This window comes from Heteronotia binoei, chromosome 2 (assembly GCF_032191835.1).
Source record: "Heteronotia binoei isolate CCM8104 ecotype False Entrance Well chromosome 2, APGP_CSIRO_Hbin_v1, whole genome shotgun sequence".
NCBI lineage: Eukaryota > Metazoa > Chordata > Lepidosauria > Squamata > Gekkonidae > Heteronotia > Heteronotia binoei.
The window spans coordinates 80,221,143-80,365,321 of record NC_083224.1 but is presented as its reverse complement, the minus strand read 5'-3'; the positions used below and the strand labels follow the sequence as shown (position 1 = coordinate 80,365,321).

The window sequence follows — 144,179 nt, the reverse complement described above, 5'->3', positions numbered from 1 at the left end:
TGGCTTATAGCCACTGATGGACCTCTGCTCCATATGTTTATCCAATCCCCTCTTGAAGCTGGCTATGCTTATAGCTGCCACCACCTCCTGTGGCAGTGAATTCCAGTGAATTTATTTATTTATTTATTTCATTAAATTTGAATCTCGTCCTCCCCTTACGGGCTCAGGGTGGCTAACAACGTTTTAAAATCAACAATTTAATATAAAAACAATATAATAAAACAACAATATACCAGTTTACAGAACTATAAGCTAGTCATCCAAGATTTGTTTACCATCGGTACTATTGTTGCATTGGCACTCACATGTTGCTGACATCATTACTGCTATTATGTTGGCACTCAGATGTTATCATAGTGTTGGTTGGGCTCTCAGATCTATGGTGTGGATATATATTTGGGGAGGGACAGTGGCTCAGTGGTAGAGCATCTGCTTGGGAAGCAGAAGGTCCCAGGTTCAATCCCTGGCATCTCCAAAAAAGGGTCCAGGCAAATAGGTGTGAAAAACCTCAGCTTGAGACCCTGGAGAGCTGCTGCCAGTCTGAGAAGACAATACTGACTTTGATGGACCAAGGGTCTGATTCAGTATAAGGCAGCTTCATATGTTCATATAATGTAGCGGTTGCCTTCCTCAGATGTTAAATGCAAGTCGAAAGAGTTCGGTCTTGCAGGCCCTGCGAAGCCATACAAGGTCCTGCAGGAGAGCCAGTTTGGTGTAGTGGTTAAGTGTGCGAACTCTTACCTGGGAGAACCAGGTTTGATTCCCCACTCCTCCACTTGCACCTGCTAGCATGGCCTTGGGTAAACCATAGCTCTGGCAGAGGTCATCCTTGAAAGGGCAGCTGCTGTGAGAGCCCTTTCAAGCCCCACCCACCTCACAGGGGGTCTGTTGTGGGGAAGGAAGGTAAAGAAGATTGTGAGCTGCTATGAGATTCTTCGGAGTGGAGGGCGGGATATAAATCCAATATCTTCTTCTTCTTCTAATTTCTTCTGGAAGGGCATTCCACCATGTGGGGGCCACCACAGAAAAAGCCCTAGCCCTGATGGTGACCAACTTTGTTTCTTTTGGCCCAAGGATTGTTAAAAGATTTTGAGAGCCTTAACGTAGTGCCTGCTGGGGAAAGGCAGTCTTGAAGGTAAGCAAGCCCCAGGCCTTATAGGGCTTTAAAGGTTAGAACCAGCACCTTGAAGCGAATCTGGAACACCACAGGCAACCAGTGCAGTATTTGCAGCACAGGTTGAATGTGCACCTGTAGAGGCAGCTCCAATAACAACCTGGCCGCTACATTCTGCACTAGTTGCAGCTTCTGGATTGGAGTCAAGGGCAGCCCCATGTAGAGGGTGTTACAGTAATCTATTCTCAAGGTGGCTGTCGCGTGGATCACTGTTGCCAATTTGCTGTGCTCCAGGAATGGAACCAACTGCCTTATCCACTGAAGATGGTAAAATGCCGATTTGGCAGTGGTTGTTACCTGGGCCTCCATTATCAATGAAGTCTCCAGGAGCACCCCCAGGCTCTTTACTTGGGCACTGGCACCAGAAGTGCCCCATCAAAGGCCAACAGGGAGATGTCTCTTCCTAGGCTGCCACGACTTACGTGCAGGACCTCCCTCTTCATAGGGTTCAATTTCAATTGACTCTGTCTGAGTCAATTGAGTCATCACAGCCTGCAGCACTAAGTCTAGATTTTCCAGGGTGCAGACAAAGTGGCCACCCAACATTAGATAGAGCTGGGTGTCATCTGCATATTGATGGCATCCCAGTCTGTATTTCCAGACGACCTAGGCAAGGTTGCACATATAGATGCTGAAGAGCATTGGGGAGAGAACCGCCCCATGGGGCTCACCACATATTAGAGGGTGCCTTTGAGATGATTGCCCCCCTACTGCCGCCCTTTGTCCCCGTCCTTGGAGAAAAGAAGTAAGCTATTGAAGGACAGACCTCTGAATCCCTGCATCGGCAATTTAAAAGGTGTGCAGTCCCTTTAAATGTGGTGGCCAGAACTCCCTTTGGAGTTCAATTATGCTCGTCACAACCTTGCTCCTGGCTCCACCCCAAAGTCTCCTGGCTCCACCCCCAAAGTCTCTTCACTGCACCCTCAAAGTCCCCAGATATTTCTTGAACTTGGCTTGACTTCCCTATCACATGATCATGTGAATCAGCATTCAGGATAGAGACTTAGCAGTTGGATAATTGAATTCTACAGGGACATAATATAAATACTGATTGGCAGCCTCAGTTCAGGAAATATTGTATCCATTCTGGATACTTAGGGTTCTCATAGAAATCTTGGCAGGATCAGAGTTGTAAAATGCTGCTATGCAGTAAAGGCAAAAGACTGCAACTGTACATCATCTTAGAAAGGGCAGGGGTTCATGAGGGAACATCCCTAATAATTCTATACAGTACCTCTCCACAGCTGGAGAGGCAAATATTTTACAACCATCAACTTAATTTTTTCTCTTTGAAACAGATATACAATATCATAAGGTTCATTTATTTTTTTCTATCCTCCTGAGATAGCACTATATTGGCACAGAAGATGCCCAAGGTCACCCAGTGAATCCATTGCTTATAACCCCACTCATTACTTACCCAGCTGAGCATTCAGCAAAAGCACCAAACCTTTGAAGAACATGGAAAAAAAGGATTATCCTTTGAAATGTTAAGGAGCACATGTATGAGAGGCAAAAGCATTCAATTCTGAGCCTAATATAACATTTTACACAGGGTGATATTTTATTGAGTTTTCATGCAAGAAAATATCTGCTTGGGGTTACATGACAAAATATTCAGGAATATTTCATTCAACATTTGCTTGACCCAATATAAAGTATTACATGTTTAGTTAGATTAATAAAAGAGAGTCAGGAGAAGGCCCTAAACCTAACCCATCAGAGGTCTAAATTTATGCAAGGCATTTTAAAATAAATTCCTGTCTTCATTTTAAAATAAATTCCTATAATCAAAGGTATAATTGATGACCCTATTCCCACATTTAACCTTCATAACTTGAGCTCTAAGATAACTAATGTCTCTTATTTTAACACCTTGACTGTCACCTGAGATCACAGTCTCAGAAACTGAGTTTAATAGATGTCTCTACATACCATCAAATCAGATATCGCTATCTCTTATTTTAGTTACTGAAATCCCATATTTTTTTATATTTTTGAAATTGGCTTCATGTAGGGTTGCTAATCCCCAGGTAGGGGAAGGGGATCCACTGGTTTGAAAGCCCTCCTCTCGCTTCAGGGTCATCAGAAAGCTGTGGGGGGGGGGGGGGAGGGAAATGCCTGCTGGGCACTCCATTATTCCCTATGGAGACTGATTCCCATAGGGTATCATGGAGAATTGATCTGCCGATATCTGGGGCTCTGGGGGCCCTATTCTTTTGAGGTAGAGGTACCAAATTTGCAGTGTAGCATTTAATGCCTCTCCTCAAAACACTCTCCAAGTTTCAAAAGGATTGGACAGGGGGGACTAGTTTTATGAGCCCCCAAAGAAGGTGCCCCTATCCTTCATTATTTCCAATGGAGGGAAGGCATTTAAAAGTTGTGAAGCCCCTTGAAAAGTGATGGCTAGAACTCCCTTTGCAGTACAATTGTGCTTGTCACAACCTTGCTGCTGGCTCCACCCCCAAAGTCCCCAGATATCTTTTGAATTGGACTTGGCAACCCTAGCTTCATGAAAAGAGAACAAAGCCATTGCTTACCATAGAAACCCAACTAGACATGTCACATGTTCTTTCTATCCAACTGTGCTTCATAAACCCCTTGTGATTCTAGAAGACTTCACTATCCATAATCACATCCCTAATTAGCTCTTCAATGAAATGCTTGAAGTTGCATAGTGCATATCCCAATAATAGTACATACAAATATCAAGCAGTAATTATGGCCTTACCTGTAAGGAAGATCAGCTTGGCCATGGTTAATCTATGTACCACTACTCCTCAGTCTCCCACAGCCTTTTATAGAGTGAACTTTTTTTTCCTTCTTGCCACTTGGTTCCTTATCAGTAAAGATAACCACATAGGTAATTTAAACAAATCTAATTGGTAGGTAATGGATGAATAAATGGATATTTTCATCCCACCTTTGTTAAATGCTATTTTTTCCCATTCAGTGGGTCTAAATAACAGTGCTAAAGTGATATTGTTAAGATAAGGGCCTGTTTGGGAATGTGTGTGTTCTAAAAGGTGTTACTGGCTATTGTGTTCTTAAGCAATTTTAACTTATTTGTGTTGCTATGTAAATGTGGTTTTGACGGTATACCTTTTTCAAATGTTAGTGGAGAGAAAAGCTGTAGATAACTTTATCTGAAAGGGAATTCTGAAGGAGAGGGAACCGAAAGAACATTTATATTTCTCTCATGCTGATGCTGGCATTTATTGTGGCAGTTTCTGATGGGCCAGTTTGAAGTCCTGTGTTTAGCTACAACTCATGCTGAAATTAATTGGCCTTGGTATGTGGAAATACACAGTCTAATTTGTGAGTTTTTAAAGGAAAGGTCTCTGCTATAGATTTTAGTGAAGGCTGATTAAAAACTTGAATGATGAGTCTTTCTGAAGAACTAAAACTAAAAAGCCCTTTATGAGTAAGGGACGAACTTCATGCATTTGTTGCTTTTATAATTCAGATAGTGAACCAGTTAAAGTACCTGAATGCTAAGTTCACTCACAGATCCTAAAAATATTGTGTGAAATAAACATATTATATAAATTTCAGTAAAACTGATAGATGTAAATTACTACAAATATTATTATCTTGAATATAAAGTTCTGTATTTACATATGCTCTGATGCCGGAAAACATCTGCCCACAGACCCTTGCTGGATTGACATAAATATGTTTTCCCTGGCTTTATGTTTTGAAACATCTATGTAAAGCTAGGCTGTTCTAATCAGAGAAGTGATATTCTCTGAACCTTGTAGAAACTTGGTTAGGAAAATTAGAATGGATATGCCAGTAGGTCCATGTTTGAAAATCTTTGATTCTCTTTTTGATTTATTCAAACCAGCCATTTTAAAACAGGCATGTTTAGGTGATTACTATATCCCTATAAATCTTTGGTTTGATAAGGATTTTAGGAAACTAAAACAACTGGTTAGGCAGAAGCAACATGACTTTTGAAATTATAGTTCTAGAATCAATCCAGCCAAACTGCTACAGCTAAAGAAAGATTTTAAAAATTTAATGGCAAGAAGAAGAAGAAGAAGAAAAAAGGGAACATCACTTTTCAACATTATTTTCAGCCTATTCCTTCCTGGAGTCAGATGAAGAAAATGAGATGCCGGAAGTCCCAGAATGGCCACCAATGTTCATTACAGAAATAGCCAAAAGACCGGTTTAATTAAAAGGCTAAAATCAGTGACAGTTCCAGGTCCAGACCTTTGTCCTGAGGAGTTCATTAAAACAAACTCTACTTCGTGGGCCAGAATTTATGCTCCTGTTTTTCACAAATAAATAATATAGGTATAATGCCTAAAATCTGGGGAAAGACTGTAATAGTGCCAATATATAAAAAAGGAAACAGTTTAGACTTGCAAAATTACTGCCTAATCATACAATGGGAGTAGTATGTCCCTTTTTAATATGATAAACTAGTCTTTTGACTCCAATCAACTGAATTTTTTGAACTGGAAGAAGCTGGATTTCGAAAAGATTTCTTGGCCATTGACCACTATTTAACTCTTCACTTTCTTGTTGACAAATATGCCTCAGTAAACAGAGGTGTTCTATATGCAGCTTATCTCAAACAGGCATTTGATTCTATTGCAAGGGAGATATTATGGATCAAGCTAGAAAATTCTTCAATTGATAGATAGTTTTTGTGGCTAATTAAACCTTCCATCTTTCCAAGGTGGTAAAATGTGTACCCAGCTTGCTGGGGGGAAAGTGCAGATGACTGGGGAAGGCAATGGCAAACCACCCTGTAAAAAAGTCTGCCATGAAAATGTCTTGATGCGACATCACCCCAGAGTTGGAAATGACTGGTGCTTGCATGGGGGACTATCTTTACCTGTTTTAAACAACTGTATTCTAAATCTTCTGCCCAGACATCTGTTGGTATTGATGGACAATTAACTGATGGAAGTCCCCTTGCATAAGAGGGTGAGACAGGATTGCTTATTGGCTCCACTCTTAATATTGACCTAAATATTTGGTCCTCACCTGTCCAGTTACATAACCCATACACCAGTACTAGCGGGATAGAAATTGCCACTTTTGCTGTATATGGACTTCACACACTCTGCTTTGTTTACATAAACTATTAAAAGTATTTGTGGAACACTCTGTAAAAAAAGGATTAGTCATAACTTTGCAAAAATAAAAAATTAAGCTGTTTGCTAACTCCTGTACTACTCCAGTATATAAACGGTTCATAAATGGAAACCAATAAAACAGGTAAAGCAATTGATTTATCTGGGGAGCTGGAAGGTCCATCTGACTAAATTGCCAGAAATGCAATTCTTCTTCACCTATGGTGGCACGTTCATACTAGGTGCTATACAGGTATTCAGTTCTGAGATAGTATCCCAATTATTGTATGAAATTGTGGTCTTGATAGAGGCGGTGGATGAATAATTCGATCAGCCTGTGTTACAATTTATCTGCAAGATTTGCTGTGTATCAAGCTGTGTTTCTGATATTGCTCTAAAAGTTGAATTGGCCCAGAATTCATTGGAAGTTCGTGCATGAATCTTGTTATTTAACCTAAAAGCAAAAAAACCTCCAGTGTGTATAAGGAATTTCGCATGTAATTGAGAAAGACCCTTATATGGGGCACAGCCATGGAAGGCTATTATTAAGAATAGACTCCAATGGTTAGGATCCAGTGACAAAAATATGGACATAATAAAACAAATAAAGCCCTCAGTACTGAATTTGGCAAAAGTGCATTATTGTGAGTGTGGCGTGTATGCTCAGCAGTCTTTTGCCATTTTGAGATACTTAAAAGACCTATTGATTTCTCATTTTAGAAGAGCATTTATGCCTTTCCCTTAGCCATACTGGAATGCCAGTTCATAGGCATAATGTATTTGGACAGAGTTTGTAGATGTAGATCTAGTCAACTTGAGTCCTTAGAACATCTTTTATTGCAGCATGAAACTTAGTCTGATTTGAGAGAAAGGTAATTGTCCTTTTTGATAAGTTTTGTGAATTTACCATCTCAAAAAAATTGTCCAGTTTTTTCTTGTAGACATGATTTGGAAGACTGCCTTAGCAGTCTCTAAATATTTAGCTGCAATGATTGCCTGTAAAAAGGTTGGATCTCAATCTGTTCAAAATTTTTGAGTAAAAAAACCAGTAAGGTAACTAATAGCACAATCCGGGGGGAGGGGGAGGCGGGCGGGAAGTCTTTTGGGAGCAGACACGCTGCTACGTGGGAGCAGGAAGGGTTTGTGCAGACGTAGACTGGTGGCGCCACAGTGGAGGGGAGTTATGTGGGCGGGGGGGGGGGGGGCCGCCCGAGCATCTCTCTGCCCAAGGGCAGTGGCACCTGAGGGCTGTGCCCGAGCATGGGCGGAAGTGAGGTGGAACGTGGCATTCAGTCAGAGGAGGGGGTGGAGTTGGGGGTGCGGCCAGGCTTAGGCGGCTTCCTGAGCAGATTGGCCTATGACGTGCCCCCCCGAGAGGTGCAACGTTATGCCTGTATAGCAGCGCCCGCCTCACGGCCTCACTGGACCTCTTGATTTCAGTCTCTTCGGGGTATTTTACTTGTTTATTTGATGGGACCACAGCAGCTTTGTTTGTTCTTTCCACAAAATATAGGCTCTTGAGAACTTTAACTTAAACCACAGATTTATTGTAACACAAAGTTCTTAACTTGGGGATATGGGAGATATTTACACAGGCTAATACGTTGTTCAGTTGCTTCAGGCTTTACATTCACTTTAACTTTCTTTTGAGTTTCTCAGTCACACAGTTCACAGTTTCCCTTTAACTCACTCTCCACCTCTAGCAAAGGTCTGTCCTCTTGGGAATGATGTGCCAAGTCTCACCCCTCGACTGGAGTCTCTCTCTCAGCCCTTCTTGGTGTCTCAGACCCACATCCACTCCCTCAACTGCCTCTCTAGATCTTCAGAGTAGTCTATAGGTGTCTGTGACCGTTCAGGTCTTGACTGACTCACACACACACAGCCCTCTTGGCTGGTTTTGTCGAGCTTGCAGCCTCTGGAAGTCTTTCCCGCCGCTGTCTCAAGCTCCTTCACAGGATCAGCTGTCCTCCCAGCCTCGGTCAGGCACAAACTGACCCTCTCAGTCTCTGTCAGGCCACCACACTGACAGACCCCTCTGACAGGCTACAACTCTGTCAAAGATCGACTGACTGACTCCTGCCTCAGCAGTTTCTCTCAGACTTTTTCCTCCCTGAGAGCTCTGAGCACCAAGCCCCCACCCTCAGGTCACCTGATGCAGCCCAGTGCGTCTTCAGTTTATGGTTAACCCATTGCTTTCCGTCACAGCCTGCAAAAATAGCGGTGTTTCCATAGGCACTCGTTGAAATAAAAAACAAAGGTCGCCTCCGCTGCTGTGGAAGCTCGCAACCCCTTAGGGAGCGGCGTGATTGCCTCACCAAATCACCTCACACCTTGGTCTGGTGAGCCCCTCCCTGGCGCCCCAATTGCGGCCCTCCCCCCTATACCCTTCCGCTTTGCCTTGCATAACTCAGTTGTTAGGGACAGGTTTGTGTGGAGGGAAGTTCTGCCGGCGAGCTCCCTGCCATACAGACTTACAGTGAGGATAGGCAGGCATATTGCTGATGGATTTTGCACCACACGGTGACTTTGACAGTATCTTTGACTTGTGAGGGGAGGTCTCTCCTCTGGGGCTATCTGCCTCTTGTTTCCAGGTCTCCACAGGTTCCGGGCTCCCGGAGGCTCTGCATGTGAGGACTGTTACCCATGGCTGGGTAAGTTCCACTGTCCCCCCCCCCTCATCCACCCCCTCCCCTTGATCTCAATCGCTCGTTGTATGAGTGTCTCTGGCACTTGAACCCGGCAGTGGGCTCCAGCAGGGGGCATTTGGCTGAGCCCATCACACCCTGTGCTGCTGCCTGCCTCCCTTCCCTTGTCTGCCGCATTCCCAACCCCTGGAAGGTCACAGAGGGGGGTGTGTGTGGCAGCTACCCTGATGCAGGAGGTGGGTCAGAGACTGTCCCTTTAAGAGAGCGCCCAGCTGAAATGCAGCCTGCTCTTCCAGCTGCTGCCCCTGCAGGGCTCTTGATCTCTGTCTCCATTTTGCAGGTGGGACTCCAGCACAAGAGGCTTCCATGTGTGTTACTCCACTGCCCCCCCACTCTCCTCAGCTGCTTCTGCCTACCGCTTGGAAATGGAGCCCCGCCCACGGCGAGACCTGCCCAGCAACTCTCCAGGGAGACTGTTGCATTCTGTTCCAGGAAAATAAAGTCTGAGCTTTGCCCTCTGTTGTCTGTCCTGATTGGCATCTGCTGCACATTCCTGAGGCAACCCCCTTCCCATCTGTCAGTGGCCTCTCTGAGGGTATACCAGGGAGGGTGGGCAGACTTGGTTCTTGAGGGAGAATGGGCTATGAGCTGCCACACTGCCCCCCACATGACTGGACAGGGGAGAGGGGGGGTGCCGCCCCTCAGCCTGCCCAGGTTGACGGCCTACCCGACTGCACAGGAATGTTGTGTGCTAGACACTTGGGCAGGGGGGCGGTGAAGTGGATGCATGTTCAGTGGCTCGCACTCTGAGTTTTGCGACCCCCAGGGAGGTGTTCCTTGCACATAGCAGGTGGCGGCATCAGGGCAACACTGGGTGGGGGCTCCAGGGGTGTCTTTCGGACTTGGTCTGGCTACTTCCAGACACAATTCCAGTCACTGTCTAGGACAAGCGAACTCCTGCACTTGGCACTTCCTGCTTGTCTGCGCATGCCTCTGCCTGCCTGCCCACCATTGGCAGAATCTCTGACAGCGGGAGGGAGTGGGGGGATTGATGGCCTCTCAGGCATGGGCTTTCTGCCCCCTCACCCGGTCACATGCAACTAGGGTGGCCAGACCATCCCGGGCGCCCGGGAATGTCCCGGTTCTGGCCCCCTATTCCCGCCTCCCGGGCTGGCTATACCGGGACCATTTAGAGGTCCCGGTTTAGCCAGCCCCGGAGGCGGTGGGCCGCGGGCGCCGGCGGGGAAGGCGGCGAGTGAGGGAGGGAGCGTCCCTGCGCGTGCACAGGGCCCCTGCGCAAGCGCAGGGACGCTCCCTCCCTCACTCGCTGCCTTCCCCGCCCGTGCGCGGGGCCCGGCGGCGGTGGTGGAGGCCTCTCCGTGGCCTCCGCTGGTCGCTGGAAGTCCTCCAGAGACTCTGGAGGGCCTCCAGCGACCAGCGGAGGCCGCGGAGAGGCCGCGGAGCAGCCGGCGCTGGTCCCGGAAGGCCTTCCAGAGACTCTGGAAGGCCTTCCGGGACCAGCGCCGACCCGCTGAAGCAGCCTGTCGGTCACTTCCGGGTTCCTGTCCTGCATCTCGACCTGTGTTATTAGTGACAGGCTGCTTCGGCGGGCCGCTGCACTGGCCCCCTGGGTCCCACAATGATGGGACCAATGCCACAGGGACGGGCTCGAAACACTCTATAACCCCTCAAAAGAACAGCAGTCTAGCTCACTTCCCCCGAGCCCTGCCGCCATAAGCCTCAAGGGGGCTCATTTTGCGGCATCTCCCGGCGGGAGGGTGGCACCCGCACGGGACACATATCAAATGAAAGAGGGGGCGCAGGGCTATCAGAAACAGCCGGCGGAGGGAGTCGGGAGACCACCCCACTGGGGGATCCACACCCCGAAAGTGATGAAGGTGGCGCAGATAGAGCCAACAGAGCAAACAGGACAAAAAAAATAGGCTGCATTATGCAGCACAGTTGAGAAAGTGCCTTATCCCATATACTGATGAAGTATATACAGGATTTGAGAACAAAATTGTTTCCGGCGGTGATATTTGGGGGATTTTTGGGGACGTCACAGGAAGTGCTGTGAAGTCACTTCCTGTTTCCGGCAATGGCATTTGGGGGAAATGATGTCATTTTGGGGGAAGTGATGTCACAGGAAATGATGTCACTTCCCGTTTCCGGCAGGTGACGCGGGGAAATGATGTCACAGGAAGTGGTGTCACTTCCTGTTTCCGGCGGTGGCATGACATCGCCGGAAGTGACGTCACCGGAAGTGACGTCACTTCCTGTTTCCGGTGGCGCGCGCACACCCCTGCCTCCCCCCTTCCCCCCCAAGGTGTCCCTGGCTGGCCTTCAGACATTATGGTCACCCTACATGCAACGGGGTGGCCAATCCCGTGGTCCCGCGTGAGTCTGTGCCTCCCCCACCCTCACCTTGGCAGCAGGCCAATGGCATGCGCCTGGGTGGAATCACCATGGTGATGGGTTCTCTCTTGCTTGTCAGGCCGTTCTTCCCCCTCCAAGCGTGGCATAATGTCTCCCCTTTGGAAGCCAACGAGCAGCACCGTAGATCTGCCCAGCCTGAGCGGCCGGCTGCCACGTATATCTGGATTGGACTGTAAGGTAAGTAAGTAAGCTACTCCATACTTTTTTGAATCCAGTATTATGAAGTCAAGGGGACTAATTAAGAATATTGTTCCCAAAATAGCCAACAGTATTTACCTTCTGCATTTAAACCTGTGGGTTATCCAGTGCTGCCAAGCCACTTCTCAATGTAAGATAATGTCTGAAAGAAAGAACCCTGTGTTCATTGGATGCTATGCCATGGTGTTACTGCACAGAAAGGTCTCCGTGCTTGCTGGTGTCAGGCTTACCATTCTAAATGGAACCACTATCAGAATGTCAATACAATTAAAAGCAAGATAGAATCTTATTACTTTGTTTTCTTTACCAGATAGGCTAATTCACACAAATGATTCTTTATAGTTTTTTCTGACATGGAGATAACCTTTTTGTGCATGAAATTTAGAGTGTGTGTACTCCATGATACATGATGTTTTATACATTCTGTACTGTATTCTTATGAATTCCTTATATATTACTATATAACCCTTCTCTCCTTTTGTATCCCTTATATATCATTATTTTGTTTTTTAATATATATACATGAGGAATGCCCAGGTGCCCAGATGTCGGAATGTGGCTCAATGATAGAGCATCTGCTTTGCCTACAGAAGATCCTATGTTCAGTCCCTGGCATTTCCAGTTAAAAAGATCAGATAGTATGTGTTATGAAAGGCCTCTTTTTGAGACTTTGGAAAACCATTTTCAATCAGAATAGATAATACTGACTTTGATAGTCCAATGAGCTGACTCAATATAAGCCCACTTCATGTGGGAAGGTATTATGTGGATGTGCCATCATACTGATATCTTGGGCTCTGACAGACTTATTGAGAGTTCAGAATACAATGAAGATTTACTTTGTTTAATTGTTCCTCCAAGCAAAAGCCACATGAAAAGTTAGCTCGGTCAGAAATAATGGTTTTATCCTAACCGTTGTGTGCGGGGAATCTTCCACATGAAGGTAGTATTCAGTCATACAATTTCCTTACTGGCAGTCTGAAGAAGTCCAAGAAGGTCTTCTTCAAGAAAAAGTTGTGACAGACTAACCTTTTGAGAGCTGTTACTTTGTTGGATCAGGGGAATGCTGCGGATATAGTTTATCTCGCTATCATTAAAGCTTTTGATAAGGTTCCACATGACATTTTTGTTGATCAGTTGGTAAAATGTGGTTTGGATCCTCCTTCTGTTAGTTGGATTTGTAACTGGTTGACAGATCACACCCATAGAGTGCTTGTTAATGGTTCCTCATCCTCTTGGAGAGGAGTGACAAGTGAGGTGTTTCAGGGATCTGTCCTGGGCCCCACGTGGTTCAACATCATTAAAAATGACTTGGATCAAAGTAATAGAAGGGTTGTTCATTAAATTTATGGACAATACTAAATTGGGAGGGATAGCAATTACAGTAGAAGACAGAATCAAGATGCTGTATGCTTTTGACATGCTAGAAAACTAGACTAAAACTAACAACATGAATTTCAACAGAGGTAAATGTAAACTTCTGCATTTAGGTAAGAATAATCAAATGCATAATTATAGAATGGGGAAGGCTTGTTTTAGTAGTAACATGTGTAAAAAGGATCCAGGGGTCTTTGTTGATCATACATGAACATGAGTCAGCAGTATGAAGCAGTAACTTAAAAGGCAAATGTGATTTTGGGCTGCATGAACTGAAGTATAGTGTCCAGATAATTCAAAGTGATAGTATCACTTTATTCTGCTCTGGTCACTTGGTGTATTGTGTTCAGTTTGGGGCACCATAGTTTAAGAAGGAGGTTGATAAATGGGAATGTGTCCAGAGGAGGGCAACAAAAATTCTGAGAGGTCTGGCGATCAAGTCTTATGAGGAAAAGTTGAAGGAGCTGGGTATGTTTAGCTTGGAGAGGAGACAACTGAAAGGTGATATGATAGCCATCAAGTTTTGAATGGCTATCATATAGAGGATTGAGTTGAATTGTTTTCTGTTCCCCCAGAAGGAACCAATAGGTTGGAATTAAATCTAAAGAGTTTGCAGCTAAACATTAGGAGGAACTTTCTGGTTCCTCAATGGAACAAGCTTCCTTGGAATATAGTGGGATCTCCTTCTTTGGAGGTTTTAAAAGAGTCTAGATGGCCATCTGATAGCAATGCTGATTCTATGTGTCACTATGAATTTAGGAAGATGATGAGAGGGAGTTCAGGAAGGGATGAGCCAGTGCTTGGCTCCTGTGAACTTGTGTACAAGTACAGGTAATGTTCCCATACTTTGAAATATGTGTGTTTAAAGAATTTTATTAATAACATATGGTAACATTATCCATTAATAACTTTTTTTATCTTCCCCATATGCTATTTTCTAAATCCCCCGCCCTCCGTTACTTGACTCCTGCCGATGTTATAAACTTAAAATGTTAACACTTAAAGGTACCCTTAAACCATACGAACCATATAAGCCTAGATCCATGTTTTTCTTTTTTCTAATACTTAATCATTATTTTAAAAATTGTCCAATGTCCTTTTATTTTCCATTGTTTTTAATCCAATCCGATTTTTCTGGTATTTTTTCTTGCTTCCATAACTGCGCATACAATGTCCTAGCCGCTGAAAGAAAGTACCAAATCAAAGTTCTAGCTTCTTTTGGAAATGTTTCCATTTGTAATCCCAACAGAAATGTTTCTGCTACTTTCTTAAATTCATATCCCAAGATCTTAGAAATTTCTTGTTGAATCATCTGCCAATACTTTTTTTGCTCTTTTACAAGTCCACCACATATGGTAGAAAGAACCATGTTTTTTTACATTTCCAACATCTATCTGGCATCTTATTGTTCATCTTTGCCAACTTTTTAGGGGTCATATACCATCTGTACATCATTTTAAAACAGTTCTCTTTAATATTCTGACGTTGAAAGTGTCATAGAGTTCTTCCAAAGATATTCCCATGTATCCATCTGTATTTCTTTATTTCCATTGACTGCCCATTTAATCATTTGAGATTTTTACTACTTCATCTTTTGTAGACCATTTTAAGAGTAACTTATATATTTTTGAAATTAATTTTTCATTATCTCCAAGCAGAACTTTCTCCATTTCTGTTTGCTCTCGTCTTATTCCTTCAGCTTTAATATTTTCCAGCAGGCTCTTTATTTGTTGCATTTGAAACCAATCATATTTGTTATTCAACTCCTTCGTGGATTTCAATTCTATTTTACCACTTTGTATTTTTAATAGTTGATTGTATGACAACCCTCTTTCTTCATCGGTCTTAGCAGTTATTTTTATCACTTCTTCTGGCACTATCCGTAATGGCTTTCTCTCATCACCATACTTCTTATACTTCATCCATGTATTTAACAGATTATTTCTTATATAATGGTGAAAGAAAAAAACATCCATTTTTTTCTTCCCATAGTACATGTAAGCATGCCAGCTGAATTTATTTCCATGACCTTCCAACATTAAAAGTTTTTTATTTGACAGCATCACCCAATCTTTTATCCATATTAAGCAAACTGCATCATAAAATATTTGAAACCATAATATATTTGAAACCAGTCTAGTAGCTGAAATCCTCCTCTCTCTTTAGCATCTGTTAAAATTTTCATTTTAATCCTTGGTTTCTTCCCAGCCCAGACAAATTCTGAAATCTTCCTTTGCAATTTATTGAATTGTTTACTATCTTTCACAATTGGAATAGTTTGAAACAAATACATTATTCTCGGCAAAATGTTCATCTTAATTGCAACTATTCTACCCAACAATGTCAAATTAAATTTATTCCATTTCATCAAGTCTTCATCCATCTTATGCCATAGCTTTTCATAGTTATTTTTAAACAAATCAATATTCTTCATTGTTATCTCCAAGCCCAAATATTTTACTTTGGAAGCAACTTCACATCCCGTCAATCTCTGCAATTCCTTTTGTTTGTTTGCTTGTATATTTTTACATAGACTTTTCTTTAGTAACATAAAATCCCGCCAATTCACCATATTCTTGTATCATAGTTAACAACAAAGGTGTTGCTTGTACAGGATTTTCAGTTATAAACATTATGTCATCAGCAAATGCTCTATAATTGTAAATAGATCCTCTGATTTTTAGCCCTTCTATTTCTTTATCATCTTGTACTTGTATCAGTAAAATTTCAAGAGTCATAATAAACAACAGTAGTGAAAGCGGGTAACCTTGTCTTGTACCTTTACTAATCATCATATTATCTGTAAGGTCTGCATTTATACACAACTTTGCCCTCTGTTCCGTATATATTGCTTTTATCATTCTTATAAAGTGCTCTCCAAGTTCTATCTTTTCCATAACTGCAAACATAAAGTCCCAGTTCAAATTATCAAAAGCTTTCTCAGCATCCACAAAGAATAATGCAACTTCCTTTTCTGGATGTTTTTCATAATATTCTACAATATTAACAACTGTTCTTATATTATCTCTTAGGGAGAAATCCTGCTTGATCTTCCTTTATAAAGTTCATCAAATATGGTTTAAGTCGTTCTGCCAGGATTCTTGTGTATATCTTATAATCAATAATAATGAAATTGGTCTACAGTTCTGTACATTTGTGACATCTCTATCTTCTTTAGGTATCAACGAAATTACAGCTTCTTTCCAGGTATTTGGTATTTTCCCTTTTATTTTTATCATATTCATCAATTTTTGTCATTTTGGTACTAATTCTTCTTTAAATTTTTTTAAAAATTTAGCTGTATATCCATCTGGCCCAGGTGCCTTACCAATTTTCATTGCATTAGTTGCTGCTTCAATTTCAATTTTTTCAATTGGATCATTCAAAATTTTCTTCATATTTTCCATTAAGGATGCTATTTTAACATTTTGCAAGTACTCTTCAATCTTTTCTTTTTTATTTTCACACCCTTAAATAAGTTGGAATAATACTTAAACAATTCTCTTTTTATTCCTTCTTGATCTACTATCTCTCTTCCACCAGTCACAATTTTACTAATAGTTTTACTTTCTCTCTTTTTCTTCAATTGCCAAGCTAAATACTTTCCAGGCTTATTTGCACCATCAAAAGATTTCTGGTGCAATTTTTTCAAATTCCATTCAATTTCTTTGCTCAGCAAATGTCTCATTTGAGTTTGTAATATAGTAATCTCCCTTATAATTTTCCTTTTTCCCTGGCCTTTTTCTCAGTTCCCCTTCTTTTTTCTTTATTTCATTTTGAATGTCCAGCATCTGTTTTTCTTTTGCCCTCTTGTCTTTATTATTCAAAGTAATCAATATTCCTCTCATTACTGCTTTATAAGCATCCCATACCGTCTGAAATATTTTATCTACTTTATCATTTATTTGGAATAAAGCTTTAGTTTCATTTTTTAGAGATGTCACTATTTCTTTAGTCTGTAGTAAATCTTCATTTAATCTCCATCTTCTTGGGGTTTTTTGCATTTTTGTAATCCATAATATTGGGTTATGATCAGCACTTATCTTTGGTAAAATCTTTACTTTTTTAGTTATGAGGCCCAAATCTTTAGTACCCCATAACATGTCAATTCTGGAATAAGTGTTATGTCTCGCTGAAAAAAAAGTATAGTCTCTTACTTCTGGGTTGAATTTTCTCCAGATATCTTCCAAATTTTCTTGTTTAACCAGTTCAAAAAAAGATTTTGGCAGTTTTCCTTTCTTGTTGCTACTTTTTTGTCCAGACCTATCCATTTTGTTCTGTATCATTCCGTTAAAGTCTCCTGTCATCAATATCTGGTCATAAGTCACTTCATCAAGCTGTCGGGTAATGTCTTTGAAAAAAAAACTTTTGCGCCATTTGGTGCATACAGTCCTAATAACAACGTTTTCTTTGCATTTATCATTATCTCTACCGCCACATATCTTCCATCCTTGTCTTTAAATATCAATTTTGGCTCTAATAGTTGATTAATATAAAAAATTACACCCCTTTTCTTTTGTTCCGCCAATGAAAAAAATTCCAATCCTAATTGTTTATTCCATAAATATTTGTAATCCTTTTGTTGTATATGGATTTCTTGTAAACAAATTATATTACAATTTTGCTTTTTAATCCAATGAAATCCTTTTTTGCGGTGAATTTAGTCCATTTACATTCCAAGATAATAATTTGTAATCCATTATGGTGCAAAGTCTTTATTCTGTTCATAGAAACTACACAGCTCATGTGCATTCGTAATTGTAATCCTTCTTCCATGTAGCTCAAAACTCAAACCTTCAGGTATTATTCATTTGTATCTTGTTCCATTAACATGCAGTTTCTCTGTCAGTTTCTTGTAAGATTTCCTGTCATTTATCACTTGTCTTGGCAACTCTTTCATTATTCTAAATCTACTCTCTCCTACTGTTGGAATCTTTTGAAAACTTTGGTTCAAGATTTTCCCTACCATTTCTTTTGTCATAAATCTTATGACTACATCTCTTGGCAGTTTTTTGTTCTTGGCATATGATGAGTTGACTCTATACATAAAGTCATACATATTTCTAGTCCCTTCAGGATCTTCCTCCAAGAAGTCAGCAATTATTTTCACAATATATCCCTTTAAGTCAGTTCCTTCCTCCTCAGGTACTCCTCTCAGACGAATTTGGGTTTCCATCAGTCTGCAGTCATGGATTGTCATCTTCTCTTGCAGCTTTAACAAGGTAGAAGCATGCACTTTAACTTTCTCCTCTACATCCTGGACTTTTTCCTTAACCACCACCACCTCATTTTTAAAGTATTCCATTTCCTTTTTAAGTTCTCCAATGTCTTTTTAAAGTTCTTTTTTACAAGTCTTTAACATCTTCTCAACTCCTTTCATTATCCTAGCTTCCCTTGCTTCTAGTTGGTCTTGCATTTTTTCCAAGGAAAGAGCTCTTGCACGTGTTACTTTTGATTCTGACATTAAAATAACCCACGAAAATTTACGCTTCTTAAAATCCAAATATCAGATTCAATAGCTTAATACTTGCCCTTTTAAATTAGCCCAATTTCGCTGTTCTTTGATCTTCCTAGGCTCAAATATTAATTTTAAAAGTTTTATTTTTTTTTAAAATGGCGAACGCAATTTCTCTATAGTAAAAAATCCTAATGTAGGCCTTTTTCTTCTTTGTCTTTCTTCTCTTATTACTTCCTTCTTTACTAGGAACGAAATCACGTTTTCAATGGTATCCAAATCTCGCAATCTTTGTTAGTCTCTCTTCCCTTATTACTTCCTACTTTGCTAGGCACCAAGTCCCGTTCTCAATGATATCCAAATCTCACAATCTTTGACGTACTCCCTGTTTTGCTTGTAGGGAATGCAAAGCTGTGACGATGATACATTCTTCAGTGACATAAGAACATAAGAGAAGCCATGTTGGATCAGGCCAACGGCCCATCCAGTCCAACACTCTGTGTCACACAGTGGCCAAAATTTTATATACACACATACACTGTGGCTAATAGCCATTGATGGACCTCTGCTCCATATTTTTATCTAAACCCCTCTTGAAGGTGGCTATACTTGTGGCCGCCACCACCTCCTGTGGCAGTGAATTCCACATGTTAATCACCCTTTGGGTGAAGAAGTACTTCCTTTTATCCGTTTTAACCTGTCTGCTCAGCAATTTCAGCAATTACCGCAAGTAATCCAAACAATAACTTCTTTCCCATTTTTTAGCAATATCCTTCTTTTAACAAAGTCCAAAATTCAATCTTTCTTTTCTTCTTCTTCCCCTCTCTCTAAATCACTCCTTCCCACCTTCCAAAATTATTTTATTTGATTTAAAAAAGTTCCGTAGAGAAATATTGTAATCAGTACCTCTCCGCTGATATCCAGCTTAACATTGATCTTTCCAACTATCAGATGTTCACCAGTCCCAAAGAAGATTAGGATCTTGCCAAGCTTATGCCAATTGAATTACTCTGAAAGCCTCTGTAGATGATGAAAATGCCACTCTTCTCCAGGGGCCCCTCAAAGCCTCAAAAGCCAAGGTAAACCCCCTCTGAGTTCTTGTGCGTATCTTGGACAAATCTCTAGCTGCGAGATGTAGGTAGAAGGCCAGAAAGAGCCTTTTCCTACCCCAAACAGAGGCTTCAGTCTGTCCCCGTTAAAGAGACAGGTCAGCTCACTATTTCCCTAATCCCAGAAGCCCCATACTTTGAAATATGTGAAGCTGTATGTCTAAGAAAAGTTGTTAATTGGGATCTCAAGAGGAAATTTATATTATAGCTTATGAATATAAGCATCATATGAGTGTGCTAGAATTGTTACAGAGAATTACCCTTGAGGAGAATAAGACTTACCTGAGGAAGAGCCATGCCCTGAAATGTACTTTGCATCCAGAATTCATGTAGCGATGTCATATTTGGATTGGGAGGCTACTACACAACATACTGTCAGATCCCAGAGTCAAGGAACACGCAGAGGATGACTTCAGACATTTATTCCAAGCATCTTAAGGCAATACAAGAAGTTGCTGAAACAGGGGCTTCAGCCTGAAGGCACCACCTATATACCCTCAGTAGGCCGTTACCAATTCAACAAAGCGTGGCAAATAATAGTGGGTACATTTGGCAAGCTTTCTACCCCCTCTTCTCCCCGCTTCAGTCCAGGTGCTCTATCTATATTGGCCATGGGCTGTTAATAAATCTAATTCAGGTGCTCTATCTACTAGCTTCCCCGTCTCCTCCAGTGCGACCTTGGTTACCATGTTAACGAGCTTCTAAGATAACGATTTGGGGATGCATCTACTCGCCAAAAGCGAAAGCAAAGCGAAGCAGTAATTATATACTTCAGATTGGAATGCAGACAGTTTCACTCATCAGTTACAAAAGTGTTCAGGGTTACTGATATACATTGTCTGGCATACATATACAGTGTATGGCAAGAGGATACAGTGTGGGGGTAGACTCTTGACACATACCTGCTTTATTACCTCATTTGGAAATCATTTGAAAAACAAGACTCCTTTAGCTGGACTGCATTACTAATAGATTGTTCTACTACTATTATATTTTGATATAGAGTCATAGCATTGTTTGTACACAGTTTTTTAACTGTGGCAAATCACATGCAAGAATGTGATCAGGCAGGCAAAAAGGGACTATGAGGAGCATATTGCAAAAAACATAAAGACCAACAATAAAAATTTCTTCAAATATATTAGAAGCAGGAAACCAGCCAGGGAGGCAGTGGGGCCCTTGGATGACCAAGGGGTAAAAGGATTACTGAAGGAGGATAGGGAAATGGCTGATAAGCTGAATGCATTTTTTGCCTCCCTCTTCACTGTGGAAGATGAGAAGTGTTTGCCTGCTCCAGAACCACTAATTTTGGAAGGGGTGTTGAAAGACCTGAGTCAGATTGAGGTGACAAGAGAGGAGGTCCTACAATTGATAAACAAATTAAAAACTAATAAGTCACCAAGTCTGGATGGCATACATCCAAGAGTTCTGAAAGAACTCAAAGTTGAACTTGTGGATCTTCTGACAAAAATATGTAATCTTTCATTGAAATCTGCCTCCATTCCTGAGGACTGGAAGGTAGCAAATGTCATCCCCATCTTTAAAAAGGGTTCCAGAGGTTATCTGGGAAATTACAGGCCAGTCAGTCTGACTTCAATACCGGGAAAGTTGGTAGAAACCATTATCGAGGACAGAATGAGTAGGCACATTGATGAACACGGTTATTGAGGAAGAATCAGCATGGGTTCTGTAAGGGAAGATCTTGCCTCACTAACCTGTTACATTTCTTGAAGGAGTGAACAAACATGTGGACAAAGGAGACCCATTAGATGTTGTTTACCTTGACTTCCAGAAAGCTTTTAATAAAGTTCCTCATCAAAGGCTCCTTAGTAAGCTCGAGAGTCATGGAGTAAAAAGACAGGTCCCCTGGTGGATCAAAAACTGGCTAATTAATAGGAAGCAGAGAGTATAAATGGGCAGTCTTCGCAGTGGAGGATGGTAAGCAGTGGGGTGCCGCAGTACTGGGTCCCATGCTCTTTAACTTGTTCATAAATGATTTGGAGTTGGGAGTAAGCAGTGAAGTGGCCAAGTTTGCAGATGACACTAAATTGTTCAGGATGGTGAGAACCAGAGAGGATTGTGAGGCACTCCAAAGGGATCTGTTGAGGCTGGGTGAGTGGGCGTCAATGTGGCAGATGAGATTCAATGTGGCCAAGTGCAAAGTAATGCACATTGGGGCCAAAAATCCCAGCTACAAATACAAGTTGATGGGGTGTGAACTGGCAGAGACTGACCAAGAGAGAGATCTTGGGATCGTGGTAGATAACTCACTGAAAATGTCAAGACAGTGTGTGTTTGCAATAAAAAAGGCCAACGCCATGCTGGGAATTATTAGGAAGGGAATTGAAAACAAATCAGCCAGTATCATAATGCCCCTGTATAAATCGATGGTGCGGTCTCACTTGGAATACTGTGTGCAATTCTGGTCACCGCACTTCAGAAAGGATATTATAGCATTGGAAAAAGTGCAGAAAAGGGCAACTAGAATGATTAAAGGTTTGGAACACTTTACCTATGAAGAAAGGTTAAAAAGCTTGGGGCTCTTCAGCTTGGAGAAACGTCGACTGCGGGGTGACATGATAGAGGTTTACAAGATTATGCATGGGATGGAGAAAGTAGAGAAAGAAGTACTTTTCTCCCTTTCTCACAATACAAGAACTCACGGGCATTCGATTAAATTGCTGAGTAGTTGGGTTAAAATGGATACAAGGAAGTACTTCTTTACACAAAGGGTGATTAACATGTGGAATTCACTGCCACAGGAGGTGGTGGCAGCTACAAGCATAGCCAGCTTCAAGAGGGGATTGGATAAAAATATGGAGCAGAGGTCCATCAGTGGCTATTAGCCACTGTGTGTGTGTGTGTGTGTGTGTGTATACACTGTGTGACACAGAGTGTTGGACTGGATGGGCCATTGGCCTGATCCAACATGGCTTCTCTTATGTTCTTAATTATTTTTTGATTTGGATTATCCATTACTGTGTTCCCCTTTCTTGTTTTTTTAGTAGTTTCTCTGGGCTTAGAACACAGGTCACTGAGAGGAATGGCGATAGCTGTGAATTTCCTGCATTGTACAGAAAGTTGGACTAGATGACCCTTGGAGTCCCTTCCAGCTCTTATGTTTCTATGTCTGTACCTCATGTTGTTTCTGCATATTTGAATTGGGCTGGCAGTGATAACCTTACAGTACTAATAATTAACAAGTGGTAGAAGATCATATAAATCTGAACATCCCCTTTCCCCCACTCTGTGACTTCTGAAGAGGGGATCAAAAATCCCTCACAGCATCAATCTGCTATTTAGGAGCTGGAGGAGATATAAGCTTTGTGTTCAGGTGTTACTCATCACCCAGTCCTACTTGATAATTTATTTTGACCATAAGAATCATTGACATTTAAACCCCAGCCATTTCTGAGAGCAGACACACAACAAGAGTTTCTTTATACACACATATTAGATATTTCTGTACTAATTATAAACTCCTGGCAAAATGACACATGTTTACATACCACATTTATTCAACCAATTCATGATGTTGTGCCTTTTTCTCCTTGCTTCTAGCCAGAGCTGGAACAAAGACAAGGCAAGTGAGGCACTTGTCCTGGGCACATGACTAAAATAAGCTATGTGTCATTATTACTCTTATTATTTTTGTATCTATCTTTTCACCAAAACAACCACTATAGAAGTATTGGGGGTGCAATTGTATACCCTTGCTTTGATTACAAAATTAGCTAGTTAAGGCTCTGCTTCCAGAAATTAGCTTTTAACCTCTGTGCAGCATCTGTCTGTCTGTCTGTCTGTCTGTCTATCTATCTATCTATCTACCTATCTACCTACCTACCTATCTATCTATCTATCTATCTATCTATCTATCTATCTATCTATCTATCTATCTATCTATCTATCTATCTATCTATCTATCTATCTATCTATCTATCTTGGCCAACGACAGCAAAATGGCTGTGAGTGCAGCCGCCGCAGCCAGGCAAATGAGGAGGGAAGGCGAAGCAGCCCACAGCTGAGCAGGAAAGCCGCCAGGGGCAGCTGGGCTGCCACTGCTGATCTCCTCTTTCACCGCCTGCAGCTGCTGAGAACCAGTCAGCCAACAGCAGCACAGGCACATGGCGCTGTCGAGGTTGCTCTTTTCTCTAGTCTATGTTTTCTGCTGCCGGCCTCCCCGCTGCGGGGGAGGGGAAGTATATCTCTGAGTAGACCCACAGAGGCATGCTTTCCTGCCAGTCAGCTTCCTCCAATCCCATCTGTTGTCCAGGGAAGGGAAACTTGGCACAGCCTCCCAGGGCTGGTCTTTTCCCACCCTACCAGGGTGGGGACCTCTGGAGGCATCCTCCCCAGCACTTTTGGATTTGGAGAGCGGCCCCTAATGAAGCAGATTGCTGTTAGGACTGCGCTGCTAGTCAGAGAGCGGGTCTTGCTGTAAGCAGCGGAGCTTCCTCCTGATTGTGGAAGGTGCCACGTGACTCCCACTTTTGGGTTCTGGTTCTTTATATGGCATTCTGACTATGGGTTCTGTTTCTTTATATGGCATTCTGGCAATGAAGTCCTCGGATCTGGAACCTCTGGAAGATTCCCCCATGCCCCCCCACCCTGTGCCCCCTCATCAAATTTTTAGGCTCCCAGTCCCCTCCACCCAAAATTTTCTGGCTACGGGGCTGTTTGCTAGTCTGATTAATGATTCTAGAGCAGGGGTGTTAAACTCATTTGTTATGAGGGCCAGATCTGACATAAATGAGACCTTGTCGGGCTGGGTCGTATTGGGCTGGGCCATATGTGTACTTATTTAAGATTAATTAGCAGAGATATAAACTTTATTAAGGATACAGACAAATACAATTAAAGATTTTTTAAAACAAAACTTCAAACATGTCTAAAACATTATTTCAGGCACAACACCTCTAAGCACAACATATTGGTATAGTATTTAGCTACAGGGGTGTTGAACTCATTTGTTATGAGGGCCAGATCTGACATAAATGAGACCTTGTTGGGCCAGGCCATGTTGGGCCGAGCCATATGTGAACCTATTTAAGATTAAATAGCAGAGATATAAACTTTATAAAAGACACAAACAAACACAATTAAAGATTTTTTAAAACAAAACTTAAAACATTAGCACCCATTGGTCTTATAGGTGGTTTCTTTGTATTTCTCCCATGGGATCCAGGGAACTGGGCAAAGGAAGCTCTGACTCTTTCCTGCCTTCTCATGGGGACCAGGAGGGGAGGAGCCTCAGCCAATAGAAGTCCTGAAATCCTAAAATCAGACCCGGATTGATGGGCTCCCTTACTTGCTGCACTTTTTACAATGGTCGATAAAACTGGTTTAATGCCCGAGGCCTGGACAAATGCAGTAATAGTGCCAATCTACAAGAAGGGTGACTGTTCATCCCCCTCAAATTTTAGACCTATTAGCCTCCTCTCTATAATTGGCAAGTTGTACTCCAAGCACCTGTTAGCCAAACTTACTGCATGGATGTCACAACAACAAATCCTAGGGCCAGAACAAGCGGGTTTTCGCCATGGGAAATCCACACTGGATCACTGTATTATCTTGTCACATCTAGTAAATAAATATACTAGGAAGGCCAAGCTTAAGTTATATACTGCCTTCCTCGATCTTAAAGGAGCGTTTGACTCCATAGATAGAGACTTACTTTGGGACAAATTGAATAAAATGAATATTGACAAGCGATTACTTTTTCTTATCAGAAAATTGCAGACCTCAACTACTTGCCAGGTTAAATGCTCTCTAGCCGGAAAGTTAACAGCAAAAATTCCATCTAATAAGGGTGTTAAGCAGGGCTGCATTCTAGCCCCCCCCTTATTTAACCTTTTCCTTAATGATCTAGCACTGACATTGTCTGGCACCGACAGTCATAGCCCTAAACTTGGTTCCACTCACGTGCCACTGTTACTGTATGCAGATGACGCTTTACTAATGTCCTGCACGCGAGTGGGTTTGAAGCGTCTTTTTAGCCGCTGTCTTGAGTATTTTGAATCTAATAAGCTCCAACTTAACTTTGAAAAAACCAAAATTCTTGTCTTCTCAAGAACTTGGAAATTATTCAAATGGGACTTTAATGGAAATAGAATAGAGCAGGTTAGACACTTTAAGTATCTAGGTATTCATTTCCAATACAATGCATCTTGGACTGTTCAGCGAAGGTCTGCAACTAATATGGCTAAGGCCAGTGCCCAGGCTCTCTGTCGTTTCTTCTACAATAAGGGAAATCAATTTGTGCCGGCTGCTCTGAAAGTTTTTAAGGCCAAAACATGTGCGCAACTACTATATGGTATGCCATTATGGATTGGTGCGTTTGATTATTCCTTGGAACGCATCCAAGCCAAATTTCTTCGTAAAATTTTGGGAATGCCATGTTGTGTGCCTTATGCAGCCCTATGCCTAGAATCGGGGCAGGTCCCACTTGAAACTAGGGCATGGCTCTTAACTGTTAAATATTGGTTGCGAATACACTATAACTTCGATCCTTCCAGTCTTATCTTTCAAATGCTCTCAGAATCTAGTTACTCTAATTGGCTAGACTCCATCGAGAAAAAGATTAGCACTGTTGGTTTATCTTTAGAGTCATTATCCATGCTCTCACAAACAGAGGCATTTCGTATGATTAAAGTCAGAATTCTGGATATTGAATTACAAAATCTCCACAGCGCCGCTAATAAAACTTGTTCTCCCGTGAGTCTAGGGTTTTCGTTTGATGTTGGCCATATGGCTTCCTATCTCTATTCTTTGCAAAGTCCTCAACAGCGTAGGGCCTTTTCATTGGCAAGATTTGATGTTATGCCATCAGCAGTTTTATATGGTAGATATCACAACATACCCTACCCGGCCAGACTATGTCCATGTAAGTCTGGATCTATTGAAACCATTTCACATATTCTCCTGCATTGTCCCTTTTATCTAAGTATTTGTGGTCGATTTTTGGATCCTATTCTTTTAAATAAGATGGGTCTGGCTGATCAAGATAAGGTCCAGTTTCTTTTGAAGGATGTTACTCCTGACATAACTGTAAACACTGCCTTATTTCTGTACTGGGCCAAAATGATTCGTCAAGACAAGGAACAGTTTTGTTGTCCCATTTAACTGTGATCTTATGTAAATGTACTTTAATCCTGATGTCCAGTATTTTAACCTATTTTCTGTTTTTCAACCCATTGTTCTTTTAACCTGTTTTTACATGCCATTAAAGGTTGATTGATTTCTCCCATGGGATCCAGGGAACTGGGCAAAGGAAGCTCTGACTCTTTCCTGCCTTCTCATGGGGACCAGGAGGGAAGGAGCCTCAGCCAATAGAAGGAAGAGAGGCTTGGCTCCGTAGCTCTGCCATGCGATTGTGATAACTTGGCAAAGCAGGCTATCCTTCCCCCCTCCCTCCCCAAGGGAGGAGCCTCAGCCAATGGAGAAAATAGTTTTGCTCTGTGGCTCCTGTGTGATTGAGCAATCCTTGCAAAGCAAGTTGTTACACAGAAGGAAAAGCAAAATAAAAGAGTGGTTGCACAGTGATAGACCAAAACAAAACAACTGTGCCCAAACAATTACAGTTTCTATTTCATTAGAAAAATATATACACAGATACCCTATGAACAATATATTCAACAAGGGGTAGGTTCTATGACAATATAGTCCATAAATTCATGTGGCAAAAAAATTGCTCCTGAGTAGTTGAAGAACCAGATCCCTTCAAAAGAGGGCTCCAAAGGTTGATATATCCTTAATGTGCCTGTCGACTTCTTGGTACACGTTTCACATCAAGATGCTTTCTCGTAGAGCCAGTCCTGAATGAAATTTTTAACAGAAATATTTCTCCACTGATGTCAAGCTATGTCTTCACACAACTTCTCTCTCGGCTTGACTTCGCGAACAAAGATTTAAGAAAGGTGCAGTAGTCCATGTCTGCTGCAGGCTCGCTGTTGGCTGACAAGACCAATGCGGGACAGGCAGGTCTGGCCACAGTGGCTGCAGGGAAAAGTCTGATTTGGGGTTGGTGCTGTAGCAGTACGATTCTTCCTCAAAATCCTTTTGTCCTCAAGACCAGCTATGCGTGCGTTCTCAAAGGAAGAGACAGCCTGGTGGATGGTGTGCCTCCATGCTTTGCGATCTGAGGCTAGGTCAGACCACTGGAGATGGTTAATGCAACAGGTACCAAGGGATTTCTTCAAGGAGTCCTTGTGCCTCTTCTTTGGTGCCCCTCTATTTCGATGGCCAGTGGAAAGTTCGCCATACAGGGCAATCTTGGGAAGGCGGTGGTTTTCCATCCTGGAGATATGCCTTGCCCAGCGCAGCTGCGTCTTCAACAGCAATACCTCGATGCTTGTAACCTCCACCCGCTTGAGGACTTCAGTGTTGGTCACAAAGTCACTCCAGTGGATGTTGAGGATGGTGCGAAGGCAGAGCTGATGAAAGCGCTCAAGGAGTCGCAGGTGATGACAGTATAAAACCCACGATTCGGAGCCGTAGATGAGGGTTATCATCACAACCGCTTTGTAAACATTGATCTTTGTGCCTTTTTTCAGATGCTTGTTGCTGCACACCCTTTTATGCAGTCGGCCAAATGCACGGTTTGCCTTTGCCAATCTATTGTCAATCTCCTTGTCGATCTTGGCGTCTGAGGAGATGATGCACCCCAGGTAGCTGAACTGCTGGACTGTCTTCAAAACTGATTCACCCACAGTGATGCAATGAGGGTGATAATCTTCCTGGGGTGCAGGCTGGTGGAGAATTTCTGTCTTCTTCAGACTAACTTCTAGGCCAAATAGCGTGGCAGCCACTGCAAAGCAGGACGTCATATGCTGCAGAGCTGATACCGAGTGGGAGACGAGTGCAGCATCATCAGCAAACAGTAGCTCTTGGATAAGCTTTTCCATTGTCTTGGAGTGGGCCTTTAGTCGCCTCAGGTTGAACAGGCTGCCATCGGTGCGATAGCGGATGTAGACACCATCGTCATCATCTAAATCTACTGCGGCTCTCTGAAGCATCATGCAAAAGAAGATCGTAAAGAGAGTTGGCGCGAGAACACAGCCTTGCTTTACACCTGTGCCTATTGGGAAGGGCTCTGAGAGATCGTTGCAGTGTCTAACTTGGCCTCGCTGGTCTTCATGTAGCTGGATGACCATACTGAGGAACCTTGGGGGACATCCTAAACACTCCAAGATTTGCCATAGGCCGTTCCTGCTGACGGTATCAAAAGCTTTGGTAAGGTCGACAAAAGTCACATATAGACCCTTGCTCTGTTCCCTGCATTTCTCTTGGAGCTGCCTGAGAACAAATACCATGTCGGTGGTGCTCCTGTTAGCTCTGAAGCCACACTGGCTCTCTGGGAGGAGTTCTTCTGCAATGGTGGGCACCAGTCTGTTCAGGAGTATTCTAGCAAGGATTTTGCCTGCGATGGAGAGCAGGGTTATCCCCCAGTAGTTGGAGCAATCTGACTTTTCCCCTTTGTTCTTATGTAGAGTAATGATGGTTGCATCGCGAAAGTCCTGTGGTAATTTGCCTTGTTCCCAGCAGGTGACAAGTACTTTGTGAAGTGAGCTATGTAGTACTGTGCCCCCATGCTTCCAGATCTCTGGTGGGATTCCATCAACTCCCGCTGCCTTGCCACTTTTCAGTTGCTTGATGGCTTTAACAGTCTCTTCTAGGGTGGGGATCTCAACCAACTCTGTTTTCACTGGTTGAAGTGGGGTGAAGTGGATTGCTGAATCTTGAACGACGCGATTGGCACTGAAGAGAACCTGAAAATACTCCGACCACCGATTCAATATGGATGCCTTGTCTGTGAGGAGCACTTGGCTGTCTGCACTACGCAAGGGACTCTGAGTCTGATATGATGGACCATATACTGCCTTCAGTGCTTCGTAGAACCCTCTTAAATTACCAGTGTCTGCACACAGCTGGGGTTCTCTCTGCAAGCTTGGTCCACCACTCGTTCTGAATGTCTCGAAGCTTGCGCTGGAGGTTGCTACATACACCGTGAAAGGTTGCTTTTTTCCCGGGACAGGAGGGCTGATTAAGATGTGCTTGGTAGGCAGACCTCTTTTTCGCCAGTAATTCTTGGATCTTTTGATTGTTCTCATCAAACCAGTCCTTGTTCTTCCTTGTGGAGAACCCAAGGACTTCTTCAGAGGTCAACAGGATGGTAGTTTTTAGGTATTCCCAGAGTGCTTCTGGAGAAGGATCTGTGAGGCAACTGGGGTCCTCAATTCTTGTCTGGAGTTTTGCCTGGAAGGCAGCTTTAACTTCGGCTGACTGAAGGCTGCCAACCTGAAACTTCCTCCGGGGGATACCGCCGCTCCTGGGTGTAGATTTAAAGTGAAGACGGAGATTGCAGCGTACAAGACGACGATCCGTATGACATTCTGCACTGGGCATTACTCAGGTGTGTAAGATATCTCGAAGGTCTCTCTGGTGCACCAGAATGTAGTCAATAAGGTGCCAATGCTTGGACCGTGGGTGCATCCAGGTGTCAGCTTGTGTTCCATTGATACTAACCATGTCCCCTATAATGTTTATTTACTTGGAACTAACCCCAATGATCCCCTGTAGAACTTTAGGCATGCCTGAGGGGGGAAAAGGAAGGCGGGAGGGAATTGGGCGCCAGAGGCCATAAACGGTTTTGAAGTGCAGAGGAGTGCGGCCGCTTCCCAGGCGCCGGCAAGGACACCAGCCGGGAGGGGGAGTGGGGATGGCCCAACGGAAGAGATAACAAGCGTGTGAATCAAGCACCTCTGAAAGCAGAATGTAACTTTATTATGAGAATGATTTAAACCCCCCAGGCTTTGATGCATCCCCATAAATGCTAGTGTTTGTTCCCTATACGTTATCACTCTCAAAGACCTTCTGCAAGAGTAACATTGTTGTAATCAATAAATGAAACTTATTTTCAAAAAGAAAAGAGTCCTCTCATTGTTGAAGCCTCAATGAACCCTGCGCTGACACCAGGCTGTCTTCAGACTGTTCTTCTGCTGGAAGATAGTGTTGGTAATGGTGAGCTGATGCTCCATGCAGAATTCTAGCAGGAGGCGCCCGTTATCATTGCAGTTGCCAATGCCGTGTTTGCCGAGTACTCCTTTCCAGGCTTCCGAGTCTTTACCTACTATGGCATTGAAGTCGCCAAGGATGATCACCTTGTCCTCTGTAGGGGTCTTCCGTACGAGGTAGCGTAGATCAGCATAGAACTTGTTCTTTTCTGCAGAATCTGCTTGAAGGGTTGGGGCATACACACTGAAGAGTGTTGCATGCTAGACATGATGCGATCTGAGTGACCTGTTGGCAGGTTTTCGAGTTTAGAGGCAATGGAATTCCTGACCATGAAGCCAATGCCAGAAAGGCGGCTCTCAGCCTTTGACTTACCCGACCAGTAGAGGGTATAGCCAGCACCGTGTTCTTGAAGACTACCTTCCTCAGGGAAACGGACCTCACTGAGAGCTGCTATGTCGATATTCAACCTGAGAAGTTCGTGGGCAACTTGAGCAGAGCGTCGTTCAGGGCGACCACTGTCTACTGTGTCAAGCATGGTTCTGATGTTCCAACACGCAAGCTTTTGTCTTTGCACACTTTGTGAGGCAGGTGCATGCCTTTTCTTTGTTGTTATTTTTCGACCGCACGTAAGGATGCCCGTTGACCGCGGCTAGCCAACTGGGGGGGGGAGGAGACGAGCTTTATTTAGGCCACCTTTTCTAGGCCCCTCTCCATACGGAGCAAGCAGTGCTGTCCCTAAATAGGGCTGCTTGGTCGTTCAGGGTGGTGCCGAAAAATGCTTTCATCTCCGGGTCAGCATCAGGCGACCAATACCCTGAACCGCCTACATGCAGGATTGGGACTGCGGCTTCCAGTGGCATCTTCCACCTGCCGTTTCGCCGCTTGCCCATCGCTGCAGGACTTGGTATGTTGTGGGTTGTGGATGTGGATACCCTTCAGGCCTGCGCAGAGGAATTTTTAGGTGAAGCGCAGTGTGCGCAGTACTGGCTCCACCCTTTCACCATGGGGTCATCTGCCATGGCCCAGTAAGCTGGGACGCCGGCAGCGAGTCCTCCAGGTGGTAGGTGTTACATTAACGAGCTCTGTCTCCCCGGGCTTGATGTTAGAGTCTTCCTTCTCTTGGCTGGCGAGGTTGGTGAGCCCAGCCTGCCCATCCGGTTATACTGCCGGACATTCGGTCGCACCATGATGTGGCAAACTCTGTGAAAACGGGGGGGACCAGCGAGAAGGTGTTGCCACGGATGCAGTAATGTAGGAGAGGCCATTGCAGTGACCATCTGCCAGGCATAGCCAGACAGTGACCACGCAGCGTTCACTACACCGGGAAAGGAGAGGCGATGTATTGCGTGTGCACTTTCCCAGGGGGGCAGGACACCCAGAGTTAGCCCACCCCCAACCCCCCCCCCCCACATGTGTCTTTTGTAAGTTGTGTAAGTTGTGTGAAGACAGGCACGTTAAGGATATATCAACCTTTGGAGCCTTCTTTTGAAGGGGATCTGGTTCTTCAACTACTCAGGAGCAATTTTGTTGCCACATGAATTTATGGACTTTATTGTCATAGAACCTATCCCTTGTTGAATATATTGTTCATAGGGCATCTGTGTATATATTTTTCTAATGGAATGGAGACTGTTTGTAATTGCAACAGCAACAGCAACAGCAAGCCTTTATTGGCATAAAACAGATTTAGCAGTAAAATAGCAATATAAATAATATAAAATCCTAGATTATAGAGTACATAGGGAGCTAATATACATAAAATAAGTAAAATACATATGAGTCGAGCTTAGCCAAATTAAATAATTAATACAAATAAAATGTAGTCATTCCAGAACCATTCTCTGTCGTATTTCCATGGCCTGTTGAATTTATTTATTTATTACGTTAAGCTTATATCCCGCCCTCTCCGCAAGCGGACTCAGGGTGGCTCACAACATCACATCACTTCCATTAAAAACCAATAAAACATATAAAACATAATTACATATTTAAATTATTTAAAACATTTCATGGTGCTGTATTAATACAGTACAGTATAGCGGTTCTGAAAGTTCAATGGTGACCATCGGTACTCTGCATGGTGCTCTATATGATGTCCAGTGGCAGCTCTCTCTCGGTTAAATGTCGAAGGCCTGTCGGAACAATTTGGTCTTACAGGCCCTGCGGAATGTAGACAAATCCCGCAGGGCCCTTATGGCCTCCGGGAGAGTGTTCCAGAGTTCTGGTGTTGCCACTGAGAAGGCCCTGACTCGTGTCGTATGCAACCTGGCTTCTTTTGGTCCAGGGATGGACAATAGATTTTTCGTCCCTGAACGCAGTGCTCTCTGGGGAATATGCGGAGAAAGGCAGTCCCGCAGATGGACAGGTCCCTGACCATAAAGGGCTTTAAAGGTCAACACCAACACCTTGAAACGAACTCGGAACATAACAGGAAGCCAGTGCAGCTCTTTCAGCACCGGCTGAATGTGCTCTCATCGAGGGAGTCTCATTAACAGCCGCGCCACAGTGTTCTGCACTAGCTGTAGTCTCCAGGTTAGCATCAAGGGTAGCTCCATGTAGAGGGCGTTACAGTGATCTATTCTTGAGGTGACTGCAGCATGGATCACCATTGCTAAGTTGTTGTGCTCCAGGAACGGGGCCAGCTGCTGTGCCCACCGAAGGTGGAAAAAGGCGGATCTAACTGTGGCCGCTACCTGGGCCTCCATTGTAAGGGAGGACTCAAGGAGCATGCCCAAGCTCCTGACTTTAGGGACTGGTATTAATGGCACCCTGTCAAGAGCCGGCAGATGAACCCCTCCCCCCGGACCACCCTGGCTCAGATAGAGAACCTCCGTCTTTGTCGGATTCAATTTCAGTTGGCTCAACCTGAGCCACGAAGCCACAGCTTGAAGGGTCAGGTCTAGATTTTCTGGGGTACATTTGGACTGGCCGCCCATCAATAGATAGATCTGGGTGTCATCTGCATATTGATGACAACTCAGTCCAAACCTCCTGACAATCTGGGCAAGGGGGCGCATATAGATATTAAATAGCATCGGGGGTAGGACTGCTCCTTGTGGCACCCCACAACTGAGAGAGTGCCTCTGGGATGCTTCCTCCCCTATCACCACCCTTTGTCCCCGATCTTGGAGAAAGGAGGTCAACCACTCTAAGGCGGACCCCTGAATCCCCACATCGGCAAGGCAGCTAGTCAGTAGCTGATGGTCAACCGTATAAAAAGCAGCTGACAGATCTAATAACAATAGCACCACTGAGCCGCCCCAATCCAGATGTCGCATGAGGTCATCTATGAGAGCGACCAGAACCGTCTCCGTCCCGTGACCTGGTCGAAAGCCGGACTGGAATGGATCCAGTGCGGAAGTGTCCTCCAGGAATCCCTGTAGCTGAGTTGCCACTGCCCGCTCTATAACCTTACCCAAAAAGGGAAGGTTTGATACCGGCCGAAGAAGAAATCTAGCCACCATTAAAATTACCTCAGAACAAGTGTCATTTAAAAGTTTGTGTACTTTGCCTGAATCAGCACAGCCCAACATATCTGCTAAGATATCTTTCAGGTATATACAACGAATATCATCATAAAGAGGACAGTTCAATAATACATGGGAAATAGTTTCAATACACTTGGGATTACAAAGGCAGTGTCTATTAGAGTACTCAATCCTGTTAAATTTACCAAATAGGATAGCAGATGATAATGCATTACATCTTGTTAACGAGAACGCACGCCGTTGCTGTGGAGCTTGTAGACAGGAGAAATATGACGCTAATTTCCCTACTGAGAGAGGAAGTTCAAAATTCAGTGGGGAGCAAGACTTGTTGGCCAGGCTATATAACGTTTGCATTTCAATATCTAGAATTCTGAGCTTAAGTTTCAAAAATACATCTTTTAAGGATAGCATAAGAAGTGAATCTAAATCAATGCCCATAGATTTAATTTTCCTCTCAATAAATACTAGCCAATTTGACAAATTAGATTCTGAGAGCAGTTGATATAAAAGGCTCTCTGAGTCAGAGTAGAAATGTAGCCATAGCCAGTATTTAAGTGACATTAGCTATGCTTGTGTTTCCACAAGATTTGTCATTGTTTCTAAACACAAAACTGTATATGGTACGCACTTTGGGAATCCCAGAATTTTCCGTAGGAATTTTGATTGGACACCTTCAATGTTATTATCCAAGGCTGTGATCCACACTGGGACCCCATATAAAAGCTGCGGTATCACTTTAGCCTTAAAGATTTTTTGCGCGGCTGGGATAAATTGATTGCCTCTGCTGTAAAAAAAGCACTGGATAGCTGCAATGCTAACATTGACTGACTTAATTATACAGTTATGATGATTAGTCCAAAGTGTGTTATATTGAAAATGAATTCCTAGGTATTTGTATGGGGAGGGACGGTGGCTCAGTGGTAGAGCATCTGCTTGGGAAGCAGAAGGTCCCAGGTTCAATCCCTGGCATCTCCAAAAAAAGGTCCAGGCAAATAGGTGTGAAAAACCTCAGCTTGAGACCCTGGAGAGCTGCTGCCTGTCTGATAAGACAATACTGACTTTGATGGACCAAAGGTCTGATTCAGTATAAGGCAGCTTCATATGTAGTATTTTACTCGTTCTATCTCTTTGCCGCCTATTGACCATTTAGTTGGTTTCCAAGATTTGGAAAAAACAACAATTTTAGATTTGTCATAGTTCAATAGGAGCTTATTGTTGTTAAGGAAGGTGATACAGCGAACAAGCAAACACTTTAATCCAATTCTGGAACAAGATAATAAGACTGTATCGTCTGCATATAACAGTAAAGGAACATGTCTGGCACCAAGTTTTGGATTATGATGGTCAATATCTGACAAAAAGGGAGCAAGATCATTAAGAAAGAGGTTAAACAAAAAGGGGGCCAACACACAACCTTGTTTAACCCCCTTTCTTAACGGGATTTTTGACGTAAGATTGCCTGATAAAGAGCATTTGACTTGACAAAAGTTGGAAGTATATAATTTTTTTAATGAGCATAAGGAGTCTTTTATCAATACTTGTTTGTTCCAGTTTATCCCACAACAGGTCTCTGTCAATTGAATCAAATGCTCCCTTTAAGTCTAAAAAGGCTACATACAATTTCATCTTTTTCCCAATAGTGTATTTGGAAATTAGATGGGACAAAGTATTACAATGATCGAGAGTAGTTTTGCTTTTACAAAAACCCAGCTGTTCCGGACCAAGAATTTTTTTCTCGTGTCATCCATTGTTCAAGTTTCCTCAGCAGATACTTAGAATATAATTTACCAATGGTGGATAGGAGACTAATTGGCCTGTAATTATTTGGAATGGCGGGATCTCCTTTTTTATAAATTGGAACCACTATTGAATTAAGCCAGGCTTTGGAATTATGCCTGTTCTGTCAATACTAGTAAAGAGAGATGCAAGCGGAGTAACCCACCAATCTGGATCTAACTTTAGGATTTCAGAGGGAATAACATCTGGTCCTGCAGCTTTACCTGATTTCAATTGCAAAATTAGATCTTTAACTTCATCAGAAGTCACAGAGGGCCACTCCGGAAGATCTACCTGAGAAAGTTTGAGAGGTCTAGAAGTGTATAGTTTACTTTGGGAGAACATAGAGAAGAAATATTGGTACCAGACATTGGGGGAAATGGCAGACATAGAAGGGGCATCAACTCTATGGGCACCTGATACAATAGACCAGAATTTTTTAGAGTTCTTTAAGATTATGGCCTGGTATAGCTCCTCCCATTGAAGTTTAGCATAATCATTCTTTTTGCTTATAATAACCTGGGACAGCTGATTTTTAAGATCGAAGTACTCTGATGGTAAAGACAAAGCCCCAGAGTCGTGGTAACATCTGTAGGTGTTGTGCAACAGAGTTTTAACGGCTCTACATTCTTCATCAAACCAGGGCTGCAGAGATTTTATGTGTCTTTCCTTTTTTACATTTTTAGGTTTAACATTTAGTGAACTAAGAATGTTAGATACTAGAGAATCATAGGCTACTGTTAGCACTGAAAAATTCGTTGCGGTGGTTAAAACCCTTCTAAGATTCAAAAGGGAATGAGAATTTAAAAGTAACTGAGCTGCTTGTTTAGTCTTACTATTCCAGCAGATTTTTGGTAAGGACGTAGACTCCAACAAGTGAATAGAGGGATTAAGGGAAGAGTCTGGGGAAGACTCTGTATGAAGGGTCAAGATAAGTGGAAGGTGGTCACTAATAATGAGATCACCTATATAGAAATCTTTTATATAAAATTCTAGTGAGAAAGGGACAGTAATATAATCAATTATACTGCAACCTTTTTTAGAAATGAATGTAAAATCCCCCGAATGAGAAAATCTTTCCAAACCATTTAACCAGACCCTATTGTGTTGGATACAAAATTTGGCAAAGCAAATGCCTGCCAAATTTGAATAGCTATCTTTAGATTGCCTCCTATAGGAAAAAAAAGGTGATAAGGTATCATCTAGATTGAGGTTAAGGGCCTTAAAAAAGATTTTATCATCATTGCCCACTCTTGCATTAAAATCTCCTGCTATTATTATTTCAAAAGAGGGAAATTTGGTTTCCAATTCACTCACAATTACATTCAAACGTTCCCAATGATATAAAAGGGCCAATTTATCTAGGGCAGGAGGGATATATATGTTTACCAGAATCATAGAAAGATTCCCATAAACAAACTTGATAGCTTGTTCCATAACGCTTCCAGTCTGTAGGGGGATGCCTACAGAATTATGAAGAAGAGACACAAATATAGACAAACCCATTTGAAAACGGCCTCTTGAGTTGGTTCTAAAGGCTGGGAGCGAATAGGACTTATAACCTTCAAGATGAATTGGACTTTGGGACCAAGTCTCTTGGAGTAAGATGACATCAAAGTTCTTAAGGTAACTAATAAATTTCGCATCTTTGGATTTATTCCACCAACCAGTCACGTTCCACGAGATGATCTTAATGTCCGATAATGGAGAAATATTTGGAATTGAAGACATTGAACAGGATCTCAGTCAGTCATCTTGGGAAAATTGGTTTGGCAAGCAGGAAGAAATCATACCTTCATTTTTGAGGCCCCTAGAAATATTGCTTAAGGTCCTGATAGGAGCCCTCTGGGGTTCTGATTTGGCCCCCAGGCCAGATGTTTGACACCCCTGATTTAGAAGAACATATAGCAATTGTTACCTTCACACTTGAGGGGGAGGCAGATGAATGTCATAAAGTTAACTTTCTCACAATTAAAAACGATTCTCTTACACACATCTCCTAATTTGACATATTTATTACTTCAAATATTGTTTCCCCTTCATTGGATCCATACAGCTATTGACCCTGTGCACTTTACTTGTTTTCCCTGCTTTGTCTTCAAAATGTCTACATGTTATATGCTAATTTGGTCCCCCCCTCAATGCTGTCTATAAGTTTGAATGCTTTTTCTCCCATTCCATTGTATCTGAAGACAGTGTGGGAAGAAAGTGGGGAGGATGCAAAGGTGGCGCTGCTTTTTCAGTGGGTTGCTCACTGCTGCTGCCCCCAACACTGATCATGAGTGCAAAAGAGGAGCATAGGAGCCCAGCCTTTGGCACGGTTTTTCTCGTCGATCAGCTGATCAGTGGTAGTGGGGTTAGCCTTTAAATAGCCTGAGAACGTGGCGCTTCACTGCCCCTTCCTGGGCCTTAGAATTGTGAGGAAGAAATGCTATGGGGGGTGGGGGCGGCTGGGTGCTGTGCCATGGAGGGGGGTGATGGGGCGATGAGTAGGGCCAGCCCTGCGCAGTCAGGTTGCTAACAGGTCATGGACCAGTACCGGTTCACAGCCTGGGGGTTGGTGACCCCTGCCTTAGTGTGACTAAGAAGCAGACCCCAGGACAAGGTATGCCAAAGGGTAGACATGTTGGTTCTCACTAGATTCTAGGGGGGGAGGGGAGAACTCAGGGACACTGCTGGAAAGGGGGGAAACCTCTTTTTTACCTAACACACTTAGATCATCTCAGTGACCTTTGCTTTCTTGATCCTTGCATCCTTGCTTTCTTGTATAGTTGCCATTCACTTCTTTGGAAATAGTTAGGCAACACTATACTTAGGGCTCCTTTTCTGGTGGGGGTCACACCTACTCCCAGCAATGGACCTCTGTGCATCAGGGAATGTCTAGCTGGAAATTTCCTAAGTGGAACCAAAATAAAAACACTCCATTCAGAAAAATAGTAAATGTTCTGAATCTGAACAAGATTATGTATGACATATGAGATTCTGTGGAAATTTTCTGATCTGATTATTATTCTAGTACCTTGCCACCTGGTTTTGGTTTCATGGGCAGGAGGTAAGTAAGGTAAGTAAGACAGGAAAGGCAGAGAGTGATTCAGCCAATATATGCATGATCCAATTGGAAGACTTTCTACTGAACAGAAGCATCTCAACTGGCATTTGTGTGGTCAGCATTTCCACATTCTGCCAATCACTGTTTTTGGAATGGCTTTCTGATTCTGTTTAACCACAGGTCATGGTTGTCTGGATACTGCTTTCTCTGGCATTGTGTACATGCTAGGCAGGTACGGGACATACCTTGCTTGCATCTTCTGATGGAAAGGAGGAGGATAACGGTGGATAGGTTATGGCTGCCCATCCTTGCAATAATTAGCCAATTCCTATAAGCATGTATGCTTTGCAGGTGACAGATAGAAACACTTTGTTTGTACTAGCTAGTTAGCAATCTGGTTTGTGGAAATGGGAGAAGGAATAGATGCAGATGTGCAGTCTTTGTCTCCCTGGTGATAAATGTTGTCTGCAAACAGACTGGTGGGATAGTTTATTTTATGTAACACATGCTCAGATAACTTGAGATGAATAGAAGTACAGGTGCTATACAGGGATGGGCATGAACCACATTTTTATGGTTTGGTCCATGATTTGTGGCTGAACCATATGGAAGTTCATTGCAGTTCATGAGCATTGCTTTGTGAACGAAAATTCAGGACAGACTTTTGTTCATCACCTGGTTTGTGTCCATCTCTAGTGCTATACCTTGTCATGTTCTGCTTCATACTTTAGTGCTTGACCAGGTTGTGATATGAAAACTCAGCCAGGCTGGGGGAAATGCTCAGAGATGTGTAATGCAACAAAATAATAAATTAAAAACTTACAATATATTATTAAGAATTTATTTTGTAAGTTACCTTAAACATGTTCCTAGGAGAGGCAGCATAAATATTTTCTAAGCAAATACTAAATAAGGTGTGAAAATTAGGAGGGTCTAGTTCCCCTCATCTATGTGTTCCATTTTTGTGAAAAATCAGATACTCAACACCTACTTGATGATCTTGGGAAAAGAAGGAAACTTTAACATTCCAATTCACATTTCCTTTGCATACAAGAAGTTTAATTTTAATTGCCTATATAACATGATGTTCTCTTCTATTGGTGATCACATATTTAATGAGCCATTGCTTCAATGAGTTCTGGATCGTATATATAGTTCTTCATCCTCCATCTTTGTGTGAGGGGTGAAAAATTCATCCTTATTGGGTGTGTGCATGAGAGAGGGGCAGATGCACCCCAAAATCTGTTTCCCATATGACATACTACTCTTTTTTGAATCGGAGGGTTTTTTGTTTTTGTTTTGCATATTTATGCTGTGCACTTACATGCACCAAGTTGTGCTGCACAAAAATCTCTGTTCTTTCCTCTCTATCCCATCCCTTGCCCAGCCAGCTTCATTTCAATTGAGGGCAATATACACACACACACACAGACACACACAAACACACACACACACACACACACACATATGAATGAAGACTCAGCTTTAATATTTTGGCACCAAATAATATTAACAAATACTAATATGGTGTGAATAAAGAGCCAGCAGATATTTCTTTCCTACCATGAATTAAGGTGGGTTTTTTTTAAAAAAGAAGAAGGCTTTGAAGGACTACTTGAACCTGTTAAGTAAAAATATATTCCTCTCCTGTTTCTCTTGCAAAAGATTAACCAATATTATAAGGGTGGGAGGAAATTAAATTATCTCATATATTTACTCAAAAATCAAAGGGACTAGAAATGCAGGCACAGATGCTAGTGGAGTTGCATGTTATGTCTATAGAACCATGCTGATTTATGGGCTTGGAAAGGACCCTAACATCAGGATGTGTCCTATTTTATGCTATTTGTTTCATTCTGGATATGTTAAACATGGTTGTAGTACAACTGAAAAACTCTGAATGTGATGCAGGTAGAAAGAACACCTTCTAGTTCCTTCCAAGAGCAGAAGTAATGGGAGCATCATGAAAGGTAAACCTTAAACACTATGAATTAACAGAAATGAAGGACAGCAGTCTTTATTTTTGCAGAAATTTATTTGTTGCCGTCATATGACAACTTTGTCAGATTAGGAAGCTAGTAGCCCTGATCTCTTCAAGCCCAGTTACAGCAGGAACAGCTGGTATCGAAGACAAGTCCGGACTGGCAATGCTGCACAAAAGTCCTCCCGTTCACACAGTGGTAGAATTTGTTGTGGTCACTTGGGTATGGATAGAGGCCTCCAGCTTTGTTAGTACAGAACCCACTGCCTCCAGAGCCACTGCTGGGGCTGCCTCCAGAGCCACTACTCGGGTTGCCTCCAGAGCCACTGCTGGGGCTTCCCCCAGGACTTCCACTCCCAGTGCCACTGCTGGGGTTGGAAGAAGGTGTACAGCCTGAGGAGGGAAAGCAGAAAATAATATCTTGTATCATTCTTCTCTCAGAAAGATATGAATTCTGCCTCATTTGGAGCTTGATCAAAGGAGTTTTCATGAATATTGATGATCTATGTTACCGAGAAGATCCAACTTGGTGATTTTTCTGCTTTTGCATTTTTATAACTGTGACTTTATTACTTACTTTACTGACAACAGAAAAAGGGTTCAAACTGCTAATCATAAACCTAAAGGTGGGTAATTTTGAATGTTTATTCCATGGCCTGTCATTTTGAGCAGGCTTCAAAAATCTTTCCTTCAGTACCTCAGTGTGGAAGATATGTTGTACAATAAGCAACTGTGGTTCAACATTCCTATTCAACATAGTAAACTTTTGCTAGAACTCTGATGTTCACCTCTTAGACATTTTGGAATCCTCATTGCTGCTATTACTTACTAGCACTCTGCAGTCCAAGAGCGTTCTTCAAAGTAGTGATCAAGGGATATTTGCCCTGATTACAGAAAGTGCCAGTGAAGTCATCCAAGTCCAGGGACCAAACCATTGCACCTGCAAAGTTGTTCTTCTTCACCCAGTCAGCCTGTTAAATGCCAAGCAGGAAGACAATTTATGTGGTACTGGAGAATAGGAATCTTGTACTTAATGACTTTAGTACAGTACATTATACCTTGATATTGAAGCTCTTGATATTGTCATATCCAAGCCACTCATTACCCTTGTAGGCATAAGGCACATCTTGAGGAGCATCCCAGACTTGAGTGGCTCCGTTATTGAGGAAGGTGCAGATCTGAAACACAAACATCTCTTGTAAATCATTTAAAGTTCCAGCCAATAGCAGGAGATTGAAATCAGAATATCTGCATAACTGTCTGCTGTAGCAAGTTAGCATATTCCCATAGACCAGGCACCATACTGTGTATCTGACCAGTTACCCAAATACAATGTTTTTGAATGATTTTCAATAAAATAAGTAACTGTCAGTTTTGAATATCCTTATCTTAGTTACGTAGTAGGAATAAATGCACAAACCTCATAATAAGCCCAAAAGCCAGCCTGTCTTGTGTAAGGTCCTGCAGGTCCAGCCCCAGATGTGGGGGCACCAATGGCTGTGTTGGATGGGTTGCTGAGGATGAAGGTGTGTCCATATGTTGGGAATCCAACAATGAGCTTTTCAGCTGGGGCACCATTGTTTTTCCAGTAGTTCATGGCATAATCCTATAAAGACAATACATGTGTTAATCTCTGTTTGCAAGTTGAGCATTGATTTCTCTGTTGTTTCCATTTTAAATGCTTCCATCATTGCAGGCTCTGAACTATGCTTTTAAAACAGTCACTGTATGCTTACAATGTTGAAGTAGATATTGCTACCAGTGTCAGCAGGGCCTCTAAACAGAGGACTGTTCTCTCCAGTATATCCCTCCCAGGAACCATGGAAGTCATAGGTCATCACATGGAAATAGTCCAGATACCTGTAAGGGGATTAAGTATATTGGTCATCAATGCAGCCTTCTTATAACTGTGATCAATAGGCTTTCCAGACTCCACACAGACAAGGCTTTTGCACTTCCCCAGTTTATAAGCATACTTTTCCCACAATATAGTTGGACTTTCTTAGGCAACTGTTCCACTATTATACATATATTTTCTGATCCATAAAAGTTGCTATTTGATGAATAATTAGAACCATTAATACAACCTCATATTGTAAGTCATTCTCAGGCTCAGCTTTCTTACTGCAATTGCAGTGTTTGGTGAAATAATTAACATGATCATTGGTATTTCTATTCCACCTCTTCAGGAGGTCACGTTTCTCTTTCTAAATGAGTATCCAGAGTACTACCAATATTTGGGGGTGAATCAGCACAGGGAATTGCATCTTTTCCTGCTGCAGCCCTTCACAGTTGGCATTGCAAGGAAGGACTGTCTTTGTGTACCTGTAAAACTAATACTGCTATTATTTATTATTATTTATTACTTAGTCGATTTATAGTTCGCCCTTCCCCATAATGGGGTAATTATGCTATGGTGCTATGTGAAAAAATACAGCATGAATAGTAGCCTCGTGAAGAGGCTGGCACAGTGATTTTACCGGTGCAGGTCCACAAGCTTTGTTTCACACTCGTGTGCAGTCAGTGTACAACTGACCAATAACATAGCACAAATCTGGTTCAATCTAGTGAACCAGCGTCAGGTATCTTTGGACAAAGACTGTGTATCTTCTCCACTTTCTCCCTTCTCTTTAGTCACTTCCAGCCCCATAAAAGTAGATTCATATGGTCATGGGACCTACTGATTAAAGAGGCAGGAAGGGCCATTTCACTCCCTTTCTTTTCCTCACTGCCACCTCCCAACTCATGTGGCTATGCTTTCTGTTGACAGATCTCTGGATTCAACTTGTGGTTAGTGCAAGGCTGGTGTAAGGTTTTTCACCCATGGAGATACAAAAGGCAGAAATTAAATTTGAAAAAGAGAACCCAACCATCTAAGATAACTTTGCTTACTGGCCGAGCTCAGGAATCTGATAGCCTGACTCAATATTGGAAAGTCCAGCAGCAACAGCAGCAGTGACCATAAGCCTGGGTCTGTTCACTTGTTTGGCCTCTTGTTCAAAAGCTTCCAACATTTCCTAGAAGATAGCAAGGTAGAAGTTAATTGTGACACAACCCATATATTACTCTTCTTGCCACCTACCCTTTGAACAAATTCTTGCTGTGAGGTTGTAATGTATCTATTGATAATCCATCTGCTATAACCAAAATAAAGTTGTGTTGATAACATACCCATGCTCTTGAGAAACATCTACATATTTTTAGAAGTATCATCACTGAATGGTAGAATCAAATGCAAATGTCCAGTGCTCTCTCTGCTCTTTACCTGAGGTAGGTGTTGTATTTGTTGCACAAAAGCATAATTATCCATTGCTTATTGAATTATATAGCTGCATGATTATATAAATGCTGGTCCCTTAGTTTCACATTCCTGTAAAAAAACAAGGTTCTTGTATCGTAGGGGCCAGTACTAAACTAAATACATATGTGACCTCAAGTGGCAAACAATTTATGGCTACCTCAGCAAGGAGTTTTCAAGGTAAGTGAGAGAGAGATGGTTGACCATTTCCATCCTCTGCAGAGTCTTCCTTGGTCTTCTGACTGTGTATAGTTTCTGACATTTGATGAAATTGGGCTACACCATACTACCTTCCCTAGTTCTAAACTAATGCTTGTAAAAATGTAACCTTATTTTCAGTTAGGTGCGGCAGTGGGAGAAATGGGGCTGTTGGTCTTCTCCTGGTAGCTTTAGTAGACAGGGCTGGCCCTAGACTATCTGTCATCCTAGTCAAGGTTAACTTCTGGCACCCTCCCTTGCTCTGATAACATCACCAAGTCACATGGGGGGACCCAATTCAGTACCCCCAGAAAGTCGGTGTCCTAGGCAATCACCTAGTATGCCTAGTGGCAGGACCAGCCCTGTTAGTGAACCAACTATTACTCATTCCAGCAACTATAGAGAGAACAACTTCTCTGTCTGAGATTGAGGACTTTTCTGCATGCTTGACTTCTGATATTCTTGGGAGTTGATCCATTAGCATTGGCATCAGCTTGGGACATTTTGGCATGGTTTTTCTGCATGTTTGCCTGTCCCCTGCATTTCTCCAGCTGTAGACTCAGTTTATTATCTTCCCCAATGCCTTAAATAATCAGGATTTTCAAGGGAGAGTGCTGTCATCATTGTTGGTATCACTGGGGGAATCAGAGAACTCCTCTTTACTGTTTTGTTCATGTTTCTATTGATAGGTCAATATCATGGCTTTATTTTTAAAAGACATTACAATATAATTTTCTCAGTATACTGCGGTAATGACAGGTCAAGCATGTTCCATCTTTCATTAAATAAAAAAATAAGTCTCTATCCCCTTTCCTTGCAGATATATGCCCTTTTCCTTATATCCCCATGAAAAAATTAGACTTACTCATTATTTTAAAAAATGAAAGTTTAGAATCTTGGGATCTGTTTAACCTATCATTACAGCAGTATATCAATATTTTAGTGCCTTTAAAAATGAGACCACTTGTCTTGGAGGGGGCTGGAGAGGGAGTAGTTAGACAATATAACAGTCCAATCACTGAAAACTGTGCTGGAGGTGGGTAGGTGCAGGTGGGACAAAGAAAACTGACTGAAACATTACTCATGAGGAAAAAGGCAACTCAAAATTGGCTTCCAGAAAAACAAAAGCAAAGTGAAAACTAAAGGAACAAAAATCAGGGAATAAACTGAAGCAATATGACTCCAGAAGAGATGAAAAAAATGTGGAAAAAGGCCACAGGAGACTGGTACTGGAATGCCCAGTCAGACTTATGCACTCTGGGATAGAAGAAAAAAAGAGCAACATGGTCAGTGGCTTACCTTAACCAGGACAGTGAATAGTGCCTTGTCTTGAGGAGTGCTGCCTCTAGATCCAGGGTACTCCCAGTCAAAGTCCAGTCCATCAAAATCATACTGGCGCAAGAATTTGATGACAGAGTTGATGAAGGTTTGGCGGGTTTCGGGAGTGGCAACCATTGCAGTGAATCTGGAAATAGATCATAGAAGATAGCTTTAAGAGAATTATTTACTGGTTATAAACATTCTTCTATGTAAAAATTGGATGGAATACTAGGGGAATGTTTCAGACTTACGGTGCTGTTCCAAAGTTCCAGCCTCCAATTGCCAAGAGAGTCTTCAGTTCTCCATTCCTAGGATGGAAAAATTGTGTTACAATGTGAATTGTTGTGCTAGCTTAATCCTGGAGTGACATAGCTGTACAATCTTTTTCACTAGTTGGGTCAATGGTGGCTGTATGATACATTGACAGTGCAATCCTAAAAACATTTCCCTAAGATTAAGACCCACTAGATATTCTGAACTAGATAGTTTAGACTAGCCTGATGTCATCAAATCTTGGAAACTAAGCAGCATTGGCCCTGGTTAATTGGGAGACCGCCAAGGAATACCATGGTTGTAACATGGAGGCAAGCAATGGCAGACCACCTTTGAAGGTCTCTTGCTTTGAAAACCCTATGGGGGCTGCCATAAATTGGCTGTAACTTGACAGCCCCCCCCAAACCACCTACCCATTGGATGAACTTGAGTAAGGTTAAGAGTAGACTTACTTAGGATTACTCTCTTAGGGCCAAAGAACATGATATGTGTTTTGGCAAAGCAGGCCATGGTCCCTAGACCTGACTCACTTACCCTGTGATCACATAGCAGTTGCAGAGAATGCCATTGTAAAAAAAAAATTAGTGTAGGATCTGATCAGAAATCATTATGCAAATAACTTCCTGACTGGGCCATTCTGGCTTTGGAAAATAGCATGAGGGGGTAGTGGGAGCTCCTCTTTCCCCCATCGTGCTGCAGTTCTAAGCTAATCATTAAAATGCTATGCAGCTGCAGATACACCAAAAGGGAAAAAACAACAACTCTATATTTTCTAGTTTAGCCATAAAGTAGGGTTGCCAGCTTCCAGGTGGGGCCTGGAGATCTCTTGCATTTACAACTGATCTCGAGCTGGCGGAGATCAGCTTCCCTGGAGAAAATGGCTGCTTTGAAGGGTGGACTCTATGGCATTGTACCCTGCTGAGGCCCCTCCCCTCCCCAAATCCTGCCCTCTCCTGGCTCCACCCCCAAAGTCTTCATGTATTTTCCAACACAAACTTGGTAACCCTAGTCATAAGTGATTTTTGCATATAGGCAATAAGTTATTGTAGATGTGACAGGATGTCTGATTTTTGTGAGCTCTGTTGAAGGATACAAAAGTATACAAGGAATAATAATAATAAAAAAATTATACTCAGGACCATGAGAACTGGTCTTGAAATTCTACCTAAGGAAAAAGATTATTCTGTGTACTTGACTTGGCATGGTTTTAGCTAAAGACAGTATGCTTTGTAACTTACAGCATATTAAAAAAAATGTGGAAAGGTGCAACCATTATTCAAGAATACTTACTGTTTTTTTAAACCATTGAAAGATTGGTAAAGTGTGACATCATTCCATTCAATGGTGGCAATCTCATTGTTTGTCATCCCAGCAAAGGCATAGATCAGGTGAGTACACAGGCAAGGGTCAATGTTGTCCGGCTTGAATTTCCCAAGGCCTGGTCTGTACTGGCCCCAGTTGGTAAAGTAGCACGAAAGAACATAGGCAGAGCCTAACAAAAAGAGCAGGAAAGATTAACCTGCAGCTTGAAATGAAATTAGAGTAGGAGCAGGGAGAAGAAAGGTAGATGTGGAAAAATATGCTTGTGGTAGACCTTAATATATTCAGATGTTTGTGTGCCATGGTAGACAGTTAAAGTGAAGTGATGCTTCTAATGTCTGGGAGCGAGCATGAGGCAAAACTCTTATCTGCCAAAGAATTGTGATTCAGCGAGTGCAACCTGCTACATCTTATCAGTGGAAGACAGCATTGAGACCCCCAGAAAGAACAAGAAGCACAGAAAAAAAGATGTAAAGAACAACAGAAAATGACTGTTCAAGGACAATTATTTATATGCACCAGTGTCTTTTAGAAGTGTCTGCTGAGTCTGAAGAAGGCACAGCAGCAGATGGGAATTATTTCCATACACACAGACACTAACACTTCATTTTACAAAAATGTTGGCAAATATTCACAATAAAGTTAAACCAACTTAATCATTTTCAGTTGCTGAATTCCCATATTTTTGGGAAGTTATTTGAAGTCTTTGTGTTTTACCAGATATAAGTAGCATCTTGGATAATATTAGCAGCAGTTACCAATATATCCTTTATGTATTTTGTATTACCACAAACATGACAATTATTATATTTCAATATGTTATTCACTAAGGGATGATAATAATACCAGAGTGATCTTTGACTGGTATCATTTTCTAAAGGATGGTCCAGAGAGTGTGTTTTGCATGTGTGTTAACAAGTAAAGTTCATACCTATTTGTGCATTCAGCAAGAACGCCAGACCTACAAAGAAAAATGTCCATAAATTGAGATCAGAACATGTGTATATAATGGCTTAAAAGACATCAAAGATTTCAGGTTTTCATGGCTGGTAACATCATTAGGGTTTGTAGAGTCTTTTGGGATCAAGTGCCGTGTTCTACTGGAGAAAGTTTTCCTTCCAGACGTTTCGTTCTCAGCTGCGGAGAACATCCTCAGTGGCGTTGCAGCCGGAGCAGGCGCTCAGACCTTCTTGGCTGCTGTGCATTCAGCACACACTCAATGCACAGCAGCCAAGAAGGTCTGAGCGCCTGCTCCGGCTGCAACGCCACTGAGGATGTTCTCCGCAGCTGAGAACGAAACGTCTGGAAGGAAAACTTTCTCCAGTAGAACACGGCACTTGATCCCAAAAGACTCTACAAACCCTAATAAAGCTTAAAAGACAGTTTCTCCATATAGCTTACTTTTGACCTTTAGAACACAGTTAACAAATCCTATCTCACAGTTTTGGTATACTCTTACAATAGTTCAGAAAACAGTTTAATGAACATTTGGTCTAATCGAATTTGCAAAAAACAAGTTGGTTTGAGAGGCGGATGAGCAAGATATTCTGTGATCGTTATGGAGATGGAAGGCTGAGCTGGCTTCCCAAAGACTAGCAGAATATGGGAAAGATCTACTACACAGGAGAGTCATTTACAACCCAAAGGGGAAAAAATGCCAGATCTTTGACATGTTAACACCTCTTGAGTGTAGGAACGATGCACTGGTAGGCTTGAGCCTAGCAACCAGCTGGCACCCAGATTGGCTAAGGCCGCTGGAGGCCATGTGAGAGGGGCCCTGAAAAGGCGAGCCATTCCTTGGTTTGTGGCTGGCTTGTGTATGGGAAGAGAAAGGGAGTACCTTTAAAGGAGGGTTTAATGGGAGAACTGAAGGGGAATATGGTGCGGCCCTGGGGGGTGTATTATGAAACTGTCAGCAGACATTCAAGGATTGTAAGTTATGTAAATGTAACCTTTCTTTCATGTTCTTTTATTTTGTTTAGCTGTACTTAAATCTTTCTTATAGTTTCCAGTGAGTTCTGCCATGTAGTTAATAAAGTTGTTTAAACTTACTTTTTAAAATAACATGCAATACATGAGACTATCATATGATACAATATCCATGACATAAGATTTGACAGTTGAAATAGAGTTCAATATCTCTTTTTTGACTAGTTCTTTAGATTTGTTTCTATTCCATAAAATAATGAAGGGAGACCAGACTTGTACAAACGTGCATATCTGTCTCTATCTCAGTAGTTCCTCTATGCAGATATTTCTCCCCTCAACATGGTATACCATACTTTTCCCTAGCCATTTTTCACTGTCTGCTGCTTTCTCCTGTCTCTATGCTGCAGCTAGTAACAATCTGGCTGTGATTAATGAATTTCTTATTAACCACATCTTGTTAATGGAAATCCCACTGAGCATAATGTTCAAAAGAGCTACAATAGAATATTTTCATATTTCTATATGCATATTTTTTCTCACTAACAAACACCTTATTCCAAAAATACATTTATAAGCAGGCATTGCCATCAGATATGAATGAATGAGTCTACATGTCTTCTATATTGCCATATAACTGTCCAACTTGTCAAAAATATACTGGGTAGCCATAAGCATGTCACAGTTTGTCTCAGTTACACACCATCTACAAGATGGGGATAATAACTGTGACCTAACCTATAGTTTTTTTTAAGGATCATTTTAAATTAAAAAAATAGAATAGGGTCACAGTCCATGCCTATGAAATTCTGTGTAGTTTTAATTGCTTTGTTCATTGTATAGATTATACTGTCACACTGCTTGCAGAATTGTTCTATGGATTTCATTGCCATGATTCAGAAATGGATTTTATTGACATTTATATGATGACAAAAATAATTACTGTTGTACAGTGAATGCAAATCTTTCCAAAGGATAGGAAGGATTGTTTAAAAAACTGTTTCAGGTAAAATTCTGGAAAACTTACAATAATATTGATGTGGTCCAGATTTTACACTTTTGTGTTGGGTTTGTTATCTATTAAATTAAAAATGCATTGTTCTCTTTTAAAAACAAAACTATTTATGAAACTATTCCATCTTCCAGAATGGTTCCTACTGAGGAAATATAGCTATTATTATGTGTCAAAATAGTGCTTACCGGTAAGAAGGATCAACTTGGCCATCTTTGTCTCTGTACTGATCTAATACTCTTTCTCTCACTCTTTTATACCTCATATTTGCCCTTCTACCATGTTAGTGCTTTGTGACCAAAGACATTTGATGACAGTGACATTTGTCTTAAAATTCCATTATTGATACTGCACAATGGCTCCATCAAAAACCTGAACTTGAGAAAACAAGGTTATCAGTTCTTTTATTTTACTAGTGCTATTGGACATCCAGCAGAAATTGATTACAGTAATACAGTTCTTCTCATTGGGTAATAGCATACAGAAGTCAATACAGTATATTTACTGTACCAGTTCACATTTTGATTATAAGTGTAGAATTATGATAAATACTATTATATAATCTGTTTATCCTACTGATTTCCATAGTAGGCTGTCCTTGCTCAAAGACAATAATGTAACAAAAGTACTCTCCATGTGAGGGACATAGAAAAGGGAAAGGTCTTGTCTTCCATTTCTCTAGAGGGTGAGACGGGATCTATTTGGGTTGTAGTTACACAAAGGCTGGTTTGATGTTAGGAGAAACTTGAAAAAAATATTGCAGTTTACGATGGGGAGTGAGTATTTGGATGGACTATTCCCTTACAGGAAACCTTCAGGCAGAAATTGGACAGCCATCTGTCCAGGATGATCTAGCTTTGGACTTCCTATACTAAACAGGAGCCAGACTAGTATGATTCATGTTCAATAGCACCTTAAAGACCATCAAGTTTTCCAAAAAATAAGCTTTTGAGAGTCAAAGCTCCCTTGATGAGATCGAAGGACTCTTGAAAGTTTGTACTCTGGAAACCTTGTTGGTCTTTGAATTGCAACTGGATTAATCTTATAATTTGTATGTGATAACCAATACCTTAAACTGAGCCCAGTAGCTGTCAAATGCCTACAAGATGGGAATAATACGCCAGTGCTCCCTCCTGATAAGAGCCATGGCATTCTGCACCAACTGGAGTTTCTAGACCACCTCCACAGTAGTGAAATTCCCCACATCAACAGCAGTAGACTTTTCCTCACCAGGCATAGACCCAGTGTTCTTCTTACCCTGCATTTTTGAAACTTACTAAAATTGGGGATCCCAGAAATGCAGGGTAAGAAGGAGAAAGGTTTTGCACATGATGAGGGAAAATCTACTGTGGGAAATTTACATAATATGCAATTTTTTTTAAATTCAGTGTGGTGAATTTCACTACTGTGAAATTTTCACTACTGTGAAAATTTCACTACTGTGAAAATGGTCCAAATTGATTTTGAGGGGAGATCAATGTACAGTGCATTACAGTAGTGCTTTTCATTGCCTCTGGAATGGGAAGGCTTTCTCCTGTCTGCTTGCAGTTTGGGAGGAAGGCTTTCTTGGGACAATTTCTAAGAATACAGTCCTTATGTGTTTCACCCCTTGTTTGGAAAACAAAATTACTGGTGAGAATTTGCTAATATTTGTTGGTGAGAATGTGTTTCCTACTGAATAATTTCCATGTGCATTTATGCTCTCTGGTCCAGTTTCTGCAAAATATATCCTCAGCGATAAGAGTAAAAAGAGACATTATATGGAAAGACAGCTCTTTCAGTTTTGTAATGGAACTCATAGATATGAATTACCACATTTTATATCCTAATAGCAAAGTTAGTATATTTTTGGATACTTAAATCTGGTGACTGGAGCTGTGAACAGACAAGACAGATCTTTCCACAAATCTGAAAAGGACTCTAGGCTTGCAGAAAAATGTGAAATCTTAAAAAACAAACAGGCAGCTCAAAAATGAAAATGATAAAAGGAGAACTTGTAGCTTTAAGCAGATTCCCTCAGTGACTGTTGCTAGGCAACTACAGTATTCCAGTCTTCAGTTTCTGTGGGTAAAAAGGTAGGGGGAAAGGGCAAGGGTTCCTTCCATCCCTATTTTGCCCTTTGAATGAGAACTCATTGGGGCTAGGCTTGGCTAGAGTTTCCAGCTATAGGTTGGAAAATTCCTGGAGATTTTGTGGTTGAGCCTGATGAGGGCAGGGTTTGGAAAGAAAAGAAACCTCAGCAGAATGTAATACCCTAGAGTCCACCCTCCAAAGTAGTGATTTTCTCCAGAGAGACATATTGTCTGGAATTCATTGTAGTTCTGGGAGAACTCCAGGTCCCATCTAGGCCTGGAAGCAACCTCTGAGTGACTTGATCCCACTCAACTTGCATAACTCAACTGTTCAAAAGCAGCCACCCTATGAAAACCAATGTGGTATAGTGGTTAGAGCTTCAGAGAAGCATCTGGGGGACTCAGGTTTTAATCCTCATCTTGCTGAGAAAGCTCACTGGGTTATTTTGGACCAGTCACTTTATTTCAGCTTCATCTACCTCATAGGGTTGTTGCACAGATGAAAAAGAGGAAAGGAGAATAATGTAAGCTGCTTTGGTTCCTGCTGTGGAAAAAGGTGGGGTATACATGAAGTAAATAAATACTAAATATTGTTGAAGATGGGAGGCAGATGAAAGGTTGGCTGAATTTGAAGGAATGAGGCAGTGAACTGTGGCACCACAGAACTGGAGCACAGTTTTCCTAGCTGGAAGCTGCTGCGGGTTGGGGAGAGGAAAAGCTTAAGACAGAGAGACAGATAAAGGTAGGTTGCCTGTTGGGTGGGAAGGAGGTAGGGTTGTCAATTCCAAATTAATAAATAAATTTGGAAATTCCTGGAGATTTGTGGGTGGGGCCTGAGGAGGGTGGGGTTTGAGAGGGGAGGGACTTCAGAAGGGTATAATGCTATACACTCCACCCTCCAAAGCAGCCAGTCCATCTAGAGAGACTAGGGTTGCCAATCTCCTGGTGAGGACTGGAGATAACCCAGAAGTACAGTTGCTCTCCATATGACAGAGATCAGTTCCCTTGGAGAAAATGGATGCTCTGGAGGATGAATTTGATAACATTATACTCTGCTGAGCTTGCTTGTCTCTCCAAACTTCACCCTCCCAAGGCTCCACCCCCCAAATATCCAGGAATTTCCCAGCCTGGAGCTGGCAACCCTAAGAGGAACTGATCTCTGTAGTTGGGAGATTTGTTGTGATTCTAGAAAATCCCCAGGACCTACCTGGAGTTGGCAACCTTAGAGAAGGAAGTAGAAAAAAAGGATAGAGGCTATGGGGGCTTTTAGGAAAGGAAAAGAGTAAATAGTGGGAGAGGTGAAAATGAGATGCCATCTGCAAGGCTTTGTGGATTCCTACTTGTTAACGACTAATTCAAGCTGACATTTCTAATTGTTTCTCATTAGTAACATTTCATAGCCGGTGAAAAGTATCCTGCAGTCAGATGCATGAGATGGAAGGAGTAACACTTTCTCCTGTGTTAGCCACTTTGCTGTTGGTTGCTTTGCCCTACTGGTTGGTTGGTTGTTCTACTGATGACAAGAGGGAAAAAGAAGGACCAGGGTCTAGTAAGTGAGAGAGAGTTAAAGATTGATGGATTGAATTTGACAAATGGTGGTCCATTAATAATAAGACCACCAAGCTGCGGGATTTTATTATGGAACAGCAAGTGGACCTGGCCTGTTTGACAGAGACCTGGTTGCAGAATGGTGAAACTGTCACCTTGAACCAGCTTACCCCATTTGGGTTTGCTGTCTTTCACCAGTCTTGGGTGAGGGTGGGGAGTTGCTGTGCTCATCCAAGACTCTTTTACTTTCAGGGCACTCCCTGACCCGAACATCGCTGGCATAGAGTGCACTGGCCTGGTGTGGGAAACTGAGGAGAGTGTGGTGATCTGGGTGGTGTACTGACTGCCTAAGGCACCACTGGAGAGCCTACCTGCCCTGCTGGACGTGATGTCCTCTTGGGCATTGGACTTCCCCAGACTCTTAGTTCTGGAGGATTTCAATGTCCACGATGATGACGCAGAATCCTCGCAGGCACAGGACCTTGTGTCATCCATGAAGACACTGGGACTCAACCAATTTATATTGGTTCCCACACACGCTGGACCAGATTTTGGGGGCAGGATATCAGTGGGCCTGATGGCAGCAAATGCTATCCCATGGTCAGACCACTATGCCTTGAAAGTCCGACAGGACCTGCAACTTCCGCCCTGTTTAGGCGGTGAGCGGATTTACGCTGGCCCGTGGAGCCAAATGGACCCAGAGCGGTTTCAAGAGGCCCTGCAGGATCCAATGCCCCCTGGTGGGTCATTAGATGAGCTTGTGGAGGACTGGCACTCCCGACACTCCCCTGCCACCAACGACATCGCCCCCCGGTGCCCTCTTCACTGCCATACCAAAGCAGCTCCCTGGTATTCCTTGGACCTGCTAAGGATGAAACTGAAACGACAGCTTAGATGGTTAGAGTGAGTGTGGCAGTGTACTCATGATGAAGAGTCCAGAACCTCTTACAGAATGCTTATGAAAGTCTATGAGAAGACTATGATGTCCACTAAGAAAAACTTCTATGGGAGTGAGCAGTGAAGTGGCCAAATTTGCGGATGACACTAAATTGTTCAGGGTGGTGAGAACCAGAGAGGATTGTGAGGAACTCCAAAGGGATCTGTTGAGGCTGGGTGAGTGGGCGTCAACGTGGCAGATGCGGTTCAATGTGGCCAAGTGCAAAGTAATGCACATTGGGGCCAAGAATCCCAGCTACAAATACAAGTTGATGGGGTGTGAACTGGCAGAGACTGACCAAGAGAGAGATCTTGGGGTCGTGGTAGATAATTCACTGAAAATGTCAAGGCAGTGTGCGTTTGCAATAAAAAAGGCCAACGCCATGCTGGGAATTATTAGGAAGGGAACTGAAAACAAATCAGCCAGTATCATAATGCCCCTGTATAAATCGATGGTGCGGTCTCATTTGGAGTACTGTGTGCAGTTCTGGTCGCCGCACCTCAAAAAGGATATTATAGCATTGGAGAAAGTTCAGAAAAGGGCAACTAGAATGATTAAAGGGCTGGAACACCTTCCTTATGAAGAAAGGTTGAAACGCTTAGGGCTCTTTAGCTTGGAGAAACGTCGACTGAGGGGTGACATGATAGAGGTTTACAAGATAATGCATGGGATGGAGAAAGTAGAGAAAGAAGTACTTTTCTCCCTTTCTCACAATACGAGAACTCGTGGGCATTCGATGAAATTGCTGAGCAGACAGGTTAAAACCGATAAAAGGAAGTACTTCTTCACCCAAAGGGTGATTAACATGTGGAATTCACTGCCACAGGAGGTGGTGGCGGCCACAAGCATGGCCACCTTCAAGAGGGGGTTTGATAAAAATATGGAGCAGAGGTCCATCAGTGGCTATTAGCCACAGTGTGTATGTGTGTGTATATATATATATATATTTGGCCGCTGTGTGACACAGAATGTTGGACTGGATGGGCCATTGGCCTGATCTAACATGGCTTCTCTTATGTTCTTATGTTCTTATGCGGCCTCCATAGAATCTGTAAAGTTGCACCCAGCTCAATTATTTAGAGTGATTCAGTCTCTGGCAACTCTGCCATCGAGCAACCAAAAAGATAGGGAATTGGATATTGACTCTGAGGCTTCCGTGATGTATTTTGCAGATAAAATCTTGACTTTCCACCAGGACCTTCCAGCCACAGTTGATACAGTATGTGAACTGGAAGCCCCTTGGCTGTCAGATGGTCCAATATTGCAGGCATGTCCAACTTCGAACAGGTTGTGATCTATTTTTTCCGGACAAAAGTGCTGGTGATCTACCACCATGAAAATTAAGTTTCAAATTAGTTTTGAATTAGATTTTAACCCACCAAAGTTGGGTTCCACCGCCCCCTCCATTTACAATGCACCTTCTGTCATTTACTGGTAAGCAAAATAAGCAAAAACAAAACAGAGAGAGGAAGATCCAGAAAGAACTGCGAACAGTTTTTCTTAATTTTTTATTGTTATAACTTTCTTTAACTGTCTGAATAACTTTCTTTTACTTTTATTGAGTAATTTGTGTTAAATGTAGGTTAAGTATTGATCCAGGCTGATCTTGCGCAATTTTTAAAACTTTGCTCTTGCTAATTAGTGAGCCATCTGAGCCTGCATTTCATCCACCAGCTTTTTGAAGTTGGGTGAATATTGCGTGAGGGCCAGTCTCAGGGACTCCTGGAGATGTTCATCTGTCATGTTGGAACGCTGTGTACTCTTTGTCATTTTCCGATGGGAAAACACAGATTCACACAAATAAGTTGAACCGAAACAGGAGTGTACAGCTTCACTGCATCTTCACAAGTTGGGAAATTTGTCTCTAGGCACTAGCTTGCAAAACGATTCTTGCTCAGCACGGGTTTTGAGAAAAATGTCATTTTTAAGGGTTACTATTTCGTTTTCAAGAGATGCCTTGTTCAATGAATAATTTTTACTGATAGCAGCTGCCAAAACTTGCAATGGTAAGAAAGGAAATCTGGAAAGTCATCTATAAAAGCACCCCAATGGTGGAACCAGCTGCCGGAAGAGGTGCGGGCCCTGCGGGATCTTGGCCAATTCCATAGGGCCTGCAAAACTGCCCCTCTTCCGGCTAGCCTTCTAAGATGGAGCTTGGAATAAACATCACGCCATCATTAACATTAACATAACTGAGATAATAGCACTATTAGATTATATTTTTAGACTGTTTTTAGATTATTTAAATATTTAATTGTTTTCTGTATTGAATTGTATAATCTTGTTTTATTGTTTTAACATGGCTTTTACCATGTCCTGTAAGCCGCCCTGAGCCTGCCTACAGAGGCCTATGAAACTGTTAACCTCACCTGTCATTGCTCTTGCTCCATCAGTAGTGATGGAAACAAGTTTATGCAATGGAAGATTACACTTTGTCACAAAAGAATGGAAAGAGCTGAATATTTCCTGACCGGTAGTTCTCCCTTTTAAAGAAATCATTCCAAGTAGTTCTTCTTTAAGACTGAAGTCTCCAAAAACCATCCGGATAAAGACTAGTAACTGGGCTATGTCTCTTATGTCTGTAGATTCATCCAGTTGGAGTGAGAAAGCAATACAAACTGAAACATCCTCCAACAATTGTTCAGTTGTGTCTCCACACATCTTTTCTATTCGCCACATGACAGTGTTTCTTGACAATTTTACATCTTGAACAGCAGTTATGATCTCTTTCTTATTCTTAAATCCTTCAAAAAGATTGTCTGCTGCTTCAAGAAAACAATCTTTTACAAATTCTCCTTCATTGAAAGATTTGCGTTTCTTTGCGATCAAGTTGCTGACCTTGAAGGATGCCATGGTTGTATTGACCGAATGTGACCTTGGCTTTGCCATCAACTGTTGCAGTGCAGCCAATTTAGATTTAAGTTCTTTGAGCTTCAGTTTACGAATTTCACTTTTGGGTGGAAAATCAGCAAAATTATTGCTATGTAGAGCCTTCAAGAAATATCTGGGGACTTGGGGGTGGAGCCAGGAGACTTTGGGGGTGGGGCCAGGAGACATTGGGGGTGGAGTCATGAGCAAGGTTGGAACAAGTACAATTGAACTCCAAAGGGAGTTCTGGCCATCACATTGAAAGAGACTGCACACCTTTTCAATGCCTTTCCTCCATTAGAAATAATGAAGGATAGGGGCACCTTCTTTGAGGCTCATAGAATTGGCCCCCCTGGTCCATTCCTTTTGAAACTTGGAGGGTGTTTTGAGGAAAGGCATCAGATGCTATGCTGCAAATGTTATGCCTCTACCTCAAAGAAGATCCTCCCCAGAGCCCCAGATACCTGCGGATCAATTCCCCATTATTCCCCATGGGAATCATTCTCCATAGGGAATAATAGAGTGCCCAGTAGACATTTCCCTCCCCCCTCTGCTTTCTAAAGTGGGGGGAGGGCCTCCAAACTGGAGAATCCCCTGCCCCCTTCCTCTCTCTCTCTCTCTCTTTCTCACACACACACACACACACGATTACTGGGTCTGGTTCCTCTACAGCTTTAGTTGCTCTGAAAACGAAAGCAAAACAAATGGAGGGTCTGTGCTCTGACGAAACTGCTGCTGACCCTTCCCCATGAAGTGCTTACTGTTTCCTGCTTCCTGCTCAACTTTAAAGACATACATTTTTAAAACGGACCTGTTTGCAGGTTTCTAAACCTGCTGGAGCTCTAGAGGTACATGGTGACTGTGAGGACGGGGCTTCCCCCGCCAGCCAGCTGGCTGGGGGTGGGGGGAAGCCTGTAAAACCGGGGGATCTCCCACTGGGACCTGGGGATTGGGAAGTCTATGCACTTACAGGCAAAGGAGAGTCAGTGTGGTGTAGTGGTTAGAGTGTTGGACTAGGATCTGGGATACCCAGGTTCACATCCTTAATCTGCTATGGGCTAGGGATGCCAGGTATCCCAGCATCCAGTGTGTGCTCCTCTTCTCTGCTTAGCTAGCTGAAAAGGGGAAAAAAGTGGCACCAAAATGGGAGGGGGAATGTTAGCATTGTCCTGATGTGATGATATTACTTCCTGTGCACTCTAAAGTGAATTAGCATGTTGCTAGCCCCGCCCCCCACTGGTTGCTGGGAGGACCTCACAACCTGAGCGGTGGGCCAGTCATGCAAACTCACCCTAAGATGCTGTTAGGGTTGCCCAGTCTCCAGGTGGGGCACTCTTACAACTGATCTCCAACTGGCAGAAATCAGCTCCCCTGGAGAAAATGGCTACTTTGAAGGATGGACTCTATGGCACTGTACCATGCTGAGGCCCCTGCCCTCCCCAAACCTTGCCCTCTCCCGGCTTCACCCCCAAAGTCTCCAGGTATTTTCCAACACAGATTTGGCAGCCCTAGATACTGTACAGAGTTGTTATGAGGATAAAATGGAGGAAAGGAGAATGATGTAATCTGACTTGGCTCCCATTGGAGAGAAAAGTGGGATATAAATGAGGTAAATGAGACCTTCTCGGGCTGGGCCATGTATGTCATAAAATGTTATGCCAGGTAGCAGAGATATAATTTTTATAAAGGACACAAGCACAAAGATTATCTCCTAATATCTCCTGCAAGCACCTTCTCAAAAGCCCCTTTGACAAAGCTGTGGAGGAGAGGCAGAGAGAGTCAAATTGGCCCGGCGCCCCTAAAAGTGTGGGGGCCCATAGGCCAGTGCCCACTCAGCCTAATTGTTAATCTGGCACTGGAATTTTGTGAGCACTTGTCATCTGTGTGAGACTGAAAATTGGGATCTCAGCATCCCTGCCCCATGTCTCCTTGCAGAAACTGTCTGTGAAGTTCAGCACCAACTAACAGGCGATAGTGAACTGAACAGCCTTAAGCTACTTGGGTGGGCTTTTCTTAAAGCAGTCCCAGTAGAAAACCAAACAGCCTATAGGAAGGTAGAGTTAAGGCAGAATAGAAAAAAGGAGCATTCAATTAACTGCTCAATATATATATACAGACCTTGTATTTTCCCTTTTATGAGAATGAGTCCAAGACTGAGGATAGCTAGAGAGCAGACCTTCCCTTTGTCTCATGACATGGAACTAATCTGAATCTTCATCCCAGGCTAGCATAATTATGGACCTCTCCCTAGTGTAGGAGTTCTTTTCATGGACCAGGGATATAGGTTCATTTTTTTTGCTCCAAGACTAGCCCTTGACCAACCACTTTAAAAGTCCAGTTTAAAGGGGCATTGCATGCAATAGGGAAGAGGCCAGTAATAATCAATCAGGTCAATGGACAGCCTAGCTCAAACAGTGACTTTTGGTTTGGTGATTCAGTTGCTTCTCAGCGCATCTATCACCAGGACTTTTTTTGTAGAAAAAGTCCTGCAGGGCTCATTTGCATATTAGGCCACACCCCCTGATATCACCATTGTTTCATGCAGGGCTTTTCTGAAGAAAAATCCCAGCAGGAACTCATTTGCATATTAGACCACACCCTCTGACACCAAGCCAGCTGGAACTGCATTCCTGCTCAAAAAAGCCATGTCTGTCACTATAAGAATTTTATGTCTTGGGGATCCTGTTTCCCAATTCCAGTTGATAACTCTGCGTAATTCTAAAAAAGTATATTTATCTTTTCTGAACAGTTATTTCTGTGAAACAGGAAAATGAATGGAAATAACCTCCCCACTCTTGCATAAACTCAAAAAACCACTTCCCATGTTGTTTCTGAGAGTTCCTAGACCTTCAGGGGCAGATTTTGTTTTTGAGGGGGGCATTGGAGATTGGAGAAAGAAAGAAAAGGTAGCTAAGATCTCTTCTCCAAGCTTTGTTCATGGAAATTAGGCTTTGGTCCAACTTTGTTCTTCTTTCCAATATGTATTCATTTGAGAAAATAACTTTAAAAAACAACAATTTGTCCTGAGGAAGAACTTATTTGGTTTATATGCAGGGTCAGCTCTATGGAGCATAGCACCCTAGGCAGCCTTGCTGCCCCCCGCCGGCACCACATCTGCCATCCCCCCCGCAGCACCCCCCCCCTCCGCAGCACCACCTCCTTCCTCCCTGCCTCTCTCTTTTAATGTCTGGAACTGTGGTAAAGCACCTCGCTCGTCCTTCCTGCCGCTACTACCCTCGCGCTGATCGTGAGCGTGCCAGAGGGGTGGCATAGGAGCTGCCAGCCTCCGGTACAGTTTTACCTGTTGATCAGCTGATTGGTGGGGTGGGGGAAGAGGCATTTCAAGAGCCCCAGAACCCGGCACTTTACTGCAGTCCCAGGCATTAAAATAGAGAGGAAGGGAGGGAGGAGGAGACTGGGGAGGAAAATAGGCATTTGCCTAGGGGGTGGGGGGAGAAGCCAAATTTGGCACCCCACCCTGCTGGCACCCTAGGCCATTGCCTAGTTTGCCTCATGGGCGAGCCTGTTTATATGTTAGACTTTCAAAGCATTTTCCCCTTTCATTTTTGCATCCTTGGTTTCTTCTTCATTTGTGGAGACTTCCCCAGCAGAGCTAAACATGCCTGCCCTGGCTTCCCAAACCAGGAAAGGGCTGCAAGAAGTATATGCCCAGGCCAGAAGCAGGCCAGATTAACAATTAGGCCAAGCAGGCACTGGCCTATGGGCCCCCACACCTTTAGGGGCCCCGGGGCAACTCCCCCCTCCCAGTTTCCCCCCTGCTTGCAGCTCTCCAGCCTGCATGCACAGCCAGCAACTGAGCTGTTCTTTGCCCAACTTGTCTAGTGCGGTTGCTGCTGGCATCATCACCAAGTCTGCCTCTTTCTGCCTCTCCCTCGCAGCTTTGTCAAAGGGGCTTTTGAGAAGGTGCCTGCAGGCTGCAGTGGAGGCTGCAGGTGTCAGGGTAAGCACTCCGACTAGGAGATAATTTGCAAGGGGCCCCCTGAGATTGCCTAGGGGCCTCCACAGGGTTTAATCCAGCACCGGCCAGAAGGGTTGGTAGTAATTCCTGTCACTTGGTTATAGGGACCCATGTCGCTTGTAAAGTTGCCACCTGCCTGGAGAAAAAAAAATGTCCTGTCCCTTTAATAGAGGCTTGATAGGAGCTTATTTACAAGATGATTCATCTCTACACCATTAATAACCTCAGCTGCACATTAAGCTACTAGTAAAGGGAAGAAACATCTTTCTCCATACCTACTGGCAAAAATAGCAGCTTCTATCACTCTTACATCCTCCATACCTCCTCTCCATCAGCTGAATATTTATTCACTTGCTCTGTAAGTTTCAAACTGTCAACAGTGGTTTTCAGTAGGTGAGGAGGAAGCAGATTTAACTGTCCAGCAGCCAAGGAACCATCAGCACTTTAATGAACCAGGGCTTCAATAATGGAGGGAAGGAGACTGACTCATTTTAGAGGTCTATACACTCTTATTTGAATTAAATAAGCCTCGGAACCGCAGCAAAAAAAAGATCTGGTATTTTGCCCATCACCCTGATCCGGGGCGGCACCACTTCGGAGGCGGGTCAAAATGTGCGGAAACCAACATCTGCCCCGGGGGAAACACAGCGTCGGAGCTGGAGCAAAGGCTAATGTGGAATCACCCAAAGACTTCGTAAATCAGAACCCATGAAGAAGTCAGAGCACATATGAGTGGTGAAAGAGAGAGAAGAGCAGAGCATCTTTGGTCATTTAAACACTTTAGTCCCTGTTATAGACTGTTGATGTAGCCTGTCCAGCCATCCTCCAACAGATTTTTTTTTTAGGTGGGGGTGGGGAATTCCCATAATGATTTTTAAATGTATTCTATTTTTTTTTTTTTTAGGATTGTGATTTGGCTTGCAAACATTTTATGTTGCTATTTCTGTAAAATGGTTTCAGATTTTTTTAAATCTGTTTTCTTTGCAGAAAAACCATCTAGGTGTTTTAAAAATTACGAATCAAAATATTTTGTATTGCATCACAAGAAAATGTCATTGGAAAGTTTAACTGGATTGAATCTAAACAGATACTGCATTGAATTTGTGTGCATTTGGTGAGAGATAACTGACTATGATATTAATGCAATGCCTCTTTATTTTCCACACTGATCGCTTCTACATTTACTGCAGTGGAGCATATGCACCTGCACCCAGTGGTTGTTCTCATGCCCAGTTGCTGCAGGAGCAGCTGGAGTCAAATACAAGGCCAGATTGGCAAAACTGCTGATAGGTCTTCTCATTCACACAGTGGTAGAAGCTATTCTTATTAGTGGGACCTGGGTAAAGACCACTGGATTTTCCATTGCAGAAGGATTGTGATTTGGCTTGCAAACATTTTATGTTGCTACTTCTGTTAAATGGTTTCAGATTTTTTTTTTGTCTGTGTTCTTTGCAGAAAAACCATCTAGGTGTTTTAAAAATTACGAATCAAAATATTTTGTATTGCAACACAAGAAAATGTCATTGGAAAGTTTAACTGGATTGGATCTAAACAGATACTGCATTGAATTTGTGTGCATTTGGTGAGAGATCACTGACTATGATATTAATGCAATGCCTCTTTATTTTCCACACTGATCTCTTCTACATTTACTGCAGTGGAGCATATGCACCTGCACCCAGTGGTTGTTCTCATGCCCAGTTGCAGCAGGAGCAGCTGGAGTCAAATACAAGGCCAGATTGGCAAAACTGCTGATAGGTCTTCCCATTCACACAGTGGTAGAAGCTATTCTTGTTAGTGGGATCTGGGTAAAGGCCACTGGATTTTCCATTGCAGAAGGTGCTTCCACTGCCACCAGAACTTCCACCAGAGCTGCCGCTGCCACCAGAGCTGCTGCTGCCACCAGAAGGTGCAGCTGTTGGGTGTGCAGGTTGATTAGCATTGGTGCCAAGAGTTGTTGCTGGTACTTTGCAGTCTGGAAGATAGATAAGTATGGCATTAGAATCTTCTTTCCTTGGAAGTTGTGGATCTGTGCTATAATAATACAAGATGGCTTGGGATATATAACCCAGAAATTAATTAGAATATCAGGAAGTGGGAAAAGTGTATATAGTATAGGGCAGGGGTGGCCAACGGTAGCTCTCCAGCTGTTTTTTGTCTACAATTCCCATCAGCTCCAGCCAGCATGGCCAATGGCTGGGGCTGATGGGAGTTGTAGGCAAAAATCCTGAAGAGCTACCGTTGGCCACCCATGACATAGGGTAGAAAAACGAATCTGGAAACAAGTTGAGTAATCTGTTATTCTTGGCAAGCTGAATATGCAAATCCAGCAAAGAACTGTTATGGGAAGAGATTAAACTAGAAGAGGCAACATAATTAATAGTACATTTTTATATCCTTTTAAATCTATTGAAGTTAATGGGCTTAGAAAGCCGTTTAGATGGCTCTATTAATTAAATGAAAGAATAATTAAACATTGCTGTAGGGTTGAGAAGGAAGTGCTGTTGGTGACAATTAGAAAGAGGTCTGGCAAGAAAGTCTTAAGAGTAATGAATCCAAGCGGGATATGATGAGCCAAGAAGAGCATCATCAGCAGTTAAAAAGAACCAGATGTTTATTCTACCAGTATCAATACATTACTCACTTGGAGTGGTGACTCCCAATGCAGATTTCAAGGCATTCATTAGAGGGTATTTGCCTTCCCCACAGAATATGCCAGTGAAGTCATCTAGGTCAATAGCCCATACCATGGCTCCTCCAAAGTTGTTCTCCAACAGCCACTTAGCCTGTGAGTTATAGTTAAATAATCTGAGAATCATAGCTGTCCTTTCCTTTGTATTACCTAGTGAGAGGATCAGTGGCCTGACTCCACACTGCTCTTTATAAATTTAGCTCTCCTGAAGTTGCAAGTACATATCACAAACTAGATTTCTAAAGGCATTTTAGGGATTCCATCTTAAATCTGAACAAACTAAGTTTGCAATCTTCATTACATGGAATTTACTCTGTAATTATTTAAGGTTAAGTTCCAGGTAAACACATATAGGTTTTCTCTGTTATAAATCTCTATCAAATGATTTACAGGGTTAGTCCCATGTGGTTCAATTGAACAGGTTCTTGTTTGGACAGGAGGCAGCAAAACACCTAAATTAAAATCCAAGATCATTTGACAACAGTGGGAAGCAAGACTCACCAATCCGGAAGAAAGAGATAGTTTAAAAAATTACTGATTAGATGGATTTGGCTGTGTTTTAGTCTGTGTTTTTAACCTATACATTTAATATTTTAATGGACTATTATTTTTTGTGTCTTTGTAACCTGTCATCGCATTGTTTGCTGCCTTGATTCTAAGAAGATGTCAGGACAGAAATATTTAAAATAGTTGTATACTTTTCTCTGTATTCCATTAACAGTTGCTATCTGTGTCCCACCATTGCTTAACACTGAAATGGAATAGGGAATTGGAATCCTATTCCACCCCGTTGGCAATTTAGAATATTTTAACCTGTAAAATAAACTGTCATGATTCATGTAGAAGAGATGAGAAATAATCAAGTAACTTTGCTATGCAGAATATTCTTGCATTTTGATTTTCATGTCAAAAGTAATGCCTTCAGAGGAATCCCATCTCTCCTCCTAAACTCTTTGGGTTTTTTAAAAATGTGTTTCTGTGTGAGAATACTGACCCTGGGGGTGGGGAGTGGGATCTGTTCATTGGGCTAGTCACACAAGTGATATATCAGCCAGACAGAGATCAAATCTGGGATGACAATTCTAAAAGTAAACAAAGTCAGCAGCAACTGTGGCCAATGCTTCCTAATTTGTTATATTGGTCATCACAGCCAATGAGATATCCAAATATAAACAAAGTTAACACTAGACTATAGCCAGTCAGAATATTTATGTTCTTACATGATTGGAGAAAAAGTGTTAGTTCAGAATGAGGGTAATGCTTCCTGAATAGGTGAGCATTACTGAAACAAATACTTTAACAATTGCCAGTGACAGGTGGCTGTCTGGTACTGCTGAACATATTTACAGAAGACATTTATTTATTTATTTATTTATTTATTTATTTATTTATTTATTTATTTATTTTAGTATATTTCTGTTCTGCCCATTCCTCGTAGGGCTCAGAGCAGAGTACAACATATGATAAAACAATAAAATACAATGAAAACATTTTATAAACAAACAACTCAACGGCACTCAGAAAATTTTCCATATCATTGCATATTGCCCAGCCTGGCCGTCTCACATCATGATAAGGTTATCCCATAGAGATGGCAGATATTATTCCATTTTATAGCACAAGTGACAGTGCCGGCAGGGGAGGCCAACCAGACGCCCGCAGCCTCAACTAAAAGTCCGGCAGAACAGCTCCATTTTACAGGCCCTACTGTAATAAGCCAGGTGGGGCTCGGATCTCTGTAGGGAGCTGATTCCATCAGGTCGGGGCCAGGACTGAAAAAGCCCTGGCCCTAGTTGAGGCAAGGCGGGCATCTCTTGGGCCAGGGACAGCCAACAGATGTTGGGAGGCTGGACGTAATGACCTCCCGGGCATATATAGGAGGAGATGGTCTCGCAGATATGTTGGTCCCAGGCCACAAAAAGTTTTAAGTGTTAAAACTAAAACCTTGAAGTGAATCCGGTACTCAATAGGCAGCCAGTGCAGACTGCGGAGCACCGGCCAAATGCCTACCCATAGAGATGGTGCAGTCAGCAGGCAAGCTGCCGCACTCTGCACCCGCTGCAGTTTCTGGATCAGTCTCAAGGGCAAACCAGCATAGAGCGAGTTACAGTAGTCTAGTCTGGAAGTGACCATTGTATGGATCACTGTAGCCTTGTCCTGGGGGGGGATAGATATGGTGCTAGCTGCCTGATCTGCTGAAGATAAAAAAAGGCAGACCTGGCAACCATCGTGATGTGGGCCATCAGATCATGATGGTACCGTTAAAGTACTATCAGCTTAATGACCTTTCCTTCCTTTCTTTCCCCTTTCCTGGTTAAACAGTATAGCCAATGAGCACAAAATGGAGCAACAAATAGGCATACCTTGATGGCAAAACTCTTAGGGTTGTCATAGCCAATCCACTGATTTCCTTTGTAGGCATAGGGAACTTCCTGGGGAGCATTCCACACAACAGTGGCGCCACTCTTCAAGAAGGTACAAATCTGTGGGACCGATATGCTTTGTTAAATCTATGAAAACATCTGCTTACATAAAGGTAGCTGTTGGATCAATTTTGTTCTTTTTACTGTGAAGTGGACTTTATAATTGTATTGGGTAAGTAAGACATTGATACAAACAAGTTCTATGCAGTCTTTTAAACTGATGCAATGCAAAGAGTGGCTTTCATACTATATAGCACCCAGAGACATGGGGAGAAGAGGGAGCCCCCAGGAGTAGACCTAAAGGAAGAAGCAGCTTGGCTATAGAGAAGAGGAAGAGTCAAAGGACCCAAGGATAACTCAGGAGCAGGAAGTGGGGGGGGGAGTACTAAACTACTTAGGAGTAAGGGTCTGCTCAGGAGTAGGATAAGAGAGCTCAGAACTTGGTGTGGCTGGCAGGAAGGAAGCAGTTAAAAGGCAGAAGTAGGGGGAATTAGCATGGCCCACTCTGCTCAAGAAGATTTGAGGGGAGTGTCTGGGGAGGGTGGAGTTTGGGCAGAGGAGACAGCTCTGTGGGAATGTGATGTCATAGGATTTTTTCCTGCAAAGCTGCAATTTCCTGAAGGGGAATTGATCTCTGTAGTCTTGAGATCAGTTGTAATTCTGGGAGCACTCCAGGCTCCACCTGGAGATTGGTAAACCTTGGAGGAAGAGAGGAGGGAAGAGTCAGTTTTTCGTAGCCGTAGGAAGGCTGAAGGAGGAAGCAGAGAAGGCTGGAGTTGGTTTCTGTGGTCTTGGGTGACTGAATTCTCCTATGGACAGTGGAGAAGGCATTAATGGCCAGTCCAGGCAAAAAAGAGAACCATAGATTACTTTAACAGGGATACTGGCAGTACATCTTCCTCAGGGTCTACTCCTGTGGGAAGGATGCAGCAGCTAAAGGACTTTGCCCTTGGAAGCGGGCCTGAGGTTTTTCTCCCTGACATCTGATTTTCTATGTGGAGAGAATTTTTATATGAGGGAACATTCAATCACTTTAACCCTGTTTGCAGTGTAATACGATAAACTGAGACAGAGTTTTACCTCAAAGTATGCCAGTGTTCCAGCTTCTTGGGTGTAGGCACCAGCTGCACCTGGTCCAGAGGTTGGAGCATTCAAGCCATGGTTAGAGGGGTTGCTGAGAGTGAAGGTGCGGGCATAGGCTCCAAATCCCACCATCAACTTCTCAGCTGGAGCACCATTGCTCTTCCAATAATTCATAGCATAGTCCTGGTATTGCAAAAGGCATTGCAAAGGGGTCAGAAACATATTCCTAACCATCTCAAGAGCAAATACAGTATAATATTTAGAGTGTTGCAATAGGAGTAGGGAGATTGGTGTTCAGAACTCACTAGGTGAGTTTGGACTAACTGGCTAACCAGTTATCAAGGCTCACTTTGTCTATCACATAGACTTATTCTGAGGATGAAAAGAAGAGAGGGAACCATATATGCTACCCAAGGTTCATTAAAGGAAGGACAGTATAAGTATGTAATAAATAAATATTGGGATTGTTTTGATTGTGAATGGAAGTTAAAAAGAACTCTTTATAGAAACTGTCACTCACCACATTGAAGTAGATGTAGGAGCCTTGGTCTTCAGGCCCTGCAAACAATGGGCTGTCCTCACCAGTGAAACCTTCCCAAGATCCTCTGAGGTCATAAGTCATCACATTGATAAGGTCCATGTACCTTTTTTTTTACAGGGAGGAGAATGGCAAAAAGAAAGAAAGAAATCATTCATAATTGTTTTAAATCTGGTCATTTATCAAGTGGTGCCACATACAATGCTTTTACATTCAAGAGCAATTTTGAACTAATCAAGATAAGAGGAAACACACGATACATCCATGGTCATTGCTGCTGCTTCCTTTCTATGCATTTTGGTGTGATGATTCAAAATTATGATAAAAGAGCAAATCAGTGTACTCTGCAAAACTGTTCAGTTGTGTTATTTACATAAGGGTCCAATTTAGCATTTGCTAAGACCCAAGAAACTTTCTGTGGGGCAGCCCCTTGGCATTTGCAAACAGATGCAACAGGAGGAGTCACAGGACCTCAAAAAAGATATTATAGCATTGGAAAAGTGCAGAAAAAGGGCAACTAGAATGATTAAAGGGTTGGAACACTTTCCCTATGAAGAGAGGTTAAAATGCTTGGGGCTCTTTAGCTTGGAAAAATGTCAATTTCGGGATGACATGATAGAGGTTTACAAGATTATGCATGGGATAGAGGAGGTAGAGAAATAAGTACTTTTCTCCCTTTTTCACAATACAAGAACTCATGGACATTCAATGAAATTGCTGAGCAGTCGGGTTAGAATGGATAAAAGGAAGTACTTCTTCATCCAAAGGGTGATTAACACATGGAATTCACTGCCACAGGAGGTGGTGGCGGCTACAAGCATAGATAGCTTCAAGAGGGGATTGGATAAGCATATGGAGCAGAGGTCCATCAGTGGCTATTAGCCACAGTGTATTGTTGGAACTCTCTGTCTGTGGCAGTGATGCTCTGTATTCTTGGTGCTTGGGGGGGGGCACGGTGGGAGGCTTCTAGTGTCTTGGCCCCACTGGTGGACCTCCTGATGGCACTTGGGGGTTTTTTTGGCCACTGTATGACACAGAGTGTTGGACTGGATGGGCCATTGGCCTGATCCAACATGACTTCTCTTATGTTCTTAGGAGATAAAGAAGCATGGTTATTTTACACCAAGAAGACCTGCTAACTACACTAATTTTTCCTTTAATCACTTGGCATTACAGCTGGTTTTGACTGTTTGCAGATGAAGCAATCTGACAAGAACATGGCTATAATAAAATCTGTATTTAGTCCAGGCCAGGTTAAAAGTACAAATAGTATCCTATATATACCCATATTCTGAAGTTCCTTCACATATGCCACACAAGTCACATTCTTTCTTCAAGTTGACCTTTTCTGACTAGTACAGGTACATTTACAGACCACCTCCACACAGAGGTCAGTTATTTTTCCTTGACACCTGTTGTGGATGGTATTTCAAATTTTAGTGAAGCAAGAAACAATCTACCTATGTGATGAGGAAATCCACTGCCAGTTTCTCAGTAGTAGGATTTAAAAAAAAAATGAAAGAAAGTAGGCAGCTCATGCTTTCCAAACCAAGCAGCTGTCCATTCATGTTATACTGGGAGAACTCATAACTTTGCCACTTACTTGGACATCTGTGGGATCTGGTAAGCAGTTTCGATGGTGCCTTTTCCAGCAGACACTGCTGCAGAGATCAGTAGTCTGGGTTTGTTGGTCTGAGAAGCCTCCTGCTCAAAAGCTTCATACATTTCCTGTCATTGCAAGAAGTGAATTGTTATTAAGTAACCAGAGATGAACTACTTTGAGGAGTCTCCCCCCCACTCTTGTGTATATGTTTTCCCCCCTTAAATATAAGGTGAGAATTCACTTACCTGACCTGGGAAAACTTCCCCATGAATGATGGAGAAATTTTCCCTGTGAGAAAATTCTAACATTTACAACACACTGAGATAAAATGCCAGAATGAAGGGCAGAGGCAAATAAAGCAATACAATTAAAAAGATGCCTCAGAAACAGCTGTAATTTTGATATAGTTTTGGCAGCCTGATATATTCAGAAAACTGTTGTGGAAACAGGGCCAGCCTATCCACTTGGCAGCCCTGGTTATTTTATTGTTGTAACTTATTTTATTTGTTTTATTTTTGTGAGCCATCCTGGGCATACTTGTGCACCAAATGGAGCCATTAAAATTAAAAATAAATTACATTTTTACATTCGATTTATATATCAGAGTCTCTTCTGAGCATATAAACACAAAAGCATTCATTTTCAATAACATGCTTACAGATAAGATGCCTTAAGGTTGTTTCTGGAAATAGCAATAAATATACTTATGTATGTGTAATGGAGCGCAATATATTAAAAGAGCCAGCTAACTCTCCAAACCTTCATGTGGAAAATACCTGCCCTGAAGTAGCAAGGTTTAACTCAAAAGAGTAATTCCAATTGCCCTGCGTCTACTAATGTCCATGTAGATATGAAAATCATTGTGGCCATATCCACTACCCAATTCAAAAGTAAGATGACACCTCACTCAATTGAACTCCCTTTGAGTCCTCTCAGCCCCACCCACCTCACAGGGTGTCTGTTGTGGGAGGAGAAGATATAGGAAATTGTAAACCGCTCTGAGTCTCTGATTCAGAGAGAAGAGGGGGCGGGGTATAAATCTGCAGTCTTTGTTCAGTTTCCATTGAGATTGTTGAGGATGTGAAAAGAGGAGATGATGGAAGATGTGTTTGCCACCAATAACTTGGGCCTTGATATTACACTTATACTAGCGAGTAGCAACTCTATTGCATATAAAGGATAATAGGAAAATTCCTTCCATTGCCATGAGGAATGCACTATCAAAGCCAACCTTAAGCAAGACTGTGAAAAGCTGTTGAGTATCAGCAGGGCTGCCTCTGTTCCCAGGATACTCCCAGTCAATGTCCAGCCCATCAAAGCCATACTTTCGCAGGAAGGAGATGGCAGACTGAATAAAGGTTTGGCGATTTTGAGCAGAAGAAACCATGTCAGAAAACCTGCAAGATAAAGCAAAGTGAGATGATCCATTTTATTTCATATGTATCTTTCAGGCCATGTCTGTAACAAAACTAATAGGTGCCCTGTTTTTATAATCAAGATGCAATTCACTCCTTTAGCATGCAAGATATAAATTTGTCTTTGAAGCAAGCTAGCTTTGAAATGCATAGATATTTATTTATTTGTCAGATTTATATCCCGCCCTCCCCTGACAGGCGCAGGGCAGCTAACAACAGTTTAAAAACATTAGCAATTTACAAACATATTGAAATTAAATATATAAAAAACAGATAGACAAGAGACTGTTTTTCTAATATATTATTTGCAATTTAGGGAGGAAGGGCTATCTGTGTTTAATAACCATAATCCATTTAATTCTTCTTCCTTGACAAGGGGAAGCTTCATGAACCTGGAAGCAAAGGCAAGTGATCAGTTTCCAGATGCTGAATAAAAACACAACCTCGCATGATGACTTACACTCCTCTTCATATGTATGTGGAGACTTGAATATATGAAAGCAACCTTTAGTTTCTCTAATCTTGAAATATATTAGATGGATTTAGGATATGGTTGAAAGAAGAACAGTGTTTAACTGATGAAATGGCTAAGGGCCAAGGAAATATCACAGTGAATGTTCTTGTGTGGTTGCCAGTGGCAAAACCAGCTGTTCAGAATGCATATAGAGGAACTTACTTTTGGGTTCCAAAGTTCCAGCCTCCAACAGACAGCAAGGTGTTCAGGTCAGGATTGCTGTGAACAAATTATCCAAATGTCACTAAAAATTTTAACCCATTGCAAATAATTACAAGCTGGTAATTTCTTTAAATGAAATGTCTCTAAATGTCAACAAGATGGATTGCCAGGGTAATCCTATACCCTTTCAGAGTTGTATAGAAGGGACAATCTTGTTGCAAGAAGATTTTTAATATTAACATGCAGCACTGAAGTACAGCCCCACCTATAGACATTTTCCCTTCTATGCAACCCTTAAAACTACTTGAGACCTCTAAGCTGGAACCAAAAATGTGCTTTTTAACAACATGTTGTTAATGTTGGATAGAAAGTAGAAAACAAATATATTAAAGCTGGACTGGGTGCTTTAGTAGGATATCTGTGCATGTGTGTTTTCTGGTTCAGCGTGTATACAAACACTGCATCCTCTTACTAGTTTTTGAGTCCATTAATGCCACCGTAAAGAGCCACATCATTCCACTCAATGGTCTGGATCTGGTTGTTAGCCATGCCAGCAAAAGCATAGATAACATGAGTACATAGGCATGGGTCAAGATCTTCGGGCATGTAACGTGCAATTCCAGGTCTGTATTGGCTCCAGTTGGTGAAGTAACAGACGATGTTGGTGGATGCACCTACATTTTAGAAAATAAAGGCCAGTCAATGAATTCTGGGTATTAATGTTCAAGCAACAGTTTTTCAGTATTAATTTTAATGAAATATAATAAAAAGGTAACGTGCGCTGAAACTTACCCAGCTGCAGCTGCAGCAGGAAAGCCAGACCTGTTAAAGAAATGTCTGGTTGTGAGTTGAACACAAAAGCAAGGCCTGAGTTTTTCTTACAGCTACAAGTCAACAAGTCCATCTAGGCTAGAAAATTACCCTGGTTTTACACTAGTACCATGTTACTCCCCTAACCTGCTCCCGAGAATTATAATTTGATAAATGGGCTGAGAATGAGTTCCTCAATCCTTCCCATAGAAAATGTTGTAAGCCACCCAGAGCCTGCTTGCGGGATAGGGTGGAGTATAAATCAAAAAATTAAATTCAACTTAAAAGCAGTTCCCCAGGGAGAAAGAATTACTATTAAAACAGTTTGTTACTAGATACCAGAATATTCAAAGTTCCTGCAGTTCCATGCAACATTTGAAACTGTCCTCCATATGTAATAGTGATTAATATTGGGGCTTGATTAGACTGCCTAGGAGAGAGATGCCTATTATCAGATCCATTCCTAGCACAGCACTGAAATGACGGCACAACACAGAACTGAGAACATAATTTGCTTTGCTTGTAAATAATAGTACTGTTCTGTTTAGCAATTAAATGTCTGCTAACTGAATCAATGTAGATGTAGAAATAGACAAGATTTTAACTGTTTTAATGATGAACTTTATAGCTCTGTTGTATTTTTTTTTAAATGTCATGAGCCACCCCTAGCCTCATGTGGCAGGAGAGAGGTGAGATATAAATCTCAAAATAAAAATAAATAGGTAAATGAAACACAGGCTTTCTTATACTGTATTTTCCTTCAGGGAAAATTTGGAGGTTGAGCACTTGCAGGGGCAAGTGGTGATTCTTAGTTGTTTTCCCAGCCATGCTTTGTATCTGGCAGTAAACCTGCTTGGTTTGGAAAGGTTTGGCTTCTGGTAGGACAAGAATGCTCAGGCACAGGGACTATTCTGCCTTGCAAGTACCACCCCCTACTCACACACTCATATTATTCCTGCAAAAGTAAAATGCATACTTACCAAAAGAAAGAGTAGTTCCATACCAGATGATGGATTATTAGAAAAAGATTTTGTGAGTCACCTAGTCCAAGCCAGGGTGACAATAAGATTTTCTGGGATTGGGCTGTTAAAACTGCTCAGGAGCAAGGCAAACTGAGTGTCCCCCTATCTGGCCCCTGGCAATGACAATAGCTTGTGGAAGTTCTTGTGCTGCCTCTTCCATCATCACTGCTGGCAGAGGCTGACCTGGACAGCTGCTGCAATGCTGCCAGCACCACTGAGGTTTTTGGTTGCCAGTGCAGCCCTCCTGGAAAGCTGCTGGTAAGATAAGAGGCCAATCTGCTCCTGAGTTTCTTTAACATAAACTACAAACAAGCTAACATACTCTCACCCAGCGTCTTAAAAGTGTTAAGAAGAAAATGTGTAGAACTGTTCTTACAGTCTGGAAACATTTCTAGATATTCATTTTAAATGTGCTTGGCTGTAACTTGAACTTATTTCTTCATACTCCTCATCTAGGGAGGCCCCTGTGTTCTAGAATTCCATGTTCAACATTTTTAAAAGATTCTAAAATTGCTCTTTAATTCTGTATTTAGAAAATCTTTAAAAAGTATATGGTCAGGTAGAAGGTCAGAGCAGAATCTATGGAGACAGACAGAGACTGAAGCATATAATGATGAACAGAGAGACTGGAAATCCAAGACTATTGTTCTTTTGCTAACTTCATAATTCAGTCCCCCATACTCACCAGTCAGAAGGAGTAGTTTGCCCATTTTGATACCTGTGCACTAGCTTGTTTGGGAGTTAACTTTCCTTTTATAACATACATTCTGCCCCCCATTCAAACATGTGACTTCAGATATCTTCACCCACCAAATAAATTAGAAGGTTAATATGTAACAGCTGGTAGACAAAATGAAAATAGGCACCTGGCAGCCATCTTCACCTTGAAATATTTATTTTGAATCTTCTGAAGTTTTGGATAACATCATGTTCATTGAAGGAGGTGGGTGGTGTTTACACCCCAGTCCCTAGACCAATGGTAAAGGCATTCACTGGAAATGTACCAAAGATACCGGCTATTAGATAAAGAAGACAAATATATGCATATCAGTAAGAAGTTTGCTTATGTAATTATCTGTGTGAAAATGTATCATTATAATATTATTACAGGAGAAATCACACTAGTAGCAAACAGATTACTCATCGGGTCAGGTCAGTTAGGTTTTCCTTTCTCCTTTGTGACTTACTTTTTAACTTGATATGTATTTCTTGCAAACACTTTCAATATTTAAAGGAATACTTTGGAGGAAATTATGGATACCTAATTCTTACTGTGAATTCATAAATATCAAACATCATTACTCATTAAGGTATGCTCAAATCTCACTCCTGTAGATTCTAGTCTTTATTCATTCATCCATAACAAGTCATACTCTAACATGAAACTGGTTCAGAACTAGATTTAAATTAAAAAGACCTGTGTCTCATTCACATTCTGGTGTCACTATGTTCCAAATCATCGTTTTTAAAATTAAGGCTAGAGGAGAATGAGGGGTATGATGAAACCTTGAATATCCAGTTCATCATATATGCAGAGAGTAAGTATAGATTTTTCTATAATGAAACAAATCTAAATGATAAGATTTCAGGTGGAATGTGTGCTCAAAGCACACATTTCAACAATGATTTTAACTTTCTGTATACTACTTTGGCCTAATCATTGTTTTCCTCCCCTCCTAAAATTTAGATAAGGGTGGGATCCAAGTGTTATAAGCATAAATCCTTTCTTCCTGCACGGCAGCATGAGGAGGCAATTTTCACCTATTAATCCATGCTATTCCAGAGAGTCCCCATGTGCTACATCAAGGAGTGAGGAAAGTGGCAAATATTTATTTTTATTTTATTTAATAGGCTTATATTCTGTCTTTTCCTGTAAATGGCCTCAAGGCAGATCACAACATATAAAAATAACAATAAAAACCTACATATCAAAGTTAAAACACCAATTTAAAATTAACAGTAAAAACAATAAAAAAACCGCACCACCGGCAGACAGGGCACAGCACATCAATAACTAGTTGTAGGCCCACCTTAAACGATGGTAATAACAATAGGATAACACTGTAATAAAGCATGATGTCACCACAAGGGAGGCCAAATGATGGAATAATAGGACGCCCGCTGCCTCAACCATAGGCCCGGTGGAACAGTTCCATCTTGCAGGCCTTACGAAATGGCAATAATTCAGGTAGGGCCCGGATCTCCACAGGGAGCTGATTCCACCAGGCAGGGGCCAGGACTGAAAAGACCCTGGCCCTGGTTGAGGCAAGTCGGACGTCCTTAGGGTCAGGGGTGGTTAGGAGGTATTGCGTAGCCTATCGCAACGACCTCTGGGGTGTATATGGGAAAAGGCAGTCCCTCAGGTATGTAGGTCCCAGACTGTGTAAGGCTTTAAATGTCAGTACCAAAACCTTGAAGCGGATCCAGTACTCAATAGGTAGACAGTGCAGTTGGCGCAGCACTGGCTGAATGCTTGCCTATAAAGGCAATGAAGTTAACAGCCATGCTGCCACGTTCTGCACTAGTTGGAGTTTCCGGATCAGCCGCAAGGGTAAGCCCGCATAGAGCAAGTTACAGTAATCCAACCTGGAAGTGACCGTTGCATGGATCACAGTAGCTAAATCCTGGGGGGATAGGTAGGACGCCAGCTGCCTGGCCTGCCGAAGGTGGTGAAAGGCAGATCGAGCAACTGCTGTGACCTGGGCCTCTGTGGTAAGTGAGGCATCCAGTATCACTCCACATCCAGTATCAGTATCATGGAACTGATGACAGGGACAGATTAATAATATCAACCAGAGGGCTCCAGACTTCAGCACCATCTGCTTTAACAAGCCAGGATGGGCATGGGTCTAGAGGACAAGTGGTAGGCTTCACTGCAGCCAAGATCCTGTCCACATCTTCCAGAGAAAGCCAGCTGAAGTGGTCCAAAGAGGAGCCCAAGGACGGACAACGGCCTTCCAGTTCACGTGCTGTATCAACTGTGACTGGAAGATCTTGGCGGAGAGCCAAGATTTTGTCTGCGAAATAAGTCGCAAAAGCCTCACAGCCAATATCCAATTCCCTAACCTTTTGGTTGCCTATCGGCACTGTAGTTAATGATTGAATTGTCCTAAACAATTGGGCTGGGCGCGATTTCGCAGACACAATGGAGGCTGCATAGAATTCCTTCTTAGCAGACTTCACTGCCTTCTCATAGAACTTCATAAACATTCTGTAAGAAGTTCTTGACTCCTTGTTGTAAGAGCACCTCCACACTCACTCTAGCTGTCTAAGTTGCCGTTTCATCCTCTGCAGCTCCAGGGTATATCATGGAGCCTCTTTGGTATGGCAGCGCAGAGGGCGCCGGGGGGTGATGTCATCGATGGCTGTAGTGCCTCTACCTAAAAATTTGGTGCCTCTACCTAAACAAACCCCAGCCCTCCCAGAGCCTATGGGAATCATTCATGGAGGTGCATGGTGGCTGTGGGGGTGGGGCTTCCCCCGCCGGTCAGCTGGCTGGGGGAGGGGGGAATCCTGTAAAACTGGGGGATCCCCCACTGGGACCTGGGGATTGGGAAGCTTGTTCCAGACTAATTACTATCAGCTGCCAATGAGAAGTGTTGCCTTGTGAAATTGACCTAGACTTGCTTTGAATTGAGCTGTGGTTCCAGAAAAAATTAATCTCTTTTGTTGGACGAAGAATTGTATTCAAAACCATATATTACCAGAAACATATCACAAACAATTCATTTTCTAGATGAGAAACTCTGGCACCTTTATATAAGTTTTTATGTATAAATTGTTATTTTTGTACCAGTGGACTATACATGGAATTTATTGTAATTTGTATCTTCAGACATGTAGTGTATATTTCTGTGTATGTAGGTTCATGATATAAGTGCAAAGTGATCAATTTTTAGGAGTAAACAAAAATAAGCACTATAGTGAACTAGTATTATTTGTGAGTAATAGTATAATAATATAATAGTTATATGTGTTGGCAGATTTAACACTTTCAACACGGTTTTCCCCTAGTCTCCACTCATACCCATAGGAACTTTACTGAACATTCTTCAAGCTAATGGAATCTCCTAAATTATTTTTACCCATTATATTAAAAATCACATTTCCTATTCAGAGGAAATTGAGCACATTCAAAATTCATTTTTCCCCCCTGCCAAGCACCCTTTCCACAATCTGAGAATTATTTGGGAGGAATGCTCTGAGACCAAAGATAGGCCCAAGGTGAACTGAAATTATAACAGCACCTTCCAAAAAAACAGTGCTGAACTGGATCAGTAAATGAGATAATTTATCAAGGATCAAAAGAAAACTGTAGCATTGTGAGAAAAATCTAGAGAAATCTAGTTCATGGAGCCTTTAGAATTATCAGTTCTTTGGTCATAAAAACAGAGAGGCAACAGAATTGACCAGCGCCTCCAGTGAAACCACACAGTAGAAAGCAAATCTCCATGATATCTTTGTCCTTGGAATCTCCCAGCAAACATTTTACTAAAAACCCAAGATAAGATGTAATATCAAAGACCTTGTGGTTATGGTAGCAGTGCTAAAGTAACCCCCATGAGCAGAGAGTACATGACACTTATCTAGATCTAATAATGGCATTAGACAAGTGATAGTGAAAATCGGTTTTGCCATTTAATGAACTGCTGAGTACAGAGCTGGACATTCATAACTCATTTGCATTTGATTGCCAAGGAAAGCAGTGGGTCTTCCTTCTACTGTTACTTGTTAAAGTAAAAAAACTTGTTGAATATTGTGCAGAGCATGTCCTGTGGCATAACAGATGAAGTGTGAGGTTGAAAGACTTTCAGGATCTGAGCAAAGACAAATCAAGAGAAAATTTCTGAAAAGTGTACAGTCTTATGTTCAGGGCTTTTTTTGTAGCAGGAACTCCTTTGCATATTAGGCCACAGACCCCTGATATAGCCAATCCTCCTGGAGCTTACAGTAGGCCCTGTACTAAGATCCCTGTAAGCTCCAGGAGGATTGGCTACATCAGAGGTGTGTGGCCTCATATACAAAGGAGTTCCTGCTACAAAAAAGCCCTGCGTTATATTAAACGAGAAGAGTAGACTGAGAAGAGGCATGACATGAAGCACATGATACAGCTGAAATTAAAATTCAATTGCTGCTACTCTTTGCATAGATACTTTAAGGAATAAGGGAAGAATGTAGCAAAGTTTTGAGGAGGGAATAATACAGTGAGATAAATGAGAAATCAAAAGTCCTTGGATGGAAGGGGAGTTTCAAGCCTTGGGGAGGGGGCAGCATAAGAAAATAGACTGAGAGCAAGAGATAGGGTTGCCAAGTCCAATTCAAGAAATATCTGGGGACTTTGGGGATGGAACCAGGAGACTTTGGGGGTGGATCCAGGAGACATTAGGGGTGGAGCCAAGATCAAGGCTGTGACAAGCATAACTGAACTCCAAAGGGAGTTCTGGCCATCACATTTAAAGGGACAGCACACCTTTTCAATTCCTTCCATAGGAAATAATGAAAGATAGGGGCACCTTCTTTTGGGGCTCATAGAATTGGACCCCCTGGTCCAATATTTTTGAAACTTGGGGGGTATTTTGGGGAGAGGCACTAGATGCTGTACTGAAAATTTGGTGCCTCTACCCAAAAAAACAGCCCCCCCCAGAACCCCAGATACCCGCAGATCAATTCTCCATGATTTTCTATGGGAATAAATCTCCATAGGGAATAATAGAATTCCCAGCAGACATTTTCCTCCCCTCCCCCTGCTTTCTGACGACCCTGAAGCGGGGGGAGGGTCTCCAAACTGGAGGATCCCCTGCCCCCACCTGGGGATTGGCAACCCTAGCAAGAGAAGATGTGGGGAAAGCTGCTTTTCAGTGACGTTTCACTGAAGAAGTTACTGTCAGTGAGGCTAATGGATACAAGCTGCCTGGATGGTAGCACATCTTATCCACATACCTTAAGAAAATATATGAAAAGCAGCACTGCTAGTTTCTGGCAGCAAAGCAGCCTACATAACTTGTGTTTGGACAGAACATTACACCATTGGTACTGAACTGGGGCAGTGTATTTGAGACTGGTGTTGCTTGATTGTGTGGAAATGCTTTGCACCCTTTCATATGCAACCCTGGCAGGCAGATACCACATATGTATGGACCAGTGCAAGGAGTGTAAAAAACAACCCTGCAAACAAGATTGCAAGTTGCAACCAAAGGTTTAAGAGAAAGAAAATGGAGTAGTTTGTACATAAAGAAATGGCACTTTTAAGCTAATAAGAGGAGGGGAGCAGATGTATCATGTTGCCTTCGGTGATCTCTTGATATATTATGCTGTGGTTACAATTCTTCAGTTCTTTTTATTCAGCTCTTCTTTCACAACTGCAGTTAGTGGATAGTTTCCTTCGTTACAGGCAGAACCTGAAAAATCATCTAAGTCAAGTGCCCAAATCATGATGCCTCCCAAATTGTTTGCCTTCATATATTGAACCTGAAAAGAGAAAGAGGAACAAAATTAAACAGCCATAACAAATACGAAATTACACAGAACTCTGTCTCCCCCCACCCATGTTTATCAGTCTGCACTTCAGTTAAGGGGTTGGATCTCGTGCAAAATTTCTGCTTCTTCTACACCTCTTGTGCAATCAAAAACACAAGAAAAAGGCCAAAGTAAATGCTTGCCATGCATCAAGCTCATTGTATTTTGACTTGCATTTCGTCTTCTGTAAGATCTTGTACAATGAATTCCAGGGTGCTAAAATATATAGTAAGAAAGTGCTCAGCATTGTACAAGGGCTTGCACAAGCGGAATGGCACTATGTCAGTTTATGTTTCCGCTTGCACATTTCAGGATCCCAGCCTGGGTGTCCAAAGTGAGTTATTATTAGTGCTACTTTTTGTTTTAGATATTGACCCTTGCAGACTCAGGTAAAAGCCTTGGAGTTATACTGAATTCAGCTTTATTACCAGAGAAGTAGGTTAATACAATTGCAAAAAAAGACTTTCTACCAACTCAGCCTGTAAAATGGCCTCAGTTTGTAAGATTAACCTCAGTTTGGCTTACCTGGCCAGCCACCTGGATTCATTCCATAGTAATATCTAGACCATGACCAAGTCCTGAAACTATCTTGGTTGATTGGTTTCTGAAGCCTTTGATCTAATTCTTATAGTAGCTATTCTGATATTTAGCAAACTTTTAAAATGTATTAGTTCCATAATGTGAATATCTAGATTCTGAATTGTGTTTATATGTGTATTACATGTTTGTATTGAATCTAGCCTGAGTAAGTCCAACAAGCTGTTGAGTTTTATGAATTGTAATTTTGGGTGTATGTGTGTACTATAGGGGTTCCCATTCTTGTTGAGCCTGTGGGCCAATTTGGAATTCTGAAGATGGCAAATGGGCATCACCACAAAGTGCCTGCCACCACAGGAAATGGCACAATGGCTATGATATGGTGCTACAGCCAATCAACAAACATGGAGAGGTTGCAAGACAAGCATCTTGCTGTGATGGAAGCAGCTGTTTCTAAATGTAGACACAAAGTAATGCCCTCTGGTTTCTTTTGAGGCATCTTTTACTCTGAAGAAGAAAACTAGGATTAGCTACTTGCTCTTGGGAAGAGAAGCTTTGTCAGAGAAGCAAATTTATTTATTTATTTATTGGTTTGTTTGTTTGTTTATTTATTTACTTATATTTATTTTATTTTATTTTATTTATTTCCTGCCCTCCCCACCAAAGGCAGGCTCAGGGTGGCTCGCAGATTGGGGTCAAGCAATGACCAAACAAGATAAAACAGCGATAAAACATAAAAACAATTATTAAAACATCAGTATCAATAGGTGCTAGTACAGTAGTTCATACAACAGTTAAAATTTTGATGGTAGCAATATAACTGGATTATTGGTATTAGATATTCCAAAGGGACCCCAGATCGCTATAATGTGGTGAAAAATCCAGAGTGATGTTTAAATTTCTGGTTTATGGGCCTAATCCGCTGCTGTAGAAGTTACCATTATAGGAAAGCATGGTGGAAGAGTGCTGTTTTACAGGCCCTGCGGAACTGTGAAAGCTCTCGCAGGGTCCTAACCTCCTCCGGCAACTCATTCCACCAGCTCGGTGCAGCAATGGAAAAGACGCTGGCTCTAGTTGACTGAAGCCTAACTTCCCTGATGCTGGGAACTGTCAACAGGTTTTGAGACACAGACCGAAGTGCTTGCTGGGGCACATATGGGGAAAGGCAGTCCCTAAGGTATGCAGGACCCTGGACATATAGAGCTTTAAAGGTTAAAACCAGCACCTTGAAGTGAATCTGGTACATTATTGGTAGCCAGTACAGCGCTTTCAGCACAGGCTGAATGTGTTCCTGTAAAGGAACTACCATTAACAGCCTGGTGGTGGCATTCTGCACTAGCTGGAGTCACCGGATTTGGGACAAGGGTAGCCCCATATAGAGGGCATTACAGTAATCCAGCCTCGAGGTGACCATAGCATGGATCACAGTTGCCAAGTTGTCGAGTTCGAGAAAGGGGACCAACTGCCTCACCATCTGTAGATGGTAGAAAGCTGACTTGGCAGTGGCAGATACTTGGGCCTCCATTGTTAGAGAGGGATCCAAGAGCACCCCTAAGCTTTTAACTTTGGGTGCCAGCATAAACTGCGCTCCATTAAGGGTCAGTAAATGGACCTCTGGTCCCGGACCGTGATGGCTTAGATACAGGATCTCTGCCTTTGTCGGATTTAATTTCAGCCTACTCAGCTTGAGCCACCCCATCACAGCTTGTAGCACCATGGACAGATCATATGGGGTGGAGTCAGATTGACCACCCATCATTAGATAGAGCTGGGTGTCATCTGCATACTGGTGACAACCCAGCCCATGCCTCAGGTCAACCTGGGTGAGGGGGCGCATGTAGATGTTAAATAACATCAGGGAAAGAACCGCTCCCTGCGGCACACCACAGATAAGTGAGTGTCGTTGGGATAGTTCATCCCCAACCGCCACCCTCTGTCCCTGACCCTGGAGAAAGAAGGAAAGCCACTTCAAGGCCATCCCCTGAATCCCAGCGTCAGCGAGGTGATGAGTCATCAGCAGATGACTGACCGTGCAGAACGCCGCCGACAGGTCCAATAGCATCAGCACCACCAAGCCACCTCTATCCAGGTGCCTCTGGAGGTCATCTGTGAGGGTGACCAGAACCATCTCCGTCCCATGACCTAGAGAAAAGCTGGAATGATGTGGGTTAATCACGGAAGCGTCATCCAGAAAACTCTGAAGCTGTACCGCCACTGCTCTTTCAATAATCTTGCCTAAAAACGGCAAGTTAGACACTGGCTGGTAGTTTGCCAATTCAGCCAGGTCCAGGGATGGCTTTTTTAGAAGGGGACAAACCACAGCCTCCTTAAGAGGTTAGGGGAAGGTTCCTTGAAGAAGGGACTTATTGACGATTTCCTGCAGGGGAGCCAGTAGCTCCTCCCGGTTGGCTTTTATTAGCCAGGAGGGGCACAGATCCAACCTGCAGGTAGTTGGGCATGCAGTGGAGAGTACTCTGTCAACTTCCTCCAAGCTGAGTGGAGTGAAATAATCCAAAACCTAACTAGAAGACGTGCTTGGAGCCTTGAGTTCATTTACGCTTTCCATGGTGGCCGGGAGGTTACGACAGAGTGACAAAGACTTTATCTACAAAGAAGTTCGCAAAAGCCTCACAGCCAATATCCAATTCTCTAGCATTTGGTATACCCAACGGAAGGGTAGTTAAAGAGGGAATTGTCCTAAACAATTGTGCTGGGTGCGAATTCGCAGACACAATCATAGTCATAAGATATATTTTCTTAGCGGCCTTGACTGCCACCTCATAGGTTCTCATATACGACCTATAAGCTGTTCTTGTCACTTCATCATGGGCTCGCCACCACTGCCTCTCTAGCTGTCTGAGTCTCTGTTTCATCTGCCATAGCCCTGGAAAATACCAGGGTGCCAGCTTTGCACGGGAGTACAGAGGACGCCTGGGAGTGATCTCATTGATGGCTGTGGTAAGTCTGTTATACCAGGTCTCCACTAGCTCATCTAGAGAATCATCAAGGGGTCAAGGGGCCCAGAGAGCCATCTGGAACCGCATAGGGTCCATTTGGTTGCATGGGCGAGCTAAAATATGCTTGCTGCCCACACAGGATTGAAGCGGAATATTCAAACGGGCCTTCAGGGCACAGTGGTCCGACCACGGCACTGCATCAGCAGTAATATGGTCCACTGTCATTCCCGCCGCAAAGATCAAAGCCAAAATGTGTCTGGCCTGATGAGTGGGAGTTGTTACATATTGAGAGAGTCCCAGCACTGCCATGGATGACACCAGCTTCGATGCCAATGTGGAGCCCACATCATCGGCATGGACATTGAAGTCACCCAGAACCAAAACTCTAGGGTGCTCCAATGCCCAGCCTGCTATGGCCTCCATAAGGGCCGGCAGGGCATTGGCTGGTGCAGAGGGCGATCAGTACACCAGCCAAATAGCCAAACTCTCTTGCGCCTCAACCACCATGCCGGCACATTCAATACCGGTGATTCTTGGGGCTGGTAGTGCCCGGAAGGAGTAAGCCTCCTGGATGAACATCACTGCTCCCCACCCCCATTCGCTAGTCCATGATTGGTGAAGGACCGAGAATCCGGGGGAGCTACTTGGGAGAGAGCAACTGTCTCACCGTCTTGCACCCAGGTCTCAGTCACGCAAGCCAGGTCCATATTCTGCTCTAGCAGGAAATCACGCAAGACAGAGGTCTTATTATTAATTGACCTGACATTGTACAACACCAATGTCAGAGGCAAATGTTCCAACTTGGCCCCACTGCTTGCAACTGTTGGGATGGGATGCAGGCTGGAAGGAGGTCGAGCGTTCTGCTATTTTGGCTTCCTTCCCTTATATAAACGCCTGTTCCCACTGCTATACTTTCCCCTCCCCAGGAACACCGGGATCCCCAGCTCAGTCATCATCTCATGCTAGGGTATGTATAAAATATACAAACGCTTCTAACCTGGTAGTATAGGGCTTCACTAACCTGTTTAATACCCAATTTAGTCTAAACTAGTCAAATAATAAATTCCTGCCTACTAAATTAATTATGCCCCTTATATAGCCAATTAAACAGAACCTCCAAATAGTGCTGTGATAGTTCCCCTCAATTTCAGAAGTATACCTAATTAATCAGCACTTTCTAATGATCTAATTTAGCAGCCAATTTCCATTAGGAAAACAAAGAGAGAGTGCAAATCTATTTCCTTATCTACAAAATTAAATAATCCCTCCCCATTGCCAATTAATCTAAAAATAAACAATTTAGTACAAGAAATATACACCTCTATCAATTAAAAGTATACTAATTAATTAGCATCACTCATCCAATTAATTTAGTAGCCAATACAGTGATATAATAATTACTTTAAAATTAATTCTAATTAGACTTAAATAAAGTGCCATGCGAATTTATCAAGTTAGCAGCAGATGGTAGGTATCAGAGTCCAAGTTAGCAGCAGTTGTTAATAGTGGAGTCCAATTTCCAGATCCAGCAACTTGGCAACAGAGTAGCTGGGGAAGTCGGGCATTTATCTAGAGTCTTTAAGTGCAGATGATGTAAAGTGCAGATAATATACATACATTCTGGGTGCAAAAGAAAACAAGTTCTCATCAACTCATGTAGCAGTTTGGGCAGTTTGTTAAACCATGCATGGCTCAACCGGCAACAGTTCATCCGATGTAATAGGGGACCTTCCCTTCTTTCATATGTCTATAGGGGACCTTCCCTTCTTTCAAATGTGTATAAGGAAGTCCATTGCTGATGCCATCATGCCCAGCAGTTCCACATGTGTGAGGGGGGGGGGGAGATTTCACTGGTGTACAATATGTATACAGAGTCAGCCCTGCCACTAGGCAAACTAGGCGATTGCCTAGGACACCAGCCTTCTGGGGTTGCCAAATTGGGCACCCCCCATGTGACTTGGTGACATCAGTGCACCCCCCCCCCCAGAAGTTAGTCTTGCCTAGGGTGCCAGACAGTCTAGGGCTGGCTCTGTATGTATATCATGACAACTTTTACATATGGGCTGATAGCAAAAATGGCTGTGCTGGAATGGCTTGTTAAGCAAAGAGAAGTGAAGATAATTCTAAACAGGCCTATATAATCCCAGTTCTTGGTAGAAATTCATACCACTGTAAACAACAGTTTATAGCTTTGGTGAATGGCCCATAACATATACGAAAATATCACGAGAATATGTAGTATGGAAAGTTATCCATAGGTTAACAAGTAAATATTATTTAAAAATGGATTCCATGTGCTAATCATATTTTAAATTCAGTTACAAGTCACATTTCTTAACAAACAAGTTGGAAACAACTCTTTTCAATACTTGCCTTGCCCCGAACACTTGTTATATCTTCATATCCTACCCACTGATTCCCTTTGTGAGAGTAGGGGACTGCCTGCTCATCAATTCTTTCCTTCTTGGCACCATGATTAAACTCACAGATCTGGCAGGAATAATAAAAATTAAAAAGTATGCATGTATATTATAAATCATGCTTTACTGTCTGTATTAGAGAAAGGCATGAACCATAAAAAGAGATTGAGGGGGGATATGATTGCTCTCTTTAAATATCTGAAAGGCTGGAGACGACATACGCAGTTCCAAAGGAGAGACGGAAATTATGATTTACTAAAGCTTTTGCAAGAAGAAGAGACTGTGTGTAGACCTTATCGTTTCCAGTAGAATGGATGAATTTGCCAAGGGGAGAAGGCACAGATTGTGCCAAGAAGATCAAAACTTGGAAGGCTTTTAAGAAGAAGGGATTATAAATTCTGTTTTTATATTTGGTCAATAGCAATATAATAAAAGGGAACTGATATATGACTTTGAAATGGAAAACTGGATCTTTAGAATTCGGATTTTTTTCCCCCTGTTGATATTTTTATCTATGGAGCCTATATTCTTCAATCCAAATAGAGCAATCTAGTAGAAATTGTGGTATAGTGATTGTATGATTTTCTCCTTAGGCAAAAAATAAATATGCATGGGAGATGAGGCTGTTATTGTTTACCAAACCTCTTATTTTTAAAGTAATATGATACCTGGAGACATAGTCTCCAAAAATTATTAAATAATTTTGATTATTCAACTTAGATAAATATTTGATTAGGGTCAATTTACATTAAGGTAGACAGCATAGGTATTTTATAATCTTAAAGATCTGCTCCTGATTTCTAATTTTGGAATTCGAAATTGACAAAGTAATGCATCTTTTATTTTTCTCTTCTGCTGGAAGCAAATAAGTTAGTATTATGGATAAAGAGTGTATATTCATCTTCCCTTTTTCCGCTTATTCTTAATATTGTTAAAATCAACCAGTTAGTTTTTTTCTCTTATTTGTCTCTTTGCTTTCTCTTTTGTATAGCTTAGAGCTATACCATGGGGGCACGAGGAGCAGTGTTCCCTCTCTAAGCTATGGAGTCTTGTGAGCAAAAATCCCTCTTTGTGAGCTGCTGGCATGAAAGTGGCGAGCTCCGGCATCAATGAGTTTGCTCGGGGGCCATTTTTGCCTGAGCCGGGTGTGAGCTGGAGGCTAAAGAAATGTGAGCTGTGGAAGGTGGCTAGGCGAGAGCCGCCGCTCGGCCAGGTGGGCCAGCGCTGCCTGCTTGGGGCGTGAGAGAACCTCTGCCTTCCCTGCCTCCCGTGCCGTGCTGTCCCTCCCCGACTCCCGTTGTTGACGAGCGAGTGAGCGAAGGAGTGGAGTGAGGCATGTGCCGGGAGGCTCCCCGTGTGGAGGCCCAGGGCTGGGGGGCTTGTGACGAGTGGCGGTGGCGCTGAGGCGAGGCAAGGCTGAGGGGAAGGTGCCCCTAACCATTATTTCCTATGGAGGGAAGGGATTTAAAAGATGTGCGGTCCCTTTAAATGTGATGGTCAGAACTCCCTTGAAGTTCAATTATGTTTGTCACACCCTTGCTCCTGGCTCTGCCCCAATGTCTCCTGGCTCCACCCCCAAAGTCCCCAGATATTTTTTGAATTGGACTTGGCAACCCTAATGCTATGAACCATAATTAATACAATCCTAATTTTCCTGGTTTGTGCCCATCCCTAGTTTGATTCTACTGTTTATTCATTTTATTTTTTTTAATTTACTTTAAATTTCTATCCCTCTCTTTCTGCAAGCGGACTCAGGCTGGCTAACATTCATATTTGCAAGTTAAAACTAATAAAACATAGTTACAATTTAAAATCATTTCGTGGTGCTGTACCACTGCAATACAGGCGAGTTCTTTTCTGATGGTGATCACATAGTAACTCTATAATGATGTGGGGTGGCAGTTCTTTCCCGGCTAGATATCAAAGGCCTGTTGTAACAAGTTGGTCTTACAGGCCCCGCAGAAAGTAGAAAGATCCCGCAAGGCCCTTATAGCCTCCGGGAGAGCATTCCACAGTTCTGGTGCTGCCACAGAGAAGGCTCTAGCCCGTGTCAAATGCAACCTAGCCTCCTTTGGTCCAGGGATGGACAGTAGATTTTTTTTGTCCCTGAATGCAGTGCTCTCTGGGGAACATGTGGAGAAAGGTGGTCCTGCAGATAGACAGGCCCCTGACCATAGAGGGCTGGAATAGCCAGCTCTCTAGGGCTATTGATGAGATTGCACCTCGACGCCCTCTGCAACCTCGGACTAGGCTGGCTCCGTGGTATAACCTGGAATTATGCCAGCTGAAACAGGGTCTCAGACGGCTAGAGAGGCAATGATGGTGTACTAGCGATGAAGCGACTAGAGCATCTTATAGGGATTTTATGAGGTCCTATGAGATGGCAGTCAAAGTCGCAAAGAAAACGTACTTTGCGGCTAAGATTGCGTCTGCAAATTTGCACCCGGCACAATTGTTTAAGATAATTCGGAATCTCACTACATTGCCACAAGGCAAACCAAACGTTAAGGAATTAGAGATAGGCTGTGAGGCTTTTGTGAAATTTTTTGCAGACAAAGTCCAATCGCTCCGCCATGACTGCCCTGCCATGTTGGACACAGTATGTAAACTCGAAGCTCCGTGCCTGTCTTCTGGTTTGATCCTGGATCGTTTCGACCCCCTCAGCTTGGAGGAAGTTGACAGAATCCTCTCTGCTGCACGCTCAACAACTTGTGATCTGGACCCATGCCCCTCCTGGCTAATTAAAGCTTGCCAGGAGGAGCTAAGATGTCCTATACGAGACATCATAAATAGATCTCTTTCGGAGGGTCTTTTTCCAACCCCTCTGAAAGAGGCAGTGGTCTTCCCCCTTCTGAAAAAGGCTACATCAGATCTGGCCGAATTGGCGCATTACCGGCCGGTCTCAAACTTGCCCTTTTTGGGCAAAGTTATTGAGAGGGCTGTAGCGTTGCAGTTGCAGAGCTTTCTGGATGACGCTTCCACCTTAGATACTTTTCAGTCCGGCTTCCGCCCGGGCCATGGGACAGAGACAGGTGTTGCAAGCCGTGGCTGATTGGATTAAGCTGAGTGGGCTGAAACTGAATCCAGCGAAGACAGAGGTCCTTTGTCTAGGTCGCGGCAGTCTGGAAAGAGGGATCTCCCTTCCAGCTTTTGACGGGGTGCCATTGGTACCAGTGTGCAAGGTCAGGAGCTTGGGAGTGCTGCTGGAGTCTTCCTTGACAATGGAGACCCAGATAGCAGCCACTGCCAAATCCACCTTTTTCCATCTTAGGTGGGCGAGGCAGTTGGCCCCCTTCCTGGAATGCCGTGACCTGGCAACAGTGATCCATGCGACAGTCACTTCGAGGTTAGACTACTGTAATGCCCTCTACATGGGGCTGCCCCTGTACCGAACTTGGAAACTGCAGCTAGTGCAGAATGCAGCGACCAGACTGCTAGTGGGACTACCTCAGTGGGAACATGTGCGGCCTAGGCTGTGGGAACTGCACTGGCTGCCAATTGTCTACCGAGTTCGTTACAAGGTGCTGGTTATTACCTTTAAAGCCCTATATGGCTGAGGACCTGCCTACCTTAGGGACCGCCTCTCTCCATATGTTCCCCAGAGAGCACTGCGTTCCATCTCACAAAATCTTTTGGAAATCTCTGGGCCCAAGGAGGCCAAATTAAAAACAACCAGAGAGCAGGCCTTCTCTTTAAAGGCACCCCAATGGTGGAATCAGCTACCAGAAGAGGTGCAGGCCCTACGGGATCTTAATCAGTTCCGTAGGGCTTGCAAAACCGCCCTCTTCCAACTAGCCTTTTAAGATGAACCTGGAATTAATATCAAGCCATCTTGTATATACTGCGATTGTAGCACCATTATATTGTTTTTAGATTGATGATTTTAATGTTAACTTATATATTGTATAATTTATACTGCTCTGTTTATTGATTGTATTACTTTATTGTTATACCATGATATTTTATATCATGCTTTGTAAGCCACCCTGAGCCTGCTTTGGCGGGGAGGGCGGGGTATAAATAAAAACTTATTATTATTATTGAAATGGACTGTGATAAGTGGGGACCTGCAATTCTCATGGGGAGTCGCCACCCCCATTGCTGCTGATTCCCATGTTACTTGCATGGGGAGGGTTACAGGAAGAATCTCAAATTCCCAGCATTGCCAAGCCTGGTATAGCTACTAATGAACTTGGGGTCTCCTGGTGCTGCTGCAAGAGAGTGATTGCTGCTGATTGCTTAGGAGTGCCTCTGCTCCACCCTCTTTGCATTTTAAGCTGCGCCTTGCCAAAGGCAAGAGCTAAAGGGCTCTTGGCCTGTGGCTCTTCGCCTAGGGGCTCCCTAAGGACCAGGAACCCAGATCCCTGATTTCCTTGTTCTCCCAATAAGGTAAGTTGACCCTCCAGAAGGGGAGCCACTTAAACAGCATTTAAAGAGGACTGAGTGTCACATGTACGACTATCTGCCCAAAGGCAGAAGTCTTGGGTGTGTGCTCGATGCAAGGAGCTCCTGGTCCTCAGGGAACAAGTTCGTACCCTTGAGGCTGAGGTGACTGCCCTGGAGAAGCAGAGACGGTCAGTTAGGCACTTGCGGAAGACTCTCGGGGGCGTATTAGATGAGCCCCGCTCTGAACGTAGCAGCCCCATTGCTGCCAAAGAGCGTGAGGGTCGAGAGGGAACAGGGCACCGTGCTGAGGATAAGGGGAATGCGCCCTCAGAAGGGACCTCTTCTTCGGTTGGTGAGCGGGAATCCTTTCACGCCAAGGAACCATCCCTGGGCAGGGGGAGAGGGGTTTTATTGGTAGTTGGTGATTCGCTCCTTAGGCAAGTAGATAGCTGGCTGGTGAAACCGCGTACTGACCGTATGGTGACTTGCCTGCCTGGTGCGAAGGTAGCGGACATTACGCGTGTAGTAGATAGGCTGATAGACAGTGCTGGGGAGGAGTCTGTGGTCGTGGTGCATGTCGGCACCAACAATGTGGGGAAATGCAGTTGTGAGGTCCTGGAGGAAAAATTTAGGCTGCTAGGCGGGAGACTTAAGGCCAGGACCTCCAAGGTAGCTTTCTCAGAAGTGCTACCTGTTCCACGTGCAGGGCAGAAGAGACAGGCACAAATTAGAAGCCTCGGGCTTCCAGTCGCGAGGGATGCTGTGAGCAGACGCGTGTAACTCGAGCTCCGAGCGGCAGTTGCAACTTTTGGGCTATATGAGCAGATAAGCGAGTTTTTCCTTTTTTTTTTTTTCCCTCTCACTCAAACAGTGTGGCAGTTCTTGGGGAAGCCTTTGAGGTCCTGCTTTATTTTGCCTGACTTTGCTGGTCTCACGCAGAGTTAAAGAAGGTGGATGCTTTCTATCTTGCTTCCCTCCCCCCGCCCCTTAATTACCTAGCTGCAGATTTATGTCTCCTAATCCTCAGCAGAAAAGAAAGAAAGATATGCGTGGGAGACGGGGGGCGGAGGAGGAAGATTCCTTGAGTGGGGATGAGCCTTCGTCGGCAGAGGGGTCGTCAGGAAGACCCCCCCATGGAGAAACTAGAGGGAAAGATAGACGCTCTCGCGGGCAATTTGCTTCAGCTGTCGGCGCGTATGGATAAGCTTGACAAGCTGCAAGTTTTAGAGAGCCTCCCTACTCAACTCACCCAACAGCTACAGCAACTGACTTTGCAGTTACAACAAATGCAAAAGGCCACAAATGAAGCTTTAAATAAAATTCAGCTTTGTGAAGGCAAAATTGCCTCAGTCGAACAATCAGTGGCCCAGCAAGCTGTTGCTCTTAAAGAGACAGGGGGAGAAGTGCAGGCACTGCGAGAGAAAATTGACACCCTGGAGGCTGAAACGCGTCATTGTAACTTACGGCTGGTGGGTTTGACAGACTTGCCAGCTCAGTCCCCCTCTGAGCTGATTTCTTTTGTGGCTGGCCTCTCCTGGCAGATACTCCAACTCCCTGAGGATTTTGCTCTGGACATTGCTGATGTTCTTCACATGGCGAGACCAGGACAGCAGGGGTTAACAAGAGTCATTCTCTTGATTTCTTTTGTCTGCGCTACTACTCGAGACTTTGTTTTGAAAATGTTTCGGGAGATTGCAATGAGTAGCGGAATAACTTGGCAAGGGAGTGCAGCGCATCTCGCCTTATATCCTGATTATCCTCTATCTGTAATTCAGAGGAGACGGGCATATAAAACCGCAAAAGACCTAGCTAAACAGCTGAATTTAGAAGCTTTCATCTTGTTCCCTGCAACTTTGGTCATGATTCAGCATGGGAAACGTAAAGCATTCTACTCCCCTCAGAGTGCGGAAGAATTTTTGAGAACCTTACAACTGCCAGCTGCTGTGAACCCATCAAGGTCACAAGGAGGGAATGCAAGGTCCATGGAGACTTAATCATGTTTGGGCCGCTGATGTCTGCTGCTCCAAAGGAAAAAGGAGAAAGAGAAAGAAAGGAAAGAAATACACTGGATGGTCGCTTAATCTGCAACCATTTGCTTAGTCTCTTCTCTTTTTTGTATTTTTTTTCTTTTTTTGGTTGCAAGGGGGTTCTGATGGTCTTGGCTCTCTCCTCTTAGACTGTTCCATCCCAATGCAATCTACTTTTTCTATGCAGTTGGGCGTGTTTGTTCTTGTATCTACTACCCATAATTATCTGGTTTTTTTTGTTGTTGTTTTTTGGGAGGCCTCCCCGTGCCGCCTTGCTTTGTTATCCAGAGTTTTTTTTTTATTCTTTTTTTCTGGAGTGAGCCTTTTTGTCCCTCTTCTCTCTCCCCTTGCCCAATAAACTCCAATTGCATTAAAGATATATGGCACTCATTGGATTACTGCAGCTACTCCGGAGAAATTTATTATTAGTTTAAGTACTGTTGCTTGGACTGACCTACACAGCACTTATTCACCAATGCATTGTATATCGGTTATACTGTAGCTGAGCTGTATCCAGTGTTGTGTTTGACTCTTTTTACTTTAACAAGTGGGCTGGGGGGGAGGGGGGGAGTTTCTGCTTGATGGGATGGGGAACAAGGTCTCGTTTGATTGATTGCTTGATTAGGCATGTGCATGCAAGGGTGACAGTCTATGTCTATAATTTATGCGTAATAGCTATATAGACTCCAGTGTGTTTTCTCTAATTTTTTATGTGTTTGGATTTAGTTCCCAATGTAGCAAGTGCAGGTTCATGCCGCTCGGGCTCTGCTAAGTATCCCGTGACCAATTGGAAGCCAGGAAGTTTGGGTGGGGGTTGTATGCTCCTTGGGGTTCGGAGCGTATTATTTTGTGGGTCTCATTATAGGGTGTAGTATGCCTATTCTTATTTACCATTTGATGCCTGGCTGTCAACCCCCGGCCGGGCGCCCACGGACCAAGGCGCAGGATGCCATTTAAGGTATTGACATTCAATGCACGTGGCCTCCGTGACCCCCCAAAAAGAGCCATGATCCTTGGTGCATGTGAGATACGAGCTGCTGATATTGTCATGATGCAAGAGACCCACATTCTTGAAGACGAAGCCGGCTGGTTGGCAAAGTATCGTGGTGACCAGGCTTTCTGGCGGGTTTCGAACAAAATGCTCATGGCGTAGCCATAATTATCCAGGCTAAGATGAGGTGGGCAAAGATCTCGGAGTTCCCCGATCCTCAAGGTCAATATATTGTGCTCTTAGGGGAAGCCCAGGGGGTGAGAACGGCACTGATTAATATCTATGGCTCGAATAACGACAATCCTCATACTTTTAACAAAGTGGCTGCTATTCTTGCGAATCTGGACCATGATAATATTATCTTAGGTGGTGACTTCAATACTACTCTGGATGGCAAGATGGATTGTATGGATGCGACTGAACAATCCTTGAGATCACGGTCGGCCGCCTTGGCCCTGATGAAGGAATTTGGGGTGGTGGACATGTGGCGGGAGCAACATAAAGACTTGAAAGCCTACACCTTTTGCTCTCACATCCACCAGACCCTTGCAAGATTAGATTATTTATACTCCGATGTGTGCGTTCATCGGCAATTTATCCCTCCACTCTTTCTGACCATCACATGGTGCTTATGGAAGTGGACAACTTGCTACACATAGATAAGTCCCCAGTGTGGTACTTTAATAACTCTTTAATAAACGATGAGGCTTTTTGTGCACAAATGGAAGCAGAAATTCAACTTTTTTTGCCACTAATAAGGGTTCCGTTCAACATTATTTGACTGTATGGGAGGCTTTTAAAACAACGATTAGGGGAACAATTATCGCTTATTCTGCTGCAAAACAAAAGGAAAAATGCCGCACTGAGGCGAATCTTGAGTCCAGACTTTGGGCCCTATGGGATGCACAGTTCCAAAGCCCTTCAGAGGTGCAATTTAGGCAGATTTAACAAATAAATTTTCAACTTAATATGCTCAGGTCAAACAAGGCTGAACTTGCTTGTGCTCGCATAAAACAACAGCAATGGGAATTCGGAGAGAGACAAGGCAGGGTTTTGGCATCCAAGCTTAAAGCCCTGCAAGAGCAGAGATGGATCACTCAAATTGTGAACCAACATGACAAGCCTCACATCTCTTCTGTCGGGATTGCTGAATGCTTCCGTCAATTCTACCAGACTTTATATCAAGGACATACTGCGGTGGACCCGTCAGTTCAGGAATCTTTTTTGTGCTCCCTGGGTCTTCTGCAGTTGTGTGAGGAAGCAAAAGAACTTTTGGGAGCTCCGCTGAGACTTGAGGAAGTGAATAAGGTGACCCACAGACTTAAAACTATTTCTTTGCCGGGCCCTGACTGGTTCTCTCCGATGTGGTACATCTGGTTTGCAGATAAACTTGCTCTGAAGTTGTTGGCTACATACCAAGCGATTTTTGATCAGGGCATGTCATCAAGCTATTTTAATGAAGCCTGGATTACTTTAATTCTGAAGTCTGGGAAAGATCCACACCTCTGCACCAGTTACCGCCCTATATCACTTCTAAACATCGACAATAAGATTTTGATGGCTATATTGGCTAAGCGTCTTCAAAGAGTCATCGCCTTGGTGGTCGACCCTTCCCAAACCGGTTTTATCCAAGGACGTTCTGGTGCAGATAATATCCGGCTCATTACAGACTTGGCTGCGATCCACGCTCAGAAAGATGACGTCACCCTCCTTATTTCTCTAGACGCAGAGAAGGCCTTCGATCGGGTTGACAGATCCTTCTTGCAGATGGTATCGAAACATATGGGTCTCCCAAAAGACTTCCTTCATTGGACGTGCCTGATCTACAAGTCTGCTACGTCAAGAGTGCAGGTGAACGGTCACCTTTCGGCATCAATTAACCTTCGGTGCGGCACCAGACAGGGGTGCCCGCTATCCCCTCTTCTCTTTGATCTTTGTTTGGAGCCATTCGCTAGGGCAGTTCGACTAAATGACAATATCCATGGCATGAGCTACCAATCACAGACATTTAAGATTTTGTTATATGCCGATGACGCCATGCTCACCATTATGCAGCTGGAAATATCGATACCGGCGATTATTCAACTGGCAAATTATTTTGGCAGGTTGTCCGGTTATAAAATTAATTGGCAAAAATCAGAAATTTTACAGATCGGGGGCGAAGTAGCACTGATGGGAGACATTGGGCAGTTCTCAGTTCAAGAGGCTTTTATTATGTATTTGGGTATTCTTATTCCCAAACAGCCTAAGATGCTGATATTGTTAAACTTAAATAAAGTAATAAGGAAAATACAGCCGGAGCTAGAGCGATGGTCCGCTATTCCCTTGTCGCTTTGGGGTAAAATAAACGCTCTGAAGATGATCATCTATCCCCGGTTTTTTTATGTGTTGCGCGGTATTCACCAATATATACCGCAGAAGTGGTTTTGAAAAATCAACTCAATATTAATTAATTTCCTGTGGGAGGGGAAACCCCCTCAGCTGTCGTGGGCACGTCTACAGTTACCATTTGACCAAGGTGGTTTTGGCTTGCCAAATTTATGCCTATATCATCGGGCATACTTGCTGGCCGGTATTCAGCGATGGGCTCCACTTAATCATCTTGCTGAGTCTCCCTGGATGAACTTGGAAACTGCTGTTCTTACTCCTCTGTCGACATGGAATGCGCTCGGGTCAACATATCAGCAGGGAGAGGCAGCTCTTCCATCGATTTGGGCGACAAGACAAACATGGCAATATTTGGGCGATACCTACGGATTTGACAACTACATCCATAGTTGGATGACCCTTTGGGGCAACCCTGAAGTGAAGATAGGGGGACGGCCGGTGATCTGGAAGCCGTGGGCACAGAGGGGTCTCTTAACTCTCAATCAGCTTAAAGACAGCAATGAGGATGCATTTCTTTCTTTCGAGGATCTACAAAGTGCCTTTGGCTTACCAGCTAACCAATGGCTGCAATTCCAGCAACTGAAGCATTCGCTGTCTACTTCTTTCGGCATAGACGCCTTGGCAGTGCCGGATGCTCCGCCTCTCCTGCAGACCCTAGAACACGCAATAGAACAAAACAAACCTGTCCATGTTTTATATTCATGTCTGAAAAAAGACTCGCAATACTCTATGGAAAACCTGCGATGTCAATGGAGCGAGGAAATCAACTGCCCTATTTATCCTTTTCAATGGGCAGCTATTTGTAGTGGTCCCCGGCAATATTCGAAGGATCTTCATTTGATTTTAATTCAACAAAAGCTTTTGTTTAGGATTTATTGGACTCCTCTCCGTCTCTATAACCATGGTTTGGCTGAATCCTCAGCTTGTTGGTGGTGTCTACACCTGGAGGCGGGTCTGGCTCACATGCTGTGGAAATGCCCGACGCTAAAAAATTTCTGGGATGGGATTGCTCGATGGATGCAACAGGTACTTAATATTGACCAGTCTATCTCTGCTATGCAAATATTATTGAACTATTTCCCGTCGACCTGGCCACTGACTCGTTGGCAGTGAAGATGGGCGGCACGTGTGATAATGATTGCAAAGCGGCTTATCCTGTGGCAGTGATGTGAAGACTTCACTGGCACGATTACTACTTGGCTTGAGGAAATGTATGCCTTGGCTGTGCAAGAGAGGATAGCATATCGCCGGCAATGTCAACAACAACAATTTGAAGAGATTTGGTCGGCCTTCTTAGATGCATTAAAAACTCAATGCTTGGCATCTTGAAGTCTGGGATTTGTCTCTCCGGGGGTGCATGGGCTGGGGAACTGGCATGCCGGCATCTAATTAAGTCGATTAAGTATAGGCAGTTCAGATTAGGAGAATACATGGTGGTGGTGCACTGGGTGTAGAATGAGTGCCTCTGTTCATTCGATGGAATGAATGTCTTTGATATGCTTTATGAAAAACTTAATAAAGTATAAATAATAAAAAAAAATTAGAAGTCTCAATGTGTGGATGAGACGATGGTGTAAGGAGGAAGGGTTTAAGTTTGTTAGGCACTGGAATGCTTTCTGGAACAAGCGGGAGCTGTACAAAAGAGACGGTCTCCACTTGTCCCCGGATGGAACCAGGCTGCTGGCGCTTAAAATCAAAAAGGTGCCAGAGCAGTTTTTAAACTAAATCTTGGGGGAAAGCCGACAGGAGATGAAATGTCTCTGGTTCGGAAGGACTCCTCTCAAAGAGACGAAGGGTTGGCTGCTATTTTTCTACCGGGTAACGGATCAGAGTTGTCCACTGTGATGGTGACAAACAGTATGGACTGTCTGCCAGAGTCTCAAGGCGGCAGGAGGAAGGTGGCGGGCCTAGCTTGCCTGGGAAATTATAGATGTTTGTATGCAAATGCTAGAAGTGTTCGAAGTAAAATTGGTGAATTGGAATGTTTAGTGTTGGGAGAAAACATAAACAGTGTGGGAATTTCAGAAACTTGGTGGAATGAGGAGAATCAGTGGGACACAGTGATTCCTGGATATAAGTTATATCAGAGGGATAGGGAGGGAAGGGTTGGAGGTGGGGTGGCTGTGTATGTCAGAGAGGATATATGGTCCAGTAAGACTGAGGTCAGAGAATTAGATTCACTTTTAGAAATGCTTTGGGTTGAAATAGAGGGCCCAAAAGGAAATTTAACTATGGGAGTTTGTTATCGCCCACCAAATCAAAAGAGAGAGGACGATTATAATATGACGGAAGGCTTAAAGATAGCGGCTAAACGTAAAAACTGTGTCATAATAGGTGATTTTAACTACCCGCAGATTGATTGGGTCAATATGTGTTCTGGTAGAGAGAAAGAGATTGAGTTTCTTGATGCTCTCAATGACTGTGCTATGGAGCAGATGGTCTCAGAACCTATCAGGGGTGGGGCAATCCTGGATTTGGTCCTAAGTAATGCCCAAGACTTGGTGAGAGATGTAAAAGTGATTGCGCCGTTTGGGAGCAGTGACCATAATGTTATTGATTTCATCGTTTGTATAAATAGGGAGTTGCCCCAAAAGACCGCCACAACCACGTTTAACTTTAAAAGGGGTAAATTCACTGAGATGAGACATTGAGAGAACAGGGAGAAGGGAGGAATCAAATAAGATGGTTGCTCCTGCAAGTTTCTTGTGGGTTCACAGTTATTGCCAACTAAATTTAAACACCTCTGTTTAAACACCTTAAATTTACATTTTTAAGGACTGAATGCACATGATCTCCATTTGTTTGCCTATGAGTTTGGTTGCAGGATATAGATTATGACCTTTAATAAGATATAATGGAAACAGAGCACTTTAAATTGCCATCTTCTGTATTCTCACTTTCTTATATGAGGAGCCCTCTGAGCTTGGTTGTTTCCATCCTAATTTTGCCATGACTTCATCTCTGTGAGATTTATGAGGCAGGGGAGGTTGTTTGTGAATGGTAAAATGGAATGCAAATGTAACCCTTCCTACCTCATAATAGGACAGCATTCCTGCTTCCCGTGTGATAGCTCCAGGTGTTCCAGGACCAGAGACCATGGCTCCAACCCCAGTGTGTCTGGAAGCAAGTGTAAAAGTCCGCCCAAAGGTTGGGATGCCCATCATAATTTTCTCAGCAGCTGCACCTTTTCTCTTCAGATATTTCACAGAATAGTCCTGGAGAAGAGAAAGAGAGTAGCCATTGTACATTGGGTAAGAACCAACTGTTATCGTTGTGTGTAACGCCTTTCTCAGTTCTTAAAAATAGTAAGATACTGCCAAATCTGGATTTAATTAATACAGGAAAGGATAGCTATGGGATGTAGAGGAAAACAGATTCTTTATGCTTGACTTAGACAGGGCTCTTTTTGAGCAGGAACTCACAGGAATGCAATTCCAGCTGGGTTGGTGTCAGGGTGTGCGGCCTAATATGTAAATAAGTTCCTGCTGGGCTTTTTCTACAGAAAAAGCCCTGGATTTAGGGATGGTTAATACATATGATCTGATGAAGGCTTCAGCTTGTCTATCACCTATTGTCATTTTGGTGCAGGATGATAAGTCTTGTGAATCTATTGACACATTTCAAGATGGCAACTCACCATGACCAGTATAATATTGATCTTTAAAATGCAGTTTCAGGATGATGTGAACACCAATCCCTGCATGTGTTGAAGTAATTACAGTATTGCAATGATCATGAGAATCAATTATAGTCTGGTGTAATGAATGACTGGACATCTGGGCCATATCTAAAGTGGCTGTTCCTTCAGTAAGATTTGTAATGAAATTGTTAGCCTCATTTCATCAGTACTATGAGATGTTGCCTTATCTGGTCTCTTCCTGGCTGCCCACAACCTGGAAGTAGGGGCTTGCTTTCATTTCATTCCTCCTCTTCATGGGCACTTCTACTGCTGCCAAGAGGTGTCCTACCTTTTTCTCCTTGGCCTGACTTTCTGTTCCATTTTATTGTCCCTGGCTTCATAGGCTTTGTCAGTGGATGTGGCCTCTAGCAAGGATACCTACCAAGAAGGCCAAACCACCCAAAGTTACCGGAAGTGTGATCAGGTCCTTCCCCCTTTGCCCCCCTCCCAACCAAGAGAACACTTAAAAGAACTGAGGAGCAAGCAATGTACCATCAAACAAGATGGCAGTTTCAGCCATGCTTTTTGAAATCTGAATTTTAAAGTGGTATCTGTATAAGTAAGGTTGAAGCTTTTTATGAACAATAAAGGCATTTCTTTGAATTCAAGTATCATAATGTTTCTGTTGTATCAATACCCACAAAAATGCTGACAAAATTAATCAGTTTTCAGTCTTATGTAAAATGACATCTCTGCTTCAGAGCAGTGTATAACTGAGTGCACTCTTAGATATACAATGGCTAGACTATTTATGGTGGCGACAGCAACAAAGCTTCAAGTAACCTTTTCTATCAAGTCTGAAAATAGGTTCTGTGCACAGGACACCTCCTGGCATGTGCAAGAGGCCTCTTCCTGTCTATATGCTCTGAATAATATGCTACTTAAAAATTTAATGTGATGGAAGAGGAGTGTTCTCCTCCCCTCCCCTATGCAAATATTAGTGAATGACTATCTACACAATTTACTGTCCAGTTTTGCAGAGGAGAGCTAGGTTTCTGCATGATTGTGTTTGTGTGTGGCAGCCCCAGTTCATACACTGCACCATCTTTGTGATGGAGAAGGGTAAACATTTCCCTCCACTAGATGAAGGGTTCAAATGAAACAGGATGTGTGCTTCAGACATCACTCTCATGTGTAGCAGCTTGTTTAAAGTAGGAGGAGTACAATTTGTTTGATAAGGATTATTAGTTCAGTGGGCTAGGCTGGGAAAGAATTGGGTTTCCACTCGTATACCTTGATCAAAGTGTTGCCAGGCTTCCTGTATAGCTCTAGAGGAAAAATGTAGCCTTTTAAAACATCTAGAAAAGCACTCAGAAACATCTGTCACAGTCCTTGAATTCACAACTTACAACATTATAATACGATGAAGATCCAAAGTCATTTTTGCCCTTGTAAAGGGGGCTTCCGTGGCCAGTTGCATCTTCCCAGGAACCATGAAAATCATAAGATAAGAAATTAATGAAATCTGCAGACCTACAGGAAGAGGGCAAGAAGTGAATAGTGGCACAAGGTACTTTGGCTACATTTATACACACAGTTTGTAAAGTACAAATATTTTTCAGTGACTGACAGTAGATTTCAAGGTGAAAAATGTAGATCTATGGAACTGTTAGTTGGGTAGCAATGGGATGGGATTAATTCATCTGTAGATTAAACTACTTATAATATACTATTGATTGAGCCCCCCAGTTCATCTTGCAATGTATTTGATTTTTCCCAGTTTTTTAAAGATTCCGGGGGGGGGGGGGGAGGCTTGGGATCAGCCCCGTAGCCAGGATTTGAAGAATTGGGAGGCCCTGATTTTTTTCAGGGGGCACATAGTGGCCCCAACCTCCATGGCCTTCTCTCCTACCTCCACTGAGGAGGAAAGCTGCCAGCTCACTGCAATACAGCCTCCCCCCTCCCCACAGCTGCCCCAAGGTGATTCCTTTCCACCCCTCTTCCAGTAGCTCTGGTGGGGAGCCACTCAGAGGTTTGGATACGTGCCGCACGGTCTCCTGCCCTTACCTGTAGCATGAGCCAGCTAGGCAAGCCTGGCAAGACAAGGGTGGGTGGGGGTGGAAGATGTCACCAAGTTGCAACTGACTTCTACAAGACCTCCAATTCGAATTTCTTTCTGTTGGAGGGCGAGCCGAGGCTGCCCAAGTGCAGCTCCCACCCTCGCTCAGGTGGCCAGCGAGACCAGGCCAGAAAACCCCTGTAGGCGAATATCACCTCTCCACTAATTCCCAGCCCAGGACTGCAGCCGGGACCTCCACTTGTGTGCACCAGCCTACCCTACCCTGCCCTGTCTGCAATGGAACCATCTGCCCCCTACCCCCGCCACCCCACTTGAGGGCCAGAACGGCCTCTTCTTGCATGTGCCGTCTAGCCCAACGTCAGCCCAACATGGAGTTTAACTTTCAGTCCTGGGTGCTTAAAGTGCCCCATTGTTTCTGCTTGCTGGGGGTGGGGGGGGGGGTAGTTAGAGATTTCTTCCAGCCCCTTAGCAAGCAGAAGCAACATGGAGCTTAACTTTCAGTCCTGTGTGCTGAAAGTGCCCCGTTGTTTCTGCTTGCTGGGGGGGGGGGGGGGGTCAGAGATTTCTTCCAGCCCCTTAGCAAGCAGAAGCAACATGGAGCTTAACTTTCAGTCCTGTGTGCTGAAAGTGCCCCGTTGTTTCTGCTTGCTGGGGGGGGGGGGTCAGAGATTTCTTCCAGCCCCTAAGCAAGCAGAAGCAACTTGGAGCTTAACTTTCAGTTCTGGGCACTGAAAGTGCTCCATTGTTTCTGCTTGCTGAGGGGTCAGAGATTTCTTCCAGCCCCTAAGCAAGCAGAAGCAACTCGGAGCTTAACTTTCAGTCCTGGGCACTGAAACTGCTCTGTTGTTTCTGCTTGCTGGGGGGTCACAGATTTCTTCCAGCCCCTAAGCAAGCAGAAGCAACAGGGAACTTAACTTTCAGTCCCGGGCACTGAAAGTGCTCTGTTGTTTCTGCTTGCTGGGGGGTCAGAGATTTCTTCCAGCCCCTAAGCAAGCAGAAGCAACAGGGAGTTTAATTTTCAATCCTGGGCTCCGAAAGTGTCCTGTTGTTTCTGCTTGCTGAAGGGTCAGAGATTTCTTCCAGCCCCTAAGCAAGCAGAAGCAAGGTGGAGCTTAACTTTCAGTCCTGTACTGCCCCATTGTTTCTGCTTGCTGAGGGGTCAGAGATTTCTTCCAGCCCCTAAGCAAGCAGAAGCAACAGGGAGCTTAAATTTCAGTCCTGGGCTCCAAAAGTGCCCTGTTGTTTCTGCTTGCTGAGGGTTCAGAGAATTCTTCCGGCCCCTAAGCAAGCAGAAGCAACTGTGTATGATCAGGTCCCCTAAGCAAACAGAAGCAGCGGTGTATGATGACGGCAGAATGGAGAAGGATGCAGCCAAGGCACTGGAGGCTGGTTAGGGGTCCCAAGTCAGGGTGCCCTGCCTAGCAGTCAGAGGGCTGTGCCTCCACAGGCCCCCTCGTAGCTACGGGCCTGCTTGGGATTGTTCAAGTTCTTTCTGAGAAAGCTTGGGGGGAGGAGAGATTGCACCTAAGCTTTCCTGCTAGCCTCTGGCACATCATTGTAAAAAGGGGCAAATAACAGCAGGCAATGTGTGTGGGAGAAGAGTAGAAGCCCTGCAGGTCTTTTTAAAAATTTATTTTTATTTATTTAAGTTATTTATATTCTGCCTTTCTCATGTGGACTCAATGATTACACAGAGTCAGTCAAGTCACCAAAATGGGACATTCAATAAACAATGCATATGGACTGTAGAAGTCTGGAACTAACCAGAAATCCAAAAGGTAGAACTGAAGCATAGCATAAATATGAATATGGCACATTAAGGGGTGCAATAATTACACAATAGGATCCCATGTACAATAAATTATACACAGCAGTATAAACCACAGCCCCTAAATGTTTATCCAAGATCACTCCAGCAGTTGCATGCGAAGGAATGGGGAATCAAACCTGGTTCTCCCAGATAAGAATTCATGCACTTAACTACTATACCAAACTGACTAGATAAACATATGGAGCAGAGGGCCATATGGCTACTAGTTGCAAGGTACGGATGGAACACTATGTCTGCGGCAATGATGCTCTGTATTCTTGGTACTTGGGGGGCAACAATGGGATGGCTTCTGGAGTTCTGGCCCTGCTGGTGGACCTCCTGACAACACCTGGATTTTGGCCACTGTGTGATACATAGTGTTGGACTGGGTGGGCCATTGGTCTTATCAAACATGGCTTCTCTTATGTTCCTATCCTTAATATATCACTTTCTTTTCCTTTTGAGAAAACTTGTGAATTATTATTGAAGTAAAATTTTCAAACTAGATTTTAAAGTCAATATGTGACCTCAGAATTTGACATTAAATGTGAAATTAGACTGTTTTAATAAAATTATATGTAATTCACTAAATTTGTTGAAAGGCATCTATTGTTTACTGTCAAATTCTAACTGCTGCAGTAACATCTTTAGTGATCCTTGGGAATATATAGAAAATATTCACCAACAAACTTTACAGAGGAGAATTTGGGGACCAGGAAAAAAATTGGTTTCATCCAGGGCTTTTTTGGTAGCAGGAAATCCTTTGCATATTAGGCCACACACCCCTGATGTAGCCAATCCTCCTGGAGCTTACAGTAGGCCCTGTTCTAAGAATCCTGCTGTTACCTCAACCAGCTTTTTATTGGGGAATATTAATTTTTCTTAGCTCAAAATGGTAGACTATGAGAGGTGAGGTACACAGGATCTTTGTCAGTGTTTATGGAGATAGACCACTGAAATCCTTTGGTTAACCTTTGGTTAAGTTAATGGATTTTATTATAGGAAAATGATTTTAAATAGTTACATTCCAATCAAATAATTTTCAAGCATACAAGAGGAATTACAGAGGTTAGCTGATATGTAGGGGGGGGGGTGTTGATACAATACCTAGTTCTTGCAGAGTGGGCTCAGTCAGAGAAGGCAAGAGACCTCTGTAGAGGGAGTGGGGAGCGGGGAGGCAGGGAGAGAGCCCTCTGGAAGGAAACCTCTCAAGAAGGGAGGGGGAGGAAAAAGGAAGGAAGGAAGGAAGGAAGGAAGGAAGGAAGGAAGGAAGGAAGGAAGGAAGGAAGGAAGGAAGGAAGGAAGGAAGGAAGGAAGGAAGGAAGGAAGGATCCTCTTGACAGATAGGATGGCCTGTTTTCTAGGGTAAGTTATGTCACATCAAGGGATTCCAAGGCCGAGGTCAGATGCACATAAGCTGACGAGATGGGCATGGATGAAAGCCAGATGCATGTCGGATTTTATGCAGTTGTCCAAACATCATCATCTGGCAATGGTCGTTGGCTCGTTTGTGTCCCGAACTGCCACGACTGAGACGCGGACTTTTTTGATAGTACATTAAATCTGGAATAAGAATGCTTCCAACGACTCCCGCGCGTACTTTCTATGTTTGAACACTCCATTGTAGCCCACTCCAAATGATATCATTGTACCAGCAATTGTTGACTCAGCCTTCCAAGCTTCCGAGGTCGGTAAAATATGTACCCAGCTTGCTGTGGGGGAAAGTGTAATGACCAGGGAAGGCAATGGCAAACCACCCCGTAAAAGGTCTGCCGTGAAAACTTTGTGAAAGCAGCATCACCGCAGAGTTGAAAACGACTGGTGCTTGCACAGGGGACCTTTCCTAAATGGGGTGGGAGGCAGATCGCCCACCTTTGCTGTCTCCCTGCCATGGGAGGAAGATGACCCACCTTTGCCGTCTCCCCACCAGGCGGAGAGACAGCAAAGAGAGTTGCCGTGCTTCTCCCCCATTTAAACACCACGTTGGGGTGTTTAAATGGGGGGGAGGAAGATCCCCCACCTTTGCTGTCTCCCTGCCAGGCGGAGAGACAGCAAAGAGAGTTGCCGTGATTCCCCCCCATTTAAACACCACGGCGGGGTGTTTAAATGGGGGTGGGTGTCACGGCTGGGGCCGGGTCAGGCAAAGTCCAGGGGCAGTCCGAGGTCTGTAGCCAGTAAGCAGGAGGGTCCGAGGCGCCAAATCCGAATCACTGTACAAGTATCGCGGGTCCGAGGTCCAGAAGCCGAGGTCAGGGAGTCCAGAAGTCACAAGCCAAAGTCAGGGAGTCCAGAAACCAAAGTCAAGCCGGAGTGGATGCTAGAACATCAGGGAGATGACTAGTTGCTTCCACAAAGCCTCCTCCCAAAGCCTACAGCTATATAGCCCTCTGTGGAGAAACGCCATCTTAGTCCATGTTGGTGCTTCATTGGGAGGGATCGCTAAACTGCCAAGCAGGCTTGGGCCTAGCCTTCCCCTACTCCCCCCCTCCCTTCCAGAGCCAAACCAACAACTCTAGGGGGAAAGTCTCCTAGAGAGGCAGGAAGTGCTTTTGTTCTTGGCATATGAGTTAAGCAGGAAGAAATCTTAGTTCTCAGCTGCAGCTCGAAGGAAGAGGTTGCCAGTGTGGGGGCTCCTGCCTGTGCATGCGGCCTAGTCAGGAAAATGAGGCCTCCAGGCAGTAAGACCAAGTAAGTCATCCCAAAAGGCAGGGTGTGTTTAGATCAAGGACAGCAGGATGCGTTTATAACACATTTTCTTTGTCATGCTGTTTGCTGTGCGGGTGCTGTGCTGTGCTTACATGCAACTGTTTTTGTTTTCTTCTTCTTTTATTTTATTTTTCTCTTTTAATTAAATATTTTTACTGTTTTAAATGCTGGCAGTCCATCTCTGTATCACATAGATCCCCAACCGCCTTAGACCACGCTGTTTTATAAAGGGAGCCCCGGGCAAGGGGGAAGGCATGCAGTTGGATAAGGTGCCAATCCTCCAGGGGTTCCCCAAAGAAGTGCTGAGGTCTCTGTGATACCCAAGTACAGGGTGGCAGAGGACCTTGAAGCCTGGCCTCATAGCTGGAGAGGGGGATTGGGAGTCCTGTTCCTCTCAATCTGAACCCCTAGACTGAGCAGGTGGTGGCAGCGAGCCCAAGGGGCAGGAGGAGAAATAGCTCCCTCCAGGAGTTGGCGACTCAATAGGGAGCTGACGGGACCGGGTCTGAAGGCAGAATCGGGCCGGTTCCATCACACCCTCTGCTGGCTGTTGCCCATTTGGGCTAATTGCTGGCACAGAGAGGCAGCCAGGATCCTGTTACAACTCAAGCATCCTTGCTCTTAGAAGGGCCAGAATCCTCTCAAAACTCAGGGCTCAGGGAGCGTCTTGCTTGTGAGCGTGCCGCCCTCCTCCAATCCCTGAGGTCCTGACGGAGGCGGTCACGCACACGTGCCACCCGAGAGGGCGAGGCAGGGGGGCTGGGATCTTCTCCAGCAGGAGGCAGGGGCACTGGTGCAGGTGGCAGGGGCACAGTTTCTTCTGCAGGCTCAACTTCCTCTGCAGGGTCCCCAGCACCCATGACACTATCCCCCCCCCAGGGCCCCCCTCCGTCGAGGGGCCTGGGAGGTCGGGGTGGTCGTTGTGGAACCATTGCACCAAGTCCGGGGCATGAAGATTGTCCAAGGGCTCCCAAGACCAGTCTTCTGGGCCGTATCCCTCCCAGTCCACAAGGTACTGGAGGCCTCCACGATGGTACCGGGAGTCCAGGATCTGGTGCACCTCGTATTCCTCTTCATCATCCACCAACACCGGTGGTGACGGCGGTAGGCAAGGAGGCCGAGCTGGGTTAGGGGGTGCAGCTGGAACAAGGAGGGAGCGATGGAACACGGGGTGAATGCGGAGGTGGGGTGGCAACTGGAGCCTGAAGGCGACGGGGTTTATTTGTTCTATGACGGGGTAGGGTCCCATGAACCGCGCATCCAGCTTGTGAGACCGACCAGGCCGGCGCAGGTAGCGAGTTGAGAGCCACACCTGATCCCCCGGCTGGATTGGGGGGCCTTCCTGCCTCTTCCAGTCCGCAGCCAGTTTATAGGCTTCCTTGGCCCGCTGTAGCTGCTCTCAGAGCAAGTCTTGGCTGGCGCGGAGTTCTTGCAGGTAGGCCTCGACGGCGGGGACATTCGTGGGTGGCAGGATTGCCGGAAAGAATGGAGGGTGATACCCGTAAGTTGCAGCAAATGGGGTCATTTGGGTGGAGGAATGGACCGCGTTGTTGTATGCAAACTCCGCTAGAGGCAACAGAGTGGTCCGTCGTCCTGCTGGTAGCAGGTGTAACACCGGAGATATTGCTCTAGCGTGGCATTGGTGCGCTCTGTCTGACCATCTGTCTGCGGGTGGTAGGCTGAGGACAGGTGCACTCGAGTCCCCAGGCTGGAATGGAGGGCTTGCCAGAACCGAGAGGAGAACTGGGGGCCCTGGTCTGAGATCAGGTGGGCTGGGAGTCCGTGCAGATGAAAGATGTGTTGCAGGTAGAGCTGGGCAGTCTCCTGAGCTGTGGGAAGTTTCGGGCACGGAATGAAGTGGGCCATCTTGGTAAATAGGTCGACGACCACCAAGATGCAAGTCTGACCCTTGGATCGTGGAAGTTCCGTGATGAAGATCGAGATGGTATCCCAGGGTCCTGAGGGTGTGGGCAAGGGCTGTAACAACCCCAAGGGTTTGCCCGGGACGTCTTTGGCCCGTCGGCAGACGTCATAGGAGCTGACATAACGGGCAACATCGGAGCGAACTTGTGGCCACCAGAATTCTTGCGTCAGCAAGTGGGTGGTCTTATGCTGTCCAAAGTGCCCGGCGGGCAACGAGTCATGGGTCAGGCGTAGCACTTCTGCCCGCAACGGCCTGGGCGGCACATAGAGGCGTTCGCGGTGTAGCAAGAGGCCGCCTTGAGTCGTGAACTCGCCTGCCGAGTCATCTTGGAGTGCCTGGAGGTGTTGCTGGACCCAGGGATCGTTGGCCTGGCTAGCATGAATGTCCTCCACGAGTGTGGGTGAAGTGGAGGTGGCTGCAAACACTGACGGCGGCAGGATGGGAGCAGCGGGCGCGGTCTCAGTTAAAGCAGGGGCGTATTCCGGTTTCTGGGAGAGCACGTTTGCTTTCCGGTTCTGGGTATGGGGGATGTAGGAGATCCGGAAGTCAAAGCGGGAGAAGAAGAGGGACCATCGGATCTGGCGCTGGTTGAGACAGCGGGTGGTCTGGAGGTGCTCTAAGTTCCGGTCGTCAGTGAGCACTTGAACAGGGTGGCGAGCCCCTTCGAGGTAATGCCTCCAAACCTCAAAAGCCGCCTTGATTGCGAGCAACTCCCTCTCCCAGATGGTATAGTTCCTCTCCGCAGCAGTAAGCTGGCGCGAGTAATAGGCGCAGGGCCGGAGTGGCTGAGACGGCTCCTCGCGCTGGGACAGCACTGCTCCCAGGGCCACATTGGAGGCATCAGCTTCCACCGTAAAGGGAAGCTGGGGGTCGGGGTATCTCAGGAGTGGCCCGGTGGCGAAGTGGGTCTTCAGGGTGGAGAAGGCGTTATCGGCCTCTGGGGACCAGTGGAAGGGTTCTTTGGGGCGGAGTAGTTGAGTCAGGGGTGTGGTCAGGGATGCATAGGCCGGGATGAATTGCCGATAGTAGTTGGCAAAACCAAGGAATCGCTGCAGGTCTTTGCGATTCTGAGGAGCCTGCCAGGTCAGGACCGCTTCCACTTTTTTCAGGTCCATGAGGATCCCCTGCGGTGACACAATGTGACCGAGGAACTCTACAGAGCGCAGGTCGAAGTCGCACTTCTCCAGCTTGGGGTAGAGACCATGAGTTCATAGGCGCTGCAGGACCTGGTGGACGTGCTCGGCGTGCTGGGCAGGATCGCGGGAGTAAATTAGGATGTCATCTAGGTATATGATTGCAAAGCGGTCGTGCAGGTCCCGGAAGATGTCATTCATGAACCTCTGGAAGACAGCGGGGGCGTTGGTCAATCTGAAGGGCATCACCAGGTGCTCGTACTGCCCGTATCGGGTCCCAAACGCGGTCTTCCACTTGTCTCCGGGCCGTGTGCGCACCAAATTGTATGCTCCACGGAGGTCCAGCTTGGTGTAGATTTGGGCCCCCTTTAAGCGATCCAAGAGTTCAGGGATCAGTGGTAGAGGGTACCGGTCGCGGATGGTGATCTTGTTCAGGGCCCGGTAATCATTGCACAGCCGGAGCTCCCCACTTTTCTTCTTCACGAAGAGGACTGGAGCAGACAGGGGAGAGGTCGAGGGTCGGATGAATCCGCGTTTCAGGTTCTTGTCCAGGAAGTCTCGCAGAGCTGCCAACTCAGGCTCTGACATAGGGTACAGACGCCCCACCGGGAGTGGTGCCCCAGGTACCAAGTCAATGGCACAGTCATAGGGCCGGTGAGGGGGAAGCTGATCCGCTCCTGTCTCTTCGAAGACATCGGCGAAATCCGCATACTTCTGAGGGAGCTGAGGACCACCACTCGGGATGCCGGCTGCTAGAGTGGTGGGAGGAGTCAGATGAGGACATGGGTCTCGGAAACATAGTTCCTGCTGGGCCCAGTCCACGATGGGGTTGTGCAGCTGCAGCCAGGAAAGGCCCAGAATCAGCGGGAAGCGAGGCATGCGGGCGACATTAAACTGCAGCTGTTCTTGGTGCTGCTGGACGTGGAAGGTGATGGGACAGGTCTCCTGGGTGACGGGCCCAGAACGGAGGAGGCGCTCGTCAATGGCCTCCACCAGCGTCAGAATCTCTTTTGTCTGTACCGGGATCTGGTGCTGCTTTACGAAGGCGGCATCTATGAAACAGTGGGCCACTCCCGAGTCCAGCATGGCATACACTAACAGCCAGCGTTCGTCAGGCAGACGGAGTTTGACTGGTAGCAGGAACGGCCCCGGGGTATCAGCCCGTTGTTCGGAGGACCCAGCTAGTCGCCCCAGGCTGGGGGGTCCACTTACGCCTGGGGCTGCCCTTTTGGCAGCGGTGGCAGCGAAGGTCCAGGTATCTGATGCTTAGCAGGGCAGCCAGAGGCATAGTGGCCTGCTGTGCCCCAGTAGAGGCACAGATTCTGCGTGCGGCGTCTGGTCTTTTCCTCTGGGATCAGGTGGGGTCGAGCAGCTCCAAGCCGCATAGGCTCATCCTCGGTGCTGGTACTAGCTGGGGATGGGCGAGGAGCCAAGTGGCATGGCGCAGGGAGCTGGCGCCCTCTGGTCTTGGCTTGGCGGCGACTTTCCAGGCGGCCATCGATGCAGAGGCAGAGGGTGATAAGTTGTTGGAGCGTGGGTGGTTGCTCTACCCTGGCCAGTTCATCCAGGACTTCCTCTGCCAACCCCTCGGTAAACTGGTCCATCTGGGCAGCCTCATTCCACGCCAAGTCTTGGGCCAGGAGCTTGAATTCAGTGGCATATTGAGCCACCAAGGAGTTGCCTTGTTTCAGTGCCCTGATCTTCCGGTTGGCTGTGGCTGCTTGGACTGGGTTTGAGAAGGCAGCAGACAGGTGGGCCTCAAACCCCTGGTAATTAGTCAGTAGGGGAGAGGACGCAACCAGCAAGGGTGTGGCCCATTTGGCCGCCTGTCCCTTTAACAGACTGATGACGAAACACACCTTTGTTTTGTCATTGAGGAAATCCCGTGCTCTCAGTTCGAAGTACAGCCGACACTGTGCTAGGAAAGCAGGAAATTCTTCCATGGCACCCCCAAATCTGTCAGGTGGGGGAACTGGGCACTTGGCTGGAGCACTGGCCGCAGGTTGTTGCTGCAAGTGCACCACTGCCTGTGTTAGCTGCTGTACCTGGGCTTGGAGCGCAGCCAGTAGTCCTGTGGTTTCACTTGCTTCAGCATCCATCCTGTGGAGTGGGTGTTTGTTGGGTGGAAGCAATCTGTCACGGCTGGGGCCGGGTCAGGCAAAGTCCAGGGGCAGTCCGAGGTCTGTAGCCAGTAAGCAGGAGGGTCCGAGGCACCAAATCCGAATAACTGTACAAGTATCGCGGGTTCGAGGTCCAGAAGCCGAAGTCAGGGAGTCCAGAATTCACAAGCCAAAGTCAGGGAGTCCAGAAACCAAAGTCAAGCCGGAGTGGATGCTAGAACGTCAGGGAGATGACTAGTTGCTTCCACAAAGCCTCCTCCCAAAGCCTACAGCTATATAGCCCTCTGCTGGCTGTTGCCCATTTGGGCTAATTGCTGGCTCAGAGAGGCAGCCAGGATCCTGTTACAACTCAAGCTTCCTTGCTCTTAGAAGGGCCAGAATCCTCTCAAAACTCAGGGCTCAGGGAGCGTCTTGCTTGTGAGCGTGCCGCCCTCCTCTGATCCCTGAGGTCCTGACGGAGGCGGTCACGCACACGCGCCACCCAAGAGGGCGAGGCAGGGGGGCTGGGATCTTCTCCAGCAGGAGGCAGGGGCACTGGTGCAGGTGGCAGGGGCACAGTTTCTTCTGCAGGCTCAACTTCCTCTGCAGGGTCCCCAGCACCCATGACAGTGGGGAGGAAGATGATCCACCTTTGCTGTCTCCCCACCAGGCGGAGAGACAGCAGAGAGAACTCCTGGGCTTCCCCTTCCTTTCCGGGTGTTTAAATGGGGGGGGGGGGGGGCAGATCGCCCACCTTTTCTGGCACCTTTAAAAAAAAAAAAAGCCAAGCACGATATCCCACGGTACTGCACTTGCGCGAGTGTGGAATGCCATCTCAAAAAATGACGTCCGGTTGAGACCTCTGATCAACCAATGACGTGACCAACGCTGCTTAGAACTGAAGGATGGAGGGATGTCTGATCAGGAAATTCGTTGTAAAAAAGCTGCAGGGTATAATAGCGACAGGTTAGGGATGGATTTAATGGTGAGTGTGACTGCAGCCCAAGTATCCAATGAGAAAGCAGGGTGTCATATACACACAAACCTGAAAAGAGGAATTTTAACTAGTTTGGGCAAATGGCTTTATGACTCTTTTATTACAGAGGTTGGTTCCCTTGAAGCTCACGAGAGGTGATAGATCTCTCTCTCTATGTCAGGATGAATGTCCATTAATCATGTGTTTGAAGATGTCTTTATAGCTTTCAGCAGTAATTAAAGAAAAATAGAGATTCTATAGAACCTAGTTTCCCTGGCAGAAATGTGAGACCAGATTAGAGATATACCACACATTCACACAACAAGATGGCCCTTAGCCTTTAACTTTTGCGTTTCTGCTGTCTTTCCTGAGGGACAGCAGACCATACATACAGACCATTTGCTTAGGAGTTGCAAGGGGGTGTTTGTGTCCCTTATGTTGTTGTTTTTGTTTTGAGAACAGTACTTGAAAGAGGTTGCCAAAAGGGTGAAGGAATTTTTACATCTTTTCCCACTATATGTCCTTCTCTGGGGCTTAGTCTCTTCACACCCAGGATCAGAAAATGGATGCCTTTTTAGCCTTTCAGAACAGCCAAATGTTTACCAAGCCTGTGAACCAGACTCAGTGCCATGGCAGCCTGCACAGGGGCCTAGAGATTGGACTGGGTTTGCCTCTCTTCTGTGGAAAAGAGACCATCCCAGTTCAGGTGGGCATTGCTGTGTCTTATTCATTTTCCAGGGTTACCTTGCAATATCAATTCCAGGGGTGCATTTCTTGGATATCAGTGTAAGCTCTTGGAGGATTGGCTACATCAGGGGTGTGTGGCCTAATATGCAAAGGAGTTCCTGCTACAAAAAAAGCCCTGGTTTCATCTATGTTTTCCTATGTTAGATCATAATATATACAATCATTATGGAAAAGGATCATTGGTTGATGGTACAGTGGCCACTGCTGAAGAATCTGTTACTAATGCCTTGAAACTCCAGGAGTAGCAACAGTTGTATATGGATGTGCAGTTATAGAAAATTAACATTTCCCTAATATGCTATTCATTATACAAATTCATTTTTGTATTCATTAACAGAGAATTGCTGGCAATACTTACTCTGAGATTGCCTTTATATCATAGCCCTTGTCAATGGCTTCCCTTCCAGCTTGTACTGCAACACTCAGAATGAGTTTTTCATTACTTCCTTTCGCACCCTCTCTTTTGAATTGTGTAGACAGGTCCTTTAAAAAACAAACCAACCATCAGACATTTTGCCTCAAGGAATTTCTGAGTGAATCAGTATTCAGGTTCTCAGCCAGTATAGATTATAATTTCTACCTCTGTATATATTGGCAATATTCAACTTCTTCCCCAGCAGCCTGGTGTCTGCAGCTGTATCCTTTCTAATGCCCGCTCTGGATGCTCCAATGGATGGAAGAGCAAAATCTCTTCCTAAAGGTCCACAAAGTAGAAATCCTATCTACCACAAATTGACTCATAATGCTACATAAAGAGCATTTCCATTTTAATGTACCTTAACCAGGTTAACCAAACGCTTCTTATCTCCTTCTTCTGGAGAGACCCAGTCAAGATCGAAGCCATCAAAACTGTTTTCCCGAAGGTAACGCACCACTGAGTTAACGAAGTTTAAGCGTCTGACAGGAGATGCAGCTATCTTACTAAAGCTGTTAATAGACAAGAGATGCAAAACTGAAGGGTTTTTTAAAATTAGATTTTAATTTTTAAATAGACATTGATGCATTTTAGTGGGGTGGTTAAATCATTCCATGGAATCTGAAACACATTCCTACCCCCCCTAAAAAAAAGTATTAAAAAGAAGGAACCAACACTGCACACTTAACCCACCCTGCAATTCACTACTCCTTTCTGTTGTTTAAACTAATATTATTTAAAAATGAGCAGTTTTTGAGGAAGTAATCTGATTATGTGATGTCTTTTGTATACTAAAAAAATAGACATTTATTTATTTATTTATTCCTTGGATTTATATCCTGCCCTCCCCGCCGAAGCAGGCTCAGGGCAGCTCACAACAGTCAAGACTAAAACAATACAACAATGAATAAACATTGGAGTTTTGACAATTAATAATAGCAGTTAAATAATTTAAAACAATTTAAAATAGTTTTGGTGCTAGTATTAATTTCAGCAATGTTGGGAGTCCTTTTGTACTATAATTCAGCTGAAGGTCAGTCGAAATAGTACTGTTTTACAGGCCTTGTGGAACTGAGCAAGGTCCCGCAAGGCCCTTACTTCTTCTGGAAGTTGGTTCCACCAGTAGGGGGCCACAAATGAGAAGGCTGTCTCTCTAGTAGACTTCAGTCTCGCCTCCTTCGGCCCAGGAATCAACAATAAGTTCTGCATCCCAGATCTGAGTACCCTCTAGGGAGTACGCAGGGAGAGACGGTCCCTAAGGTAGACAGGTCCTTGGCCATATAGGGCTTTAAAGGTAATAACCAGCACCTTGTAGCGAATCCAGAATACCATTGGCAGCCAGTGCAGTTCCCACAGCCTTGACTGTATGTGCTCCTGTATAGAGAGACCCAATAACAGCCTGGCCACCGCATTCTGCATCAACTGCAGTTTCCAGGTACGAGACAAGGGCAGCCCGATGTAGAGGATTAATAGGAGAGGTGCTGAGACACTCCTTTATCATACAATAAGTGTGCATCTATATGTGTGACTCAAAGCGTGCATCTATATGTATGGTTCACACACACCACTGCAGCTAAGAAAATGTCTCTAGTTCTTTAGCAATAAGTTTATGTATTATAAGAGCATATAAAAGGAGAAAATTAAGGATTGAATTCCTTAGATCTGAAATTCCACAGAAGTATACTGGTGAAGCTTCAGGGAAGTATACTGGTGAAACCTCCAAAGAATTGCAAACCTCATGTAGCTAAGTTGACTGGAAATTCATTTTCTTAAAAAAAAACAAAAACCCAACCCGATGAGTTCTATGCTATGCTGGTGAAGAATATATTTCCCCACTGTCTTTCACCCAGCAGCCTCCAGACAAAAATCACAGAAGCTACAGGGAGCCGCAGAATCAGGCAAGATCATTTCACCTCCTGTTGGTGGAATTTCCATAGGACTGAACCCTCTGCATTGTTTTTCTTCATTAACTGAGTACAGAATCCTGTAGAATATGTACCTTTTAATTAATTAGAAAATCACTAAAAATACATTCTGAGAATAAAATCTGTGACTGATTTTTGAGACTTGCTCCAATGGGATCCTATTGTCCAAACCTAATAATTCAGTCATCAAAATATGTTTATGAAAATACTAGGAGTGAGGCCCATTGTAAAGAAAAATACAATGGGCTCTAGAAGGAGGCTCTGGGCAAGTGTCCACCACCATTGCTGTCTTCCCACCCACCTAAGTGAAGGCATTGACTCCCCCTCCCACCTCAAGGGGAGCTGATCTCTGCCATCTAGAGAGCAGTTGTAAATCTGTGTGATTTCCAGTGGTTCCCCATGAGGAAATAGCATTGTACCTGCCTGAGGTTCTATTCCTCCTCAAACCCCACCTGCTCCAGGCTCTATGCCTTAAATCTCCAGGAATTTTCTAACTTGGAGTTTGCAACCCTTCCATTTATCTGCCCCTCTGATTTCTGGTTTCCATTGTCTTCCCCCTCCCTGCAGCCTCTACATAGGAAGACAGTGTTTCTTCACAGTGTGTGTGTGTGGGGGGGGAATCAAAGTAGCTTATATCATTCCCTCCACCCTTTGATCTGAACAACAACCCTGTGAGGCAGGGTCCTATTCCTCCTCAAACCCCACCTGCTCCAGGCTCCACCCCTTAAATCTCCAGGAATTTTCTAACTTGGAGTTTGCAACCCTATCTCCTTCCATTTATCTACCCCTCTAACTTTAGGTTTCCATTGTCTTCCCCCTCCCTGCAGCCTCTACATAAGAAAAGGACAGTGTTTCTTCACAGTGTGTGTGTGGGGGGACCAAAGCAGCTTATAGCATTCCCTACACCCTTTGATCTGAACAACAACCCTGTGAGGCAGGTTAGGCTGAAAGTCTGTGAAAAGTATTTGCAGGTGGAAAGGGGACAACCTGTTTATCTGCTGCTGTGGAACTGGCCCTTCCCTGCTGTGAATGAACATTCCTTTTGTGTCAGTTGAAGATAAGTAACTGCTACTGTTTTGTCTCATGGACATCTCTCTCATAGTTTACTGTTTGCTTCACTGTTTGCTTTGCAGCAACATTGGTTTTTTTTGAGGGGAGATGGACTGTCCTGGACTTCCTACATCGGGCCCTGAGAAAAGGCAGTAGTGATCAGTAGGCCCACAGGAGAACCTATCAGCAGAGAACTGGCTCCCTCAAAGGTCAGTAGCCTTCTGGTGGGGTTCTTGCCTGATGGGGCTGGCATTGGGTGAGGGAGAACAGAATCAGCTAATGGCACACCAGAGACAGAGTGTGAGCCAATCCTGCATAGGCCACATCCAACCAATGAAAATTCTCAGATTTGCCACCATGGTTGGGCTTTTATTTATTACTGATGATGATGATTTGTTGTATTTGCATGTATACTGATAACATCAGTGCCATCCTGGGAGTCATTCATTAGGACCAGAACTAGAATAACATGGTAGAGGAGCAACATGAGCTCCTCCTTCACCATTCGGATAATTTGTTATCCAGGAACTCATATGAATGTCCAGTTGTGTTTGACCTCCCCACATCTTTTGTGATTGATTGCATCAGGGGTCGTTTGGTAGAAAAATAGGTGGCAGAGCTCAGTAGCATAACTCATTAGCATATGCCCCCCCCCCAGCCAAAAGCAACCCAATGCAAGAAAGGAGAGCCCCAGGCAAGCTTGTCTGGGGCTCTCCTGGGTTGCCGCCCCCAGTCAAAAGGCCAGCAAGTCACCTGCTGCCCAAAATCACATAAGAAGTGGAGAAAGGGTGGCGAGGGCTTCTCCAGGGGTTAATGAGGGCTGCTGTGTACATGGCAAAGCCCCTGGTGGCTGGCTGCCTGCCCGCTCTCCTAATCCAGGGATTGTTATGCAGCAGCACCTACTATTCAATGGACAAGGTAGGTGGGGAAGAAGAGGGGAAACCATCAGAAAGGCTCAGGAGCTGTGTTCCTGTGAACTCCTGCCGAATCTGAGGCCTGGATTGCATTAATAGAATGTTCACGTGGTCAGTTATCTGCATGGTGGAGAGAAAGGGACTGCTATCCTAGTGAACTTATGAATGGGGAAATTGAGGAGAAGCTGTTGCAGCACAAGACCCACCAGAACATTTTTAAAAATAGTTTAGGTTTTTCAAGGATCATGACAACATCATAAAGCGAGAAATATGCCTCCCAGTAACAGCTGCTTGAATCTAAACTTCATGTTCCCCATAAAGGAATTTTGGATAAAACTCCTCATTCCAAAGCAGTCGAGAGTGATTCACAATCATTCTTTTTGCCCAAACTACAACCATAGTTTGTGTGGCCATACTTCAGACATATTCAATAGCATGTAGGACTGTTTTTGTATGTGCTTGTCACATTTTGGGAAAAGCAAAAGTAATATCAAAAAGATCCCCTTAGTCTTACGGTTTGGAGCCCTCGCCATATCCACCAGCAGAGAGAAGGATCTTCAAGTGGGGATTTCTAAAAAAGGAAAGTATGAAGAAAAAAAGAATTGAAAGAATTTTATTCTAAAATGACTCCTGGACAGCTGTGGACTTTTTTTTGCTACAAACAAAGGAAAATATGCAAAAATAAATATTTTAAGTTTAGTTGATTTTAATGGGGATTGTGCAGAGCAGGAGAAGAGAGTGTGAGAGTGGGTCAGAAATTCTGAGTAATGAGATCTATGGGAAAAACCTACAGAGAAGTACATTATTACTATATTCTGGCCCATTATGCATGCACATCTTACTGCAGATTTTCTGAGCAGTAAGTCTTCAAGCTTGATTTTGGATTCAGTAGCCGCCTTATGCACCATTCTTTTTTCTCCGGTGTATTTATTCTCCAGCTACAATAAAAAAAAATCACACCCTTCTAAATCAAGGTGGGGATGTTACTTGTGATGTGTGGGGTGTGGCATCCAATTTTTTTAAAAATATGGTGCAATTGCCCTATTGTAGCTGTGCAGTAGCATCCAGCATTTAAATCCTTTTCATTTAAATCCTTGTGGTTTAGGTTTTGCGCATACATTTTAGCATTAGTTCATTGAATGAAAGGGAACAGAAATGAATGCAGGCAAAGGGGAGAAACCTGATGTTGAAACTGACAATATATTTTTTTAAATTGACAAGCAGCTGTGAAGTCATTTTCCATATCGCAAAGTAACAGGGGATTCTCTGCTTTGTTATCAGCCACTATGAAAAATGGGAAAGAGCCACACACTCTCATAATATGGGGGATCATTTTGAGTGTAGAATGCACAGTAAGCCCCATTGATACTGAAAGCTGTGATCATTGGCAACCTGTGTGCGTGTGTGTGCGCACATGTGCATGTGTGCAAAATTGACTACAACTCCTTCGTGCTTTGCACAGGGCTGCAATTTGTATGGGGGAGGAGTCCTCTGGCAGCAGTTCTGGAGATCTTTTAAAATCTTGTGCCACTAGATTTTTTTTTTGTATTTCTTTGATGCCGTAGCACAGTTGCACAGTAACACTAATTTCCTGTCCTCCCTTACAAATTTGTGTGCTTTTCTCTTTGTGATTCTCTAATTTGACCCTGCACATCTGATCATGATCTTGACAGTTTTTTAAAAGCCTCTCCTGTGCTGATTGCACTCTTTCATTCAAATGGATTGATCCCAAACAATTAAGTACAGCACTTTGCAGAAGGTCCATGTGGCTCCGCAGACTTTGGAAGATTGCCAAAATGCCCCCCCCCACACGTACATTTTGTTCACTAAAATATTCAAAGCTTTAGGCTTCCCATCCCAGTGTCTCTCTTTCCCTTTCATTCCATGCTCATAACCCTCCCCTTGTTTTGTTTGCATAGTGCTCTGAAATAATTTTTTGTTTTTACACTGCAGACATTGCCATTTGCTCTTTTCTAATCCCTCTTTTAAGTCAATACCAACAGGGAGCTAAACCTTGTGCAGCTGCTTTTAAACTTTCCTCCATCATTTTATTTTTTTTTTTTAATTTAGTGGTTCGAGACTAGTGATAGTCTCATATTGCTAGATTCATGCTGCTTGCAAAAAAATGAAAACAAGGGAAAAAGTAATCAATAAAGCTTGATGAAGGGAGGAGGATGGCAGAAGGTGAAGAGTGGGCAGAATGACCTCAATGTGGGTGGGGGAGTGACCTTTGAATGGGGAAAAGGGGCCAGGGGAAGTACAAGGGAATCTGTATGCTTTTGAATTATCTTCAGCTTGGAAGCAAAACAAGGGAAAAATCAGCACAAAAGCAGAAAACCTGGAGAAACAGTGATCAGAAAATGAACTGAGTGCTGAAGGGACAAAATTCAATGCAGAACAACACCCCCCCCCCATCAAGACATGCATGGTGAAAGCAAGAGAATAGGCCACTGATTAGCATACAAGATAACCTATTACTATTTATATACAACTAGTTTTTTGTTTTCTCTCCACATCATCTGCCCTATTCTGGAGTAGTCTTACTTTTGTAGTAATTTTTCAAAATAGCAACTGCTTATCATGTCCTACACCTTTGTTCTTTTTCAAAGCTGGAAGGAATTCATATAAAATGTGACAAGTTTGATCTGTCTCAAAGGTTCAAACTACAGTTTTAGCAAAATTGAGTTATTGTTTCCGTAGCCTTCCTCCCCTTAAGAGTACAGCTATAAAAAAGGGCTGAAAGGAGCTGTTTATTTCTTTCCTCTTTGACCCTTTTCCATTTCAGTATCACTCTGCTTAACTTGATTTTTCACCTGCAGAGAGAAAGGTATGGAAAGATATGAAAATTGTTTCTTGCCCCCCATTCTCCATTGAGAGGTGAAAAAACATCTTGGAGAGGGTGATTTTAAACTTAAAAACAACTGGAGGGTAGTGTTTGATGCCTAGCAAGGGTAGGACTGCAAATTCCTCAGCAGGGTATGAGGTCGTAGAGTCCACCCTGCAGGCATTTTCTCCAGCGGAGATGATCTCTGTAGTCTGGAGATAGCTGTAATTCCAGGAGATTTCCAGGTGCTACCTAAAGGTTGGCAACCAAAACATGCAGAGTTTGATTCTGCTCCCAAAAGAGAAAGCCAGTTCCAGGAATGCAAAGCCCTTGTTGTATAAATGAAGATATTGTGGATGTTTGGAATATTGTGTGAATCTTGCTATTGTACTTACATGGTTTTGAGATGATTAAGGGGCTCATAAGTAGTGTCATCATTCCATTCGGCACGATTTATCTGGCCACTGCTTACGTTGGCAAAGGCATAGATGATATGGGTGCAAAGATTGGCATCAATGGATTCAGGGACAAAACGCCCACCCTGTTGTCGATACTGGGACCAGTTGGTGAAGTAACAAACAAGTTTATAGGTGGAAACTGTTAAGATAATTAAGGGAGAATATAAATGAGGAAGTTAGTTGAAAAAAATTAGGCCTAAGCCGCTAGACTCTGCAAAACCAGCACCATTTTTTTTTGTTTTGATGACAGTGGTTCTGCCCTTTTAACAGCTGTATCACGAGCAGAAATTCAGCAATACATTTCTAGCATGAAGAGGTACCATGAGCAAACCACTGCACCTACTGAATTCCTGTCTGTGGTTGACAACTATGAAGGAAATGATCACTCAGGGAAAAAAGCAGACCCTATATATCAAAATTAACTTGCCCTTTTTGAATTAGGACTACAGCTTCAAAACAGCAGTTGCAATCATGGACTCTAGGAAGAGTGGAAAAGAGAAGAAGAAGATATTTGGATTTATATCCCGCCCTCCACTCCAAAGAGTCTCAGAGCAGCTCACAATCTCCTTCACCTTCCTCCCCCACAACAGACACCCTGTTAGGTGGGTGGGGCTGAGAGGGCTCTCACAGCAGTTGCCCTTTAAAGGACAACCTCTGCCAGGAGTGGGGAATCAAACCCGGTTCTCCCAGATAAGAGTCCGCACACTTAACCACTACACCAAACTGGGGGCTGGAGTCCCCACTGATCAGATAGGGAAAAATTGCAGGGACAGGGATGTGACTGTGGCTGAAATTAAGTCTGATCCATAAAAGAAGAGAGATAGTGGAAACTGTTTCTGTAGGAACCAGCAGTTGATTGCAGAGCCTTGCAAACTGTGTCGTGGAAGCAAAGGTTAGCTGAGGATAAGGTGAGAGAGGGACAGAAGACCGTGGGGAGATGATAAACCTTGAGCCTCTAGTTCTTCTGTGTGGCTGGCCCCTTTCAGGTGATGAGAACTGTACATCAGGGCAACAAATTATTTTCAGTTATGGGACTGCTTTGGTGGCGTTAGTTTTTTGTGAACTGTCCTGTGAACAAATATTTGAAATAAAAAACCCAGCTGACCTACAAACAAGGCAGAGGTTTCTACTTACTTGGAGAACTTCCCAGGTATGTAGAAAAACATGACCTTGTAAGTTAACCAAAAGAAGAAGGTGGGGGGGGGGAAGTGACCTGGCATAGTAGTGATGACTAAATGCAAGGAGGCGTGGAATGTCAAGAGCTTTTGAGAGTTAGTTAAAGGGAGAAGGAAAATATGACCTGTTCTAGTCCCTGAGAAGTTAATAGAAACCTGGGAAAGTTTTGGGGAGTAAAAGTTTTCCAAATTCCCCTTCCTGCATTTCCTTGTGGCCACTGTGCTTGTATGTTTTAATAGAAAAGTACTTCACCACTCCATGTAGATACTAAAAGTAGCATTTTTGGGTCAGTCACAAGAAAGAAAGAGTTTCTGCAGCATTCTGCAGGAGCCCCCACATATCCAGAAAAACATGATTTTCTCACTGCAGCCCCCCAAAGCAGGGAAGAATCCACAAAAACAGATTCAGCACTGCACATGTGTTGTCCTCCTTTTGTCAGCTGACAGGCTGAATGGAAGCAAGAGGCTTGCTGCTTGCTGTCACTCAACCAACAAGGTACTAGGGAGGAGAAAAACAAGTTATTTGACTCCCTGCTCCCACCCACAACCACTATGGAGCTATTGCTCCGAGAGGGCCTTAAAAAGTTTGGCTTATACAGCTTTTGATGCTCTGAGCTGTGAGCTAGCCCTCTACAAGTTTGCAGAGTTTAAGCTACATAGTTCTGTTGCTGGAAGGCTGAAGATGTGAAAAAGCAAATTCCATATCTCTTTGCTCACTTCTTCCAAGTCAATTGCCCCATAGGCTTGCAGATTGGTAGGATTAGAGCTCTGGAAGCTCCAAAGCATTGACGCATTTGCGAAACTTCTCTATGGAGAAGTTTCAAAAAGTTGAAGCACTTAGAAGTTGCAGTTATGTGATTAGATGTTTTTAAAGGAGATTGCCCCCTGTAAGGATGCCATAGTGATGGAAAAGAGCACTTCTCACCCTCAAAAAGCACCCCTATGGAGGAAATGTGCCTCTCACATTACTGAGCAGTTAGCCTCTGTTGCAGTCCTACACATTCTTTATTTAGACGTAAGCACCATTGCATGCAGCTGGAATATGCATAAGCTTCCCTAACATTCCACTACCTTTTCTATATTATTCATGAGTTGTGTCTACTCTTTTCTGCCCCATTGGGATGGAATCCCTTTTGAAATTAATTTATCATACAAAGAACATTCCATTCTGGAATAATTCCAAAAGTGTCCTATAATTTTTACTTTGATCAATTATTAGTTGTTAGCTTTCTCATTTTGATTCACTTACAAGTATAACAAATTCATCCCAACAGTATTGAATATGCTCTGGAGCTTCAATATTTAGCTTTTTAATCTGGAGACATAAAATGTGTATCTGAAAAATTAAATAGGTAATGTTGATCATACCCAGACCACATTTGAGCCATGCTTCCCAAACACTTCCAGAGGCACTGCTCCCAACCGAAACTAAACAACTTCTAACAAATGACAGGGGCATTTTCTTTCCTGTCAACTGAACGTTTGATAAAACAAATTAAAAATAGTTTTCCAAATGGCAACAAAATTAAAAGAATCAAAATTTAAAGGAAAGCTGTGTTTGTTCCACAGAGTAGAAAAACAAGATGGAATCAAAACTTTTCCATTTAAAATAAAAATTTAAGAAAGAGCTCTCAGACAGAAATGCACACTAAGATGATACTACGTGAATACAATCTGCACACACAAAATAAATGCCCAACATTAATTTTGTGATTTTATGTATTAAATTCGTACGTCACTTCTCCAGATACTAGCTCAAGGTGGCTATTATTAAATATGTCAAAATAACATATGATGTGACATTGTTTTTCCCCAAAATTATTTATCTTTGATCCTAAACTTTTGTGGAAGACTAGTGGGGCACTTTTGAAAGTTTGACTCTTGTTCCATGTACCAAAGCCCCTCCATGGAAAATGTTCATTACATTTCTTTCTAGCATAGCTGGAATGGGGACAAGCAAACATGAGAGCTTGTGTGATATGGTGCAGTGGTTGGAGTGTATAACAAGGGAGATGTGGGTTGAAATCCCAAGTGAGCCACGTAGCTCATTGGGTAACCCGGAGGTCAATCACTCTCTTTCAGCCTAACCTACCACACAGGCATTTATTTGTGAGAATATAATAGGAGAGAGAAGCAGTGTGGGTGCTGCCCTGATTTCCTCAGAGGATAGAAATTCTATAGACATATTGGAACAAAAATTATTTTAAAATAATGACTTTATAAACCCAAAGGAATGAAATTGTAACTCACCACTCTGGAAAAATATCAGTGCAACTAAACCTAATTTAAAAAAATTAAAACCAGTCAATCAAAAGGCAAAATTATGTTGCTATTAAACATTCTGACTCTGTTATGCACACCGTGAGACTACCATTTTCCCTTTAGATCCCTAGCTTTTTCAGGGTGGTGCCCTTTTAAACAGATTTAATAAGAACAATTTAAATGCATGCAATGGACCTTGAGTGTTCCACTGGTGGAGGAGGGAGTCCTCTTTGACCATCAAAAAGGCTGTGCTGGGGAGAATGGGATCTGCACAGGGAACAGTCATGTGGGACAAGGGCTGCAGTAAGAAGGGGAATTAGGCAAGAAAGAGTGAAAAAGCTGGATGGTTCCAATTCATTATTAAACAAAGTGGAGGACACTTCAAATCTGCTTAGCTTGTCAACTGTATAGGATCTTTTCCAGGGCCCAAGAAATTTCAAACCTCCCATCTACTATACATTTTCAAAACAAAAAACCTCACCCCTCCTCGCTTCCTCATTGTTCATAATTAGCAACATCATCACCAGAAAATAGCTGTGGTCAGGGGTCATTTTGTAGAAAAATAGGCGGTAGAGCTCATCCAGAGATCGTTATGCAGCTGCACCTACTATTCAATGGACAAGGTAGGTGCGGAGGAGGAGGGGGAACCCTCAGAAAGGTTCAGGAGCTGTGCTCCTGTGAGCGCCTGCTGAATTTGAGGCTTGGCTGTGGTCATTTGCCAAAACAAAGCTCAAAAACTCTTTTCATGAAAGCCCACAACAGTTTCTGAACCCAGCCTTAAACTGCCTTATCAAACTTACCTGCCCTTATGGATGCCTGACCCATCCTGTTTCCAAGTGGTCCTTACCACGAAAGAAGCTCTATTTTCTTTTTTACTGTGTGTCTTTACAGTAGCTCACAATCTGCTTTATGAGCAGGGTGGAGGTGAAGTTAAGTTTTTATCCTTCAGAGAGGACTGATTCCTCATTCCAGGAAAGATTGTGCAATTGTGTTGCGAGAAAGTGTCGCAATCACTGCTGTGTTTCTTTGCATCTGATGATTTGAAGCTGACTGATTTCAGGATGAAAAAATAAACTAATTTCATCTGCTCCCAGGGGTGTCCCTAGGCCATCTGGTGCCCTAGGTGAGGCCCTGCCCCACTGCTCCCCACCGTCTGCCCCCACGGGCAATGCTGGAGGGCAGGGAGGGCATGTGCGGTGGCATGGCAAGGCTCTAAGCAGTGCAGAGAGGCTGCCCACTGCCCACCCATCATCACTTTGCCTTCCAGAAGCAGAAGAGGAGCGACAGCAGCCTGGTGGTGTGCAGCCTCTCTGTGTCACTTAGAACCTTGCCATGCCACTGTGTGTGCCCTTCCCACCTTCTGGCTTTGCCTGCAGGAGGTTGGGTGTGGACAGCGGGGTGGGGTGGGTGCCACAGTGGAGGCCAGGCAGTGTGTGGCCTCTTCCCAGCTCTGAGAAGACCTTTCCTCCCAGGCGATTTCAATTGCCTTGGAGGCAGGGGTGGAAGAGAGGGCCCAATTTGTTACCCCTTGGCGTGCAACCTAGGCAGCCACCTAGGTCTGCCTAGTGGATGCGTCGCCTCCGTCTGCTCTACATATCCCTTGATTACAAGGTCAGTTTTGACTCTGATGCATAATCCAATTAAGGCCAAGCATTTAATTTTCCTCCGATTTTGGTGTACTCAGTAATTGTGAGTTTGGCACTAAACTGGATGAAACAGATTCTTAAAAGTCTGGAACCATGTTTGTAGGCTCAAAGCATAACCTGTGCATCACACACACTGGGCCTGTAGCAGAAGTTGCCTTGACTATGAATGAATATACAGGTCTACTGACATTGGAGGCAGGTATAGGACAACCTAGATGAGAGACTGCATCCAGCACAACTGGATCTTCATTCTCCCAGTACAAGGGGTAGTCATGCATGTCTACCCAAACAACAGCTAAAGAAGCAAGGTTCTTTTTTGTGTATCAGGCCAGTAAATACTGTATGATTTCTCTGAAGCATCAAATACTAATGATGCATTTATATTTTCAAATCCTTTTTTATATTATTGCTCATCTGCTCAAAAATCAGGAAGGCCAAAATCCAGACCAAGCTCTATGACTTATGGCAAATGTCACTAATGGAAAACAGAGATACTGTATATGTTCAAGGGAGGTAGAATAAAAACTGATTGCTTTTGATGTTATCAGTAGATGAAGGATGGGCTGAAGGAATGCTGATTCACATGATCATTGTTTAATATGGTAAGGCCAACATAACCTGTAATTTTGGCACACTGAAGTGATCTCATGAAAATAAAGCCAGTGCCACCTTGAAGGCATAACAGCTTTTATTCCTGCATGAGCTTTTGTAAGTCAGGGCTCACTTCTTCCAGTTCTATGAAGAGGAACTCATATGGGGAGGGGGAGAAAGGGAAGAGTTGGGGCCAGGGAATGGCTTGGTATGAATCTCATCACAAATTGTTCAAGTGTGATTCTCTGTGTAAGGGACTGAAACAGATTAGCTCATTATACATAATGAATGATCAGAGGGATTAGAGGATCCAGTCTTTCTCTCATGGGGTATAGATAAACAAAAGTGTCATTAAATATGATAAACAACAATTGAGGAAGAAGCATAAGAAAATGAAGGGTTATAGTGTGTTATAGTGCGCTAAGAGCCGATTAAAGTTTATAAAAAGCCAGTCTTATCGTGCTGTTACATTGAGTAATTATATTATAGTGAGCAAAGAAATGTAAGGAATTTTAGCAAGTAAGGAAGCAAATTTAAATTGCTATGGCAGAAAAATTGACATACCAGCTTGCTAGATGTTAAGCTCTCTGTCAATACTTTGATTCAACAATTAAAAAAGGAAACCTTAGTCTCTGTTTAAGCAGGGTGAGAGGTAGTTTAGTTACTTGATGGGTTCTAATTCATCACTTTCACGTTGAATAAAGTTGTGGGGGTTTTGGTAGAACAGTAACTTTCAGATCTGCAGCAATATGGCTAGGATGATTAAAATTTATTTATTATTTATTGCATTAGTCTTATAGCCCGCCCTTCCCTGCATGGCAGGCTCAGGCCAGGTAACAACAATTAAAATTTAAAATATCTTACAGCACTATTTTATACAATTCCAAACTGTCAGATTGGTGTGCATAAAACTAATGCAGCACAAATATTATCAGTAAAACTGAATACCACTGGGGGAAAGAGGAGGGAAGTGGCAGAACAGATGAGCCATTGCTAATCCTCATGCATAGGCCTGGTGGAACATCTTTGTCTTGCACGCTCTGTGAAATTGTCTTAGATCCTGCACAGTTTGGGTCTTGCTAGACAGAGAGTTCCACCAGGTTGGATCCAGGGCTGAGAATGCCCTGGCTCAAGTTGTGGGTAGCTGAATGTCTTTTGGTCCAGGAATCACTAGCAAGCTGTCATTAGATGAGCGCAATGCTCTTGGGGGATGTACCAGGAGAGGTGGTCCCATAAATAATATGTGTGAAAAGGATCTAGTGGACATTTGCTGAACATGAGTCAACAGTGTGATGCAGTGGCTAAAAAGTCAAATGCAATTTTGGACTGTATTAACAGAAGTATAGTGTCCAGATCATGTAAACTTTACTCTGCTCTGGTAAGACCTCACTTGGAGTATTGTGTTCAGTTCTGGGTACCACATTTTAAGAAGAATATAGACAAGTTGGAACAGGAACCAGAGGAGGGCAACAAAGATGGATTATGAAACATGACATTGCATCATATTAATTTACTCACAGTGGAAAGAGACACAATGTACAGTCAAAGTAGATTAATACAAAAGCAAGCAGAAATATGTTTGGTAACCTAACTTTGGAGCAATGGTGTTTTATTACCTAGAGTTACTTGTAAAAGGATCATCATTCCAGGATTTTTTTTTTACAGTTATTCAGTTTCTCACATACTTTTAAGACTGTGATAGAGGAAAGTGACAATTTATGATCACTAAGAGTCTCTGAAGTCCAGCTATCCCACAATAAATTTCACTGCATATCCATAGATTTCCTTTCACATGATCACTGAAAAATGTCTCACAGAATTTAAAAAAATGTTAGTTTTCTATAGGTTCTTTCAATTAGACTGGGGAGCATCCTGGTAAAAAGCTGCAGATAGCTGCATTGATCCAAATAAAATCCAGGGAAAAAACCAGCCATGTGATACTGTTTATTACGATTGAGCAAAATAACACAAAACAGTCCTTCTGTATTTTAAAGGACCATTTAAAGCTGCGGATCCCAACCTTTTTGGCACCAGGGACCAGGTTCCTGGAAAACAATTTTTCCAGGGACTGGGGTGGGCAGTGCTGGGGTTTTTGCTGCCCCAAGCCACCCCCTGCCCATGTCCCTGTCCCTGCCTTCCCATGAGGGTCTGTAAATGGGTGGGTGGGGGGAGCCTGGGGCTGCTGCTGCTGCCTTCCCAATAGGCGGCAAGGGGCAGAAGCAGTCGATCTGCCTCTCCCTCCCATTTAAAACCCCCCACAGATCAGGCAGGGTTTTAAAATGAGGGGTAGGGGAAGGTTGTTGCCACCCTACCCCTTCCACCAGCCCAGAACCGGTTGGACGAAGATGGACATTAAAAAGTCAGTGTATCAGCAAAATAGCAACAGTGTATCGAAAGAATAATATATGGGATATATATCTTCAGTCAATATAGGTAATTTTCAACATGGCCAAATCTGTGGGGCTTTAATCCAGAGGCTGAGCCAAGGCAAGACAGATCTTTCTGCAAACCTGAAAAATGCCCTAGGTTTTCAAAAAAATCCAGAATCTTTTTTTAAAAAATACACTGTGTGTGTGCATGTGTGTCAAAACACTCCAAAATGATAGAAACAATACCTGCAGCTTTAAGAAATAAATAACCTTAATGCCATTACCAGGCAACCACAACAGTACTGCCAACCTTCAAGCCCTGGTTACTATCAGTAAAAAAACAGGGAGAGGGGAAAGGGCCCCTTTGAGGGCCTCTTTGGCCTTTGGGGGAATACTTATTAGGTCCCGACCTACAAAAGTTAGTGTGGTACAGTAGTTAGAGTTTCAGACTAAGATCTGGGAGATCAAGGTTTGAATCACCACTCTGCTGTGGAAACTCACTGCGTAAACTTGGGCCAGCTATATATTCTCAGCCTAACCACCCTCTCAGGGTTATTATGAGGATAAAGTGGAAGATGGGAGAATGATGTAGGCATAAATGAAGTAAATCAATCATAAATAAAATGGAAGGTAGGGAGGCAGATAAAAGTTGGTGGATAGGACATAGAGAAGAAAGCAGAAAAAGCCAGCTGGAACTGCATTCCTGTGCATTCCTACTAAAAAAAAAGCCCTGGGGGCAGCCAACCAGACAGGAAGGAGCCCCTTCTTTCTTCCTTTATGGGTGCCTGAGAGGCTCTTTTTGGCAGTGTCCAAGGTTCCACAATTTACAGTGCAATCCTAACAGCACTTTCATGGGAGTAAGCCCCATTGAATACACCTCAGTAGAATTCAGAGTAGACCTGCTTAGGATTGCTCTGTAAGTGTACCCTAGGAAATGTAGCCCTCAGGAAGACAGACATCTTAACTATTTCCAAGTGCACACTGTGTATCATGAAGAGCAGCAAGGGAGACAGATTCTCTGCCTGCCCTTCAGCTGGCTCACTGGCAGGCTTCCTGCTTGCTTGGTACTGCAAGCTGGCATATGGGCTGATACTGCCAGTCTGGTGCCAATAGTAGCAGCTGTCCACAACACAGCACATGTAACGGAGTGAGGAGGTATGGAGGGAGAGGAGGAGAAAAGAGGGGAGTATCTTCCACTCACTTTGAACTCTCTGGCAAGATCCAGGGAAACTAATGGCATTTGCTGTTTTTGCCAATGGTTTTGCTCTCCAATGAATGAAATGCTTATTTGGTTCATTATAATAATAATAATAATAATAAATTTTATTTATATCCCGCCCTTCCCGCCTAGGCAGGCTCAGGGCGGCTGACAAGAGTTTCATTTGTTTGGAAATCAATGCACATTTGTAGCACCTGGCTTTCTGAAATTTTGCTGGGAGCTGTGTTTTGCCACAATATGTGAACCAAACCATGTTTTTATTGTTCACTATGATGAGCTCTATCTTTTGAGATAATTTGAAATAAAGAAAGAATAAAATTGAATCTCAGAACTTTTGCTGTCACCCTCCCAAATTAATATCTGCACCAGTGAAACAATTGCCTTTTTACAATAATGAAAGTTGAGTTGCTTAGGATTCTGTGTAGGTTATTCAAATGTACTTCTGCAAGTACAAAACTAAGCCATGGGCCATATGTCTATCATCTTTATGTATCTAAATAAAAGGCAGTCAATAAGAACAAATGAATGGCTCAAATACTTTGAGTATGTTGTGCAAAACTGATTTTATAGGTATTACTTTTACTACTTTTACACTTACAAAAAGTGCCTTTTCATAGTGAACTAAAAGAGACAGAAGGAATATGGAACAGCAGTTTGGAATGTATCAATATCAGCTGATTTCTAGGGGACTGCTGTCTGCTGTTGGAATACTTTTTTGTTTTCAAAGTGCTCTGATTATATATTTGTAAATAAAAACAAAATTACAGTGATACAACTCTCCAACACTCTTTTTTGCATAGGAAACTCAATCCTGCAGAGTAGCTTTTGGAACTGCTCACCACCTGGAAGGGATGCTAGTGTTTTGCTGGTCCTGTCCAATTGAAAGCACTTGGGTTGTTTGCTGCAATCCTTTAAGGAGGCAGCTTGATCACTTTGAAATCTCTGGGATGGAGCAACCCTAAGTGTGAAAGGTTCCTATCCTTTGAAAGAGGTATCTGAGCAATACATGTAATCCTATAGTTATCAGAATCATTAGCCCAAGTCTGTCTGACAATCCACATCCACAGAGAACAATCCTAAGCAGTTCTACTCTGAATCCTACTCAGGGCTATTCAATGGGGCTTACTCCCAGAAAGTATTCTTAGGATTGCACAGATAATAGCAGAAGAACCACCAAATTCACTTTCCTACCTCCTGTATCATACACTTCACCTCCTGGACCCAAGTGGGAAAAGCCAGTTTCCGATTTTGGTTCAGCTGCAGTAGCATCTTAAACTTACCAGCAAAGATGATGCTTGCTTCATGCTGGCTTTGGAAACAAAAGCTGTGTCCAAGAATCTGCCAGACCAGGCAGGGTAGAAGGCCAGTCTTTTCTAGTTCTCTCAGCTCAAGGTTACAGTCCAGTATTTCCTAGGGTTCTGTGAATATTTTACATGTGAGCAGCTAACACACCTGCCGTAGCATTTGAGAGTGTGGTGGACAATAGAATGTATAGGAACCGGAAGATGTTTTCAACAGGAAGCTTCACACGTAATTCATATCTTCTTGGCTGGTGCAGGGTTGTGTTTGGCTGTCAATGAATCTAGTAGAAGTGTGAATCCATAGTGACTCCTCCACAACATGTAACATACTAGAAGTTTACCATTGTGTAAATTATGGTAATTTCATATCACCAAAATATCTAATTCTCAACATGACCAAATCTGTGGATACTTAAATGCAGAGACTAGAGACATGAACAGACTACACCAATCTTTCCAGAAACCTGAAAAAGGCCCCATGTTGTCAGAAAAATTGAAAATCTGGGGGACCCCCCCCAACCCACTATGGATCAAATCTGCCCAAAATAACAGAAGCAGCTTTTGGAAATTAATAGCACAATAGTTAAAAGGTAGATTATTTGGTTGATGGGGAGAAAGAAGGAAGCAGGAAAATATGAGGGTTGCCAGAAGGAAGGAGAGAGAAAATATTTGTGGAGGAGGAACCATGGGGAAAGTGAAGTGTCCCATTGCAAGTTCTTGCAGGGTTCCCCATGATGCAAATGAGCAACTGGACTACAGTTTTACTGGACAGAGGCAACCAGGGAGAGGGAAGAAAGGAAGAAAAGCTGAAGATGGTGGGGCAGATAAAGGTAGGTTGGATGATGGGTAAGAAGGAGACAAGAAGTAGGAAAAGGTGAAGATATGGGAGTTGCTAAGCTAGAGGGAAAGAGGAAGGGGATAAAGGGGAAAGTGAGGTGCCCTCTGCAAGCTCTTGAGAGTTCCCTATTGCACAACTGGGTCATAATTTTTCCAGGGAGAGAATGTCAAGGGGAGGGATGGTAGAAAAACTGAAAATGGAAGGGAATAAAGGTAGGTTGGTTAGTGGATGGGAAGGAGGAAAGGAAGCAGGAAAAGTGGAGAGGCTATGGGGACTTTCAGGGATTTAAAAGAGGAAATGGGGGGAGGGGAAAATGAGATCCCTCCACAAGTACTTGAGGGTATCCTGTTTGCTTTTGTCTAATCTGCATCTTTTAAACTGCCATCACAGAAGTTTTATGTAGCTGTGCTGCTTGACATTTGTACATGCTTCCAGCGGTCCATGACAATGTGGGGCAGCGCAATCAGGCACTAGTTCCTTGAGAAGATTGCAAGCAGACCCCAAGGTCACAGGTTCAGCTGTCTTAATCCAGGGCTCAGCAAGCACCTAAAGATCTGTGACACTGACTGTGATGGCCAAGCAGTCCTAATCCCAGGCAGCATAGAGCAGAACCTTTTTTGGCTACAGCTTTTGCCACTGGTTTATGCCTCCTCACATTTGCAAATGAAAGAGCTTTGTGTGCACAGAAGCCACACAGCAAGTCATATTGTCTCAAACATTCTGTTACTCTCATACAATAATACCAGGCACATAAGGATGGTATCAAATAGCCACCATATGTGATTTGTAATGACATCATACTAATATAATGGCAATGCATATCTAATAGGTAAAATATTGTTAATTGGTAAACGATATTGGTATGAAAGCAGCAGTCCCCAAAGCATTTCAGATTTTTAAACCTTCTTCTTCAAAGACCTACTCCTAAAAATGAAAAGAAAAACATTTAAATCCTTGCAGAGCATGAGGAAATTTGTCTAGTAATCATATTTGTATACTACAGCCAAAATAACATTGAATCTTGTGATAACTTGAAGCCTAATGCTCACTCTATCAAATGCATCCACCACTTCTTTTAGCTGAATTTGGTTCCATTTAAGAGTTGCAGGCAGGGTATTCATAAGATAAATTGGTTCACTGGAATTCATAAGATAAATTGGCTCTCTCTCTCTCATGCTATAAAGTCACAGCTGAAACGGCAGCTCCAGCAAGGGACTTTCAAGACAACTGAAAAGCAGAGGAGGTTTGCTATTGCCTTTCTCTGATGAGTCTTCCGTGGAGATCTACTTAGCTTCTGATATATGAGATTGGTTTACACCATGCTGTCCTCCCTCCTGTAGATTCAACTACCACAGCAGTAAGGGATTCATACAAGATGGTATCCTCACTTATTAATGAGGAGGAAAGTATAATACATATGAACATATGAACATATATGAACATATGAAGCTGCCTTATACTGAATCAGACCCTTGGTCCATCAAAGTCAGTATTGTCTTCTCAGACTGGCAGCGGCTCTCCAGGGTCTCAAGATGAGGATATTTTCATGCCTTCTTGCCTGGACCCTTTTTGGAGATGCCGGGGATTGAACCTGGAACCTTCTGCTTACCAAGCAGATGCTCTACCACTGAGCCACCGTCCCTCCCAAATATTTTACAGTTGTCCATTATTGTAGCACAGACTGAAATATTCAGCTATGTAAGTGATTCACACACTTTAATAGCAACTTAGAAATCTTATTAGAAGGTTATCACCTTCAGGATGACTCCTACAAGCTGTGAGTCTATTTAATGCACAGATGTGTGTAAATGTATTTGGGGGAAGTCTTGTCAAAAACAAGCCCTATTTTTAAGGAAGTTCATCATGAAATACAGAAAATTTCAGTCATAGATGATGTAACTGATTTCAACACTGGAAATGGGAAATACAGCTTATGATCTAAGGCCTAATCCTGCTCCCCACTGGAAGGATAATTAGATAACTAATGGTATAACCATGAAAAAAATAATCAAATAAGAATAATAAGAGGGATTTCATTACAAACCCTAGACCAGGGACAGGCAGAAGGTCACTCAGGTGTGAACAGTCACTCTTCTTGCTCCCTACCCCTCATCCAGTGCTGCTGAAATTGCTTTCATAACCTTGCCCTTAGAGCTACCACAGCAGCAGCTTCTGTCCTCTTCCTCTTTCATGGAAAAGAGAAGCTACCACACACACGCACCTTTGCTCTGGATAGCTGGCCCATAGCTAGGATTTTAAAAGTTGGGGGGCATGTAAAAAAGTTAGGGGGCACTTAACATCTCCCCTTCCCTGGCTGCCTCCATGATTCAGGCTGCCCAACTCAGGATGCCCGACCTTCCATCCTGCCCTCCTGCTGCCACCACAGCTTGAGGGACCACAGGGGTGAAATCTGAGAGCAGGGGATGACTCTTCTCTCCTCAGTGATTTAAATTGCGCAGCACAGGTACCAAGGAGCAGCTGCTGCCCCCTCCCACATCATTTGAAGGGCCGAGAGGAGCAGCGGCTGCTCCTAGGTACCCCTTCCGTGCAATTTAAACTATAGGGGAAGGAGGGAGTGGCCCCCAGCCTCTCAGCTTTCACCCCTGTGCAGTGGCAGGAGGAGGGGGAAGTTCAGGGGCACCCAACAGGACGTTGGGGGCAGGCCCCCTGTAGCTACAGGCCTGCTGGTTAGTGAAACTGTTGGTATATGCAAGGTCTATTGTGCATAAATAAAGAAAATGACAAGAACATCCTGCAAGGGACAGCAGAGGGGGCAACTAGTTAGCATAATGAGATTAGAGACTTTCTACTATTGTCTTTTTCCCCCATTCACAATTTATTAAATTAAAGTGTACGGTGAACATTAATACAAATTATCAACCACATTATTCCATCAATCTACTATAATTTCATGCACATTTTACAATAGAAAACATTCCCCAATTAATACATTTATTTACTAACAAAGAGTCATTTTCTATTATGAATCTTATTATCTTATATCACCTGTTTCCTCTGCACCATTCAGTTCTCCAGTTTCATTTTATCCCCATCACCATATTAACAATACTCATACCAACCTGGTTACCTTCATATCTTCTAGATTAAATTTCCCCCCACTAACTATCTGTTATCGCTTCCCCCCCCCATCTATTTGCCTTCCAAGAAGTCAGCTTTCTACTATTTTCAAATTGTCTCCTTCCTGCCCCCTGATTAGCTTAGTTTGATGTAGTGGTTAAGTGTGCAGACTCTAATCTGGGAGAACCGGGTTTGATTCCCCAGTTCTCCACGTTCACCTGCTGAGTGACCAAAGAATCCACATCAGCAGAAGGGGAGGGCCTCAGCTTTTTATGCTTTTTTGTTTCAGCTTCCAGGGCAACTGGTTGGCCAATGTGTGAAAATATATGCCGGACAAGATTGACTATTGGTCTGATCAAGCAGACTCTACTTATCATAGAATCATAGAGTTGGAAGGGATCTCCAGGATCATCTAGTCCAACCCCCTGCACAATGCAGGAAATTCACAAATACTTCCTCCTAAATTCACAGGATTTTCATTGCTGCCAGATGGCCATCTAGCCTCTGCTATATTCTTATTCAGTATTTCATGGTGTAGGAAAGAGATTAATTACTGACTGGATATTATATTCTGACATTTTTGGTGCCAGAGATTATAAAGAACCCCAGAAAAGGCTGGGTTTCTGCATGCAGCAGAATAAGATGGTAGAGAGCTTTGAGAGAGAAAAGATAAGAAGTGCTATACGGGTGAAGTTAGGCTTTCTAAACAGCTGGGGAAGTTGCTGAGAATTTCTGAGTTTGTGTGACGGTGTGATTGCTGAAAATTCTGAGTTTGTGGTTGCTGGGGAACTGCTGTTTGTTTGGTTTAAGTGGGCTGAAGGTGATTGTTGCTGATTGATTAGGAGTGGCTGTGTTCTGGGGCAGACTGAGGCCCCACCCTTTTTGTATTATTAAGCTGCACCTTTTGCCAGAGGCGCAAGTCTTTGGTGAGAGCCAAAGGGCTCTTGGTCTGTGGCTCTTAGCCTGGGGGCTATGTAAGGATCAGGAACCCAGATCCCTATTTTCCTTGTGTTCCCAATAAGGTAAGTAGCTCTCCAGAAGGAAAGCCACATTAAAAAAAAACAGGATTTAAAAGGGGAGGGAGGGGGGTCTTGGTAGTTGGTGATTTGATCACTACCAAGATTTCTCAGATTTATATCCCGCCTTCCCCGCCAAAGTCCCTGCCTAGCAGCCTAACTTATAGATGTTTGTATGCAAATGCTAGAAGTGTTTGAAGTAAAATTGGTGAGTTGGAATGTTTAGTGTTGGGGGAAAACATAGACATTGTGGGAATTTCAGGAACTTGGTGGAATGAGGAGAATCAGTGGGACATGGTGATTCCTGGATATAAGTTATATTGGAAGGATTGGGAGAGAAGGGTTGGATGTGAGGTGGCTCTGTATGTCAGAGAGGATATACAGTCCAGTAAGACTGAGGTCAGAGAATTAGATTCCCTTCTAGAAATGCTTTGGGTCGAAATAGAGGGCCCAAAAAGAAATTTAACTATGGGAGTTTGTTATCGCCCACCAAATCAAAAGGTAGAGGATGATTATAATATGATGGAAGGATTAAAGATAGTGGCTAAACGTAAAAACTGTGTTAACTACCTGCAGATTGATTGGGTCAATATTTGTTCTGGTTGAGATGCTCTCAATGACTGTGCTATGGAGCAGATGGTCACAGAACCTACCAGGAGTGGGGCGATCCTGGATTTGGTCCTAAGTAATGCCCAAGACTTGGTGAGAGATGTAAAAGTGATTGCACCTCTTGGGAGCAGTGACCATAATGTTATTGATTTCACCATTTGTATAAATAGGGAGTTGCCCCAAAAGACCAGCACAACCACGTTTAACTTTAAAAGGGGTAAATTCTCTGAGATGAGGAGGCATGTGAAGAGGAAACTGAAAGGAAAGGTAAATACAGTCAAAACCCTTGGGGAAGCTTGGAGGCTATTAAAAACTACAATCCTAGAAGCTCAGATAAAATATATACTACAAGTTAGGAAAGGCACAAAAGGGTATAAGAAAAGGCCTGCATGGTTAACAAACAAAGTAATGGAAGCTGTAAAAGATAAGAAGGATTCCTTTAAGCAGTGGAAAGCCAGTCCAAGTGAGATTAATAAAAGGGAACACAGGCTGTGGCAAATCAAATGCAAGACTGTGATTAGGCAGGCAAAAAGGGACTATGAGGAGCATATTGCAAAAACCATAAAGACCAACAATAAAAATTTCTTCAAATATATTAGAAGCAGGAAATTAGCCAGGGAGGCAGTGGGGCCCTTGGATGAAGGGGTAAAAGGATTACTGAAGAAAGATAGGAAAATGGCTGAGAAGCTGAATGCATTTTTTGCCTCTGTCTTCACTGTGGAAGATGAGAACTTTTTGCCCGCCCCAGAACCACTAATTTTGGAAGGGGTGTTGAAAGACCTGAGTCAGATTGAGGTGACAAGAGAGGAGGTCCTACAACTGATTGACGAATTAAAAACTAATAAGTCACCGGGTCCAGATGACATACATCGAAGGTTTCTGAGAGAACCCAAAGGTGAACTTCTGGATCTCCTGACAAAAATCTGTACTCTTTCATTCAAATCTGCCTTCGTTCCTGAGGACTGGAAGGTAGCAAATGTCACCCCCATCTTTAAAAAGGGTTCCAAAGGAGATCAGGGAAACTACAGACCAATCAGTCTGACTTCAATATCGGGAAAGTTGGTAGAAACCATTATCAAAGACAGAATGAGTAGGCACATTGATGAACACAAGTTATTGAGGAAGACTCAGCATGGGTTCTAGGAAGATCTTGCCTCACTAACCTGCTACAGTTCTTTGAAGGGATGAACAAACATGTGGACAAAGGGGACCCAATAGATGTTGTTTACCTTGACTTCCAGAGAGCTTTCGATAAAGTTCCTCATCAAAGGCTCCTTAGTAAGCTCGAGAGTCATGGAGTAAAAGGACAGGTCCTCTTGTGGATCAAAAACTGGCTAATTAATAGGAAACAGAGAGTGAGTATAAATGGGCAGTCTTCGCAGTGGAGGATGGTAAGCAGTGGGGTGCGGCAGGGCTCAGTACTGGGTCCCATGCTCTTTAACTTTAACTTACTCCCAACTTTGGAGTTGGGAGTAAGCAGTGAAGTGGCCAAGTTTGCAGATGACACTAAATTGTTCAGGGTGGTGAGAACCAGAGAAGATTGTGAGGCACTCCAAAGGGATCTGTTGAGGCTGGGTGAGTGGGCGTCAATGTGGCAGATGAGGTTCAATATAGCCAAGTACAAAGTAATGTACATTGGGGCCAAAAATCCCAGCTACAAATACAAGTTGATGGGGTGTGAACTGGCAGAGACTGGCCAAGAAAGAGATCTTGGGGTCGTGGTAGATAACTCACTGAAAATGTCAAGACAGTGTGTGGTTGCAATAAAAAAGGCCAACACCACGTTGGGAATTATTAGGAAGGAAATTGAAAACAAATCAGCCAGTATCATAATGTCCCTGTATAAATCAATGGTGTGGTTTCATTTGTACAATTCTGGTCACCACACCTCAAAAAGGATATTATAGCATTGGAAAAAGTTCAGAAAAGGGCAACTAGAATGATTAAAGGTTTGGAACACTTTCCCTATGAAGAAAGGTTAAAACGCTTGGGGCTCTTTAGCTTGGAGAAATGTCGACTGCGGGGTGACATGATAGAAGTTTACAAGATTATGCATGGGATGGAGAAAGTAGAGAAAGAAGTCCCTTTCTCAGAATACAAGAACTTGGGGGCATTTAATGAAATTGCTGAGCAGTCAGGTGTCACGAGCTGGGGCTGAGTCAGGCAAAGTCCAGGGGCGGTCCAGGGTCTGCAACTGGTGAGCAAGGTGGGTCCAAGGCGCCAAAACAGAATCGTAATCCAGGTATCACAGGTCAGAGGTTCCGAAGCCGAAGTCAGGGGGTCCAGAGGTCCAAGCCAAAGTCAGGAATCCAAAAGCCAAAGTCAAGAGCCGGAGTGGATGCTAGGATGTCAGGTATGTGACTAGTTGCTTCCACAAAGCCTCCTCCCAAAGCCCACAGCTATATAGCCCTCTGCTGCCTGTTGCTCATTTGGGCTAATTGCTGTCTCAGAGCAGCAGCCAGGATCCTGCCGAAACTTAAGCATCCTCACACTTAGAAGGGCCAGAATCCTTTCAACACTCAGGGCTCAGGGAGCATCTTACTTGTGAGCGTGCCGCCCTCCTCCGATCCCTGAGGTCCCGACGAAGGCGGTCACGCACACGAGCCACCCGAGAGGGCGAGGCAGGGGGGCTTGGATCTTCTTCAGCAGGAGGCAGGGGCACTGGTGCAGGTGGCAGGGGCACAGTTCCTTCTGCAGGCTCTGCAGGCTCGGCTTCTTCTGCAGGGTCCCCAGCACCCATGACATCAGGTTAGAACGGATAAAAGGAAGTACTTCTTCACCCAAAGGGTGATTAACGTATGGAATTCACTGCCACAGGAGGAGGTGGAGGCTACAAGCATAGACAGCTTCAAGAGGGGATTGGATAAAAATATGGAGCAGAGGTCCATCAGTGACTATTAGCCACAGTATATTATTGGAACTTTCTGGGGCAGTGATTCTCTGTATTCTTGGTGCTTGGGGGTGGGGGGGGGGCAAAGTGGAAGGGCTTCTAGACCCACTTGTGAACCTTCTGTTGGCACTTGGTTTTTTTTTTTTTTTGGCCACTGTGTGACACAGAGTGTTGGACTGGATGGGCCATTGGCCTGATCCAACATGGCTTCTCTTATGTTCTTAATGCTGAAGGGTTAGCTGTAAACTGTACACTGCAAAAACTCTTTTTTGCCTTTTTTGTTACCCAGCAGTTGCATTCTACTAAGTGAAAGTGAACACACACACACAGAGCATCCAAAATAAATAGTTTGCATGCCCACACTTTTGTGATCTCCCTGGGGCAATGTTATAGATAGCTTTACTCCCTTGAGTTGCTGAATGTAACAATCTGCTGTATTTTAATCAACTTAAGGAGAGAGAGTTCTAGGGGTGAAATTTTCCTCTATCCCATAATCAAGTTCTAGTTAACTCTTTACTATCCCTTTTACTATACAAACACCTTCTGAAAGGAATGCAAAATGAATAGAGGGAGTGTGCTCTCTCTTCCTTTCTTACACACCTGGCTCTGCTTGCATGCTCCACCCCCATTACTTTCAGACTCACTGAGAGCACACACACACCTTCTAAAACACAAGCAATTTGTTAGCTTCTAACCCTGTCTGAGAACTAAAGGCACATCTTGGCTGTTGGGGCAGGGCTTCCCTTTGCTTGCCAGCTGGCTAGCAGCAGGGAGGAGCTGCAAACTGGGGGAACCCCTGCCCAGACCTGAGGACTGGCAAGCCTAGATGACAAGGTGATGTCATGTAGCAGTGCAGGGAATCCTCCATGGCTCTGGCCCTTGGCTTGTTCCTCCTGGTGCTTGCTTGTGTTTCAGCTTTTAGGGATGGTACCCATGGCTCTGGCCTTGACATGGGTGATCTTGTAACTTTGCCTCTTCCTGTCGCAAGACATTAATGTCACATTCCTAAAACTTGGGTGGCCTCATGCTCAGTGGGTCTTGGGTTCTGGAAAGGTTGAAGACCACTGCCAAGGGAAATCATTGATGAATCAAGCTAGGCTTCAATTTCAGAATATCCCTTGGTTTCACTATCTGCTCTACAGCTTTGTAAATAAAAAGGACCTCAGTGAATAAGCAATATATGAGCAATCAAATTGGATATGCACTGATAAATGTTCCTTGAGTGGTAATGGCAGCAGCATTTTATCAAAAACCTGTACTTATACAGAAGGTCATCCTCTTCCATTTTCTGAAACCCTGTTCACATATTACAATAAACACACATATATCCTGTATGTACATGCATATATCTGTTTGTCAGAAAGACACAAAACATGTTCATTTTACAACTGAAACTGTGGACCGGTACCCAAATAAATGTAGAGTCACAAGGTCAGCTGTACATCCACTGAATTATTCAACACACACATGAAGAAATATCAAATGTACACTGTACACAGACTGTACAATGCATTCATTGTAACTTGTGCATATATTTATTCCCAAGTAAAAGTGCAGCAGACTACAGCCTGCTTTCATAGGACTGGAACTGTGGCTTTCCGTAGAAGGTATGCCAGTTTGCAGATCAGAACACCTTTAGTTCTGTCTATTTCTCTGTTCACAAGTCCATGAAGACCTCAGCAGCTCAAACAGAATCTATTGTCCTCTAATCTTTCATTTTCATCAAAAAATATAGCTTACAGTGCTGTTTTTTTTTTTAAATTCATCTTGGCACAGTCTATCAAATAGTAGAACAAAACACAAATGCTTAGCTTATTTGATTTACACACACACGCACGGTTGCTTTGGTCTTTTATGCAAATACTTGACTGCAGAGAAATAAAGAGACCAGCTTTTGGCCAAGCCAGAACTGCTGAGTCCTACCTATTCAAACATCAGTGGTCATCAACAATGGGCCTGTGGATGACTGCACTTGCATAAAGGTTTGCATGGTTTGTAAGAAGAGATGATATTGAAGTGTTCCAGAACATCCATGCCAATCCTCAATCACCTTTAAAATATTCAAAATCCATTTCAGTATTTTCAAATACTCAAAATCCATTTCACATTTATTTAATAGTTTTCCTTCTAATTGGATAGCTAGCTTTTTTTTTTTGCCTTTAACAGCTTCCTGACATGCAGAAATCCAGCAGGTATAGTTTCCACATCATTGCCTGGAAAAGCTGCTTGGCATGCAGCTATTAAAGGCACAGAGCCACCAGAAGATGATAGTCTGAGTAATGTATTTGCACACAGGTTCCTTTGAACTCAAAATAATTCAAATTGTTTTAGATTAGAATCTTTAGTGTTGGTCATTGGAAAAGCTGCTAGAGTTTTATCATGGTCTCTGCTGGATTGAATGTTAACATCCTTTCCCAAAAAATGCATACAGCCATTGGAGAAGCTATCTAGAAACTGGATGATGCAATATTGGGCTATTACAGTTATGAAAGTGAGGAACTGCCACTTAGTATGCAACACTGGGTTAAAAGCTTTGAAGATGACCCCGGGTTCCTTGATTACCCCAGATAAGCTGCCCATAGCTGCCAAATTGGAAAGCTTTAAAAAGGGAGTGGACAAATTCATACAAGATGGGGCTATCAATGGCTACCAGCCATGATGGATAGCTACTCTCTCCAGTACCAGTCTGCCTTTTAAAATCGGTTGCTGGAAAGCAGGGGGATGCTGTCATAGTCCTCACATATGTGGGCTTCCTAGAGGAACAAAGATGGTAAGCGGTTTGGAGACCAAGTCCTATGAGGAAAGGTTGAAGGAGTTGGGCATGTTTAGCCTGGAGAGAAGGTGGCTGAGAGGCGATATGATCACCATCTTCAAGTACTTGAAGGGCTGTCATATAGAGGATGGTGTGGAATTGTTTTCTGTGGCCCCAAAAGATAGGACCAGAACTAATGGGTTGAAATTAAATCAAGAGTTTCCGGCTCAACATTAGGAAGAACTTTCTGACCGTTAGAGCAGTTCCTCAGTGGAACAGACTTCCTGGAGAGGTGGTGGGCTCTCCTTCTTTGGAGGTTTTTAAACAGAGGCTGGATGGCCATCTGACAGCAATGTGGATCCTGTGAATTTAGGAGGAGAGCGGTATTTGTGAGTTTCCTGCATTGTGCATGGGGTTGGACTAGATGACCCTGGAGGTTCCTTCCAACTCTATGATTCTGTTTTCTAAGTAGGGAACACCACAGGGACAGAAAGCAACATATATTACTCTAGAGGAGTTACAATTGAAAAAACCATTTATATCCAATATTTTTCCAATAGGAAAAGTAATTCTTGTAGTTGTCAACATTAACCTGCAGGCAGCACACCCTCCACATGTATGTATCCCACCAGGCGATCTTACATCCAATGCAGGTTGCTTAAATAACTTGTCAGACCAAACTGAAAAGATTTTTAAATTCTTGGGTCTTCAAAATGCTATATAGTGGGTTCTCTCTGACAGCCTGGTAAATCAGCCACTAGATGCCAGTGTTTATGGATAATATTCCTGATGGGCTCAGCTAACTTAGAAAATTCAAAAGGCCCTCCTTAGGAGCTGAGGGGGTGGATTTCAGTAGCTCAGACCTCTGTGCCTGATTAGCTCTCTCCTTGGATGATCGCAGGATATGATTGGGGTAGCCCTTTCTACTTAGCTGCTGATCCAGTACTGAAGAATCTCTGTAGTATGAATTTTCAAAAGTAGAGTTATATTTTATTCTTAAATATTGACCATAAGGTAAATTATTTTTATGTGTGCTGAATGAAAAGATGAATAAGATTATTTGTGTCAGATCCAGCTCTTGTAACAAATGAATTCAACACCCCTTCTTTAAAGTGATAGGACAAAGTGAGGGGGGAGGGGCACCTCTCCCTCCCTCCCTCTCTCTCTCTCTCACACACACACACACACACACACACACAGGAAATGTAGCCTCAGGGTCCTTCATGCAGGGTGGGGAGCAATCACAAAGGTGGCCTGCAGGGGAAGCATATCTCCCCACTCCTATGTGATGAAACTGTACAAGGGTACCTTTCATTAAAAAAAAAAAACAGCTAGAGACTTCCCCTGTGATGTGTAGTTTGGGCTTGAAATAGAAAATACCAGCAGTGCAATCCTATGTAAGGCTCCCTCCCTTCCCCGGAAAAAGAGGTACCAGAACTCTCAAGAGGGAAATGAAGGAGAAACAGGGGGGTGCCCCTCATACTTTTTTTTTTTTTGGAACATTTTGCTTTCACAGAGATTTTGGAACACTGTTCCACCATGTTCCCCCAGAAAAAAAGCCCTGATCCTATGACTCCCATAGACTCTGCTTAGGACTGCACTGACTGCAAGCTACAGAAGCAACCCAAATTGCCAGAATATTCCTGAACTATTCAGATCAAAGGACTCACCACTGTCTATAGCATAGAAGGAAGAAAAGAGTAGAGCACCATCTATGGGGAGAGATG

The 144,179-nt window shown here is 43.6% G+C and overlaps 4 protein-coding genes across 4 annotated transcripts in view; all 4 read right to left on the bottom strand.

The window, feature by feature from the left end:
- Positions 1–4,018, bottom strand: part of LOC132566405 (acidic mammalian chitinase-like) — a 26,853-nt gene extending 22,835 nt beyond the window's left edge. The window contains exons 1-2 of the mRNA XM_060231414.1: positions 3,906–4,018; positions 2,595–2,624 (exon numbers count right to left, since the gene is read on the bottom strand). Coding sequence (XP_060087397.1) covers positions 2,595–2,624; positions 3,906–3,930 — 55 coding nt within the window. The 5' untranslated portion in view covers positions 3,931–4,018. The remainder of the gene's footprint in view (positions 1–2,594; positions 2,625–3,905) is intronic.
- A 36,860-nt stretch (positions 4,019–40,878) lies between these two features.
- On the bottom strand, positions 40,879–50,368 carry LOC132567594 (acidic mammalian chitinase-like). Its single transcript, XM_060233269.1, has 11 exons — positions 50,327–50,368; positions 48,132–48,161; positions 47,171–47,372; positions 45,859–45,915; positions 45,587–45,752; positions 43,684–43,808; positions 42,528–42,651; positions 42,212–42,397; positions 41,850–41,969; positions 41,621–41,762; positions 40,879–41,184 (listed from the first exon to the last, which is right to left on the bottom strand). The coding sequence occupies exons 1-11, from the start codon at positions 50,349–50,351 to the stop codon at positions 40,904–40,906; spliced, it is 1,458 nt and encodes a 485-aa protein (XP_060089252.1). The 5' UTR covers positions 50,352–50,368; the 3' UTR covers positions 40,879–40,903.
- Positions 50,369–63,163: 12,795 nt separating this feature from the next.
- LOC132566404 (acidic mammalian chitinase-like) lies at positions 63,164–74,569 on the bottom strand. Its single transcript, XM_060231413.1, has 11 exons — positions 74,490–74,569; positions 72,765–72,794; positions 72,445–72,646; positions 71,973–72,029; positions 71,113–71,278; positions 69,882–70,006; positions 68,261–68,384; positions 67,738–67,923; positions 66,598–66,717; positions 64,187–64,328; positions 63,164–63,517 (listed from the first exon to the last, which is right to left on the bottom strand). The coding sequence occupies exons 1-11, from the start codon at positions 74,512–74,514 to the stop codon at positions 63,234–63,236; spliced, it is 1,461 nt and encodes a 486-aa protein (XP_060087396.1). The 5' UTR covers positions 74,515–74,569; the 3' UTR covers positions 63,164–63,233.
- Positions 74,570–80,065: 5,496 nt separating this feature from the next.
- LOC132566412 (chitinase-3-like protein 1) lies at positions 80,066–125,073 on the bottom strand. Its single transcript, XM_060231423.1, has 10 exons — positions 124,944–125,073; positions 124,132–124,161; positions 120,644–120,845; positions 117,939–117,995; positions 113,897–114,047; positions 113,479–113,603; positions 101,055–101,178; positions 99,059–99,241; positions 86,188–86,304; positions 80,066–80,272 (listed from the first exon to the last, which is right to left on the bottom strand). Exons 1-10 carry the CDS (start codon positions 124,966–124,968, stop codon positions 80,132–80,134), a joined length of 1,155 nt encoding a protein of 384 aa, XP_060087406.1. The 5' UTR covers positions 124,969–125,073; the 3' UTR covers positions 80,066–80,131.
- Positions 125,074–144,179: the final 19,106 nt, after the last annotated feature.

Coding starts and splice junctions, on each gene's coding strand:
- LOC132567594 (XM_060233269.1), bottom strand. CDS start 50,351: ATGGCCAAGTTGATCCTTCTTACCG. Junction 43,809..45,586: donor TATTCACTGTCCTGGTTAAG/GTAAGCCACTGA, acceptor GCTATCTTCTAG/GAAATGTTGGAAGCTTTTGA. Junction 41,763..41,849: donor TCAAGAGCTTCAATATCAAG/GTATAATGTACT, acceptor GGCATTTAACAG/GCTGACTGGGTGAAGAAGAA.
- LOC132566412 (XM_060231423.1), bottom strand. CDS start 124,968: ATGGGTCAGGCATCCATAAGGGCAG. Junction 120,846..124,131: donor ACTGATATTTTTCCAGAGTG/GTGAGTTACAAT, acceptor TTATCTTAACAG/TTTCCACCTATAAACTTGTT. Junction 80,273..86,187: donor TAACAAGTGTTCGGGGCAAG/GCAAGTATTGAA, acceptor TTCTCTTTTCAG/GTTCAATATATGAAGGCAAA.
- LOC132566404 (XM_060231413.1), bottom strand. CDS start 74,514: ATGGGCAAACTACTCCTTCTGACTG. Junction 71,279..71,972: donor TGGAACTTTGGAACCCAAAA/GTAAGTTCCTCT, acceptor TTTATCTTGCAG/GTTTTCTGACATGGTTTCTT. Junction 64,329..66,597: donor CTAAGAGTTTTGCCATCAAG/GTATGCCTATTT, acceptor TATAACTCACAG/GCTAAGTGGCTGTTGGAGAA.